The sequence below is a fragment of the Macaca mulatta genome, chromosome 10, assembly GCF_049350105.2.
Source record: "Macaca mulatta isolate MMU2019108-1 chromosome 10, T2T-MMU8v2.0, whole genome shotgun sequence".
NCBI lineage: Eukaryota > Metazoa > Chordata > Mammalia > Primates > Cercopithecidae > Macaca > Macaca mulatta.
Window position 1 is genome coordinate 1,600,254 of NC_133415.1, and position 140,793 is coordinate 1,741,046.

General features: G+C 52.4%; 1 protein-coding gene and 1 long non-coding RNA gene across 12 annotated transcripts; both read left to right on the forward strand.

Annotated features, from left to right (window-relative positions):
- Window positions 1-20,383: 20,383 nt before the first annotated feature.
- Window positions 20,384-72,849, forward strand: BRD1 (bromodomain containing 1). Of its 11 annotated transcripts, XR_003719806.2 has the most exons (14): window positions 20,384-20,736; window positions 23,898-25,278; window positions 42,881-43,037; window positions 47,574-47,705; window positions 48,314-48,442; window positions 49,186-49,498; window positions 52,991-53,251; window positions 59,684-59,994; window positions 60,077-60,181; window positions 68,436-68,571; window positions 69,071-69,198; window positions 70,071-70,180; window positions 70,406-70,560; window positions 71,745-72,849. XR_003719806.2 is itself a non-coding variant. In XM_028827572.2 (13 exons), exons 2-13 carry the CDS (start codon window positions 23,912-23,914, stop codon window positions 71,926-71,928), a joined length of 3,570 nt encoding a protein of 1,189 aa, XP_028683405.2. In that variant the 5' UTR covers window positions 20,384-20,736; window positions 23,898-23,911; the 3' UTR covers window positions 71,929-72,849. The 11 variants fall into 11 exon arrangements, 10 of the variants coding, with proteins under 10 accessions (XP_028683405.2, XP_028683407.2, XP_028683408.2 ...); XM_028827572.2 differs by having other exon boundaries at window positions 59,684-60,181; XM_028827574.2 differs by lacking the exon at window positions 59,684-59,994.
- LOC144331599 (uncharacterized) lies at window positions 54,287-58,696 on the forward strand. The gene is made up of 2 exons (XR_013398878.1): window positions 54,287-55,628; window positions 55,680-58,696. It is a non-coding gene; the product is annotated as an uncharacterized LOC144331599 (long non-coding RNA).
- Window positions 72,850-140,793: the final 67,944 nt, after the last annotated feature.

Genomic DNA, 140,793 nt, shown 5'->3' on the forward strand with positions numbered 1-140,793 from the left:
ATCCCAGCACTTTGAGAGGCCGAGTCGGGCGGATCACGAGGTCAGGAAATCGAGACCATCCTGGCTAAGCCGGTGAAACACCGTCTCTACTAAAAAATACAAAAAACTAGCGGGGCGAGGTGGCCGGCGCCTGTAGTCTCAGCTACTCGGGAGGCTGAGGCAGGAGAATGGCGTAAACCCGGGAGGCGGAGCTTGCAGTGAGCTGAGATGGGGCCACTGCACCCCAGCCTGAGCGACAGAGCGAGACTCCGTCTCAAAAAAAAAAAAAAAAAAAATTGCCCAGCACATACTATAGTAAAAAATTATTATCTGGAATTAAAATGTACCTGATTGTACTGTATTTTATCTGGCAACCCTAATCATAACAGGAATGTTGTTCTCTGTACATAGTCCAGTCAACAGCAAAAGTATTTAAAAAGGTGAAAAAACTATTTATGACCACATCCCTAGAAGAATAACTTTAAGAACAATTAGGTGTATATTGCCCAGGGTTTGTGTTTTTTGTTTGTTGTCTTGAGTCAGGGTATTGCTCTGTTGTCCACCCTGGAATGCAGTGGTGTAATCATAGCTCACTGCAGCCTCCACTTCCCAGGCTCAAGCAGTCCTCCCACCTCAGCCTCCTGAGTAGCTGGGAGTACAGGCACCTGGCTAATTTTTGTATTTTTAGTAGAGATGGGGTTTCACCATGTTGCCCAGGCTGGTCTTGAACTTATAGGCTCAAACAGCCTGCCTGCCTTGGGCTCCCAAAGTGCTGGGATTACAGGCATGAGACACTGCACCTGGCATTGCCTAGTCGTTTTTGTTTGTTTGTTTGTTTGTTTTGAGACGGATTCTTGCTCTGTTGCCCAGCCTGGAGCACAGTGGCACTATCTCTGCTCACTGCAAGCTCCGCCTCCCGGGTTCATGTCATTCTCCTGCCTCGGCCTCCCGAGTAGCTGGGACTACAGGCGCCCGCCACTACACCCAGCTAATTTTTATATTTTCAGTAGAGATGGGGCTTCACCATATTGGCCAGGCTGGTTTCAAACTCCTGATCTCATGATCCACTCACCTTGGCCTTCCAAAGTGCTGGGATTACAGGCGTGAGTCACCGCGCCCAGCCGCCTAGGTGTTTTGTTTTGTTTTGTTTTGTTTTCTGATGGAGTCTTGCTCTATCGTCCAGGCTGGAGTGCAGTGGTGCTGTCTCAGCTCCCTGCAAGCTCCCAGGTTCACACCATCTTCCTTCCTCAGCCTCCTGAGTAGCTGGGACTACAGGCGCCTGCCACCACGCCCAGCTAATTTTTTGTATTTTTAGTAGAAACAGGGTTCACCGTGTTAGCCAAGATGGTCTCAATCGCCTGATCTCGTGATCCACCCACCTCGGCCTCCCAAAGTGCTGGAATGACAGGCATGAGCCACTGTACCCGCCCGACATTGCCTAGGTTTTATATATGACCATAGATTTAAAAAAGAAGGCCAACATGGTGGCTCACACCTGTACTTCCAACACTGGGAGACTGAGATGGGAAGATCACTTGAACCCAGGAGTTTGAGGCTACAGTGTCCATGTTGGCTGTAGTGAGCCAAGATCGTGCCACTGCACTCCAGCCTGGGCAAAAGAATAGTGTACATATATATATATATATATTTTTTTTTTTTTTTAGAGACAGAGTCTTGCTGTGTCCTCCAGGCTGGAGTGCAGTGGCTCAGCGTGGGCTCACTACAGCCTGAATCTCCTAGGCTCAAGGGGTCCTCCCACCTCGGCCTCTGGAGTAGCTGGGATTATAGGTTCGAGCCACTGTGCCTGGCCTAAATGTGTGTCATCTGTATTTCAAACACTTGTTAAAATGCCATTGCTATTATTCAGGACAACAGCAAAATTCACACCCTGCAGAATCTTAGGAACTACTTACAGAACTTTACAGAGCAGAGGTAGCACCATGGCTGAGGCCTGACTGCTGACCAGGGCGTGGAGTTCTGAGTGCACTCAAGGAACGCAAGGAAGCCAGGCAGGGTGGAAGGGGCCGGCGGAGTCCGACTTCAGCTGCCATCTTGTCTGGTGGCACATCTCGTGATCACAGGTTGTAGGCTCTGTTTCTGGAAGGTTCAGGTACAGCACGAGATTCCACTTGTCTACTTGGCTACGTCTGTGCCTACGGTGCCATGAGGCCAACGGGCGTCACTCAAATTCATGGTCAGCCAAACTCCCACAGCAAAGAATCCTGAACTGAGAATCGAGTTCCTATCCATGGCAAAGCTGCGGACACCCTGAAACTAATCTCTGACCTCATCTGGAATTTCGGGGGCTTCGTTTGCTGAGCCAGTGCACTCGTGGCCACCCTGCAGAAAGCCGTGTGGCACCTCTGGGCTTTGCGCCGTGTCTGTTCTCTTCTCTAAACTGCTGATTTTGCTTAGCAAAGAGCCTCGCCTGCCACTGGTGATGGTGGTGTGGGGTCATTTTGAATGGCTGCCTGACACTGCACAGCACATTCACGCACACAGTCCTGTGGGATTGTGACATAATAAGAAATCGATATTTCGTCTTTGCCCCTGGCTCCTGACACAGAGCTCCTGAAACCAATGCAATTTCCTGGATAATAGGAGCTTCTTCTGTTCTAATGGGGTGACTCTTGGTGGGTTCCTGGATGGGGGCTGGTCACCAGCGAGATCATACCATGATGAGAAGCCTGGAGTTTCAGCCCCACCCCCACCTCTGAGCAGGGGAGAGGGGCTAGCTAGAGGCACCATTTCTAATGCGTCATGCCTTTGCGATGACGTCTCCATGGAAGTCCCTCAACAGTGGGGGTTTGGAGAGCTCCCAGGCTGGTGAACGCATCTCTTTGTGGGGGGAGTGGAGCACCCCAGCTCCCTGGGGCTGGCAGCTCCTGCGCTGAGAACCCTTCTGGACTTCGCCTTATGGACCCTTCATCTGACTCCTCATCCCTATCCTTTATCATATCTTTTATAATAAACATGTTTCTCTGAGTTCCATGAACCATTCTATTCATAGCAAAGTGTCCAACCCAAAGAAGGGGTTGTAGGAACCCCTGAATCGCACTTGCCTGGCCTGATCAGAAGTACCAGCGACACAGACCTTCCACCGGCACCTGAAGTGGGGGCAGGCTGTGGGACGGAGCCCCTAACCTGTGGGACGGAGCCCCTAACCTGTGGGACAGAGCCCCTAACCTGTGGGATGGAGCCCCTAACCTGTGGGATCTGCCTCGAACTGCAGGTGGAGAGCGTCAGAGAGAATCGTTGGACTTGCAGTTGGTGTCCAGGGAATAGAAGTTGCTGATGTGGGAACCCTCTGCCCCCGTTTGGCGTTGGAAGCGGTGTTCTATGTGAGAGAGGAGAGGAAAACAGTTTTTTTCCTTTCAGCAAGGATCTGAAGTGTGTTCCTCCCCCTATCAAAAACAACTCCTAGAGGACCATGATCATTTTTGTTCCTTTGTGGATCCTCTGGGTATTTTCTTAGAAAACGTTCCTGGCGGCCGGGCGCGGTGGCTCACGCCTGTAATCCCAGCACTCTGGGAGGCCGAAGTGGGCGGATCACGAGGTCAGGAGATGGAGACCATCCTGGCTAACATAGTGAAACCCCATCTCTACTAAAAATATAAAAAATTAGCCAGACGTGGTGGCGGGTGCCTGTAGTCCCAGCTACTCGGGAGGCTGAGGCAGGAGAATGGCGGGAACCCTGGAGGCGGAGCTGGTAGTGAGCCGAGATGGCGCCACTGCACTCCAGCGTGGGGGATAGAGCAAGACTCCGTCTCAAAAAAAAAAAAAAAAGAAAAGAAAAGAAAACGTTCCTGGCAGGGAAACATTAAATATTTATTTTAAAATCTTTATATTTTTTTTGAGACAGGGTTTTGCCCTGTCCCCCAGGCTGGAGTGCAGTGGCATCATCCTAGCTCACTGCAGCTTTGAACTCCTGGGCTCAAGTGGTCCTCTCTCCTTGGCCTTCCAAATGGCTGGGATTATGAGTGTGAGCTGCAGTGCTTGGCTGCAGTGCAAAATTGTATTGAGATAATTGTAGATTCACATGAAGTTGTAAGAAATAATAGCATAGAGAGATCTCTTGCATGGTTTGCTCAGTGTTTCCCAAGGGTACCATTTTACAAAACTAGAGTGGAACGTCACAACCAGGGTATGGATGTCAATACGACCCACGGATCTTATTCAGAGTCCCTCAGTTCTACATTTACTCATTTCTATGTGTATATTAAATTCTGCATGATTTTATCAGCAGGCGAGGCTTGTGCATCCACAGTCACGATGCGGAAGGGCTCCAGAACCATGGGATTACTCATGTCATCCATTTATAGTCACACCCACCTCCCTCCTGTCCCCAGCCTGACACGAATCTCTGGCAAACACAAATCTGTTCTTTTCTAAAACTGTGTCATTTAAAAATCACATAGTAGGCTGGGTGCGGTGGCTCACGCCTGTAATCCCAGCACTTTGGGAGGCTGAGGCAGGTGGATCACCTGAGGTCAGGAGTTTGTGACCAGCCTGGCCAACATGGTGAAACCCCATCTCTACTAAAAATACAAAAAATTAGCCAGGCGTGGTGGTGGGTGCCTGTAATCCCAGCTACTTGGGAGGCTGAGGCAGGAGAATCACTTGAACCCGGGAGGCGGAGGTTGCAATGAGCTGACATTGCACCACTGCACTCCAGCCTAGGCAACAAGAACAAAACTCTGTCTCAAAAAAAAAAAATCACATAGTAAGTAACATTTTTGGATGGGATATTTTTGCTCAGTATAATTCCTTGGCGATGCTTCATCCCAGTTGCATGTGTCAATGGCCTGTTCCTTTTCCATGCTGAGTAGAACTGCGTGGACTGGGAGCACCATGGTGTGTTTAGCCATTCACCTGCTGGAGGACATCTGGGCTGATTCCAGTTCTGGTCTGTTACAAATATAGCTGCTATGAACATTTGTGTACAAGTTTTGGTGTGAACAAAAGCCTTTATTTCTTGGGCACGGTGGCTCACGTCTGTAATCCCAGCACTTTGGAAGGCCGAGGTGAGCAGATCACGAGGTCAGGAGTTTGAGACCAGCTTGGCCAACACGGTGAAACCCCACCTCTACTAAAAATACAAAAAATTTAGCCAGGTGTGGTGGTGGGCGCCTGTAATCCCAGCTACTCTGGAGGCTAAGCCAGGAGAATCGCTTAAACCTGGGAGGCAGAGGTTGCAGTGAGCTGAGATCGCGCCACTGCACTCCAGCCTGGGCAACAAGAGCGAAACTCCGTCTCAAAAAAAAAAAAAAGTCTTTATTTCTCGGGGATGAATGCCCAGGAGCACAACTGCTGGGTCCCATGGTAGTTGGATGGTTAGTTCTTGAAGGAACTGCCAAGCTGTTTTCCAGAATGGCTGTACCATGTTACATTCCCACTAGCAATGCACGAGTGGCCCAGCTTCTCCAGGTCTTTGGCAGCGTTTGGTGGTGGTACTGCTCTTCATATGAGTCATTTTCACAGGTGTGATGTCTCGTTGCACTTTTAGTTTGCACCTGCATGATGGCTAAGGATGACGGACATCTTTGTGCGTGTTTATTCTGTATATCCCCTTCATGGAAATGTCTCTTCATATCTTTTGCTGACTTTTCTATTGGATTGCTTTTTTATTTTTATTTTTTACTGTTGAGTTTTGAGAGCTTTTCTACATTATACACGCCAGTTCTTTGTCAGACAGGGGGTGTGCAAATGCTTTTTCTCAGGCTGTAGCTTGTCTTTTCATCCTCTGAGCAGGGTGTTTCACAGAGCAAAAGTTTTTCGTTTCAATGAGGTCCCATTTATCAATATTTTATTTTATGGCTCATGCTTTTGTTATCAAATCTAAGAACTTTTTGCCTAGCCCAAGATCCCAAAGATTTTCTCCTATGTTTTTCCTAAAAGTTTTATAGTTTCACGTTTAGATCTATGGTCAATTTTTGGTGATTTTTTTTTTTTAGACAGAGTCGTGTTCCATCGCCCAGGCTGGAGTGCAGTGGCATGATCTCGGCTCACTCAACCTCTGCCTCCTGATATCAAGGGATTCTCCTGCCTCAGCCTCCTGAATAGCTGAGATTACAGGTGCCTGCCACCATGCCCAGCTCATTTTTGTGTTTTTAGTAGAGACGGGGTTTCACCATGTTGGCCAGGCTAGTCTCGAACTCCTGACCTCAGGTGATCCACCCGCCTCAGCTTCCCAAAGTGCTGGGATTACAGGCGCGAGCCACCCCGCCTGGCCTAGATTTTTAAACATAGTCCCGCAGGTCTCTGAGGCTGTGTTCCATCAGTTTTTTTCAGTCTATTTTCCGTCTTTTATTCAGATTGGGTCACTTTTATTGCTCTGTCTTCCAGTTCACGGATTCTTTCCCCGTGGTATTCATGCTGCTATCGAGCCCATTCAGTGAGCTTTTTATTTTGGCTTACTGTGCTTTTCAACTCTATAATTTCCATCTGGTTCTTTTTTCTTTTCTTTTATTTATTTATTATTATTATTATTTTTTGAGACGGAGTCTCTCGCTGTCACCCAGGCTGGAGTGCAGTGGTGCGATCATGACTCACTGCAGCGTCAGCCTCCCAGGCTCCAGCGATCCTCTTGCCTCAGCCGCCTACCCGCCCCCATTCCCCACACCCCGGTTTTATTAAAAAAAAAAAAAAAAGAAGCTTTTTTTTCTCTATTTTTTCAGTTGTTTCAGGGTAGTTTGTAATTGCTTGTTGAAGCATTTTTGTGATGGCTGCTTTACAATCATTTTCGGATAATCCAATATCTGATTGATCTCAGTGTTGGCATGTGTTTGTCTTTTCTTAGTCAAGTTATGAGTTTCCTGGCTCTTGGTGTGATGCGTGATTGTTGAATTGTAATCCGGACAGTTTGCGTATTAGCAGACTCTGAATCCTACTTAAACCTGCTATTTTAGCAGACAGTCACCCTGTGGAGGTGCAGCACGTCCTGGCCTACTTTTGTGGGTTGTGGTTCCTACCATAATTTAGTTTATCTACTAAATCTGCTATTTAGGCGTCTACGTGATTAGGCTGGTGCTGCCGGTGGGGACAGAGGCGCCTCTCCAGGCTTCTCCAAGCTGTTAGGCGGGGAGTAGGCAGACCTGGTGCCAGCAGGTTCCGGCTCCACCTCTGCTGATTCCCCCATGGGAGGGCTGTGGGGCTTCCCCCAGCTGCTGGGGAGGCGTGGTGGGAGGCGAGGAGGCCCTAGGCCTGGACCCCCTTACGCCACTTTGGGTCAGGAGATGCTGGGCCTGGACTGCCTTCCACTGCCGGGCGGGGATGGGAGGCTCCAGGCGGCCGCGCTTTTCCCAGTCCGCGGTCCCCACCGGCCGACTCCCCTCTTCCCACCACTTCGAGGCCTGCAATTGTCTCCTGTACTGGCTCCCAGTGCTGAAAGGTGTACGTAGCTGGAGGAGCACGGAGAGATGAGTTCCTTCCATCTCCTCTTTTTTTTTTTTTTTTTTGAGACGGAGTCTCACTCTGTCGCCCAGGCTGGAGTGCAGTGGCCGGATCTCAGCTCACTGCAAGCTCCGCCTCCCAGGTTCACGCCATTCTCCTGCCTCAGCCTCCCGAGTAGCTGGGACTACAGGCGCCGCCACCGCGCCCGGCTAATTTTTTCTGTTTTTTAGTAGAGACGGGGTTTCACTGTATTAGCCAGGATGGTCTCGATCTTCTGACCTCGTGATCCGCCGGCCTCAGCCTCCCAAAGTGGTGGGATTACAGGCGTGAGCCACCACGCGCGGCCTATTTATGTAATTATTTATTCTATGGATTTTAAAATAGCTTCACTGATACAGAAGTCACAGACATACCATGTGGTTTACTGTGTATTTAAAACGGACAAGCCAGGTGCAGTGGCCCGAGCCTATAATCTCAGCACTTTGGGAGGCTGAGGAGACAGAAGTGCTTGAGTCCAGGAGTTTCAGACCAGCCTGGGCAGCACAGCGATTTTTTTTTTAATTAAAAAAAAACACAATTTTTTTTTTTTAATTTAGCCGGGTGTGGTGTGCGCATCTTTAGTCCCAGCTACTCAGGAGGCTGATGTGGGAGGGTCCCTCGAGCCCAGGATTTCAAGCTTTCAGTGAGCTGTGATTGCACCAGCTGTGATTTACTCCAGCCTGGGTAACAGAGCGAGTCCCTGTCTCGAAAACAAGTTCAGTGAAATGTTTTTAGTATATTCACAGGGCTGTGCAATCCTAACCATAGTCAATTTTAGAACATTTTCATCATCCCCCAAAGGAACCTCATACCCGTTAGCACTCACTCCCTATTTCCCCTCCCCGAGACCCCTGACGGCCTATTTGCTCATTCCCAACTTTTCATGTAAGTGGAATCAATACAATATGTGATCTTTTGTGTCTGCATCATGTTTTCTTTTTTTCTTTTTTTTTTTTTTTGTTGAGACTGAGTCTGGCTCTGTCCCCCAGGCTGGAGTGTAGTGGCCCGATCTCAGCTCACTGCAAGCTCCGCCTCCCGGGTTTACGCCATTCTCCTGCCTCAGCCTCCCGAGTAGCTGGGACCACAGGCGCCCGCCACTTCGCCCGGCTAGTTTTTTGTATTTTTTAGTAGAGACGGGGTTTCACGGTGTTAGCCAGGATGGTCTCGATCTCCTGACCTCGTGATCCGCCTGTCTCGGCCTCCCAAAGTGCTGGGATTACAGGCTTGAGCCACCGCACCCGGCCCCTGCATCATGTTTTCAAGGGTTCTTCATGATGCAGCGTGTGTCAATACTTGGTTTCTACTGCCAAATTATATACCATTTATGTATATGCCAGATTTATCCATTCACGACCTGTTTTCACTTTTTAGCTATTGTGAAAAATACCACTGTGACAAACCTTCACATACAAGTTTCTATGTGGACACATATTTTCATTTCTTGGGGATACGACTCGGAGTGGACTTGCTGGGACCTATGGCTGCTCTGTGCTCTGTGTTCAGCATTTCGAGGAACTGCGCGACCATTTTCTTCTTTTTTTTTTTTTTTTTTTTTGAGACGGAGTCTCGCTGTGTCTCCCAGGCTGGAGTGCAGTGGCCGGATCTCGGCTCACTGCAAGCTCCGCCTCCCGGGTTCACGCCATGCTCCCGCCTCAGCCTCCCAAGTAGCTGGGACTACAGGCGCCCGCCACCACGCCCGGATAGTTTTTTTTTTGTTTTTGTTTTTGTTTTTGTTTTTGTTTTTGTTTTTGAGACGGAGTCTTGCTCTGTCGCCCAGGCTGGAGTGCAGTGGCGCGATCTCGGCTCACTGCAAGCTCCGCCTCCCGGGCCGACGCCATTCTCCTGCCTCAGCCTCCCGAGTAGCTGGGACCACAGGCGTCCGCCTCCGCGCCCGGCTAATTTTTTGTATTTTTAGTAGAGACGGGGTTTCACCGTTTTAGCCAGGATGGTCTCGATCTCCTGACCTTGTGATCCACCCGCCTCAGCCTCCCAAAGTGCTGGGATTACAGACGTGAGCCACTGCGCCCGGCCTTTTTTTTTTGTATTTTTAGTAGAGACGGGGTTTCACCATGTTAGCCAGGATAGTCTCCATCTCCTGACCTCCTGATCCACCCGCCTCGGCCTCCCAAAGTGCTGGGATTACAGGCTTGAGCCACCGCGCCCGGCCTGCGCGACCATTTTCTAAAGCAGGTGCACCGTTTGACATTCCCACCAGCAGCATGAGAGAGTTCTGGCGTCTCCACATCCTCGTCAACACTCACTACCTGACTTTTTGGGTCTAGCTCTCCGGGTGGGTGCACAGTAGGATGTCATTGTGGTTTTGATTGGCAGTTCCCTGAGAGCTAATGATGATCATTTTCGATGTGCTTATTGGCTATTTGTAGTTGTCTGTTCAAGTCCTTTGTCCATTTTAAAATCAGGTTCTAGCTGAGCGCCGTGGCTCACACCTGTAATACTAGCACTTTGGGAGGCCGAGGCAGGCGGATCATCTGAGGTCAGAGGTTCGAGACCAGCCTGGCCAACATGGTGAAACCCCATCTCTACTAAAAATACAGAAATTAACCAGGCGTGATGGTGTGTGCCTGTAATCCCAGCTACTTGGGAGGCTGAGGCAGGAGAATCACTTGAAGCCAGGAGGCAGAGGTTGCAGTGAGCCAAGATCGCACCACTGCACTCCAGCCTGGGCGACAGAACAAGACTCTGTCTCAGAAAAAAAAAAAAAAAAAAAAAATCAGGTTCTGTGTTTTTTGTTGTGGAGTTGAGGACTGTGGCTTTTCTTCCGAGGGAGATGGGAAGTCAGCAGAAGGCATTAAACACAGGAGATGCTGTCACTTGGGCTGCTGTAGAGAGGAAGAAGCAGAAGGGTACAAGGGTGAAGCAGAGAGGTGGGTCAGGCTACTGGGATAATCCAGGTGAGAGGTGTTGGCCACTGTCCCTGGGAGGGAACAGAGGAGGCGGTGACACAGGGCTGCCTCTGGACTTATTTTGAAAGGGAAGCTGACAGGTTTTGCCAGCGAGTCAGACATGAGAAGGGAGGGACTGCCTCTCACCTAGGAAGCCTGGAGTTGCCTTAGCTGAGAAAGTGGATTCATGTCCTATAGCCGCTATGACAAAGCGCCACAGCCTGGGGGGTGCTGCGAATGGCAGCATCTCACTCTCCCACAGTTCTGGAGGTCGGAAGCCTGAAGTCCAGGCATCAACAGGACTGTGTCCCCTCTGAAGCCCAGAAAGAGGGGTCTTTCCTGCCTGTTTCAGCTTCTGGTGGCCATCAGTACTTCGCATTCCTTGGCTTGTGGCCACATCACTCCACTCTCTGTCTCCATTGTCACACAGCTGTCTTTGCTTGGGTGTCTGCGTCCCACTTTCTCTTCTTTTTTTTTTTTTTTTTTTTTTTTTTGAGACGGAGTCTCGCGCTGTCACCCAGGCTGGAGTGCAGTGGCCGGATCTCAGCTCACTGCAAGCTCCGCCTCCCGGGTTCACGCCATTCTCCTGCCTCAGCCTCCCGAGTAGCTGGGACTACAGGCGTCCGCCACCTCGCCTGGCTAGTTTTTTGTATTTTTTTTTTAGTAGAGACGGGGTTTCACCGTGTTAACCAGGATGGTCTCGATCTCCTGACCTCGTGATCCGCCCGTCTCGGCCTCCCAAAGTGCTGGGATTACAGGCTTGAGCCACCGCGCCCAGCCCACTTTCTCTTCTTATAAGAATACCGTGTGCCTGCTTTAGCAGCACATATACTAAAATTGGAATGATACAGAGAAGGTTAGCAGATTGTAGTTTAGAAAAGGATACCAGTCATTGGATTAGGGCCCAACTCAATGACCTCATCCTAACTTTATTATTATTATTATTATCATCATCATTTATTCTTTTTTTTTTATGTCTTTTTTTTTTTTTTTTTTTGAGATGGAGTCTCTCTCTGTCCCCCAGGCTAGAGTGCAGTGGTGCGATCTCCGCTCACTGCAAGCTCCGCCTCCTGGGTTCACGCCGTTCTCCTGCCTCAGCCTCCCGAGTAGCTGGGACTACAGGCGCCCGCCACCACACCTGGCTATATTTTTGTATTTTTAGTAGAGACAGGTTTTCACCATGTTAGCCAGGATGGTCTCCATCTCCTGATCTCGTGATCTGCCTGCCTTGGTCTCCCAAAGTGCTGGGATTACAGGCGTGAGCCACCGCATCCGGCCTATTATTTATTCTTATTTATTTATTGAGATGCAGTCTTACTCTATTGCCCAGGCTAGAGTGCAGTGGTGCAATCTCTGCTCACTGCAACCTCTGCTTCCCAGGTTCAAGCGATCCTCCTGCCTCAGCCTTGCGAGTAGCTGGGACTACAGGCACGCGCCACCATGCCCAGCTAATTTTTGTATTTTTAGTAGAGACAGGGTTTCTCCACATTGGTTAGGCTGGTCTTGAACTCCTGACCTCAGGTGATCCGCCTGCCTCGGCCTCCCAAAGTGCTGGGATTACAGGTGTGAGCCACTGTGCTTGGCCTCATCCTAACTTAATTATATCTGCAAAGACCCCATTTCCAAATTAGGTCATGTTCACAGGTACTGTGGCTTAGGACTTCACCATACCTTTTGGAGGGGTACACAATTCAACCCCTAACAGAGGAGGGAGACAGCGGAGAAGTTTGGGGATGAATGCCAAAAGCTGAGTGCCAGACACGTTGAGTTCGAGATGCCTACAGGACATCCTGGAGGAGAGGCTGAGAAGGCAGCTAGATGTTGGAGCTGTCAAAGCATACTTCTTAAAAAGTTAAAAACAGGGCTGGCCCAGTGGCTCACGCCTGTAATCCTAGCATTTTGGGAGGTTGAGGCAGGCGGATCATGAGGTCAGGAGATCGAGACCATCCTCGCTAACACGGTGAAACCCCGTCTGTACTAAAAATACAAAAAACAAACAAACAAACAAACAAACAAACAAACAAACAAAAAAACTAGCCGGGCGTGGTGGCGGCGCCTGTAATCCCAGCTACTCGGGAGGCTGAGGCAGGAGAATGGCGGGAACCCGGGAGGCGGAGCTTGCAGTGAGCCGAGATCGCGCCACCGCACTCCAGCCTGGGCGACAGAGTGAGACTCCGTCTCAAAAAAAAAAGTTAAAAACATGACTCATCCATCCTGGCTAACACGATGAAACCCCGTCTCTACTAAAAAACAGAAAAAATTAGCCGGGCGCGGTGGCGGCGCTTGTAGTCCCAGCTACTCGGGAGGCTGAGGCAGGAGAATGGCGGGAACCCGGAGGCGGAGCTTGCAGTGAGCAGAGATCGCGCCACTGCACTCCAGCCTGGGGCACAGAGCGAGACTCCGTCTCAAAAAAAAAAAAAAAAAAGGATTTATTTAAGTCATTAATGAGGGAACCAGCACGATGGTGAGGCTGGTTCAAAATGTTGGAGAGAGGGAAATATTTGTAGTGACTTAAAAAAAGTTTGAGTAATTCTGCTTATTTAGATTTTTTAAAAAACTGGTTAATGTTCTACAAGTCATAAACCACAACCTTTTCTTTTTTTCTTTTTCTTTTTTTTTTTTTTTTTTGAGACGGAGTCTCGCTCTGTCGCCCAGGCTGGAGTGCAGTGGCCGGATCTCAGCTCACTGCAAGCTCCGCCTCCCGGGTTCACGCCATTCTCCTGCCTCAGCCTCCTGAGTAGCTGGGACTACAGGCGCCGCCACCTTGCCCGGCTAGTTTTTTGTATTTTTTAGTAGAGACAGGGTTTCACCGTGTTAGCCAGGATGGTCTCCATCTCCTGACCTCGTGATCCACCCGTCTCGGCCTCCCAAAGTGCTGGGGTTACAGGCTTGAGCCACCGCGCCCGGCCCTTTTCTTTTTTTTGAGACGGAGTCTTGCTCTGTCACCCAGGCTGGAGTGCAATGGTGTGATCTTGGCTCATTGCAACCTCCACCTCCCAGGTTCAAGCAATTCTCCTGCCTCAGTCTCCTGAGTAGCTGGGATTATAGGCGCCCACCACCACGTCCAGCTAATTTTTGTATTTTTAGTAGAGACGAGGGTTCACCATGTTGGCCAGGCTAGTCTCGAACTCCTGACCGCAGGTGATCCGTCCACCTTGGCCTCCCAAAGTGCTGGGATTACAGGCGTGAGCCACTGTGCCTGGCCAAACTGCAACCTTTTCTAACTGTAATCTTTTCTACTGGAGAGAAATAATTTCTATCACTCACTGCCGGGCAAAATTTATTTGCGTTGCTTTCAGACAGGAATAATTTTACTTGGCCATCTGTCTTCAACAAATTAAAGTCTACCCTTGCTGAGTTGTAAAATATCATAATCAATAGTAAATAGCAAGTTAAACAGGTGCACACTCCAGAGGATCCGAAAATCTGCCTGACAGGCTTGCTCGGGAACACAACCTGCCACTGAATAGATACACTCATTTTGGGGTGTCTAATCTTCAATTTGGGACATTTTTATTAGCTCCCCCTTGGGATGATAATCTCCGAAGGTTATTCTTGACCACAGCAAGCTAGTCTTGCGTTCTGACCTAATTCATCTACACAGGCTCTGCAATAAGTGGTAATTAACACGCACGAGTGTCCTTGTTAACATGACACATCTAAACCAGATGGCGTTATGCAACGACCAAGCCAGAAAATCAACTTCTGTTGGGAGGTGTCATCAGAAGGAATGTAAGACTGAGCCTACATTACACCCGAGATTTTTTTTTTTTAAATCTTATTTGCTTTTCTCTTCCTAGGTCAGGAAGCAGAACCAAATCGACCTTCCTCAGGTGTGCCTGCAGGACCTGTGCGTATGCAAGTTTCTATCTTCCAGAGGGTTCTGGTGTTTGCCATGGCTCTTGGCCTGCCAGGAAGTGTCCTTCTCACTACTTGTGAGGCTGAGGCCTTGTGTGCCAGAATACAGGTGCCTGGCCAGTATGGGTCTGAGGGTTCTGTGGGCATTGGTTCAGCACACATGCCACAACCCTTGTTCCTTAATGGTGGGCATGTTGTGGAAGCACAGGAACATTAGTCTCAAATATGACACCCATTTAAGGCCTGGGCTCCACTATCAATTTGACTGATTATATCCTAGTGACAAGGAGGACAGATTTCTACTGCAACAATGCAAATTACTACATTTTTATTAAAAGTAAATGTCAGTAAAACTATTTTTCCTGAATTTTGAAGTGAGAAAAACAACATTTAAAGAACGTTTCATTTGTTTGTGAAAGGATAGTCTCCTAAATTAAAGGTGATTGTTGTAGACACTGGGTAAAAATAAAAATTAAATAAATTAAAGGTGAGATAGATCAAAGAAAAAGGGTTTTGTCTTATTCCTGCCAGAAACAGAATATCAGAAACAACATGATCATCCTCCTCCTTGCCTTTTCTTGGGCTGTGCTTTCAGCCTGCAGATGTAACCATTCTGGGGAGCAGTGATGACCCCAGAACCGTGTTTTTGGCTGGTGCATAAATGGGGGCAGTGGTTGTGTCTGGGGCCAATTTTCTGTTCTGTACAGCCCAGAGATGGTTATGTAGGGGGGTACTGAGCTACTAAGTGAAGGCATAGATAGTTATGTAGAAAGATGGAAGAGTAGAATCAGCTCCATACCAGATTGTAACTGGAGGTACAGGTATCAGTATGAACTCAAGATTTGCTAAGAGGTATCAGAAAAGGTGTGTGTGTATGTGTTTGTGTGTACATACTTACATATTTCCTAGCTCTGTCTGCTGAGTGTAAATGGAATCATATTCTGTAATCTTTTGAGATTTCTTTCTTCCATTTAGAATTATGTGTTTGAGATTTGGCCATGTTGGTGGTGGAATTCATTCATTTCTGTTGCTGTGTGCTATTCCATTGTGTGGAGATACCTCACTTTGTCCATTTTACTGTTCTTTGATATTTAAGATTTCCCTCAGTATTTGCTATTAAAAACAGTGTTGGCCGGGCACGGTGGTTCAAGCCTGTAATCCCAGCACTTTGGGAGGCCGAGACGGGCGGATCACGAGGTCAGGAGATCGAGACTATCCTGGCTAATATGGTGAAACCCCGTCTCTACTAAAAAATACAAAAAAACTAGCCAGGCGAGGTGGTGGGCGCCTGTAGTCCCAGCTACTCGGGAGGCTGAGGCAGGAGAATGGCGTAAACCCGGGAGGCGGAGCTTGCAGTGAGCTGAGACCCAGCCACTGCACTCCAGCCTGGGTGACAGAGCGAGACTCCATCTCAAAAAAAAAATAAACAAATAAATTAAAAAAAAATAAAAATAAAAATAAAAACAGTGTTAAAATAAAACAAAATAAAAAGAAAAAAGACAAAAAAAAACAAAAACAAAAACAGGCTGGGCGCGGTGGCTCAAGCCTGTAATCCCAGCACTTTGGGAGGCCGAGACGGGTGGATCACGAGGTCAGGAGATCGAGACCATCCTGGCGAACACCGTGAAACCCCGTCTCTACTAAAAAATACAAAAAACTAGCCGGGCGAGGTGGCGGGCACCTGTAGTCCCAGCTACTCGGGAGGCTGAGGCAGGAGAATGGCATAAACCTGGGAGGCGGAGCTTGCAGTGAGCTGAGATCCGGCCACTGCACTCCAGCCCGGGCTACAGAGCGAGACTCCATCTCAAAAAAAAACAAACAAACAAAAAACAAAAACAGTGTTGCTCTGAACATTCATGCACATGCCACATGCCTCCTGATGAACAAGTTTCTCAGGCACACACCCAGGCATGGAATGCACCTAGGAATACAAATAGACTTAACCCTACAGCCAGGAATGGGTATGCACACTCGGGGAGCTTGCATCTTCTCAAAGTGGCCACAACAACTTCTTCCATACAGGATGCTTCTCTTAAAATGTGATGATAACACATCTCCCTAACTCTTGAATCTGGACAGGCTTGTCACTACGGCAGAAGTGATGCTATGTGACTTCAGAAGCTAGGATGTGAAAAGTGATACAGGTCCCACCTGCTTCTCTTGATACCCTTGCTCCTGGAGCATGGCTACTGTTCCATGAGGATGTTCCCAAGGCCCTCAGCCCAGAGCCTGGATCAAGGTCCCAGCCACGTGAGTGCACCATCTTGGAAGTGGCTCTTCCAGCCCCTAGTGAAGGTGCCCCAGTGAGGATGCAGGAAGTAGTCTAGTTGTGCCTGCTGAATCCTGCCCAAATAGCGTATGTGTGAACAAAATGAATGACTGTTGTTTTGAGCTACAAAGTTTTGGGCGTGGTTTGTTTTGCAGCAACAGGAAACTGACAAACATGTCCGTTTTCACTGGGTAATGCCATACGGCCATATTTACCAAATAGTTGTCCCATTTGACATTCTGACCAGCAGGGTATTGCTCTGCCATCTTGCCATCGCTGAGTAATGCCACATATGAATGTTGGTGCCTATTTGGTGTGGTTTTAGTTTGCATTTCCAAATTTACTAGTAAGATGATAGGCGTTTCCATGTTCTCTGCAAGAAGCCTGATTATGACACGGGTTTCTTTGCTGATTTGGGTTTTTGAGAGGAAGTCTCGCTCTGTCGCCTGGGCTGGAGTGCAGTGGCTGGATCTCAGCTCACTGCAAGCTCCGCCTCCCGGGTTTACACCATTCTCCTGCCTCAGCCTCCCGAGTAGCTGGGACTACAGGCGCCCGCCACCTTGCCCGGCTAGTTTTTTGTATTTTTTAGTAGAGACGGGGTTTCACCGTGTTAGCCAGGATGGTCTCGATCTCCTGACCTCGTGATCCACCCATCTCAGCCTCCCAAAGTGCTGGGATTACAGGCTTGAGCCACCGCGCCCGGCCTTGTTTCTCTCTTTCTAATGGTTCTGAAGCGGTTCTCTCTATATTCTAAATACTAATCATTTGCAAGGTGTACATATCTTTTAGTTTTTCATTCTTCAGTCTCTTTACAGTGCCTTTTGAGGAACAAACATATGATAATTTCCATCCTTTTATTTACGAAACGGAGTCTTGCTCTGTTACCCAGGCTGGAGTGCAGTGGGGCAATCTTGCCTCACTGCAATCTCAGCCTCCTGGTTCAAGTGATTCTCCTGCCTCAGCCTCCCAAGTAGCTGGGACTACAGGCACGTGCCTCCATGCCTGGCTAATTTTTCTATTTTTAGTAGAGATGGGGTTTCACTATGTTCATCAGGTCTTGAACTCCTGACCTCAGGTGATGCACCTGCCTCGGTCTCCCGAAGTGTTGGGATTACAGGCGTGAGCCACTGTGCCTGGCCCCATTGTTTTTTTATTCATCTGTTATTTTCAGGTGAATTTCTTGCAGCAGTATTTAACCATATTCATATTCCATTCAGAGAGGCTGTCTTTTAATAGATGAATTTAATCCAATCACATTCCTCTGATTACTCAAATGTTTGAACTTAGTCCTGCCAACTCATATTATGTTCCATATTTATCATGGTTTTATCTTTTACTCATTCCTGTTTTTTTTTTGTTGTTTTGGTGCTGTCATTTTTCATTTCACTTTTTCCTCAGCTGTTTTGAAAGTGGTATATTCTTTTCCCACCATTCTTGTGGAAACTTTCTGATAATTTTTCTTTTTTTTTGAGACGGAGTTTTGCTCTTGTTGCCCAGGCTGGAGTGCAATGGCACCATCTCAGCTCACCGTAACCTCCACCTCCCAGTTTCCACCAATTCTCCTGCCTCAGCCTCCCAGGTAGCTGGGATTACAGGCATGTGCCGCCACACCCAGCTAATTTTGTGTGTGTGTGTGTATTTTTAGTAGAGATGGGGTTTCTCCATGTTGATCAGGCTGGTCTTGAACTCCCGACTCAGGTGATCTGCCTGCTTTGGCCTCCCAAAGTACTGGGATTACAGGTGTGACCCACCATGCCCAGCTAAAATTTTTAACCTTTTTTTCTATTGATTCTAAAATCCTCAAACCAAACAATACAAGAGCTTTCGTGCACTTTCACTTCCTTCTGCGCCCGGCCTTGCCATGTGTCATGTTGAGCTCATCTGGGATTTCTCTCCGGTTGATTTTAACAGACCAGACTGATTTATTTGCTAGCATCCACGTCTTACTCTTGAGTCCACTTTTCACTTTGTTAAGGTATTTCTTCTAGTACTTTTAGAGACTGCGTGTGTGGTAAACATGGATGTTTACAAGCCGTGAAGACACCTTTATTTTGCTGTCTCACTGGAACGCTAGTTTCACTGTGTATGAGTTATGGTTCAATTCTCTTAGTATTTTGGCAACCCCTCCTCTGTAGGATCAGTCTGAACTCTAAAAAAGATCCTTTCTCTCTCTCCGAAGGCCTTCCTGAGTCTCCCTCTGACACGCCTACATTCGAGGCTTTGTTCTTCTCTCCTCTGAGCATCACCTCTATTGTCTGAGAAGTCACTGTCCCCGTCTCTCTCCTGTTCTGTGAAGGGTTTTGTGTCTTTTCATCTTCTCTTTCATGAGACTGTGTCTTACTTTCACTCTGCGTTGTGGAGAACCTCCAGCTTGTTTCCATCTGGCTTCCCTGAGGTGGAGGAGAGAAGGGTTCCGGCTCAGCTTGCTTGTTTGGCCACAGGTAAACAGACATCAGTAGAATGGAGGTGACACGAAGTTCCTGGGTCTCGTGCAGAAGAGGTCAGGGCCCCAGTGGCCTGCACCCTCTCGGCTCAAGGGTGTGTCTGCAGGGAGTCCTAGATCAGGACTGACCACTAGGGACCTTGGCTGCGGTCCTACCTGCCCTCAAGTCTTCACATCACAACCCACGCACGGTGCCATGGGCATGAGGGCTGGCCAGGAAAAGGCCTGTGGGGCTTTGCCCCATCAGGGACACCTGGGTGAACAAAGCCACCCCACTCCCAATAAGGTGTTTGATGCAGTGCCCTGAGCAGTGGGGCCGCTCCGCTGCCCCATGGGGAAGGTCTGTCCCAGGGTGGACAGCTGCTCCTCCCGAGGGGCCTGCCTAGATGCCACAGGCTGGGCTGCTGGAACCCAGGGATTCCACAGCACCATCGTCCTGATCACAGATTCTCAAGGAAACCAAGGAGCTCCTGCCTCACCTTAAAACATTTTGGGACTTAATCTTGGAGTGAAAATTGTTATGACCCCACTGAATTTTAGAGTTTACACAAAAGGCCAAAGCGAAGGCAGAGACTCAGGCCTCTCAACTCGCGCCCGCAGGGGCCTTTTCTTGCAACCTCAAAGGGCATCTGCTTCACGCCGGACTGGGCAGGGCCCTCACACTGGCAGGACTACTTGCACACCTGGCCTGACACTCACTAGGGGAGGCTCCCCAGCCCGGCTGCACCACCTTCCCCTACTTAGTCGGGTGCCCCGGCCAGTGCCCCTTCCACTTCCACCCAGTGGGCCCACAGGGTCCCCTCTGCCCACTTAGGGCCCTCCGGAGACTCTGGGGCCAATCGCCCCCTGCCTCAGGGCCCCCCACTCCTGGGCCAATCGCCCTGCCTCAGGGCCATCCATTCCTGGCCGGTCCCCCCTGTCAGGGCCCCGGACTCCCGGCTGCTCCCCCCTCCGCCCTCGAGGGCCCCCCCACTCCAGGGCCAATGCCCTTCTGCCTCAGGGACCCCCACTCCCGGCCGGTACCCCCACCTCTGGGTCCCCCACTCCCGGCCGGTCCCCCGGCCTCAGGGTCCCCCATTCCCGGACGGTGGTACCCCCTGCCTCAGGGTCCCCCACTCCCGGGCCATCCCCCCGCCTCAGCGACCCCACCCCGGGCCAATGCCCTTCTGCCTCAGGGCCCCCGACTCCCGGCTGCTCCCCAACTGCCTCGGGTCCCCCACTCCTAGGCCTGTCCCCCTGCCTCAGGGCCCCTCATTCTCCATCCTCCTGACCTCCTCAGGGACCCTCTGGCCCGGTCCTCCCTAACTCAAGGGCCCCCACTCTCCATCCTCCCGACCCCCCACTCCCAGCCCGGTCCCTGCCGCCTCAGGGTCCCCACTTGGCCCCAGCTCCTCGCGACGCCCCCTCCCCCGCGCGCCGCTGAGGCGGCGGAGTCCGCGCGTCATGGCGGCGGCGGGCGGGGCGCGTCTCGCACGCAGCGCGCCGGGCGGAGCGCTCGCCGCATTGTTTGCTTCGCTGGGGAGCGAGCGAGCGACCCGGCCCTGGCGTCCGAGCCAGCCCCGCGTCCCGCGCCCGCCGCCCGCCGCCCGCGCCCGCCGGCCGGGCCCCCCGAGCCGGGCCTCCAGCCGGGCCCCGAGCCCGCGCCGCGCGAGCCGCCGCCCGAGAGTCCGCGGCCGCCGCTGCCGGGCCCGGAGCCGCCGCGGCCGAGAGGAGCCCGCGCCCAGGAGCGGCGGCGGGGCCCGGCCTGCGCGGCCGTTGGCGGAGGAGCCGCGGGCGCCATTAGCGCCGCCTCGGCCGCGCCGGCCCCCGCGCCCGCCCGCTTGCCGGGCTCCCGCGGCCGCGGCGCCCCGAAGGTGAGTGGGCGGAGGCCTGGCCGTGGAGGCCTCTCCGCCGCCTCGCGGGCCGCCCGGGCCTCCCGGGCCGCCGCCGCCGCCGCCTCCGCCTCGGCCCGGCCTCTCGGGGTTGTGGTGCCGACGCCATGTTTGGCGGCGGCGGCGGCGGCGGCTCCGCATTGTCCGCGGACCGGGAGCCCGGGATGCCGGGGAGGCCGGGCGGGGAGACCGGGGAGTTCGGGCCGGTCGGCCGGGGAGACAGGCAGGGAGCCTGGGAGGCCGGGCGGGGAGACCGGGGAGGTCAGGCCGGGGAGTCGAGGGAGGCCGAGTCGGGCTATGGGTCTCGGCGGCCTGGGCCGCGGCGCCCGCCCGGAGTCCGCGCTCGAGTCGGGTCGGGCCTCGGGCAGCCGCCGAGCCGGCCGGGCCGCCCCTTATGTAACAGACAGGCCGGCCGAGCTCTGCCCAGACGGGAACTCCCTGTGAGCAGGGACGCGCCCCGAGATCGCCCAGGAGCCGCGCGGCCTGCGGCGGCCGGGCTGGAGAACCGGCGCCGCCGCCTCCCCGGGCGTTTGCAGGGAGACGCCTCGCGACGAACGCGAGGCTTCCCCGGGCCTTTTAAACGAGTGACACGATTGAAGCGCAGTTCACGGGAAACACGGCTGTTGTGAGCGGACGCGGGAGTTCTGAGAATCCTCAGCAGCAGGAGCCCCTGCCCCGCGGGGTGCGGGCCCGTCCCCCAGAAAGCGCGGCCGTCCGGGTCTGTTTTTGAGGGTCGGTCGCCAGGTGGTTGTGTAGTTAGTGGAATCGGCGGAGGTTTTTGTTTGCCTGGCCCAGCGCCGTCCCGAGTGCCGTGTGCTTCACACAACTTCGCACAGCTCAGCGGCCGCGGCTCCCGTGGCCTTTAGGGAGCGGCCCGGCGCGTGGTCGGCTTCTCCCTGGGCGGGCGGTGGGAAGAGGGAAGCGGCCGTCTTGTGGGCAGCAGCCTTCCCTGCTTTTGGCCCGCAGAGCTCTTCAGGATGTGCTTAAGGGAATTATTCCTTGAGAAGCGACGTGTGTGCCCCCGCGGATCCCTCCCGGTGGAAATGCGTGTCCCAGCACGGACAGAACCGGCCCGGGGGGAAGCGGGGAAGCAGGGAAGGGCGTGGGTCGCCCTGCGCTGCCGAGGGTCTACTCTCCCCGGGTCCCAGTTCCGTGTTGAGAGCTGCTGTGGCCGTGAAGCCTTCGGTTCAGTTCTCCCCCTTGTAGAAAGTGTTGAGATGAGGAGCTTCGCGGCTCCCTGGGAGAGAGTGGGTTTCCGGGGGCTGCTTGTCGTTAGGGCGACTCAGGACTTTGCTGTCGAGGGGAAAATTACAGGTTCGTTTCTGATCTGGTGAGTAACCAACTGTTGCTTCTGCCCCACCTCAGTAATGACGCGTGTCGCCGTCCCGGGTGCACTAGGGTAGCTCTCTGCAGGCTGTGGTGTCACCTCTGCAGGGCTCCCAGGGCCGGCTGGGCTGTACTGACAGCTCTCCAGGAATCCAGGGTTGAGTGGGTACCTGGAGGCCCTAGAAATGCAAGGGGGCTGAGGTTTGGCTGACCACATTTTCTCTCCTGTCCTCTCTGTAGGTAATTGCAATCTAGTTTCAACATACAATGAGGATTTCTGTCTGATACAGGGAAAGATACACAGTGGCTGGAGGGTCTGTCTTAAGAAGTGCCTTGAAGTCGGCTGGGATTTCCTTTCGGGACTCACAGAGGGAAGCCTGCTCCCTGAGGGCTTTTTCTGAGGCCCAGTAGATCTAGGCCCAGGGTGAGGCTCTGAAGCCAGGCTGCTGCGGGTGCCCCTGCTCCCCCTGGGCCCCGAGGCCAGGCGTCCCTGACCTTGCAGGGCTAGATGCAGAGTGGGCCTTGGGCTTCAGCTGAGAATATTTGTTTTGCGAGTCAGTCACTGAAAAATCATTTTGCTTCCTGTCAGTGAAGTGTGGCGCTTTGGAGGGAGGCACTGCCCAGCGGGTGGTGGTCTTCACTGGAGGTGCCCACACACGAGGCACCCCGGGGACAGCTGGGAACAGACACGGTCCGTGGTGTTCGAACAGCAGAGGCCTCTGCCACAAGGAGCTGGAGGTATGGGTGGCAGCTCACTGATTTTGCCCATCTCTGGAAAGGCAAATTCTCCTAAATCTCTGTGACCAAGTCTTCAGGCACCTGAGCCAGCGCTGGCAACCCTCCTGGTGAGGGTCTCTGCAAAGCTTCTAGGGGTCCTGGGGGCCGCCCCTCGCTGTGTAGCCTGAGCAGAGTGTCTACCTTCACGTGTGCCGGGGAGAACAGAGAGATGCCCTTTGGTGTATTGCACGTATCCGGATTCGCTCGGAAAGGAGGAGGACATGGCCAGCACTATTGTCTCACTGGGGCTTGAGGAGTGCCCCTGAGGGGAAGCGGCAGGTTGACTCGGCCTGTGGGTGTTTCCATGGTGGTCACTGTCAAGGCTCTGCAGAAGTGGGGTTAGGGCCTCCCAGGGGCGAAGACTGTCCCCTCAGACCAGTACAGGGCTCCCCTGTTGGTCCCCTGTGCTGTGGTGTGCGTGTGGAGGGCCTGTCTATAGAGCATGGACAGACTGTGGTCTGTCTCCTACCCCTAGCCCAGCAGGAATGCTGCAAGGACCGTGGTGACTTTGGGCTCATGTGGGTGCTCTCCTGGGAGCAGTGGGGAGGGGAAGAGTGGTTTAGGGGGAGTATCCGATAGGACCAGGTAGCCACTGAGCATGCCTCTCTGGTGGGCATAGCCTCTGTGTCTGGTGGGGTCCAGCCCTATATGTGGACTTCCTGGGGGATCGCCTGCATGCCAGGAAAGTCCAGCTGTGGGCTCTGGGCCAGACCCCTCCTTCTTGGGGAGCATTTCTGTGGTCTCCGCAGCCTGTTGGTGTGGTCTGAGAGGGGACTGGTGTGTAGTGATAGGGATGCAGGTGCTCAGGAGGGCTCCTCAGGCTGCCTCTCTGCCTATTACCGCTGTTCTCTCCCTGGTCCTGGGGAGTTGCTTGGGCCTGGATGCGTGATTTTTGACACCTCGGAAAGAAGTTAGTTGTGAGTTTTGCTTTGATTGGGTTTTGAGCTGGTGAGCTAGATCTGCCCAAGCGTACTTTTGCAGCTTTCTCGAGTCTTTGGTCACCCTGCATAGAATTAACTTTATCTTTGCCTTTATTTTAGGTAATCATTACCAAATGAGGAGGAAAGGACGATGTCATCGAGGCTCTGCAGCGAGGCATCCTTCCTCCCCGTGCAGTGTTAAACACTCCCCCACGCGAGAAACGCTGACCTACGCTCAAGCTCAAAGGATGGTAGAGATAGAAATTGAAGGGCGCTTGCACAGGATCAGTATTTTTGATCCCCTGGAGATCATATTAGAAGATGACCTCACGGCTCAAGAGATGAGTGAATGCAACAGCAATAAGGAAAACAGCGAGCGGCCCCCTGTCTGCTTAAGAACTAAGCGTCACAAAAACAACAGAGTCAAAAAGAAAAATGAAGCCCTCCCCAGCGCCCACGGCACGCCGGCCTCGGCCAGCGCCCTTCCAGAGCCCAAGGTGCGCATCGTGGAGTACAGCCCTCCGTCCGCCCCCAGGAGGCCTCCGGTGTACTACAAGTTCATCGAGAAGTCGGCCGAGGAACTGGACAACGAGGTGGAGTACGACATGGACGAGGAGGACTACGCCTGGCTGGAGATCATCAACGAGAAGCGCAAGGGCGACTGCGTCCCCGCCGTGTCGCAGAGCATGTTTGAGTTCCTGATGGACCGCTTCGAGAAGGAGTCGCACTGCGAGAACCAGAAGCAGGGCGAGCAGCAGTCTCTGATCGATGAGGACGCCGTGTGCTGCATCTGCATGGACGGGGAGTGCCAGAACAGCAACGTGATCCTCTTCTGCGACATGTGCAACCTGGCCGTGCACCAGGAGTGCTACGGGGTGCCCTACATCCCCGAGGGCCAGTGGCTCTGCCGCCACTGCCTGCAGTCCCGGGCCCGGCCCGCCGACTGTGTGCTGTGCCCCAACAAGGGTGGTGCCTTCAAAAAGACAGATGACGACCGCTGGGGTCACGTGGTGTGTGCCCTGTGGATCCCAGAGGTCGGCTTTGCCAACACGGTGTTCATCGAGCCCATTGACGGGGTGAGGAACATTCCCCCAGCCCGGTGGAAACTGACATGCTACCTCTGTAAGCAGAAGGGCGTGGGTGCCTGCATCCAGTGCCACAAAGCAAACTGCTACACAGCATTCCATGTGACGTGTGCCCAGAAGGCTGGCCTGTACATGAAAATGGAGCCCGTGAAGGAACTGACTGGTGGTGGCACCACCTTCTCCGTCAGAAAGACCGCTTACTGTGATGTCCACACACCTCCAGGCTGCACCCGGAGGCCTCTGAATATTTACGGGGATGTCGAAATGAAAAATGGCGTCTGTCGAAAAGACAGCTCGGTCAAAACGGTCAGGTCCACATCCAAGGTCAGGAAGAAGGCAAAAAAGGCTAAGAAGGCTCTGGCTGAGCCCTGCGCGGTCCTGCCGACTGTGTGCGCTCCTTACATACCCCCGCAGAGGTAAGCGTGTCCAAGCATTGGGTCCACAAGGAGCCTGCAGTGCAGGACCCTGGGAGGACGCAGGCACAACCTGCAGGGCCCATGCTGGGTGATCGTTGCGCTTCCTGTTGGCGCAGCTTCCTGATATTCCCCTGAAGTGTGGTTCTGCTTGTTTACCACGTCTTTTTGGGGAATAGATGTTGTAAAAGATTTTAGTCTGTAGGCTTGGAATGATCTATAGTTTTCTAGATTTTTTTTTGAGATGGAGTTTTCGCTTTGTCACCCAGGCTGGAGTGTAGTGGTGCAATCTCGGCTCTCTGCAACCCCCACCTCCTGGGTTCAAGCAATTCTCCTGCTTCAGCCTCCTGAGTAGCTGGGACTACAGGCATGTACCACCATGCCTGACAAATTTTTTTTTTTTTTTTTGAAACGGAATCTTGCTCTGTCGCCCAGGCTGAAGTGCAGTGGTGCAATCTCGGCTCACTGCAAGCTCTGTGTCCTGGGTTCACGCCATTCTCCTGCCTCAGCCTCCCGAGTAGCTGGGACTACAGGCACCCGCCACCACGCCTGGCTAATTTTTTGTATTTTTGGTAGAGACGGGGTTTCACCATGTTAGCCAGAATGGTCTCGATCTCCTGACCTCGTGAGCCTCCCGCCTCGGCCTCCCAAAGTGTTGTGATTACAGGCGTGAGCCATTGCGCTCGGCAAATTTTTGTATTTTTAAAATAGAGACAGGGTTTCACCATGTTGGCTAGGCTGGTCTCAAACGCCTGACCTCAAGTGATCTGCCCACCTTGGCTTCCCAAAGTGCTGGAATTATAGCACTTGCTTAGCTTTTTTTTTTTTTTTTCTCTATTTTCAATGGGGTTTTTCTCTGTTGCCCAGGCTGGAGTGTAGTGGCACGATCTCAGCTCACTGCAATCTCTGCTGCCAGCTTCCAGCAATTCTTATGCCTCAGCCTCCCGAATAGCTGGGACTATAGGCGTATGCTCCTATGCCCAGCTAATTTTTGTATTTTTAGTAGAGGTGGGGTTTCACCATGTTGCCCAGCGTGGTCTGGAACTCCTGAGCTCAGGCAGTCTGCCCACCTCTGCATCCCAAAGTGCTAGGACTACAGACATGAGCCACCACGCCCAGCCAAGGGTGAAGATTTTTAAGAATTTCAGTGACTAAACTTTAAGAAGGAATGAAGCCAACACAGAAACTCTGTATGACTTTCAACCTGAGGGGCTCTGGCCTGGGCTTCCCAGTGACTTTGGCATCGGGACATCCACTGCTGTGGCGTTGGCCCCGTTTCCCGTGCTGTGCCCCCCACTTGCTGCAGATGCCCTGAGGACAGGGTGGCCAAACAAGGGGAGAAGCTGTGAGCACAGACGGGGCCTGCTGGTCAACAGGGCGGGGAGAGCCAGCCTAGTGCTGAGCTTGCAGCTTGGCTGGGGGAGATGCCTGGAGCCCCAGTACCACACAGACCTTCCAGGACTGCTGGGGGTCAGCGAGCAGGACCCTCTGAGGTGTCAGACCTGCTCCACATGTGAGGGGAGGGCAGCACAGGTGGGACGCATGCAGGCTGAGCTGCATTGGATGGTGAGGCTGGGAAGTTGCAGTGAGCTGAGATTGTGCTGCTGCACTCCAGCCTGGGTGACAGAGTGAGACTCCGTCTCAAAAAAAAAAAAAAAAAAAAGTTTTAAGTGATTTTTGTTAATATTACTCTACTTTGCCAAAGTGAAGTGCAGTTTCTTTTCACAGAGCTGTAAATACTCAGAGAATGAGTCAGTTCAGACAGAATGAACAAAAAATGCTCATAATCCTTCCCATCCAGAGAAAACCCCTGTGAAAACCAAGGTGTTTATCTTTGTAAATTAATCTGACTTTGAAGAGATGGTTTTGCTTGGATTTCTACCTATGAGTCAAAAAGTCTAGGGTTTGTATTAAGAGCTTCTGTATAAGAGGTCTAAAAATTTCAGCTTTACTGAAATTGAAGCAAAATAAACAAAATGTGATCTAACAAAATGAAGAGCCGAAAGTCTGAAGTGCTCCCTTCCCTGGCCAGTACCAGATGATGACCTGCTCTGGGAGAGGCAGGGCCTGGCCGGGCCCCACGCCCTATTCTTTGGCTGCTGGTGTTGGGTAAGCAGGACTGTTTGCAGGACGCAGCGTTTGCATGCAGAGACGCGGGGGCCTGAAGTGGCCAGGGCTGATTGAGAAGAAAACTCATGCTTTGGACCTAAATATTTGAAAGCAGGTGTTGGAGCTAGACCACGTACTATGTGGTTCTGTTCTTTTCCTAACTTAGGAATAAACTTATTTTAGCTTTGAGTAGAGAGAGAGAAACAAACCTGGACAAGTGTTCTTGGCCGCAGTCTCTGCAGTCTGGGTTTCCCAGTCTCCAGGAGATGCTGGTGCTTCAGGCCACCTTGCCACCAGTGGAGGAGCTCCCAGTGCTCCTGGCCTGTTGGCACCATGGTGCTGGACCCATCTCTGGGGTGGTTGTGAGGGGCAGCCTCTCAACACAGTACTGACTGCTGCCTGAAACCAGGTTTATAGCCTTGCTGTGGCCTGAGAGGCAGCTGATCTGGCAGCCCTGTTCTTAGGCCCTGGGCACTACCCTGGGTGCATGTAGGAAGCCTCAGCTGTGCATTTGAATTTTTTTTTTTTTTTTTTTTTTTGAGACGGAGTCTCGCTCTGTCGCCCAGGCTGGAGTGCAGTGGCCGGATCTCAGCTCACTGCAAGCTCCGCCCCCCGGGTTTACGCCATTCTCCTGCCTCAGCCTCCCGAGTAGCTGGGACTACAGGCGCCCGCCACCTCGCCCGGCTAGTTTTTTGTATTTTTAGTAGAGACGGGATTTCACCGTGTTAGCCAGGATGTTCTCGATCTCCTGACCTCGTGATCCGCCCGACTCGGCCTCACAAAGTGCTGGGGTTACAGGCTTGAGCCACCGCGCCCGGCCGCTGTGCATTTGAATTTTGTGTAGATGAGGGTGAAGCTTCTTACTTGTTTTTTATTTTGTGTTTAGAGACAGGGTCTTGTTCTGTTGTCCATGTTGGAGTGCAGTGGCGTGATCATGGCTCACTGTAGCCTCAAACTCTTAGACTCAAGCGATCTTCCCGCCTCAGCCTCCTCCCATCCTCAGCTGGGACTACAGGCACGAGCCACTGTGCCTGGCCCATGGTGAAGCTTCTCGATGTGCAGCTGTTGGCAGGGATGCTGAGTCTAGTTGGTTAGGGTGTGCACTAACCCATGGCTCTGGGGTAGGGCCTGTCTAGAGCTTCAGGCCAGCCAGGCACACTGGAAGAGGATGTGACCCCATCTAAGCAATGTTTTGGAGATTTTAGAGAAAGGGGATCTTGCTTATTCCCTGTGGACAGAACAGAATCTGCCTTTAGGGACTGACTGCTTTTATTTATTTTTATTTTTGGAGACAGAGGCTCGCTTTGTTGCCCAGGCTGGAGTGCAGTGCCATCCGTGATCTCAGCTCACTGCAACCTCTGCCTCCTGGGTTCAAGGGTTCAACCTCTGCCTCAGCCTCCCTAGTAGCTAGGATTACAGGCACGTGCCACCACACCCGGCCCATTTTTGTATTTTTAGTAGAGACAGGGTTTCACCATATTGGCCAGGATGGTCTTGAACTGCTGACCTCAGGTGATCCACCCGCCTCGGCCTTCCAAAGTGCTGGGATTACAGGTGTGAGCCGCTGCACCAGGCTAAAAAAGATAGTTTTTAAAAAAGACAGCAGTAAATAAACACTTTGAAAAACAGGCAGGGCTGGGTGCGTGATTCACGCCTGTAATCCCAGCACTTTGGGAGGTGCTGAGGTGGGCAGATCACAAGGTCAGGAGTTCGAGACTAGCCTGGCTAACATGGTGAAACCCCATCTGTACTAAAAATATAAAAATTAGCCAGGCGTGATGGTGCACACCTGTAATCCCAGCTGTTCAGGAGGCTGAAGCAGGAGAATCTCTTGAACAGAGTCCTGCTCTTTTGCTCAGACTGGGGTGAAGTGGCATGATCATGACTTGCTACAGCCTCAACCTCCTGGGCTCAAGCGACTCCCTCACCTCAGCCTCCTGAGTAGCTGGGACCACAGGCGTGTGCCACCACGTCCTGCTAATGTTTTTATTTTTTGGTGAGATGGGGTTTAGGTTGGTCTTGAACTCCTGGGCTCAAGTGATCTGCCTACCTTGGCCTCCCAAAGTGCTGGGATTACAGGTGTGAGCCACCATGCCAGACCTTACATTGATTTATTGTTATTTTTTCTTTTCTGTTCATCTCTCTTTTTTTTTGAGATGGAGTCTCACTCTGTTGCCCAGGCTGGAGTGCAATGGCATGATCTTGGCTCACTGCAGCCTCCACCTCCCAGGTTCAAGCGATCCTTGTGCCTCAGCCTCCCGAGTAGCTGGGACTACAGGTGTGAGCCACGGTGCCTGGCTAATTTTTGTATTTTTAGTAGAGTTGGGGTTTCACCATGTTGCCCAGGATGGTCTCGAACTAGTGACTTCCGGTGATCCGCCCGCCTCGGCCTCCCAAAGTGCTGGGATTACAGGCGTGAACCACCGCGCCTGGCCCTATTTTTTCTTCTCACTGCCTCTCTCCAGCATACATCAGTTTTTGTTAACAGGGATTGAGCTGCATCTGTAGAGGATGGCATTTTGTCTTTAGCATTAAAGGAAAAGAGAAAGTCTTTTCCATCTGCACCAGTTTGAAATTAGGGCTCCCTTAACATGAATTGCTGCAGGACTCATTCACATGAGGGTTCATACATGCAGTGAAAAGACGAACAGGGTTTCATGGTCACTGTTTTTGGTTAATTGCATGAAATGAGGGATAAATACACGCATAATCTGTTTAACAAAACTCCTAGGTTCATCAGCATGCAAAATAGAAAGTGTCTTAAAAGAGACTGTGATCAGCAGGCAGACAGCCTGTGTTGGTTTGTTTCCTCTGACTGCTTCAGATCTTCTACAGGAGCTCTTCTACTAAGAGAGCCTGAACTTCTGACCTCATGGACAGGAACCTCAGATAGGCAAGGCTTTCTGAAGGTGCTCCTCCTACCTTCATTCAAATGAGGTGTTCCTCCCGCCTTCACCCTGATAGGGCGCTCCTCCCACCTTCACCCTGATAGGGCGCTCCTCCCGCCTTCACCCCGATAGGGCGTTCCTCCCGCCTTCACCCTGATAGGGCGCTCCTCCCGCCTTCACCCTGATAGGGCGCTCCTCCCGCCTTCACCCTGATAGGGCGTTCCTCCCGCCTTCACCCTGATAGGGTGTTCCTCCTGCCTTCACTGGGGACTTTTTATTTTTAGTTTAAAAGGATCAACTGGTCTTGGTCAGCCTTAGGAAGGGAAGCATCAGTCAGGTGAAAATGCGCGGCGAACTTTAAATACCTAGCTGCTTCTCATCATGCATTTAAGTTTGATTGACTTCAGCTGTTAGAGAAGTTCACTGGGTGCGGTGGCTCGGGTTAGTAATCCTAACACTGGAAGGCTGAGGTGGGTGGACTGCTTGAGCCCAGGAGTTCGAGCCTGCAGTGAGCTGTGATCGCACCTTTGTATTCCAGCCCGGGCGACAGAGGGAGACCCTGTCTCTAAAGGGTTTTGCATGGTTATCCAGAGCAGTCTCTTGAGTTTTGGTTCTCCTTGACACAGCTGCATTTGGAGATCCTCCGTGTGAGGCATGTTTAGAGAAAGAGAAACACTGATCCCTGGAATTGATATTCTTCCAAGAAATCTTAGTCTTGTTGGTAAAGGCAGTCCTCAGATGGTACTGGTCCCTTTGTTAGTGGTGAGCCTACAGAGATGGTGCCTGGTGTGCAGAGCGATGTGGTTGGATGGAGGTGAACAGAGCTGTTCGGGGCCCCTGGGCCGCCTGCTGGTCCTAGCCCATCACCGCCAGTCGTTCAGCAGACAGGTCCCCCAGCTGATCGTTTGAGCTTGGACTTGGCACACATTATGGAGTTCGTCTGGATCTCCTGTCTTGGATTTGATATGAAGATTAGTTGGTCCATCCCGTGTCCTAATAGATGTTTTTAGTAGGTGGTCTGAACTTGAACTATCTCACGTGAAGAAAGTTCCTTCTGGTGCCTCTTTTAATTTCTTTTTGTCTTCATGAACAGTCGTGTACCCCTAGCGCCATCCTTTTGAGCTCCCCAAGGCCTCTGCCAGACACATCGCTCCAGGGATGACTCCTCAACCCACTGTGCCGTCACCACTGGCTCTGCACCCCTTCTGAGCCATTCCTGGAGCTTGAGGCACTGCGAGATCAGGGGAAAAGGGTCAGCATGGCAAGGACAGATGGCTGCCTATAAGCTGGGGTCATTGAGCGGCTTTTGGACTTGCTGGAAGTCGGTGGGAACCCCCAAAATGAGTCCCTGTGGGGTGTCTGAAATGTTGGCAGAACGGGCAAGAATGGGGTCCGGCAGTTCTCTCCCCTCAGGTCCTGGCGGATGGATAGCAAAGTCCTGTGTAGACACGGTCACGCACAGGTGGTGTATGCCGGCCGCTAAGGGCCTTGGGTGGCGGGCGTCAGTCCCCACAGTCCAGAGAGTGCCTGTCTGCCATTCCCTGCCCGGTAGGCACCCGGGGCCCTGGAATTCAGAAGGCTGCTGGCCCTTTTTTCCTACCCGGACTCGCTTACCACACTGTTGGAGGCCACCTGGCCCTAGTCTATTTGTGATTTTATAGAGACAGGGTCTCACTGTGTTGTCCAGGCTGATCTTGAATTCCTGGGCTTAAGCAATCCTCCCGCCTAGGCCTCCCAAAGTGTTGAGATTACAGGCGTGAGCCACCTCGCCCAGCCCCGGCCTTAGTCTCTAGTCTGTTTGATGCTGGAGGGTAGTAATGTTGACTCTGGAATAAAGATGTCACTATTCTGGAACGTTTTCTGGGGTCACTGTTGGGAGGCATTGTCTCCCTTGGGCTCTTGCTGCAGCCCTAGGCTGTTGAGCTGCACAGCTGTCCTCAGAGGGTGGGGAAGCTGTTCTGTCTTGGGGGCATGGAGTCTGCTAGGTAGGCCCTGTGAGGATCCCAGCTGTCACCTGGTGGGCACCTGCAGAGGTTTGGTTTTGTTCTTTTAATCGAGGCGGGGTCTTGCTCTGTCACCCAGGCTGGAGTGAAGGGGCACAATTATAGCTCACTGCAGCCTTGAACTCCTGGGCCCAAGTGGTCCTCAGCCTCCCAAAGTGCTAGGGTTACAGGTTAGAGCCACCGGGCGGGGCCCCCTTTGGCTTGTGTTTTTAAGTCTTTTTTTCCTCCATATTTCTGGCTGTTAATTTTGTTTTATAAAAGTTCTGGCTCAGTGCCCCCTGGGGGAGCCCTGTGTGGGCACCTCCCGGGCAGTGTGGGTGCATGAGTTGGTTGCTGCGGGTGGCACTGGGAGGCCCTGTGTAGGCACCTCCCGGGCAGTGTGGGTGCATGAGTTGGCTGCTGTGGGTGGCACTGGGAGGCATGGCAGGGGCACTGAGGCCACAGGTGGCAGCTCCCTGTGCTTGACCTACATCAGGTCTAGAGTAGTGGGCACTCGGGAAGGAAGCACCAGGACGACACATTGGAAGGAGGAGCTGCAGGGCAGGGCCAGCCAGTGCTTGGGAGCCTGGGAGGGCACCTGGGTGGACGCAGTCTGCGGGAGCACTTGCTCTCCTGCGTGAGGAACAGACCTGAATGCCGTTTGAAACACTGGACCCATTCCTGCCCTCCTGTGACTTTGTTGGTTTTCTGGGTTTTAGTGCAGATTGTAGCTGGCAGCTCACGATGGAGCTTTTCCCGGTGCAGGCTGACAGGCGGGAGGGATTCTCCTCTACTGAAATGGATGTTACTGTATCTGGGAACAGATTTTTTTCTTTTCTTTTCTTTTTCTTTTTCTTTTTTTTTTTTTTGAGACGGAGTCTTGTTCTGTCACCCAAGCTGGAGTGCAGTGGCGCAATCTCAGCTCACTGCAACCTCTGCCTCCCAGGCTCAAGCGATTCTCCTGCCTCAGCCTCCCAAGTAGCTGGGATTACAGGTGCCTGTTACCGTGCCTGGCTAATTTTTGTATTTTTAGTGGAGATGGGGTTTCATCACGTTGGCCAGGCTGGTCTTGAACTCTTGACTGACCTCAGGTAATCCGCCTGCCTTAGCCTCCCAAAGTGTTGGGATTACAGACATAAGCCACTGTGCCCGGCCTAGATTTGTTTTGATTGTAAAAGCTGAAGCAAATAAAAATTGTGCTGGGGAGAATGGAGTGCTCACAGGATGGGCTGTATTTCTCACCGGCCTCACCACACCTTCCTCTGCACTCTCACACTCTGACTCTCCTAAAGATGCTGGCATTTCGTGAACTAAAGCTAGCATTTCACAGAGCAGGGCCATGGGCCATGGACCACAGTCACCTGGCCATTTAGACAGCTCTGCCCTGCCCCCCACAACTTGGGTACCCAACCATGTCATTCCCACCCCTAGCTTTGTGGGGCACCGTTCTGCTGGGCCTAGTTCTCTTTCCTGAAGCACCCCAGGCATGCAGAGGATGTTCTCAGCAGAGGGGAGACACCACAGTGTAGCTGACTTCTGTCTCTCTTCACTTTCACCATATTTACTTACTTTTGGCAGAAGTAGGGTTGAACATTTATGTGAAGTTTTCTTTACTACTGGGGACAGCGGGGCAGATTCCTGCCGCACATTCTCGCCTCTGCTCCAGCCTAGGTGCTACCTGGGCGGGGGTGGGGGGAGTGCAGCTGTTTTGAGGTACTCCGAGTTCCCACCTGCCGTCGCCGGTGGATGAACTGGCTCATTTCTAGAGCTGCTGGAGGCGGTGGTGGCTTTCCTGAGAGCACCTCCCGGGCTCGGGCTGGTGGGGAGCTTGATTTTACCTTTTTATGTGGAAATAACTTCAAATTTACAAAATATTCACAAAAATAAAGACAGCAGGGACTACCCAGGTGCTCTACATAGAGTTGCCTGTTGCTGGGGCTGCGTCCTTTTGTGCCCTCCCTGCCCCGTCGGAGAGGATCCCAGATGTGGCCCTTCCCCATGCACGTCAGGCGTGTGAAGAGAGCAGGTGTCCCCTGGCGATGGGCAGCAGGCTTGGTGGTGCTCCAGCCTTGGTGCAGGAGTTCCCTGAGGTGAGATTCAGGGCTCTGGCTGGCTGGCCTTTCGTGTTTCCTGAGCAATGGATGTGGGCACGGCGTCCTCCATGTTGCACCGCCCGGCATGGGGTGTGCATGTGTGTCATGCCAGGGCTCTGGGCCTGCTGTGGGGACTGTTGCCCTGCCTGTGCCCTGTATGTTGTGCGCTTGTGCCCGTGGGTGGGTGTATCCTTTTTTTTTTTTTTTTTTTGAGACGGAGTCTCGCTTTGTGGTCCAGGCTGGAGTGCAGTGGCCGGATCTCAGCTCACTGCAAGCTCCGCCTCCCGGGTTTACGCCATTCTCCTGCCTCAGCCTCCCGAGTAGCTGGGACTACAGGCACCTGCCACCTCGCCCGGCTAGTTTTTTGTATTTTTTATTTATTTATTTATTTATTTTTTTGAGACGGAGTCTCGCTCTGTCGCCCAGGCTGGAGTGCAGTGGCCGGATCTCAGCTCACTGCAAGCTCCGCCTCCCGGGTTCACGCCATTCTCCTGGCTCAGCCTCCCGAGTAGCTGGGACTACAGGCGCCCGCCACCTCGCCCGGCTAGTTTTTTTTTTTGTATTTTTAGTAGAGACGGGGTTTCACCGTGTTAGCCAGGATGGTCTCGATCTCCTGACCTCGTGATCCACCCGTCTCGGCCTCCCAAAGTGCTGGGATTACAGGCTTGAGCCACCGCGCCCGGCCAGTTTTTTGTATTTTTTAGTAGAGACGGGGTTTCACCGTGTTAGCCAGGAAGGTCTCGATCTCCTGACCTCGTGATCCGCCCGTCTCGGCCTCCCAAAGTGCTGGGATTACAGGCTTGAGCCACCGCGCCCGGCCGGGTGGGTGTATCTTTTCATTTTTAGTGATATACTTAAAAAATTCTTTTTTAATTTGGAAATCTTTAGAGAGAGCCCCCCCCCCGTTCTTTCACTCAGCTTCAGAAGTTATACGCGCCTGGCCAGCCTCCACTTGCCCGTTCCTTCCATTCCTTTGTTTTGAAGCAAGTCCCGGTAATGAAATTCCATTCATGCACCTGTCAGTGTGTAAAGGTTCTTAAAAGCAACCTTAATTTTATAGTGTCTGATGAACCGAAGTTTGTTAATTTCATTGTACTCCTCAAATTTATCACCCTTTTCCTGCGCGGTGTGTGCATGCTGGGTCTGGTTTTATTTATTTTTATATATGCACATAAATATATTTTAAGAGATGGGGTCTCACTGTATTGCCCAGACTGGTCTGAAACTCCTGGGCTCAAGCGATCTTCTCGCCTTGGTGTCCCAAAGTGCTGGGACTGAGATGTGAACCACCGTGTCTGGCCACCATATTCCTCTATATGATAATTTCTGCCTTTACCTGTTAGCAGTCTAGAAGCATGTGGGATTTCCTTCCTCCCTCCCTCCCTTCCTTCCTTCTTTCTTTTTTAAACTCTTAATATCCATTGCTTGTGCTATGGGCAAAGGATGTGGCCTGCATGGTACACATTCATTGTTTGATGCTTGTTGAGACTTTATGGCCCAATAGATTATACATTTTTTGTAAATAGTCCATCTGTGCTTGTGAATATGTGTGTTCTTTATTTGATGCAATATTCTATATGAGCTTGTTGGGTCAAATGTGTAAATCATGCTTACATTTTTAATGTCTTTAATTTATTTTTGTGTGAATTGGCTTCATTAGGCTTGTAAGTTTAACAGTTCTCATTGTAGCTCCTGGAGGTTTTGTATTTGATATTTTCAAGATGTCCTGTTAGGCGGTGTGTACGCATTGGAATTTGGTTATTTCCTTCGATCATGGTGCAGTAGCCCTCGTAGCCCTTTTACTCCAGTCAAGGTGTTTCTCTGGCCTCAGCTCAGCTGATCGGTCAGCAGTACCCACTTTCTGCTCCTTAGTGTATACGTGGACATTTTCCTTATGTCCAGCTTCAGCTTTGCTGTGGTATTTTAAAACTGGAATTAAAATTTTTTTTTTTTTTTGGAGACGGAGTCTCGTTCTATTGCCCAGGCTGGAGTGCAGTGGTGCAATCTCGGCTCACTACAACCTCCGCCTCCCAGGTTCAAGCAATTCTCCTGCCTCAAGCCTCCCAAGTAGCTGGGATTACAGACACCTGCCACCATGCCTGGCTAATTTTTGTATTTTTAGTAGAGACGGGGTTTCACCATCTTGGTCAGGCTGGTCTTGAACTCCTGACCTCATGATCCACCTGCCTCTGCTTTCCAAAGTCCTGGATTACAGGCGTGAGCCACCGCACCTGGCCTAAAACTGGAATTTAAAATTTTTAACCTGATTGACAAACTCTTCATTAGCAAGTTTAGACTGTTGACTTATGTTGGATTACTGATCTATTTTAGATTTGTTTCCATGATCCTTTTTTTCCCTTTTTCTTTTTTTTTTCTTCTGAGATGGAGTCTCGCTGTATTGCCCAGGCTGGAGTGATCTCAGCCCACTGTAGCGTCCGCCTCCCAGGTTCAAGCAGTTCTCCTGCCTCAGTCTCCTGAATAGGATTACAGGCGTGCGCCACCACGCCCGGCTAATATTTTTGTATTTTTAGTAGAGATGGGGTTTCCCCATGTTGGCCAGGCCGGTCTCGAACTTCTGACTTCGTGATCCGCCCTCCTCAGCTTCCGAAAGTGCTGGGATTACAGGCGGAAGCCACTGCGCCCGGCTGCCTTTTTCTTCTGATGTATTGACTCAGATGGTTTTGCTTTTTTTGAGTGGGGGGCATTTTTCCTCCTCTACTGATTTGGAAGGTACACATTCCATTTAACTGTCTGATTTCAAGTTTTTTCAGTATTTTACTGTGGTCACGTACACATAACATAAAATTTATCGTCTTAACCATTGTAAGTGTGTAGTTCAGGGGCGTGAAGCACTTTGATAATGCTATGCAGCCTTCGCCACCATCTATTTTCAGAGCCTTTTTGTCTTCCCAGTCTGAAACTCTGTCCCCGTGAAACAGGAACTCCCCATTCCTCCCTCCCTGGCCGCAGGCACCCACCGTTCTACTCCCTGTCTCCATGAATTTGACTCCTCTTCAGTCCCTCACGTAAGTGCAATCAGGCAGTATTTGTCTTTTTGTGTCTGGCTTATTGCACTGAGCACATTTTCAAAGTTTTTCCATGTCATTGCATGCATTGCAACTTCCTTGCCTTTTAAGGCTGAATAACCCTCTGTATGTGGAGATAAACTTTTGCTTACCCATTCCTTCCTCCATGGGCACTTGGGTTGCTCCCATGTTTTAGCCATTGTGAGTGATGCTGCGAGGAACACGGGTGATAAGTATCTGAGCCCGTTTTCAGTTCTTTTGGGTGTGTACCCAGAAGTGGCATTGCCAGGTCACACGGCATTTCTGTCTTTAAGTTTCTGAGGAGCTACAACACTGTTTTCCACAGTGGCTGCACCTTTTTACGTTCCTGCTTGTGGTGCACAAGAGTTCGGGGTTTCCACATCCTCACCAATGTTTTTTTAATTTTTGTTAGTATTTTTTGGTAGCCATTCTAATGGGTTTGAAGGTAACATCATAGTTTGGATTTGCATTTCTGTGTTTATTGAGCATTTGTACTTTGGAAGAATTGTCTGTCTGAGCATTTTAACCAGTTTTGAATTGGGTTGTTTATTTTTTGTTGAGTTTTAGGAATTTCTGGATATTCATCCCTTATCAGATACGTGATTTGAAAATGTTTCCTCCCGTTCACTCTGCGATGTATCTTTTTTTTTTTTTTTTTTTTTTTGAGACGGAGTCTCGCTCTGTAGCCCAGGCTGGAGTGCACTGGCCGGATCTCAGCTCACTGCAAGCTCCGCCTCCCGGGTTCACGCCATTCTCCAGCCTCAGCCTCCCGAGTAGCTGGGACTACAGGCGCTGCCACCTCGCCCGGCTATTTTTTGTATTTCTTAGTAGAGACGGGGTTTCACCGTGTTAGCCAGGATGGTCTCGATCTCCTGACCTCGTGATCCGCCCATCTCGGCCTCCCAAAGTGCTGGGATTACAGGCTTGAGCCACCGCACCCGGCCTGCGATGTATCTTTTAATGCACACATTTTAACATTTGTCATGAAGTCCTGTTTATTTTTTTTTCATTTCCTGTGCCTTTGGTGTCTTATTCAAGAGATCATTGCCAAATCCAGTGTCATGAAGCTTTCCCCTTCTGTTTTAAGAGATTTATAGTTTTAGGTCTTATGTCTAGGTCTTTGATTTTGAGTTAATTTTTATATGTGGAATGAGGCAAGGTCCAACTTCACGTTCTTTTGCATAGCCATATCTACTGGACCCAGTGCCATCTGCTGAAAAGACTGTCTTTTCCCCTCTGAATGGTCTTGGGACCCTTGTCAGTAGTCTATGCTGGATACAGGAGGGTTTGCTTCAGGGTTCTCTGCTATCCCCATGGTCTGTATGTCTGTCCTTTCGTCAGCACCACACTGTTTTGATGACCGTAGCTTTGTGGTAAATTCTGAAGTCAGGAAGCGTGACTTTTCCAGCTTTTTCAAGGTGATTTGGCTGTTGGGGTTTCCTTGAATTTCCATATGAATTTTAGAGTGGATTTTCCTATTTCTGCAAAAGAAATCATTGGTATTTTGATAAGAATTGCATTGGATCCATAGATCACTTTGGGTGGTATTGACATCTTAACAATATCAGTCTTCCAGTCATACATTCCTTAGTGCATTTAGTGGGTCCCATGGTAAAGTGTTTAGATGTCAGCATGTAGACTTGGCTTAACAAAAATCCAAGGAACACTTGATGTTGGAACTCTAGTGACCTCCCCTCGTTTCCAGGGTTCTTTTCCCTATTGTGGGTTCTGACTTGTCTACAATCCTCCCTGAGGTGGGCATCACGGCTGCTGCACCCAGGCCCTCATCTTGCCCGCTCTGCCGGCATCTCAGTCCAGCCAGCCCTCAGGGACTTCTTTCTGTGGTTGTCATATGTATGTCTTTGCTTAGTTTTCTCATCTGAGGTCTGTTTCCCCTTAACTCTTCTGTCTGAGTTGAGGTGGGGGCTCATCATCTCAGCTGGGAAGCTGCTGTTCCATGCTCTTCCTCACTCTAATTTTGGGTTTTTCAGCCTCTTGCTCATATGAGCTCCCTCAGCCTCCCAAGTAGCTGGAGTTACAGACGCACACCCCTGTCTCTGGCTCTGAGTTTTTAAAGCATTTTCATCAAAGCCTTTTTTGCTCACAACTCATGGGCTGTTCACATTTCCAGAAGCCCTGACTCTGGAGAAGATGGTGGCTTGTTTATGAAGTTAGAATCTTTTCTCACATCTTAAGGGTCAGAAGAAATAAAAACAATCTTCCCTCCCTCTCTCCCTCCCTCCCTTCCTTCCTTCCTTCCTTTTCTTTCCTTCCTTCTTTCTTTCCTTCCTTCTTTCTTCTTTCTTTCCTTCTTTATTTCTTTCCTTCTTTCTTCTCTTTCCTTTCTTTTTCTTTCCTTTCTTTCCTTTCATTCCTTTCCTTCCTTCTTCTTTCTCTTCTTTTTCTCTCTCTCTCTCGTTCTTCCCTCATGTCTATAATCCCAGCACTTTGGGAGGCTGAGGTGGGTGGATCACTTGAGGCCAGGAGTTCCAGACCAGCTTGGAAAACATAGCAAAACCCCATCTCTACTAAAAATATAAAAATTAGCAGGGTGTGGGCCAGGCGCGGTGGCTCATGCCTGTAATCCCAGCACTTTGGGAGGCTGAGGTGTGCAGATCACGAAGTCAGGAGATCGAGACCATCCTGGCTAACACAGTGAAACCCCGTCTCTACTAAAAGTACAAAAAATTAGCCGGGCATGGTGGCGGGCACCTATAGTCCCAGCTGTAGGCAGGAGAAGAATGGCATGAACCTGGGAGGCAGAGCTTTCAGTGAGCCGAGATTGCGCCACTGCACTCCAGCCTGGCAACAGAGTGAGACTCTGTCAAAAAAAAAAAATTAGCTGGGGTGTGGTGGCAGTGCTCCCAGCTACTTGGGAGGCCGAGGTAGGAGAATTGCTTAAACCCAGGAGGCAGAGGTTTCAGTGAGCCGAGATCGCCCCACTGCACTCCAGCCTGGGAGATAGAGTGAGACTCCATCTCTAAAACAAACAACAAATAGGGCCTTGTTCTGTTTGCCCAGGCTGGAGTGCAATGGCATGATCTCGGCTCACTGCCACTCTGAATTCCTGGGGACCCAGGAGATCCTCAAGGGATCCTCCCACCTTAGCCTTTTGAGTAGCTGGGACTACAGGTGGCATGCTCCACTGTGCCCGGCTAATTAAAAAAAAATTTGTTTATAGAGATGGGGTCTTGCCATCTTGCCCAGGCTGGCCTTGAACTTGTGGGCTCAAGTGATCCTCCAACCTCGGCCTCTCAGAGTGCTGGGATTTTAGGCGGACCCACTGCGCCTAGCTCAGCCTCTTTTCTTTCTTTTCTTTTCTTTTTTCTTTTCCTTTCTTCTTTCTTTTCCTTCCCTTCCCTTCCCTTCCCTTTTCCTTCCCTTTTCCTTCCCTTTCTTTCTGATGGAGTCTCACTCTGTCGCCCGGGCTGGAGTGCAGTGGCATGATCTTGGCTCACTGCAACCTTTGCCACCCAGGTTCAAGTGATTCTCCTGCCTCAGTCTCCCGAGTAGCTGCGACTACAGGTGCGTTCACCACGCCTGGCTAATTTTTTGTATATTTAGTAGAGACGGGGTTTCACCGTGTTAGCCAGGATGGTCTTGACCACCTGACCTTGTGATCCGCCTGCCTCGGCCTCGCAAGGTGATGGGATTACAGGCGTGAGCTACTGTGCCTGGCCTCTGGATGCTTTCTTTATGAGCATATTGTCAAGTAGCATTTCTTTGGATCTTCAAATTGTTAAAAAATACTTCTATCTATATTGCCTCATTTGGTCATTAAAATACCCTGAGGGTATACATGTGTGGAAACATTTGCATTCCTGTTGAGACTCACTGCGGCCAGTAAGTGGCTCACGCCTGTCACTCCAGCACTTTGGGAGGCCGAGGCAGGCGGATTACCTGAGGTCAGGAGTTTGAGACCAGCCTGGCCAACATGGTGAAACCCTGTCTCTGCTAAAAATACAAAAATTAGCTGGGCCTGGTGGCGGTCACATGTAGTCCCAGCTACTTGGGAGGCTGAGGCAGAAGAATCGCTGGAACCCTGGAGGCGGAGGTACTCCAGCCTGGGCAACAGAGTGAGACTCCGTCTCAAAACAAACAAACAAACAAACAAGACTCACTGAACCGGAAGAGTTAAGGGTCGTGCTATTTCCTGCACATGGTTTGCCTCAGTTCAAAGTGGTAAAAACAAACTGCTCCCAAAACAGCCCATGAGATGACCAGGTCCAGCCCAGCGCAGCCCAGTCTGCAGAGGAGGAGCCACGTGGGGCTGTGATCGGAGCCCAGTGTCCCAGTGCACCTGCCGACCCCCTCCCCCGCCTCTGGCTTCCTTCCGTTGGCTGTCCTTGGAGGGGTGTGCTTTGTGGGCAGGCGTTTGGTGTCCTGAGCATGCAGACTGCCCTTGGAGTGGTGGGCAGGATTGTTTTAGCCTAAAGGGGTTCCACACCTGCACGGGAGCTCTTGGTGATGGGTCACTCTGGCAAAGTTCCCCCGGCAGGTCACCTGTGAGGAGGCACCTCACGGTCAGTTCTGGGTCTGGTGGGTGTTCTCCTGCAGGCTCCACACTTGAGCCAGGTCCTGCTGGAAGAGGCAGTGTTGGGTGTTCCCTTGGTGGATGAGAGGCGCCGAGGGTCTTGGTGGCTCCGTGTGTCCCCAGGGGCAGCACTTTGCATTTCTTGGGAGACTTGAAGATGGCCGAGGTCATTTTAGTGAGCACAGTGAAACAGCACCTGTCAGTGGCTCATACCTGGAGCTCTCTCTCCTCTTGGAGGTGATGTGGGGACCAGCACCCACCTCTCCCATGGTGTCCGAGTGGATGGGGTCTAGGGTTTTGAACCCGCTGACGCAGATGTGGTTGAAGTCAGCTTGTGTGCAGATGGGGTCATACAGGAAGAATGAAAACTGTCGAAGGCTTTGCTCAGCATGTTTTCTTTTGGATGTTCAATCTGATAAATGTTGTGAATGAGAAGTGGATGAAATCTTTTTTTTTTTTTTTTTTGAGTCAGAGTCTCGCTCTGTCGCCCAGGCTGAGAGTGCAGTCATGCGATTTCGGCTCACTGCAACCTCCACCTTCCAGGTTTAACGGATTCTCCTGCCTCAGCCTCCCAAGTAGCTGGGACTACAGGCATGCACCACCACATTCCGCTAATATTTTTGTATTTTTGGTAGAGACAGGGTTTCACCATGTTGGCCAGGCTGGTCTCAAACTCCTGGCCTCAAGTGATCTGCCCGCCTCGGCTTCCCAAAGTGCTGGGATTACAGGTAGGAGCCACTGCACCCAACCTAAAAAGTAGATGAAATCTTCAAGTGGTTGGAGATTGTGAATTTTAGCAGCACTAGGGATAGTAGAAATTACACGTGTCATGGTTTAGGGAGAAAAAGCATGAACACATGGTTTTATTAGCAGTAACACTGTCATTTCTAGTTTATGTGACGAAACATCTTAATGTACTGCTTCAAAGATAAACTGAGTGTTTATGTTTTAGGTTAAATAGGATTGCGAATCAGGTGGCCATTCAGCGGAAGAAGCAGTTTGTGGAGCGAGCCCACAGCTACTGGCTGCTCAAGCGGCTGTCCAGGAATGGTGCCCCCCTGCTGCGGCGGCTCCAGTCCAGCCTGCAGTCTCAGCGAAGCTCACAGCAGGTATGTGGCTCACGGCCCCCACCCTCCAGGGAGAGGGCAGTTGGTTCAGGCTGGACGTGGTGCTGCCCCCTGGGTCCAGGCTCCCCATTGGGAAGCCTCGGTCTTGTCCAGCCCCGGACCTGTAGGAGGAGTTAGGTGTGCCCTGGGCCCTGGATCTGTGACTTTGGGGGTGATTCTCATCCATGCCTGTCACTGGGGGATGTTTCTTCGGTTGTGAGTTGTGCTCCCCTGCCCCGCCCTGCCCTACCTGCACACATGCTGATGGGCAGTGACCAGTTCTGGGGGCTGGGGATGCTCAGGGATGTGTTACGCTGTGGCTGCATGAGTGTCCAGGCTGAGGACAGCAGGAGTGGGACCCAGTGAGCACCCGGGCCAGTGGGTGGGGGTCTGTGTGCTGGGCCTGGAGTGTGGGTTTTAGAAATGTGTGAGGAGTGGTTTATTTCGAGGGCCTTGCTCTGAAGGCTGGTTTAGCATGGACTGTGATAGGGTGGGGAGGGCTTGAGAGAGCTGAGAGAGTGGAAGGGAAGGAGCAGTACTTTTCCTTTTTAAAAGAACCAACTCAAACTCTTACATTTTGGTAGTAGGTTTGAGTTTATAGACTCATCTGATATTGTGAAACAGTTCTGAAAAAATGGGTTTACAGAGTGAAGTAGCTTTTGTGAGATGCACAAAAGTAAATTGAAAACACAAATGGCTCTGCACATGGCCCAGAACCTGCGGCCAGCACCCTCTGCCCACGCTGCCTAGTGAGGAGCCGCTGATTTTTTGGAAGAGCTATCTGCGGCCAGTGTTGCGTGGCCTGAGCACCTCTTGGAATTTCCTCATGGTGCTTTTCACTGCCATCCTGGGCACGAAGCAGAACCATCCTGCTCTGCTGTGAGGTGGCGACTTGCTCAGGGGAAGCTTGAGTCTGCAGGGTTCACAGTTGGGTTCCTGTGCGGTGGCCGGTGCTGTCTCTGCCTTGCAGACTCTGCCCCCGCAGCGTGAGCCCTGTTCAGTCACCTGCTGTGGCTGCCTCGTGCTCCAGGGAATTCAGAGTCTGGCGCTCTGGTCTGGCAGCTGGTGATTTGTGGGTCTGATTTGGTGGTGGGGTCCAGGGTCTTTTGATGGCCTTGGTGTGTCCTGGTTGTGGAGTGTTCTGGGCCTCCTGTGCCGTCTACCTGGGTTGCCCCACTGTGTGTCTGTCCAGGGAACTTGGGGCTCCCCGGACAGTCTGTGAGCCAGTCCCTCTCCAAGTGGGATCCTCACATGGCCACAGAGTTGAGGCTTCAGTGAATGTTTTTTGGCTGTTGAATGAGTTAACTGCATCTTCCGTTCCGTGATGTGACTTTGCTTTCCATCTCTCCTCGTCCTCACCCCGTAGCCTCCAGGGCTCCCAGAAGGAGAGCGCAGTTGGGGGGGTGCTCTAAAGAGGCAGAGTCAGGAAGTGGCTGAGTGGCGGGAAGCTCTGGGGCCTGGAGGCATTGGTCTTGGCCCCGCAATGTTGGGGGATGGAAGAGAGGCTTGGCTGGGAGGAAGCTGAGGATTCAGATCTTGGGTCTCATCTTGGGGCTGGACAGGACTCCAGATAAGTCTCAGAGGAGCTGTGAAGGGCGGATTCCATGGGAAGTGGGTGTGGATGTGGCCAGACAGGGGACGTGCCGCGGTGGGACTCTTCATTTCTACTCTCAGGACCTGGGACACGAGGGCCAGGATCCCTGCTGTAGCAGGACATGTGGGCCAGTGGGCAGGGGCCACGGGGACCCAGGCGGCTGGGGGTGGCCTGGGGTGTGGTAGAGCCAGGCAAGGGCAGGGGGAGGGTTGCAAAGAAGAGGTGACCAGCTGGAACCTGCCAGCTGGGCCCCCTCTGCTTCACCACTGCCTGTTAGGCCTCACGTCCTGTTGTGTGCAGAATACGTTTGTAAGGAGGGAGCATCCCCACGGCGCGGCCGGAGCAGCTCTTCCGGCAGAGGGGCGGCTTTGTGAAGACACCTGGGGCAGAAGGAGCTGCCCAGACTTGAGCCACAGCACAGCAGTTGGCGTGGAGAGCCTGGAAGCCTGCCTCTGTGTGGATGGGCTGTTGGGAGAGACTGTGCTTCTTTCTACCTTCTGGCCAGGGACGGCCACGGTGTGGTGCGGTTTCATGGTTTCGAAGCTTTGGAAGTACCTGATGCGTTTGATTCTTTTGTGTCTCTGTGTTCCTGCCCCAGCCTGCGTCCGGGAGAGGACCCTGGGGTGGGGGCAGGTGGACGAGCTGGATGGGGTCTCTGAGAGGCCCGCAGGTGCCGAGGATGCTGCGGCAATGGCGGGTCTGTGCTGGCTGCGCGTGCAGGGCCCTGGTGTTTGTTCTGGCGTGTGCGGCTGTTGAAGGCCGCAGGGAGAACGAGGGCGGTGGCTTAGTTTTAGGGTGAGCAGCAATTTGTGCGTATGCTGGTGGCGTCGCACTGTGTCTCCTGCTCCCGTGGCCCATCCTTCCTGTCCTGGGAGCACATCCTCCAGCTTTCCCAGTGTCTGTTCTGGGGCATGCTGGGCGCTGCTGCCCACCTTGTCCTTGCTGTGCTGCGGGTGTGGCCTCTGCCTGTCCCAGTGGCAGGAGCGGGTGGCGGCATTGGGCCCAGTGGCAGGAGCCGGGTGCTGTTGCCAGGAGGCCTGGGGCCGGTGAGGCTGAGACCGGCCACTCTGTGACACTGGGCCTCACTCCAGGAGCTGGTTTGTGCCTTCCAGCAGAGGGGATTTTAACCTGATCATTCCCCAGCCCTGCGTCTTCCCCCGTGTGTCTGGAATGGACGCGGAGGCGCTCAGTGCTGCTTCCCGGCAGTGGGGACACCTGAGTGCTTCTCCTTCACTTCTGTCCTTTCTTGTGGAGCCTCCTAGTGTTGATTTTTACATGGGAAATATCAAGCACTTCAGAGCTGAGTAAGGAACCTTGGTCCTTCTGAGTGGATGAGGCTGTGTGTGTCATGGGACCTTGCATGGCGAAGCCGGGAGGCCGGTCGGCCTCAGGGCCCAGGTGCCGTTGATGGGGCCCTTGCCGCTGCCAGTGGCGTTTCTTTGTTAAGCCAGGTTGGGGAGCAGACTAGTCAGTTTGTTCAGCAGCCAGTGTGTGATAAAGGACTTTCAGGTGATGAGATTTCTTCCGCTTCGTAACAGATTCCCATGCCACACGTCCTTTTGGCCACGGTTTTCAGAAGTGTCGATTGCAAGCTGGGGGACAGGCAGTATTCAGATGCTCTGGGGAGCTTGGTGTTTGGAGCCCATGTTTTCCTGTCTTTGCTTGAGTTGATGTGGACCTTGTTACTGTTAGCCCCGATTTCCTGCCTGAGGGTGTTCAGCAGCATTGAGGAAAACCCAGAGATCCTCACTGCAGGGGACACTGGCACCTCAGTGCCCCGCCTCGCCCTGGAGAGGCCTGGCCTCGGGATTTGGGGGTGCGGGACTCGGTCTCCCTCCTTGAGCCTCCTTTTCTGAGCAGTTTGGAGTCCGGGGTCCTTGCATCTTGTAGTCCAGCAGTCTTTGCCTTCACACCGTCAGTCCTTCAGAAAGCTGTGACGGCACCCTGAGGTGGGCGGGTGGGAATCTGGGGACAGAGGCACTGGGGGAGAGGAGGGTCTCAGAGCTGTGGAGCATGTGCCAGAAACCGATGGCCACAGCTGGCCTGAGGCTGGCAGGGCGTGCGTGTCCTGCAGCTGTGGAGGACGACAGGCATCGGGGGCCCGCTCAGGCCCACTCACTCGGTGACTTCTCCCCTTTGAGGTAGGGTCAGGGTGCCCCTGGCACTGTGATGAGCAGGCCTCATATGGCCAGGCCTGGGGGACATGGTGAGGACGGGGCTGAGGGCAGACCCAGGTGGCCTCCTCTCCTGCGACCGTCTGTGTCATGGCCTTTGCAGGGCTCTGATTTTCTTCTGATCATCCTGGCGTGGATGTGGGCTGGGGTGAGGCTGGCGGCCTGTGCTGTCTGGCATACCCTTCTGCCCACTGAGAAGGGAGCAGGTGCTGTCGATGGAGATGACACCATGGCTGCAGGGAAATGTGCGTCGGGATGGAGGCGCTGTGCAGGGCAGGGCGGCAGGTCGGCAGGTCGGCTGTGTGCCAGGCCCCCATCACGCTCTGTCCAAGCTAGGATGGGCCCAGCATGTTGTTTTCTGTGCACCTGGTTTCTTTTCAAAGCTGCTCCCTCCATTCCCAGCTGTCCTTGAGGTGGGTCCTCGTGGGCCCCCCATTCTGTCCTGGTCCCACCTCTGTGGGCCTTTCTGGTTCTGTGAAGGCCCCTCCCCGCCAGCTTGTGGAGACCTCTGCTCTCTCTGGAGGGTGGAATCTGTGCCCCGGAGCCACCTCCCTGCTCACCTTGGCCTGGTGGTCCCCTCTATCTCCTCTGTCCCCTCTGTCCCTGTGCTGTCCGGGGCTCTCTAGTGAGGGTGGGTCTGTTGTCCTCCCCAGGATGGGCCTGCAGGGCCCCTGCCGTGGACACCTCCTGGGGTCTTACCTGCGCAGTATCTGAGGCCTTTTGCAGGAGGAGCCTCTGGGTTTGACTGATGGAAGTGTTCGCTGTTCTCAGAGAGAAAACGATGAGGAGATGAAGGCTGCCAAAGAGAAGCTGAAGTACTGGCAGCGGCTGCGGCACGACCTGGAGCGCGCCCGCCTGCTGATCGAGCTGCTGCGCAAGCGGGAGAAGCTCAAGCGTGAGCAGGTGGGGCTGGGCCCATCCCGCATGGAGTGCACCACTGGCCATGGGGTGTGGGTGGGACCGTCCCGCATGGAGTGCACCACTGGCCATGGGGTGTGGGTGGGACCGTCCCGCATGGAGTGCACCACTGGCCATGGGGTGTGGGTGGGACCGTCCCGCATGGAGTGAACCACTGGCCATGGGGTGTGGGTGGGACCGTCCCGCATGGAGTGCACCACTGGCCATGGGGTGTGGGTGGGACCGTCCCGCATGGAGTGTACCACTGGCCATGGGGTGTGGGTGGGACCGTCCCGCATGGAGTGCACCACTGGCCATGGGGTGTGGGTGGGTCTGTCCCGCATGGAGTGCACCTCTGGCCATGGGGTGTGGGTGGGATGCTGGCAGCTCTTGCAGAGGGTGGGCTGCACCCTGTGGGTCCTGGCCCACGGCAGTGCCTTGCTCAGCCCAGGCCGGGTGCCTGGCTGCCATGGGTCGCAGGGCCCTAAGTGGAGGCTGCACTGACCCCTGCCTTGACAGAAGCCCAGGAGCCTGTGGGGGTGCGTATGGGGTGCGTGTGGCTGTGGGGTGCGTGTGGGGCTCCCTAAAGCTGAGGCTCTGCTGGGCCCCCCCAGGTGAAGGTGGAGCAGGTTGCCATGGAGCTGCGGCTGACCCCGCTGACGGTGCTGCTGCGTTCAGTGCTGGACCAGCTGCAGGACAAGGACCCCGCCAGGATATTTGCGCAGCCCGTGAGTCTGAAGGAGGTGGGTGTTTGCGGCGCTCGTCTGTCCTGCCGCACGTGTGACTGTGGATTTGTGCTGCCGTTTGACTGGGAAATGTGTGACTGGCTAGAGTACGTCCCTTGTGTTCTTAATTCTCGTTTTTGGCCGGGCACGGTGGCTCAAGCCTGTAATCCCAGCACTTTGGGAGGCCGAGACGGGCGGATCACAAGGTCAGGAGATCGAGACCATCCTGGCTAACACGGCGAAACCCCGTCTCTACTAAAAACACAAAAAATTAGCTGGGCGAGGTGGCGGCGCCTGTGGTCCCAGCTACTCGGGAGGCTGAGGCAGGAGAATGGCGGGAACCCGGGAGGCGGAGCTTGCAGTGAGCTGAGATCTGGCCACTGCACTCCAGCCTGGGCGACAGAGCGAGACTCCGTCTCAAAAAAAAAAAAAATTCTCGTTTTTATTTAACATATTTGTTTTTAAATGATAAAAGTGATGCATTTCACTATAAAATACTGAAAGTGCAGTGGGTGAGAGGCCCTGTGCAGACAGTACCCTGAGCTGTGGCGGCATGCACCCGGCACCCTCCAGTGCGCTTTAGCTGAAGGAGCTGGGGTCGGGAAGGTCCCTGCAGTACTTGGGTCTTGTGTCTGTACCGTGTGTGTGTGTGTGTGGCTCTCAGATATGATGGGCTTGTGGGTTCTATGGAATAATAAATACAGAGTAAACTAATATCCTGTTTTAGTTTGTAAATGATTCTTTTTCCTTCCTAAAATTAGGTACCAGATTATTTGGATCACATTAAACAGCCCATGGACTTTGCCACGATGAGGAAACGGTTAGAAGCTCAAGGGTATAAAAACCTCCATGAGTTTGAGGAGGATTTTGATCTCATTATAGATAACTGCATGAAGTACAATGCCAGGGACACCGTGTTCTATAGAGCCGCGGTGAGGCTGCGTGATCAGGGAGGTGTTGTTCTGAGGCAGGCCCGGCGCGAGGTGGACAGCATCGGCTTGGAGGAGGCCTCGGGGATGCACCTGGCTGAGCGGCCTGCTGTGGCGCCGCGGCGGCCTTTCTCCTGGGAAGACGGTAAGAACTGGCGCTGTGTCCGGAGGAGCTGGAAGACGCTCTTTCTAGCAGACTCTGTCCTGCTCTGTGTTGCCAGCTCCATATCAGCACGGTCCGGGAGGACTTGCACGCAACCGCATACATCATTTACATTTTCTAGTAGCCTCACTGGAAAATGGAAAAAAAGCAGGTGGAATTTATTTTAATAATGTATCTTATTTTACTCAGTATATGGAAGAGTTGATTTCAACATGGGATCAGTGTAAACGTTACTGAGGATATATAAGCTTTCTTTGCCATCTGATGTGTATTTTACACTCAGCACCTGTCACTTCAGACTGGCTGTGTTTTGGGTGCCCGCCAGGAGGACCCATGTGGCTGTGGCTCCCTACGGGGTGGCCGGTCTCGATGATGCAGACCCAGAAAGCAGCTTAGTTGGGGGTTTGCATCCAGAGTGGGCCTCTAGGAGTGGATAACTTCCGAGGGTGGCGTGAAGCCGGAGGAACTCTGGCTTTGCCTCTGGCCCTTTAACTTCGTGATTTGCACATGTTGTAGAAAGGGCTCTAGGAGCATGTTCACGGCCCACCTGGACTCCAGCCAGGGCCTGTGCTTCTCGGTTGCCCAGGCACGTGCTGCAGCCGTGTGCAGTCACCTGCACCCTTCTCTAGACCGGTCCTCGGAAACCAGGGGTGTCCCCTGCACCCTGCTTGTTGATTGCACCTCCGGGATTGTCTGCCGAAGGGTGTGTCCTGCCCACATGGGTTGTCAGAGCACCTAGAGCTCCTGCACCTCAGCTCCAGCTCTGAGCCACAAACTGAGCAGAAATCATGGTGTGTTTGGCTCATTTATCAAAAGGTCCCATATCCCTGATTTCTTGGCCTACCCTTTCTCCTGATGAATCACTGACCCGTGCCAGGTTGCTTCTTCTGGGATGAGGCCTGGCCCTCTTTCTCTCCTCCATGTTCCTGCCATCGTGGGGTTCAGCTAAGCTGGGCCATTGTTGCTTCACCGTCCGTTCCCCTCATGGCAACAGTGCTGGCTCCCTGCTTCCCGTGGGGTCCCGCAGCACTTGACACCTGTGAGCGTTGGAGGATGGGCTGTACTCTTTTAAACCATGGGAATAGGGCCAGGCTCTGTGGCTCATGCCTGTAATCCCAGCACTTTGGGAGGCCGACAGGTGGATTCACTTGAGGTTGGGAGATCGAGACCAGCCTGGCCAACATGGAGAAACCCCATTTCCACTACCAATACAAAAAATTAGCCGGGCGTGGTGGCGCGTGCCTGTAATCCCAGCTACTTCGGAGGCTGAGGCAGGAGAATCACTTGAACGTGGAAGGCGGAGGCTGCAGTGAGCGGAGATTGTGCCATTGCACTCCAGCCTGGGTGATGGAGTGAGACCCTGTCTCCAAAAAAAAGAAAAGGAGGCTGAGGTGGGTGGATCACGAAGTCAGGAGATTGAGACCATCCTGGCTAACACGGCGAAACCCCGTCTCTACTAAAAATACAAAAACAAAATTAGCCAGGCGGCGTGGCAGGCGCCTATAGTCCCAGCCACTCGGGAGGCTGAGGCGGGAGAATGGTGTGAACCTAGGAGGTGGAGCTTTCAGTGAGCCTAGATTGTGCCGTTGCACTCCAGCCTGGGTGACAGAGCGAGACTCCGTCTCGAAGAAAAAACAGAATGGGATTATATTTTTATGCTTTGTCTCTGATTTTAAGAGTAACACGTTTTTCTTGGAGAAATTTAGAAAATAAACACAAGCTCCAAACAGTGCTGCTGACTCTTGGTGAACCCTGGTGGAGCTTTAACCCCTCCCTGAAGCTGCACTCTCCAGGCTGATCAGACCAGCTATCGTTTTCCGAAACGTTCCCTTGAGGATCTGAGAGGAGCTGGGGCTGAGCCGCCTCAGAGTGAGCCCAGGGCTCATGCTTGTCCTGGAAGGCCCTTCTCTAGCCTCTGGTGACCATGGGAAAGCTTCCCCTGCCCCCTACAGCCTTCACGCTCTAGCTTGGATGCCTTGCCTGCCATCAGCTGTCAGACGCCCACCTGGTGCCCGGTGCCGGCCATTCAGGATGCATGCTGGTTGCCTGCCCTTTTTTAAAAGCAGGAAGACGCATCACTCTTGGACTCCCTGTCTTCTGAGCAGCCTGGAGCGTCCTTTGCCCCTAGGGCCCTGCTCCTGTGCTCCCCCACATCGTGCTCCCAGCACCACGCCACCTCCCTCGAATGGAGCGGTGTGGAGGTCTCTGAGTGTCAGCGTCTTTCAGATCATGGTCATGCAAGTTGTTAAGTGAATTTCTACACTCGGGTTTTTTTTGCTAAGGAGAAAATGAAGGATGAGAAGTCCTAGTTTCCTTCTTTCTCAGTATTTCAGAGTGCACAGGTGAGCCAGTGGCCACGGTGTGCCTTGAGGGCGCACCTGCTGCCCTTCTCAGCACAGCCGACACCTCCCACTGCCTGGAGCCCGAGCCACAGACCTGGAGGCCATGGGTCTCTTGTTTTAAAAGAAACGGAGGTTTCGAGGCTTTCTTCTTGGGGTTTCAAAGGATGTGTTTTTTTGTATGAACATTTTTGAGTATTATCTATGACATTTGTTCAAAGTGATGTTATGGATACAAGTCTTGAAGGAGTAATGATTTAAGCATTTTGTTTCTGCTACTGCTTTACTTATTCAGTCAAAAAGACAGATGCTTTCAGTAAAACACCTGTGTTTAGATGAAGAGAATCCACGTGTTTTGGGCAGTCTTACTTTGTTTTTTGTCCTCTCTCCTCGCTCTGGTTTTATCTTCAGACAGCTCTGAGGAGCAGTTTCTTTTCTTGGCCACCTCTTATTTAAGGTAATTTGTGCTTTATACATTTTGGTGTTTTTGAAAGTGAAGTTTTTAGGGACTTTGTAGTAAATACGCCTGAAATTCAGAATGATCTGTGAATTTTACAGCCCGTTTAATAAAGCCACATAGTGATCAGCGTCTGAATCCTTCAGCTGAGACACTGCTCAGGACGTGCCGTGGCCCTAACTTATTATTTGCCAGTCGTCACCTCTGTTTGCAGAGCCAGTGCAGGTCCATCTGAGTTGTGCTGGGTTGGTGGAGCGTGCGCCTCTCTCTGGGGTCTTATGTGCTGTGCCCTCACCCAGCCAGCCGGGCTCTCTCTGGGGTCTGTGTGTTGTGCCCTCACCCAGCCAGCCGGGCTCTCTGCACAGGGAGCCTCAGAGGGTCCTGGTCCAGGAGAGGTTGCGATGTTACCTGAACGCTGCCCCTTCTGCGGTGACTGTCATGGGAGTAGAAATTCTCCATCAGGAGCATCCCAGGGTGTTCCTGTAGCAGCAGCCCCATGGTGGGTTCAGAGCGCAGGGGAGGGGCCGCTTGGGGCCTCTGGTGAGCAGGGCCTGGGCCTCGTTGCTAACAGCCATTCTCAGGGCCTTGGCCGAAGGTGATTTGAAAGATGGGACCGGTGATGTGTTCCCAGAAGGTGCGTGGGACCTGATGACTGACAGCGTGTGTCCTTTGGTTCAGTGGACAGGTTGCTGGACCCCGCCAACAGAGCCCACCTGGGCCTGGAGGAGCAGCTGAGAGAGTTGCTGGACATGCTCGACCTCACCTGCGCTATGAAGTCCAGTGGCTCCCGGAGCAAGCGGGCAAAGCTGCTCAAAAAGGAAATTGCCCTTCTCCGAAACAAGCTGAGCCAGCAGCACAGCCAGCCCCCGCCCGTGGGGCCAGGCTCGGAAGGCTGTGACGAGGACGGAGCTTCACTGGGGCTGGAGGCGGGCGAGGAAGGTAAGCCATGGTGAGGGCTGCCCCTCTTTCTTGCCGTCAGGGCTCAGGCACAGGCACAGACCCAGACACGGGCAGCAGCGTTGGTGTGCATGGAGGCTCGGGTTAGCGCCAGTTCCATAAAATTCACAAAGCCCAGAACACTTGATTTTCCCACTGGGTGGCGGTTTCCTTCGAAAGAGACTTTATAATTTGTGCTGTCTGTGTTTTTTCACGTAATTAGTTGATAAAATTTAAGGCACAGAATAAAATTTTTCTCTTAACTTGGGCCTGAAAAACTATTTGAAAAGAATGGTTTAGATCTATGTTGAAGAGTAAAGGTAGCTTGAACGATAAGAGTGAGAAATGTTTTTGTTGTGTTTTGTAAATTGACGGGAAGCCATTTAATGATAGACTAGGCCATCAAATGTGGCATTTTCAAAGGGCCGTTTTAGATTATTATCACTTAAAGGCTCCTCCCTGATGCTGTGAAGGGAGGGACGGCACCGCAGAGGCCTCGTCTGCCCGGAGGGTCCCTGACCAGCTCCTCTGCAGTGGTCGGTAGGTAGCAGCCTGCCGTGATCATTGTCAAAGAATGTCTGGGGAAAGGTCCGGGCAGCAAAGATGCTTTAATGACTAAAAAATGAATGTAGGGGAAGAAATCCATCTATCCAGAAGGAGAACTAGCAAAACCCAAGGCAGATGTAGGCTTGGGATGGTGAGGAGGGAGTTGACGAGTGATGGTTTGTGTCCATCTAGGTTGGCAGGGTGAGGAGGTAGAGCTGGTGTGTCCCATACTTGGTGAAAGGGGAATTTTAAAACTAAATTGGATTTGGAGACACTGGTGGAAAGTCATTGCCGCTGTGTTTTGCGCGGTGTCTCTGGAGTTGACCTTGACCTTGACACGCTCCGGTTACACGAAGCAGACAGTAGGGTCAGACCCTCTCGCCACAGCATTAGCAGCTGGTTCGTGGCCTTCTTGCCCTTCCCCTGCACATCAAAGTCAGAACAGCAAACAATTGAAATAAGACAGAATTGTTGTACAATTTTCTTTTGAAACAAAGACGTTCATCTCTTATGGACGTCTGTGCTCTGAGTGACGCTGTGTCTTCATGACGCCACACAGGTCAGCGGGTCTTCACGGTCTCAGGGCCCTTTTCATCCCCCGAACTTCGTGTGGCTCCTGTCTGCAGAGCTTCGCCCCTTTTATCCTGTTTGCATTGGGCAACTTGAATGAGAGCCATTAAGCTTTTCTTTCTCTTAGAAACTTACTCCTGTGCATGCAGCTGAGAATTTCTTACGCATTCTTTTCCTCATTCTGTGCCTGTTTTTCTGTTTTGGGATTCTTCTGATTAGTTCACCATAGTATAGCACCGAGACTCTAGAATGTCTCTTTTGGGGCTGGTGTCAATTACGTTAGGTCCATAGAATAAAGACTTTTCTGTTTCAAGGTGAGCGCTTGCTTTTCTGTTCTCTCAAAGGCTGTTACTGTTAGCACCTGATCCCTCGTCTGCTTTGGGGGCCTCGTGGTTTTTCTGGGGAACGTTTGCCTAGAGGACCCTCTGGCGGCCACAGCTGTCTGGGCCCTGGGCTGCCCCGTTGTGCCCAGGAGTCCAGGTTGGTGCCTGGTCCCGCAGCCTTTGCTTTCATGCAGCTCACTGAGGCTGTGCGGGCCTCCCGCGAGGCGGACTGCCCTTCCGTCCTTGTCTCCTGTGTCCTGAGGACTGAGTTGTGAGGAGGTTGCCAGCAGGTCCACTCACCAGTCTCAAAATAGCTTCCAGCGCTTCTCTTCCCACACAGTTGTAGCATTTTCACTGTAGAGCAGTAAGTTACCTTTTTAGTTTTTTTTTAATCAGTGGCTTCCTCCATCGCCATTGGGTCGCAGGGCCGAGGACCCCGCACGGTTATTGGGTTGCAGGGCTGAGGACCCCGCACGGTTATTGGGTCGCAGGGCTGAGGACCCCGCACGGTTATTGGGTCGCAGGGCTGAGGACCTTGCACGGTTGGAGCCGCTTGGCCCTCCCCTGTGGTGAGCGTGGCTCCTCATACCCCCCAACGCTTAGCAGGAGCCCTTGGAGACCGTTTTTGTTGCTTTGTAGCTCTGGAGTCATTTTATTTTTATGTAGTTTTTTTCTGGGGTCATTCTAAAGAAAACACATACAGTGTGACTGAGACACAGGTGGCCTTGAATCACCTGTTACACCCGATGTTCACGGTGACTCCATGAATGAAAAGGGCATTTCCTGTGAGCCGACAGGAAAGTGGGTGGAGAAGCAAGCGGCCTGAAGGTCCACTCCAAGGTGAGGTGGGCGGGGTCCTGCCCCTCAGAGAAGATGGGGGTCTCTGGAGAGGCGGGGCGGGCAGAGTCCTGCCTCTTAGAGAAGACGGGGTCTCTGGAGAGGTGGGGCGGGCAGAGTCCTGCCTCTTAGAGAAGACGGGGGTCTCTGGAGAGGCGAGCGCCAGACTGGAATGGGGACGTCACACAGTGTTAGGGAAGACAGCCACAAGCAAGCTTGTTAGTTGGTATAGAAATGTGAACTTATGATACTTATAATAGGACGAAAACCAAGAATCAGATGTTTAAAAATCCAGCAGGAACGTTCTCATCAGTAAAGCCTCTCCATCATTTTTCTTAAATATAACCACAATATTTTCACACCTGAAAAGATAGTAATTCCTCAATGGCAAATATACAGTCTCACTTAAATTGTAATTTAACAGTACCTATGTCATACTTATATTGCTTCCATTTGAAGTAGCTTGAACAAGCTGTAGCCGTTGGGTGCCAGACCCCTGAGACTCTAGTATCTGAAGGAAGGAGACACCTCCTGGGCTGCGCCATTGGTCCCGGTCAGTTCCCTTGCACCTGCCCTCCCGCAGGCTCTGCTGTAGCCATGACTCAGTCTGCCAAGTGCAGAGGTTCGGGCTGTTGCTGTGAGCTGGCCCTGCCAGGTCTGACTTCCCCGGGGCTGCGTGTCAGCTGGGTGGGGGCCATGCCACAGTTGGGATTCCATCCTGTCTGATGAGCCTGTGGGACAGATGTGCATCTCGCAGAAGGCTCATCTCCACCGTGTGCTCAGGTTGGTGTCTGCTGACACGGTGAGGCAGGACAGTGCAGGCAGGAGGAGCAGGGTCTGCACTGTGAACTGGTGAAAGGGGCTTGCATGTCGAGTCGTTGGGATTTCCGGTCACAGTGATGCCTTTGCCAGAGGCTCTGGGGCGTCCCCTTTAGTCCAGGGCAGCTGTGGGCCCTTCATGTGCACGGGCACTGAGCCTATGGAGCACTGTGGCCCTCAAGAAAGGATGCGTGTTCCTCAGGGTAGAAGGTGCAGAGTATGCAGCTTTATCCCTTCAGAATTGCAGAGGATGGAGGCTCGAGGCAGGGTTGTTGGAGGGACAGTGTGGTTGCCGCTCGTGAGCTAAAATGTCTGCCTGTGTTATGCTGTGATTTTCCAAAGCATCTGTGGCTTCGATACAGAAGCCTTTGATTGACATCGTGGGTGGCCAGGTGGGCAAAATATTGCAGAATTGTTCTTGCAGACTTAACTAGGTCTTTTAGTTTCTTAGAGTAGCTGGTTTAGATTAGATAACCATTTTGCCATTTGGAATATGTGACAAGTTCCAGGGACTGGAATTCTAGGATCCTGACTCATACATGGACGGGGTCTGAGAGGCTTATGCCCGAGTTGTATCGAGTGTGTTCTGAGCTTTTCTCATGTGCAGTTAAGTGACGGCCTGAGGTGGCCGCAGTCAGCGAGGTTTGAGAGGAGTTTTCCTTCTTGTATGTTAACTTCCAGTCAGATTTCCACTCGAGGGATGGGTTGGGCTTGCCTGTTGTGTCGTGGAGCCTGGAGGCTCAGGTCCTGTTTTTTCTGATTTTATGGATGAGGAACTGAGGCACTGAACGGTCTGGGGGCCTTTTTGGTCCTGGCTGGGGGAGGGGCCTGTGTGGTCCCGGCTGGGCAGGTGGCTGTGCACCCAGGTGCCAGCAACCTCTGTTCCTGACCACAGCCTCCTTCATGCCTCTGGTCAGTGTTGCAGGAGCACGTCCTCAGCCTGTGTGCTGGTGGCTGGAGCCCGACCTGCATGTGGAGCTGCCGCAGAGGTCGGGGGCGTGTGGGGTGCATGTGGGGGGCGTGCATGGCTGAGGCAGGGCCACGGGGGCCCACTTTGGGATAGACCAGGGGTTGGGGAAGTCCCTGCAGCGTGGAGATGGTTATGAGTCCCACATGGGGCGTCCTTGCTGGGCGGAGAGCTGGAGGTGTGGAGGAGGGGGTGTGGCCCATGGTGGGGGAGGGCCCTCTGCAAGGCAGGGACGTCTGCACGTCTTGGGGCTGCTGCCAGACAGGAGTGGTGGTTCTGAGGGTTGCGCCAGAAGCAGGAGATGGGGGTTTACGGTGCCTGTTAGATAGCTGTGGAAAAGTGGGGGGAAGGGGATCTCTTGGAGGTGCTGGGAGGAGGCTCCTTCAGGCTCCATCTCTGCTGGCCTGGTGCTCTTGTGCTCACAGAGGCCAAGACTGGGGTTGACCACTGGCTTTGGCCCTGCAGAGGCCGTTGGGATTGCAGTGAGCAGTTGAATGTCATGATCAGGACGAGAGCTCGAAGGGGGGCCAGGAGGTGGAAGAGGAGGCAGGAAGTGAAGTGAGGCCCCAGGCCTTGTGCCCCAGACACTGGCTGCATCAGGACGCTGCAGACTCAGTGCTTGAGCCCCTCCGGCTGCTGCACAGGCCCAGGGACGCTGGAGCCGTAGATGCTCATGAGCAGCCTTGTTTCTCCGCATTGCCCAGTTCCCTCCGGCCAGCGTTCCCAGGTGTCTCACAAACACCTTTTCCTTAAGCCTGTTGGCGACGTTGAACAGGAGGGGAAGGAGTTTTGTCACCTCGCGTGTGCCCCTGCCTTGGGATACAGCGTTCCCACGTGACAGCTGTGCTCCCAGCGGCTGGCATGGGTGACTTTTTGTTGAGGTGAGGCTTTCCCCCTTGTATTTGAATCGGCTGTGAGGCGCTCTAAGGCGCTCAGTGTCATTTGAAATCAGAGGCACCTTGCAGCCAAAAGCACTGCTGCCCGGCATCATGGGGCCCAGCCTTGGGGAGAACTTTTTCTGTCAGTCTCAAAACATTGCTCTGAGCCTTGTTGTGTAGTTTTGGATTTTCAAAACGACTTTTTGAATTACAGTAGTAACCATACATACTTCAGACGGTTTTAGAAAAGTTTGCAGGTTTAATGAAATGAAAGCTGTACCCGGTGACAATATATACTAAGGATTAAAGTGGTCACACTTCCTGTTGCCAGCACCGGTCCTGCTTGGGAAGAAGCCTCAGTGGTCGGCCTGGTGTGGCATCGCCTCGCCCCGTCAGCCTTGTGCCAGAGCCCGTCCAGCCTCCTGGACTCAGGGCTGCGCACAGAGCCCGTCCCCCTGACCGCGGGCTCTGTACCATTTCACACTTCTGGTTTTTATAATGTCAAAAAGGCTTTACAAAGAGGTTAGTCTTTTTCCAAAGACTTTTTATTTAAAAACATTTTTTTTTTTTTTTCCTGAAAGGGCCCATCACAGTATTTGGGAACGTGGCACAGACTTCTGCGCTGGGGTGAGCGGGGCTTTTTTTCCTGCCTTTCTTGAGAGTCATCCACAGCCAGTCACCACTCCGCTTTTTTCTTTTTTTGTTTGTTTGCTTATTTTGCATTTTTGACTTGGAAGACCTTGAGCAGAGATCAGATTTTTTTTTTTTTTTGAGACGGAGTCTTGCTCTGTCGCCCAGGCTGGAGTGCAGTGTCCGGATCTCAGCTCACTGCAAGCTCCGCCTCCCGGGTTCACGCCATTCTCCTGCCTCAGCCTCCCGAGTAGCTGGGACTACAGGCGCCCGCCACCGCGCCCGGCTAGTTTTTTGTATTTTTAGTAGAGACGGGGTTTCACCGTGTTAGCCAGGATGGTCTCGATCTCCTGACCTCGTGATCTGCCCGCCTCGGCCTCCCAAAGTGCTGGGATTACAGGCTTGAGCCACCGCGCCCGGCCCAGAGATCAGATTTAATGTTTCTTTCCTTTTATTTGCGAACCTCGTGGCCCAGTAGAGCTCTGTGGGAATGCCCACTTAAGGCTCCTTTAGTTATGTGAGATACCTTTTCCTCCTCAAGGTAAGTGAATTGTTGATTGCAGAAATTGTTATGAACTTGAGTGATGTGTTTAATATTGGCGCGTGTGAAATAATCTTTCACAGTTTTTTTCAGAGAGTAACTGTGCGCCCGGGCATGCACCCAGGGCCACAGCCTTTGGCGTTAGGGAAGCCCACACAGTGTGGCCCGAGCCCACGGGGCCGCACTGCCGAGCAGACAGTACGTGCGATGCATTGTTTCCTTAACTGAATTAGTATTTTGGTGGGCTTCACATTTATAGTAAGTTTTATAATAGATTTTATAATCTTCAGTTTTCAAAAATCACTTTATTTATAATTTTTTCAGGAGATAACTCTCCCCCTAAACTTGAACCATCAGATGCATTACCTCTTCCTTCAAACTCGGAGACTAATTCAGAACCACCAACCCTCAAACCAGTAGAACTCAACCCAGAGCAGAGTAAACTTTTCAAAAGAGTCACATTTGATAATGAATCACATAGCGCTTGCACTCAGAGCGCACTGGTAAGCGGACGCCCTCCAGAGCCCACCCGCGCCAGTAGTGGCGATGTGCCGGCGGCGGCGGCCTCCGCGGTGGCGGAGCCAGCAAGCGATGTAAACAGACGCACTTCTGTTCTCTTCTGCAAATCGAAAAGTGTAAGCCCCCCAAAGTCTGCCAAGAACACTGAAACCCAGCCAACTTCTCCTCAGCTAGGGACCAAAACCTTTTTGTCTGTAGTCCTTCCGAGGTTGGAGACTCTTCTGCAGCCAAGGAAAAGGTCGCGGAGCACATGCGGAGACTCCGAGGTGGAGGAGGAGTCCCCAGGAAAGCGCCTGGATGCAGGTAAATGCCGCGGGCGGCCCTGAGAGGCGCCCTTGCCTACCGGTGCCGGGAGCGTCCTTCAGGATCCTTGGTGTGATGGGGGGGTGCCGAGCTTGTTTTTGCAGCATTCTCTGAATTTCCAGGGAAGACAGCAGTGCAGTTTTTTCTTTCAAAAGCCTTGAATTGTGGTTCTGAGGTCGGCGCCCTCATGGGGGGGTCTGTTTGCCACGAGAGATTGTGCAGCCTTGCCGGGCTGCCCTGGGCCAGGGGTCAGTGGTCCTTGGTCCTGTCTTCTGCGCATACTTCCTCTCTGATTTTTTTTTCTTTTTAAGAGAGACAGAGTCTTGCCCTGTCACCCAGGCTAGAGTGAGTGGCTCACTGCAGCCTCCAACTCCTGGGCTCGAGTGATTCTCCTGCCTCAGCCTCCTGTGTAGTTGGGACTACAGGTGCACACCACCACTCCCAGCTAATTTGAAAATTTTTGGTAGAGATGGGGTCTCACTGTGTTCTCCTGGCTGGTCTTGAACTCCTGGCCTCTGACTCCCAAAGTGTTGGGATTAGATGTCTGAGCCACTGCACCTGGCCCCTTCTGATCTTTAAAAAAGTACTGAGAATGAATTCAAGTGTAGTTTTAATTGGTCATCTTGACTTTGCTGTGCACATCTGGGTAAACTGGTGACTGGCCGCTCCCAGCACTTGTGGGAGCTCCACTCTGCACCCCTCAGTCAGGTCTCCTGCAGCCCCACAGACCTAGGACACCGGGGTTGAGCCTGGCCCTTCCTGGGCCTCTGAGAGGACCTGCCCTCATGGTAAATGCGGTACTTTGCAGTTGATTTCAGCAACGTTTCCTCACTGTTTTATGTGGCCCTGTTAGCCACATATGTGATGAGGTATTAGGACCTGCCGAAATAGCACCGGAAAGTGCTTCTCATCTCTTCCTGCGCTTTCGTAACTGAACTCTGTTGAATTACTCGGCGGGGGTGTTCCCGTGTGTGTGCCGAGAGCATTTGAGGAGGGCAGCTGTGTTCCTGCAGCCTCTGCTCCCCGCCCCTCAGAGGAAGTCGAGGAGTTTGTGTCCTTTTAAGAGGAGCCCCTGTCTTCAGTTTGCTTGTTCAGTCCCGGCTGCGCTTCTGGAGGTGCCAGGTCAGGCTGCCAGTGTCTCCTTTCTGGAAGCGTGTTTGGAGCATGTTTGTCATTCTGGTTTTTGTCCCAAGTCAAGGCTTGGTTCCCGGCTGTCCTGTCTGCCTGTTATACCTAGATAAGGGGAAGCGCGTTTTCTTCTGGCTGTGCTGGTGTGCGGTGGTTCCTCGTGCACTTCGGCAGCGAGAGAGAGTGGGGCTGGGTGGTGTTGCTTATTTCCCAGAGGGGCGGCGAGTGAGCCCTGTGTCGTGGAGCCTCGCCGGGCCGGTCGCAGACGGAAGGCTGTGGTGGGCGAGACCCGCCCAGGCCACTCTTCACATCTTGACCCTGCTCCTTCTGCTGGTCTCTGGCCTGAAGCGTCGGGGAGGGGAGCGAGAGCAGGTGCTGTCTTTAGGTCTTTGTGCGGAAGGAAGGGCACCTCCCACCCTTGCCAGCGATCAGGTCATGCCTCTTGTTGCCAAAGTAATTTCCGGTAAATGTCATTTTGATTTGTATGAAAATTTTGCACATAAATGAATTGTGTAGAAATTTTCTGCCCATGTGCTTTTACTTTGATGGATTGATACTAAATTGGCATTTTAAAATAATTTGAAAAAGCTTTTTTGATTTCTAAGTAATAGGCTATTGAAATCCTTCACAAGATACCAATAAGGATAGGTGGCCCTTGACTCAGGACTTGGGGATGTCTCTTAACCACGCTGGCCTTTCTCAGCCCCCTTTGGCGAAAGACTCTTTGACCTGGTTTTCCAAGCGCCCTGGAAGTCCTGCGATGCATCGGGTCAGGGTGCTGTGCGCTGGGTACTAGGGGTTGGTTCGGTGCAGGTGTGGGCGTCCCCTCCGCACGCAGAACTTGGAGTTCGGCTGGCGCTCCGCTTCCTGGGGGTTTCACGTCTGTCGGTGGCGGAGGTGTGGGGCTCTGTGCGTGGAGGCCCTGCTGGCCGCGGGGCGGGGTTTGGGGCGGCCTCCCCTCCGCACTCGGCAGGATGCTCATGTGGTGGCTTCCACCAGGGGGCGCCAGCGACCGGGCCCTGCCCCGGCTGTGGCTCCCCCCGTGGACAGGGTTTTGCCGGCTGGCGGCCACGTCCTCAGCAACCGCTCAGGCTCGCGCATCAGATGTCCATTGTAGAAGCGCACGTGTCCCCTGCAGGCCACTGTCCTGCACCGGAGTGGAGTGTTGTGTTGTGCGGGATTCCCGTGGTGACAGTGGTGTAGAGCAGTCTCACTGCAGACCTTCAGTGAGCGTGGCCCATGGTGGCTTTTGAGAATTGTGGTGCCCTTTGGTCCTGACTGAAGTGGAGATTTCTGCTCTCTCATTCCCGAGTGACAGTGGATTTCCGTGGAGGCGCGGCGAGTTCCTGAGCTCTCTCCTGAGCAGCGGGGAGCCTCAGCAGCATTAAGACCAGGCCCTCGGGAGCAGGAGCATTCCACTGCTGCGGCCCAGGTGCCCGGGGGAGGGCTGGGCGTGCTCTGAATGGTGCCAGTCCCACCATCCGCCCTCGCTTTGGGTTCACCGGAACCTTCTGGTGCTCTGCACATGGGGGATTTCTTGCTCCGAGCTGCAGTTCTTCTCAGTCTTAGGACAGGAATTATTCGGAACCTTCTGATGTTTTCCAAACATTCTTCTGTGTGCTCTGAACTTTAAGGAGTGCTCTGGCATTTACCAGCATGCGCACGATTCTGAGTCAGGCTGAACAGGGTTGCTGGTCCGGAGGCGAAGCACTCACTGTGGGCCTCCCGCCTGAGTGTGGTGCAGCGGCCTTCTGCTTCCGCGATGGCCCAGCCCCAGAGGCTGGCCCTGGCTCGTGGCTTCCTTCCCCCGCGGCTGCGCGCTCGCCAGCAGTGAACCGTCACCGGAAGCGGTGTTCCACTCGCCGCCCTTGCGGAGACCCCTGCCGCGAGTCTCCGTGTGCACGTGGTGGGGCGTGAGACCGCGGGGGGTGTCTTTGTCCACTCGCCGCCCTTCGGAGACCCCTGCCGCGAGTCTCCGTGTGCACGTGGTGGGGCGTGAGAGCGCGGAGGTGTCTTCGGTGTCTCCGGCGGTTCAGGGAGGAGGCTGAGCTGTCCTGCCCTTTCATTCAGACTAAATGGCTTTTTCACTGTTTTCCAGGTTCTCACTTTAACCACTAATGTGCTGGGTAGTTCACTCTTTGGACCCTAATCATTTTCTCTTACCTCAACTTGGACTGGAGTTCTGCTAAGCGGCCGTTTTGGAACACACAAAGATCACTGCATCTTGCCTTTCACTTAATTCTTGCGGATCCCATTGGAATCATCAGCTCAAACATCCTCTAAACACAAACACAAACAGCAGCCCTGGAGGAGCTCTCCCCCACCCCAGCCCGCCCCCTCTGTAAGTCAGCCCGGCAGTGGGAATGGTGCTGGCGCCCGGTGCACGCTTGGAGCTGGTGGGATGTCGCGGCGCCTCAGCCTTCCCTCTGGATAGTCACAAAAGGACGCAGAGGAGAGCCCGGCACCGGCTGGGAGCCTGCTGCAGCCGACGACACAGTGGACAGCATTCTGAGGCTGTCCTGAGCGTGTGGAGCCATCCCGTAGTGACCTTTGGTTCGCGTGCCGCGGCCATGCCCAGGCGCGTTGTGCTGTGTTGGTGCCGTGGGGTATGGAGGAACTTGGCTCGGCGCCATCTGAGGATGTGGCATGGACAGTGCGTGCTCACTCACTTGCTAGCATCTTCTCTATTTCTGGGTTTTCTACCTGATTTTCTTCTCCCCTTACTTCCCCTTCCTCTGTTTTCTCCCCATAATCCCCAGTGGATTCTTGAGCAGTGCTGCTGTTTATCTCTTGCTGGCTGCCACGCTGAGTGTCCCTGCGGCCAACTGAGAAGTCCTGCTCGTTGGATGGGGCATTCCTGGACGCCTGGGATCTTGTGCAGGCGTCTGGCCTGGGCCTCGGGTCTATCTCTGACCATCCTGGCTGCATCATCACGGAGCGGGTCCCGGCGAGATGGGCCTTGGGTCTGTCTCTGACTGTCCCCAGCTGCACTGTCATGGAGCAGGTCCCAGCAAGTCTTGTGCAGGCGTCTGGCCTGGGCTTTGGGTCTGTCTCTGACCGTCCCGGCTGTGTTATCACGAGCGGGTCCCAGCGAGAGCAGAGTGCTGTTGGACTCTTCTTCTGTGTGTGTTTTTATTGAGAGGTTGAAAAATGCACCAAAAATGCTCTCCTTTTAACGACGGTAAAAGTGAAACTGAAAACAGAAGATAATGGGCTCTCCCACCTCTGGGGCAGCGTGGATGCTGGAGCCTTTGCCACTGCGTGGGGCCCTCAGGGCTCAGGTCTTCGGGGTGCAGGCTCAGCCCACCTGCTTCATACAGCCAAGCTTCCTATGAGCCAGAGAAGCCGAGGCGGCAGCTTGGGTGCTGGTGGCAGGGGTGGGCAGGGGCGGGCTTGTATCCTGGGCTGTGGGGATGTGTTCCCATGGCTCCCTGCCCTCAGGCGTCTCGGCAGCCACTGATCAGGGCCTGGTGTTCTTGTACCTGTGGCCTGGAGGATTTGTGGTGTCCATATGGGTTAGGGGCTGGGAACCTGAGGCTAGAGGAGACTATGGCCCATCAGTCAGACCTGCAGGCCTCCGCCTCCCCAGGTGGGCCCTGGGGCTTCTCTTGCCTGTGGGGAGGGGCGGTGTCCCAGCTGCCGTGGCCTGCAGTCTCTCAGAAGACCCTTTGGGGACCTCCCAGGGCAGTTACAGGTGTGCTGTGGATATACCTGGTGACAGGCAGGCTTCCAGGGACCACGCTTGACTGGGCTGTGGGACACCTTTGCGTCATCTCCTTTGTGCCATCTCCTTTGGGAGCAGAGAGGGACGTTTCTGTGTTCAGTCTTTGGCCTCCTAGGAAGTCACTGGGAAGGCCCCTTGAGGGTGGGCAGACCCTGGCCACTGTGGGAATTTGTGCAGCTCCTGTGTTGACGGGACAGTGGCCCTTCCCTGGCAGCCGCCGCCTCTTTTAATGTATTTTGCACGATCACTAGCTTTACTTTCAGCATTAAAAAAACACCTCGTGCTGAAAAAGTTGCTGAAAGTTGCCCCCTGCCGTATACACAATTTAGAGACTTGGGCCCGATGTCAGTGCTTGCAGTTTGCAAATGCCTCATGGACCAGGCACCCCTCTCTGCAGACCTCAGGCCCTGGGTTCCCCACGTTGGCTCCCACCTCAAGGCTGGCCTGGGCTTCAGAATGTTCTGGGCTGAGGTCCTTGCAGGGGTGCCGAGGGTGCGCGTCATGATGGACATTTCCCAGCTGGCCGGAAGAGCCTCACAGGGCGGGAGTTGGCAGGGCTGAGATGGAGAGATCTCAGAACCATAGCTGTCTTAGATTATTTTCTGGTGGCCCAGGTGGAGGCTGGGAGGGTCTGGGCAGCACAGGCCACCTCGAAGCTCCCCGGAGGTTCTGGGGACTCCAGGCAGTGGCCGCAGAGCCTCCCGGGCCATGTCTGTGGCCTGGTCTGGCCTCTGGGGTGACCCTGCACTGCTGTAGCTCCCGAACTGCCTTTCAGGCCCTGCGGCCATCGCGCCCCCACCAGGCCTCTCGCTGGGTGGCGTCTTGGTTGGTCTGGGTTTGTCCGTGCTGCCCACGTCTTCCTGGGGGCTGTCACATTTTCACGGGTGACACGCGGAACCTCTGTGTGTACTTGCGTCATATGTGCACTCACTGAATGCTTAGGAAAATTAAGAGGGGCATTTTATCATTCTTCTCTTCCTGAGAATTAAGGACTTGCCTTGTGTTTTAATCCCCTGCCTGGCCCCACTCCATGCAGTGGTGCTCATGGAGCTGGGGCTGTCATGGCTAGTGAGTGGCCTGTGCATGGCCTGGCTGTGTTGGGGCTGCAGGTGCCGGCACAGCTGCGGGTGCTCTGGTGCTGGGGCCCTCAGGCTGGCGTCACTGGGCAGTCTTGTGAAGGCTGCACTGGTCCTCGTCTCCCCCCAGGTGGCCATTGCTCGGCGGAGCAGTAACTACTCAAAGCCTCCCTACCCAGGCCCTGGGCCACGTCTGCTCACCCTGTACCTGGGGTCTGAAGTGCGCTGGGGGCCTGGCTGTGGGGTGTGGGTCGCCAGGCTGGTGGCTGCTGTCTGGAGACGGCTCACACGCGTTGGCAGACCCGTCCCTGGGCCTGTGGGCTGAACGCTGGCAGGGGTGCTGGGCTCCATCCGTCCACTGCTGATGCAAGCCGGGTGGGCTTCCCCTGCCTTCACCCACTCAGGTGGGAGTAGGGATGGAGTCCTTGCTCCTGAGGGGTCCTCAGGGGCCAGGACAGGACTTTAAACTCCTTCTTGAGACACCTTCAGGGCCTGAGTGTGCAGGGTCTGAGCCGCTCTGTGATAAGTGTGGGGAGGATGTGGAGCCCTGGGGCAGCTCAGCATGTGGCTCAAGGCCTTCTACTGTAGATTCTTGCGTTTATTTGTTCCCTTGCCAAAAATGAGTATGACACCCCCACCTGGCCGTATTTCCTGCCTTAAAATGACCGAGGTTAAAATGAGAAACACAGAGCTTCGTTTGGAGCTCACGGTACATTCCAGTCCAGCAGACACAGAGCGAGTGTCTGACTTGAGTCTGTGGAGGGCAGCACGGTGCCCTCCTAGTCTGCGCATTTCCTTCTGAGCTGTTCACCGAGGTTGATTTAGCCCCTCTGTTTCAGTCAGTCGTGCTCATTGAGAACAGACGGGAAGCGTTCGAATCAGGTGGAAAACCCCACAGTCCAGCCATTCCCTTTGAAACATGTCTCCCAGCCACTCAGGAGGCTGAGGCAGGAGGATCACTTGAGCCCAGGAGGTCGAGGTTGCAGTGAGCTGTGGAGTCCATTGCACTCCATCCTGGGTGACAGAGCAAGACATCGTTTCCAAAAAAAAATTCTACATTAATGCTTTATTTACAAATTTACACAGTTTCCTTTGGAAATAGATTTAAAAATTTTTAAGGATGAGGTAGGCAAGAAAATGGGGTTCTTTTTGGATAAAAAAAATTCACACAGCTGGGTGCGGTGGTTTACGCCTGTAATCCCAGCACTTTGGGAGGCTGAGACGGGCGGATCACGAGGTCAGGAGATGGAGGCCATCCTGGCTAACACGGTGAAACCCCGTCTCTACTAAAAATACAAAAAACTAGCCGGGCGTGGTGTCAGGCGTCTGTAGTCCCAGCTTCTCGGGAGGCTGAGGCAGGAGAGTGGCGTGAACCCGGGAGGCGGAGCTTGCAGTGAGCTGAGATCGCGGCACTACACTCCAGCCTGGGTGACATAGCGAGACTCCGTCTCAAAAAAAAAAAAAATTTACACACCGCTTCAGCTCTCACACCCAGAGGCTGCCCTGGCGGGAACATCGTCCCCCGTTGTGACTCCCGTGGGGGACCTCATGGGGGGGACCTTGGGCACATGTATTGTTTCCTGTTGACTGACATAAAGTCAGGCCTTTTTAGGGGGAAAAGACTGAGATATGCCTTATTTTTCAAATGTTGAGATGATGGAATTGTAGACTGTGTTTTGTGTAGCTGTGTATAATACTTGAATGCCAGTGATCGCAGCTTCATAGTGAGTGAGGCCGGAGACACTCAGACACGGCCATGGCCCCGGATTCTCTGTTTTAAAGTGTTTCGTCAGCATTTTTGACTTCATGTTAACACTTGTCTTTTGAACCAAGGTTTTTTCTTTTTAAAACCTGATTTCCTGTTCCCTGGAACTCTGCTCCTGTGAACACGATTTTGTGTCTTTGGTGACCCTTTCAGCCTGGTGAAGGGTCCGTCCCGATGCGGCGTGTGCCCACGTGGACAGGCCACCCCCGTGTTTGCACTCACAGGTTGCACATCTGCTCCTGTGGCAGGCTCACGGCATCCTTTCTTTGCCTTCACAGAGCCTGTTTAAAGACCTGGGCTTGTCAAGAGGAGCATCTTCACGGTGCTCAGCAAACTACTGTGGTCAGAGCTGACTGCAATTTGTTACATTGATTTCATTTAACGAGTAACTTTGGTGTTTGCTTACTGTAAGGACTGTACTCTGGGAGTGAAAAGGAAGATGCTGTCTTACCTGTCTGTGAAACGTTCCTTGTAAGATGTGTTCCAAGTGAAACCTAGTTGAGTCTTGCTTGGGCACGCCCTGGTTGCGCTGAGCTCAGGGCTGGCCTGCCTGTGTTCCAGGTCTCACCAACGGCTTTGGGGGTACGAGGAGCGAGCAGGAGCCAGGCGGCGGCCTGGGGAGGAAAGCCACACCCCGACGACGCTGCGCCTCCGAGTCCAGCATCTCCTCCAGCAACAGCCCGCTCTGCGACTCGAGGTGGGCACCGCGGCCCCGCACTTCCTGCCACGCAGCTCCCGAGCCACCCGCCCTGCCTGGCTGTCCTGGAGACCAGGACGTTCCAGCTCCCATCTTAGTGCCCTCTGAAAAATTCTGGCCTGGGATTCATGTGTGCTCTGCTCTTGTGGGTGGTTTCCCGTGCTGCATATTAATCTGCTTTGTAGAATTCAAGCAGAAGTAGGAAAAACACTACGTGAAATAGGAACGCAATTTTAGAAACTGCAATTAAGTTTATACTTGATCTTTTCCTCCCAGAATCTGGCAGTGAGCACAGCCCTGCCTGTCTCATTGGCCTCCTGAGTACCCCCTGCCACAGGCTCACTCCCTCCAGACCTGTGCACCCACAGGCCTGCCTGGCTGCAGGGGTGTCAGGCAGGACGCGTGGCCGGCTTGGTGGCGGGCAGCCCACGGGACGAAACCTGAGTGAGGCTGAAGCCAGGGGTGGGACACCTGACTCCCTCTGCTCTTCCTCCCGAAGCTTTAGTGTGCCCAAATGTGGGCGGGGCAAACCGGCTCTTGTGCGAAGGCACACGCTGGAGGACCGCAGTGAGCTGATCTCCTGCATCGAGAATGGGAACTACGCCAAGGCGGCCAGGATCGCAGCCGGTGAGTCGCCCGGACCTGCGTCCGTGGCTCTCCACACCTCCCGGTTAGCGTCTTAGGGCTCGACTGCTGGGGACTGGACTCTGGCTCAGGGAGCACGGTGCCCTGTGTGGAGCCCCACCCTGGCCAACCTCCTGGGGAGGGGTTCATCATACACCGAGGGGCTCTGGGCTGCAGCCCTGCTGGGGTGCCTGTGGAGGTGGCGCCTCCTCCATCCTGCCTTCGTTTCCCTGTGGAACGTCCAGCTCTGTGTGGCTCCTGGCTGCCGGGCACTGTCAAGGCTGTCTGGGGTTGTTGAGGTTCAGTGGTCATTTGTGGCTGCACAGGGGACTGACTGCAGAGGGTGTGCCCCCAGCTTCAGGCTCCTGGGAGAGGGGGAGGCCCTGGGGTTTGGGGTTGGCACGGCCCTCACTGTGGAAGGCAGCCATGCTGTGAGGGGGCATCAGGACGGAGACCCCCCCGGTGGGAGGGACAGCAGGGAGCTGGTCTGGCGGAGGGGGAGCCAGGACTTTGGTTTCGGATTTGGGGTGTCAGCTGCATAAATGAGGCAGGAGCACGCTGGGAGCCCCGTCCTTGGGGCAAGGAGGTCTCAGAAGGGACTGTGCTGGGCACCTGGAGTCAGAGCCTTCCAGCCCGGAGGGCAGAAAATTCTCTGGGTCCGGGGGAGGCTGGTGGGTCCCCAGGTGGGCTGCAGGGACGGGGGGGGATGCAGGGGCCTGGACTCCACAAGAGAGGCAGTGGTGCTGCTGGGGGTGGGTGAGAAAGGCCTGGGAACTGGGCTGTGCTCCGGAGACCCCACCCTGTTGCTGTGTACCTTTTGTTGGGGGGCGGGGCACGCCCCTTCTGTCCTGCTGACGCCGTGCCTCTCTCCGCAGAAGTTGGCCAGAACAGCATGTGGATCTCCACCGATGCTGCCGCCTCAGTGCTGGAGCCCCTGAAGGTGGTGTGGGCCAAGTGCAGCGGCTACCCCTCCTACCCGGCACTGGTGAGTATGGCTCTCGTGGTGCCCAGGGCCCCAGCACCTGTGGGTCCCAAGGAGGCTCACACAGCTGGGGGGTGGGGGTGGTCCGAGGAGGCTCACACAGCTGGGGGGTGGGGATGGTCCGAGGAGGCTCACACAGCTGGGGGGGGGTGGGGGTGGTGCGGTGACAGGTGCAGTCGTCTGTGGGTGTGAGCCTCACAGTGACCTCAGTGGGTCCTTCTCGTGCAGATCATTGACCCGAAGATGCCGCGCGTGCCTGGCCACCACAATGGTGTCACCATCCCGGCCCCACCCCTAGACGTGCTGAAGATTGGGGAGCACATGCAGACCAAGTCCGACGAGAAGCTGTTCCTCGTTCTCTTTTTTGATAATAAGAGAAGTTGGTGAGTCAAGAGGCCTTAGACTCCGGGGACCGGCTGGGGTGGTTGTGTGGGGGCCGTGGGCTTGGTGACCCGAGTGTCCCTGTGGTGAGCAGCCTCTTTATCTGCTGGGCCCTGGCAGAGCTAAAGTTGGAGGTGGGTGCTCTGCTGTTTGCCTGGTGGAGAAGGGCACTGCCCAGCACCCCTGCTGGGACTGTGGGATGGGCACTGAGCACAGGGTCTGTCTCTGTCTGATGGCTTTGTTTCCCTCTCACCTGAGCCCATTGGCCCGGGCTATCTCTTCTCTGTTCCTTACCCGTGTCGGCTATAGTGTTGGGGGTCCCACTGCTGGGCTCCTGGACCCCTGTGCTGCAGGACACGGCCCCCGCCTGGGCCTGGCCTCTGGCCCTGTGCTTAGAGCCTTCCGTCCTGGCGTCACCCAGCTCTGCTCAGACGTCTACCCCATCACAGGAGGCTCCCCCTGTGCCCTGGGCTGCTTTTTCGCACAGTGCCTGGGACTCTGATGTGCCAGGGTTCAGACCCCAAGGCGCCTCTGTGTGGGACGCGCTGGCAGCACATGCCTCTGGGAAGAGATGTAGCCCCAGCTGTGCCCTGCGCACGTGGCCCAGGCAGGTGCTTCCTGGTTCCCCGTGGAGCTGGCTGCTCTGGGGACCTGGCGCAGAGGCTCAGGGCCACCTGCGTATGGTGTGCCTGGAGCATGGCTGGCAACACAGGCATCCCTACCGTCTTTCTCTTCATTGCCCCGACCTCTGCCTCTTTGGCCACACGGCCGTTGCTCCTTGTCAGGCCCTGAGCGAGGCCCACACCTTGTCCATCCGAGGGCCCCTTTGATGGGGTCTCCCCAACCGCCGGCCCCTGCTCCGGGGCCCACCCTGGCTCTGGGCTTCGTGTGTGCATGTCTTGTCACTCGGCAGGCACTGGGAACGTTTTGGAGGTGGAGGAGGGAGGTGATGGTTTTTCTGCCTTACTTAGCTCCCCATATCCCCAAGCCAGGGAGGGGAAGGGAGGGGAAGGGAGGGGTGCACCCCTGGCCTCGGGCCTGTCCCTACACAGGGCCCAGCTGTCTTGGTGGTGCTGAGCAGGGTCCCTTTCTATCAGAGGGCAGTGGATGTGTTAGATGATTACATGGAGCACGTTGAAGCACCACATGCAAGCAATGATTTCCCCATGTTTTTCCTTTTAAAAAGGCAGTGGCTTCCTAAGTCCAAAATGGTTCCCCTTGGTATCGACGAAACTATAGACAAGTTAAAGATGATGGAAGGGAGGAACTCCAGCATCCGGAAGGCCGTGCGGATCGCTTTTGACCGCGCTATGAACCACCTGAGCCGCGTCCACGGGGAGCCAACCAGCGACCTCAGTGACATTGACTGATGGCCCGGCTGCCAGCGCGGGTCTTGTCCATAGTGTTGATAAGCTGTACATGTTTGTATATTGTTCAAAACTTAACTTATTCTGGTTTTTAGTTGTAGCTCTTTAATTCTTTTTCCCCAGGGAGGGGGAGGTTTTATTTCCACGTTTTCTAGGAACCCATCTCCGTCTGGGCGCTGTGAGTGGGGTGGGCGCGTCTGGGCAGCGCAGTGCGTCTGTCACACGACCCCGGGCCGTGCTGCTGGCGTCACTGTCTTTGACATGTAGCTTTTTCTTAAAGACTTTTGAATGTTTAATAATTTTGTAAATCATCCTCTTTACACAGAGTACCACTTATTTAATAAGACGGGATGTAAATTTACAATGACAAATGTGTATTTTAAGAAAGAAAAGGACATTATTTTGAATGGTACTTTGTGGAAAGGGGAGAATAAAGTTATGCTGTGCACATCACTTGCAGATCACCAAAAACGCCCGCTGCCCGCGCCCGCCGTCCCGCCCGCCTCCACCCCGCAGGTGTGCCTCCCAGCGGATTATTTATTGTAGAAAGTGTATTCATTTGCTTTATAATGAAAAATACATTTGCAAAGGTATATTGATATGCATTTTTATACAGGCACATAAAAATTCAACTCGGCTTGGGAGCAGAATGCATTGCGTTGTATAAATGACTCTGGCCTGTGTGTACTTTGATTTTATAACTTGTAATCTTTTGTTTACAATGAGGGGCTTTCTGTAACTTGTTTTAATTTAGAACACTTTGGTAGCAATAGAAACTTTGGATACATTTTTGTATGGTACATGTGATGTATATAGAATTAGTACTTTATTTTTATTTTTAAGAGGTAAAGCATTATGTTGGGGAAAGTAGGGTGGGTTTCCAAATTTGCATTTTTTATATTAAAAATAAAGTCAAGATTTGGACGGTGTGGCCATTTTATTCCTACAGCCCTAGACGGCTGGGTGAGCCCCGAGGACAGGTGGGGTGCTGACTGCGAGGGGCGGGGACACGCCTTTATCTTAAAAATTGTTATGGGATGGCAGTATGTATTATTTCACCTGATCATATTTTATTTTAAAATTTTAATTACATAAAAGTTTTAAATGCTTTTTAAGCCTACAGCGTTGGTAACATCTCCATAGAAACTTGGAAATAGGCCGGGCGCGGTGGCTCAAGCCTGTAATCCCAGCACTTTGGGAGGCCGAGACGGGCGGATCACGAGGTAAGGAGATCGAGACCATCCTGGCTGATACGGTGAAACCCTGTCTCTACTAAAAAAATACAAAAAATTAGCTGGGTGAGGTGGCGGCGCCTGTAGTCCCAGCTACTCGGGAGGCTGAGGCAGGAGAATGGCGTCAACCCGGGAGGCGGAGCTTGCAGTGAGCTGAGATCCGGCCACTGCACTCCAGCCTGGGCAGCAGAGCGAGACTCCGTCTCAAAAAAATAAATAAATAAATAAAAATAAACTTGGAAATAAAGCTTTCCTTAGATAGTTTCTTTTTTTTTTTTTTTTTTTTTGAGACGGAGTCTCACTCTGTCACCCAGGCTGGAGTGCAGTGGCCGGATCTCAGCTCACTGCAAGCTCCGCCTCCCGGGTTCACGCCATTCTCCTGCCTCAGCCTCCCGAGTAGCTGGGACTACAGGTGCCGCCACCTCGCCTGGCTAGTTTTTTGTATTTTTTAGTAGAGACGGGGTTTCACCGTGTTAGCCAGGATGGTCTCGATCTCCTGACCTAGTGATCCGCCCACCTCGGCCTCCCAAAGTGCTGGGATTACAGGCGTGAGCCACCGCGCCCGGCCTCTTAGATAGTTTCTGTCCTGCATCTGGCAGGTGCTTCCTATCTGTCGTAGCTCTCCTTCCCACAGCCAGCCCTGCCCGGCAGGCCCCTCCCCACCGCCAGCAGCTGGTGGCCCCCAGAATCACCCACCGCCCACGCAGAAGGGAATCGGGTGCAGGAGCCAGGTGGAGCCCAGGAGCACTCAGGGCTGCTGAGAGGCCCAACTAAGGGCGGGTGCAGTTTGTGTCCCTTCTCTTTCCCACCCACAGCCTCATGGTGCTGTCGAGCGGAATCTGCTTTCTAAGTATGGGTCTGAGCGGAGGGAGATGCTGAAGCTTTGAGCTTTTTGTTTCTGGCTTAACCTTGGTGGATTTTCACCCTCTGGGCATCATGTCTTGTCCAGGGGAGGCGCTGGGGAGGGCCTGGAGCTGTAGGGACGGAGGGCTGAGGTGGGGGGGGAGCGGTACTGCCTGGACTGACCACATAATATGTGGTCAACTGCATATCAATTTTTTTTTTTTTTTTTGAGACAGTCTTTCTCTGTTGCCCTGGCTGGAGAGCAGTGGCTCGATAGCTCACTGCCACCTCCGCCTCCTGGGTTCAAGTGATTCTCCTGCCTCAGCTTCCAGAGTAGCTGGGACTGCAGATGCCTGCCACCACGGCTGGCTAATTTTTTTTTTTTTTTTTTTTTTTGAGACGGAGTCTCGCTGTGTCTCCCAGGCTGGAGTGCAGTGGTGTGATCTCGGCTCACTGCAAGCTCCGCCTCCCGGGTTCACGCCATTCTCCCGCCTCAGCCTCCCAAGTAGCTGAGACTACAGGCGCCCGCCACCACGCCCGGCTAGTTTTTTGTATTTTTAGTAGAGACGGGTTTCACCATGTTAGCCAGGATAGTCTCGATCTCCTGACCTCGTGATCCACCCACCTCGGCCTCCCAAAGTGCTGGGATTACAGGCTTGAGCCACCGCGCCCGGCCATAATTTTTGTATTTTTATTGGCAATGGGGTTTTGCTATGTTGCCCAGGCTGGTCCCAAACTCCTGCCCTCAAGTGATCCACCTGCCTCAGCCTCCCAAAGTGCTGGGATTACAGGCTCGAACCACTGCACCTGGCCAGCTGCATATTAATTAGACATAAAATGCAAAATAAGATGATGTAAACACAAAGGTGTGAAATAGGATTGGCACCTGCCGAGCGCGCCTGGCCTGGAGCGTCGCCCCTCTGCAAAAGCAGGGCTCAGCGTGTTGTCTGGTCCTTGCCCTTACAGAGGGGTGAGCTGCTGTGCGTCTTCCAGCCACTTTCTGGGCTGCTCAGAGGCCTCTCACAGGTTTTCAGGGTTGTGCCACTTGCAGGGGTGCTGAGGCGGAGCTCCTCCCATGCGGGGCGTGTCCAGGCGCCGTCTCTGAGGGCTTGGCAGGTACAGGTGGGGGTGCGCGTCTCTGGGCTGCTGTGGGGACTGGGCAGGCTCCTGGAAGACCTCCCGGTGTTTGGCGGAAAGCGCAGCCCGAGGGGAGGCTCCCAGGGAGGCGGTGGTGCGGGGGAGGGAGGGAAGGGGTGTGCCGAGGAGCCGGCGGGACTCCCTGAAGGCCCAGGAGCTTCCTTAAACAAGGTACCGCGTTCTAGAGGGGGTGGGGTCGCTGTTTTTTTTCTCAAAACCTGCAATGACCTCATACTCGGAGGACTGGCCTCCGCGCCCTGCTCCAATGCTGCCCCAGGGCCCTGTCCTTGCGGAATCGGGGCCTTGGGCTGGACACTGGGGGCTTCGCGGAGCCGGGCCTGGCGGGGCCAGCGGAGCAAAGGCTGGGCAGTCCCGGGGTAGCGCTCATCAAAGCCGGGCGCTGCTCCCAGAGCCGAGGTGCAGAACCAGAGGCTGGTTCCGCGGCGCTAACGAGAGAAGAGGAAGCGCGCTGTGTAGACGGCTCTCATCCCGTCGGGGAACCCCTTCCTCAGCTCCGTGGACGGCGCTCAGGGGTTCCCAGCGGCTCAGACGCAGATCCCGGACTCGCCCGCCGTCCGGTCTTGCTCTCCAGGGTTGTCTCTCCCAGGGCGCGCCCTGGCCACGGTCCTCAGTCCTCCAGGGCGGTGCACTCCGCTTCAGTGTGGGGAGGGTGGGAGTGTAGGTTCGTGAGGTTGGTGCGTCTTGGCTTTTCAGGAGGAGGAGGGAGCAAGAGGTCCCCTACCTTTCCCACCAAAACCAGAGGCTTTGACATCTCCCTGAGCCCACGGGCCTGGCGCCCACCTCATGAACAGATCCATTCTGGCCCAAGACCACCAGGACCGGAGCTGGCTGGGGCTGGGGGGTGCCCACACCGCCCCCACCCCACTGACTTCCCTGCAGCCTCCCCACCTGGCTAGAACTTCTTCCCAGGCCCCGGAGGAGCACCTCGAGGTGGGCAGCTGAGACCCGGAACACTTAGGGCACGAAGCCGCCATGTTTGGGAACCAAGTTCACAGTGTGGCCTCCTGTTCTGACACCACTCGGCCCTGCCTTGGCTGGAAAACCCTTGGCAGTGGGTTAAAAAGAATGAGGAGGAGCTTAGTACGCTGATGTGAAAAGGCCTTTAAAATAGAGCACAGCAATTCACTTTCCCTGGGTTCCCGGGCTGTGCCCTAGCGAAGCTGACCCACGGTGGGGGCGCCCACTGAGTCATGCTCACCTCCCTGGGTTGACTGGCTGGTGGGGGTCTGGAGTCGGCACGATGACTGGCTGGTGGGGGTCTGGAGTCCGCACGATGACTGGCTGGTGGGGGTCTGGAGTCGGCACGATGACTGGCTGGTGGGGGTCTGGAGTCCGCACGATGACTGGCTGGTGGGGTCTTGGGTGCAGGCAGGGGGCTCCGTATCCAGCGTGGGATCCCAGCTTCCCGCTCAGATGTGTCCAGCTGGCCTTGTCCCCCGCACCTGCTCCTCCTGGGCGCAGCCCCCCACCCAACTGTGCAGGGTTGGCATCCGAGGCCCTCACATGGAGTCTGGCTCCGCCTTCCCTAAACCCAGCACTGTTTGCTTCTGGAATTGGCTCAAAGTTAAGCTGCTCCTTCCTAGCTTGGGGCGTGAGCAGTTTGGAGAAAGTCGATCTGTTTTCCCGTTTCTGAGGCTGTCGTGGGCCTTGTCAGCGGGAGGGCGGGCTGCTCAGAGAGGCTGCGATGATTCCAAAGTGGATATTTCATGAAATTATGATTCACTTACAATGTTCTGCTCACCGACTCTTAATGCAGCTCTACCTTATCTCATGACAGTGTTTCTCCTGTTGCAAATGAAAACACATCTCTTGTTGGTCCCTTGCCTGAGTTTTAACATCAGCCCAGCTGTGGGGACTCCCACCCTGAAGCACCAAGACCCTCCAGGGCCCCCCTGCCTCCTCTGACTCCCCACCCCCTCCTGTTGTACAGGTGAGGACAGCCAGGTTCTGGGGCTCAGCAACCCCCACGGGATAGCCAGGTGGGGGTGGGAAGTAGAGCCCAGGGTGGGTTAACCAACCCCCACCTTGGAGGATCAATATGTGGCAAATGCACCCACATGTGGCACCTGCTGGTTTATGGAGTTCAGTTGTTATTATCACCTAGAATTAAAAGCAAATGAAGGCCGGGCGCGGTGGCTCAAGCCTGTAATCCCAGCACTTTGGGAGGCCGAGACGGGTGGATCACGAGGTCAGAAGATCGAGACCATCCTGGCTAACACGGTGAAACCCCGTCTCTACTAAAAAATACAAAAAAAACTAGCCGGGCGAGGTGGCGGGCGCCTGTAGTCCCAGCTACTCGGGAGGCTGAGGCAGGAGAATGGCGTGAACCTGGGAGGCGGGGCTTGCAGTGAGCTGAGATCCGGCCACTGCACTCCAGCCTGGGCGACAGAGCAAGACTCCGTCTCAAAAAAAAAAAAAAAAAAAAAAAAAAAAAAAAAAAAATAAAAGCAAATGAAAAAAACATTGAGGAGATGGTTAGTTCCAAGACGGCAGCACAGAAGCCAGCTGGCTTTACTCTCTGCCACAGAAAATCCAAGACAAATATTCAGCACCAAGATAATCTCCAGCAACATCCCAGAACTCAGATACGAAGACAGACAGTTCCCAGGGCCACAGAGAAGTGAATAAACTCTGAGCAAGCAGTAAGAGAACTGGAATTCTCTATCTATGATGTCCCTTTTGCCCATTCTACCTGCACCAAGCATGGGCACATCTCCCCTGACTCATGGCTTCTGCACTGGAAAAATGAGATTAAGGTGGACTACCAGCTTCCCTGCTATCTTGGGCTCCCTGGCAGGAGACTTGTTCTGTTTCAACCCAAGGGAAGCATTCAGAATGCTTAAAGGAGAAATACCCCTGAGGCCAGCCAGAGACAAAGGGAAGAGGTGGGACTAGCATCTCCAGCCCTAAAAGCTGCCCTGTAATGCAGCCAAAGGAGGCACCAAGTCAGCCTGTTGAGCTACACGGCAGGAGGCACAGTCCATAGGTTCCCTGGGCAGACCTCCCGCCAGTCTTCTCACACTGCGGGGGTATCCACCTGTGGGACCTCCCCGATTTGGGACGGGAAGCCTCACTCTGATCCTTTATTGGAGCTGAGCAAAACCTGGGCTTATGTTGCCCTCTAGTGCCGAAGAAGGAGGCAGCAACCTAGCAGAAAAAAAAAAAAAAATTCAACAGGTACATTGCAAAGAATCTCTAAACAAACATATCCAGTAAAAACCAAAACAAGCCAGACAGAGAAGACTGGAATAAATAACTAATCCTTCAATGCAAAGACATAGATGTGCATTCACAAGAAACAAGCAAACGGGGAACTACGAACCACTTAGTGGGACGAAGTATCTCGTCCCTAATGAGATAGCCACATGTGAGCCTCTGATCAAGAATCCAAAATAGCAGTTGTGGGGAAACTCAGTGATCTCCAAGACAACCCAGAAAATCAATTCAGAGACTTGTCAGAGAATTTTAACAAAGATATTGAAATTAAAAAATCAAACAGAAATATTGGAACTGAGAAAAACATCTGCTGAACTGGAAAATTGATAGAGGCTCTCAACCGCAGAATGGGTCAAGCAGAGGAAAGAATCGATGAGCTCAAAGACAAGCTACTGGAAGATACACAGTCAGGGCTGGGCATGGTGGCTCATGCCTGTAATCCCAGCAGTTTGGGAGGCCGAGGCGGGTGGATCACGATGTCAGGAGTTTAAGACCAGCCTGGCCAACATAATGAAACTCTGTCTCTACTAAAAATACAAAAATTAGCTGGGCGTGGTGCCATGTGCTTGTGGTCCTAGTTATTTGGGAGGCTGAGTGGGGAGGAGCACCTGAGCCCAGGAGTTCGAGGCTGCAGGTAGCCATGATTGTACCGCTGCACTCCAGCTTGTTTGACAGAATGAGTCCCTGTCTCTCTGTATCTATCTATCTATCATCTATCTATCTATCTAGATAGATAAAGAGATACACTTTATATATATAAAGATAGAAAGACTTCAAGTAAACAGCCTAACAGTGCGCATCAAAGAAATTGAAAAGCAAGAATGAACCAAACCCCAAATTAATAGGAGGAAGGAAATCATAAAGATCGAGATAGAACTAAACACAATAGAGACTAGAAAACAAGACAAAGAATCAACAAAACAAAAAGTTAGCTTTTTGAAAAGATAAACAAAATTGATCAACCTTTAATTAGACTAAAAAAAAAAAAAAAAGGCAAGACCTTGCTGAGGTTGGGGCTGCGTGCCCACACCTGCCTGAGGGCTGCGCCAGCCTCCCGCTCTGGCTCTTGGTGGACATGCGGCACTCCTGCTTTGATGTCCATTTGGCCACGGGGCTGGTCAATGGGGCTGGAAGGCCCCTGTCCAGCAGTCCGGTTGGTTTGGTTCCCGTGCCCACTATGGACTCAGGTCCAGCTCTCCCCTGAAGGCCTGGGGTCCCCATGCACCCGGCCCTGGGCGTGCTGCTGTGGGGGTGGCTGCAGGCCACGGGCCCCCTGGGCTCCTCCGCATCCTGTTCCCATTTGGCTTGGCTGACCTGGGTGGTCATTTCCTCCCAACCCTGCCTCAGGTGCAGCTGGCACAGGCCCACCTGCAATGGGGTGGCCTCAGTCCCCACAGGGGCCGTCATGAGGGAAGCCCCTGGGCAGGGTGCTGTCCTTTTCTGTTTTCAGATACTGGAGGTTGGAAACAGGCCTGGGGATAGGAGGGTCAGGGCAGGCCAGGACCAAGGGCTCAGATGATGCAGTCAGGCTGTGGGGCTGAGCCAGGGGCTTGTGGGGAGCCGGCTTCCTGGGCTTCTCCCCACCCTGACATGATTAGCTGGGGCCAGAATGAGGTGAATGGTGGCTGATGGATGCAGCTGGGCCATGATAGTGGCTTCCTGGTAATTCTTGGCCCTGTGTGGGAAACACTGACACGGATCATGTGGAACCTGCGTCAGGCCTGTGGGTGGCACCCGCAAGGTGAGGGGGGCTTTGGGGTTCGTTGCCAAGGAGAGTGGCAGCAGCTGAAAGAGGTTGTGGCCCCCAGCCCTGTGGCCCCCCAGCTCCTGCCTCTAAGAACCCAGGCATGGCCAGGACGCAAGGTCAGAGTGGCTGAGGTGGTCCTCTCTGCCTTCCTCCTTCTCCTCCTCCTTCACTCATCCTGTAAGTGTCCTGAGCCCCAGCAATGCCCCAGTGCCTCCTGCCCAGTGGCCTGTCCCTGCCTGGGTGGGGGCCTGCCAGGTGGACACAGGTGTGAGGCTCCAGCTGGAGGCAGGCTTCTCCCAGCTCCTCCATTCAGCAGGAAAAGTCAACAGTGGGGTTTGGTGTCAACCCAGGGACTGAATTTCTGGCCTCTAAGCCATTGGTTTCATGAATAAATAAGTGTCATAAGAATCGACATTCATATCTCTACATATATATATGTATTTTTTTTTTTGAGACAGAGTCTCGCTCTGTCGCCGGGCTGGAGTGCAGTGGCACGATCTCGGCTCACTGCAAGCTCCGCCTCCTGGGTTCATGCCATTCTCCTGCCTCAGCCTCCCCAGTAGCTGGGATTACAGGTGCCGCCACCACGCCCGGCTAGTTTTATGTATTTTTAGTAGATATGGAGTTTCACCGAGTTAGCCAGGATGGTCTCGATCTCCTGACCTCACGATCCACCTGCCTCAGCCTCCCAAAGTGCTGGGATTACAGGCGTGAGCCACCGCCCTGGCTGTCTCTACTTATATTTTTAACCCATGGAGAGCATTTACTCGACAACTACGTTGTAGTGAGGATGTGAGTTAAGGGCGAGTGTGGCTTGGCATCTGTGCGTCTCGGCCGGGGCTGTGGTGGGCGACCCAGGGGCTGGGCGGAGCCGGTGAAGGCGGAGCCCATCTGCACCCACTGCCTGGGCTGACGGCTCCTCCCAGGGCTCCCTGGAGCACCGCCCATGTGAGCAGCTCCAGCACCGGCCTGTGACCCCTGAAGCCCGGCCTTCCTTGAGCTTTCTATCGGGTTCCGTGGAGCAGCGGGTCCCCTCGGGGTTTCGAATCTTCTGCACCCGGCGTGAGCACTGGCTTCCCGTGCACAAATCACACCGTGTGACCTGTTGGCTGCGGCCTGTTACAGCGGCCATCCTTAGAGCAACAGTAAATTCGTTTTGATTGATAGATAGCAGATGCTTCAACTTTCTCCCCTGCCCCGTGTTCAGAAGGGTTCAGCAGCTCTCTGCTGCCTGTGCCAATATTAATCAGTGCCCCTGACTCTGGGAGCCGGGCTCCCTGGGTCGGGTGCCCAGGCTGGGGGCTGGTGGGGACGCCAGCAGGCTCCTCTCACTCTGCTCACAGCCCTGCACGGAGAGCCCCTGGCACACCTGGGGGATGCCCAGCCCTCAGGCCCAGGGGTGCTCACCCGCGGCGCTCACTGAGAGGTGGGACCCGGAAGAGGCCTGTGAAGGCCCTTGGGGTGCTGGGGTCCAGGTGCTTCGACCTTCCCCTGGCAAAGGTGATGCTCAGCCCAGAGAAGAGCAGGCCTGGAGCCCTGGCTGGGGAGAGGCGGCAGCTCCTGGGGTGCAGCAGCAGGAGCCAGACCCCAGGGCTGCACAGAGAGGCTGGGCTGGGCCAACGGACTCCACGGACTCTGCCCAATTTAGCAAGGACCAGGCCCTCCTCCTAGCTGACCAGGTCTGCGTCCTTCCAGCCTTACTGAGAGATCATTGGCATGAGAAAATTCGTCCATCTAAGGCACACAACTCAGTGGTTTTTAGTACATTCTCAGAGCTGTGTAACCATCATCACAGTCCATTTTGGAATCTTTCAATCACCTCCAAAGGATACCCGTCCCATCAGCAGTCCCTCCTCCTTCCTCTGCCCCCGGCCCCTGGGCAACACGGATAGACTTTGAGTGTGTGGCGCTGCCCGTTCTGGACGGCTCCTGTGGGTGGAAGCGCACGGTACTGGTCCTCTCGTGCCCGGCTTCCCGCACCTAGTGCGATGGTTGAAAGCGCGTTGGCTGGATCAGGTGTCAGAGCTTCACTGAAGGACACTGCGTTGCATGGGGCTTCCACGGTTTGCTTATCCATTCATCAGCAGACGAACACTTGGGCTGTTTACACTTTGGGGACTGTGAATAGCGCTGCTGTGAAGATTTGTGTACAAGTTTGCTTTTCCCACACGGTTTAATTTTTTACTCACCTGCATAGCTTGGCACTTTCATGTTATCACAGGTAGAGTGACCTCACTGTTTTCATTTTTTATTTTTAAAATTAAATTATTATTATTATTATTTTGAGACAGAGTCTTATTCTGTCGCCCAGGCTGGAGTGCAACAGCACGATCTCAGCTCACTGCAACCTCTACCTCCTGGGTTCAAGCGATTCCCCTGCCTTAGCATCCCAAGTAGCTGGGATTACGGGCACCCACCATCACACCCGACTAATTATTGCATTTTAATAGAGACGGGGTTTCACCATGTTGGCCAGGCTGGTCTCGAACTCCTGACGTCAAGTGATCCACCTGCCTCAGCCTCCTAAAGTGCTGGGATTATAGGCATGAGCCACCGTGCCTGGCCACCTCATTGTTTTTAAATGTGGCATGGTTTTCCACTGGTTGAACGTAACCTAGTCTGTTTAGTCAAGCTCTTTCTGATGGCCATTTGGGTTAGCTCGCATCTGAATTTGTCATAAACAATGTTACCATAAATAAGCTCTATATTCTGGAGGACAGTTGCTGCTTTCTCTACTCCCTGACAAGAAAGAATAAAAACATTTTTAAAAGGCCTGGCTGTTTTTTCTTAACTAGATTGTAAGATGGACTTATTCAACCTGAAGGTGTGGGCTGATGTCACTTGCAACCAAGGGGAGCTTCAGGGCCCAGACGAGCTTAGACTACCAGCCATTCAGAATCTACATTTTAAAAGAAAACTGAACTGAAGAAGCTGTGTTTAAATGTGAAACTGAGTTTATAAAATTTGGGTAGTTATTGGGGTCTCCGTAAAGATTTGGCTGGAATGTGTAGACAGCGTTTGGATCCCGATTTGATCCAATATATGAGACGACTGGGGAAATCTGACCATTGACAAGATAGCTGATGACAGGAACAGTTGTTTAATAAAAGTGTTAGGTTTGCTAGTGATATTGTGGTTATCTTTGTTTAGAACCCTTCTATTTTAGAGATATATGCTGAAATATGGGAGGGTAACATCATATGAAGTCTGGAGCTGGCTGTTGAATCATTCACCTGGGAGAACAAAATTGTGTGTGGGTGTGTACAGATGTGAGGGTGTGTGGGTACAGATGATTTTTTTTTTTTGAGATGGAGTTTTGCTCTTGTCGCCCAGGCTGGAGTGCAGTGGCGTGATGTTGGCTCACTGCAACCTCCATCTTCTGGGTTCAAGTGATGCTCCTGCTTCAGCCTCCTGAGTAGCTGGGATTACAGGCATGAGCCACCACACTGGGCTAATTTTTGTGTTTATAGTAGAGATGGGGTTTCACCATGTTGGCCAGGCTGTTCTCAAACTGCTGACCTCAGGTGATCTGCCTGTCTTGGCCTCTCAAAGTGCTGGGATTATAGGCGTGAGCCACTGTGCCCAGCCCTGTTTAACATTTTAAGGAGCTGCTGGACTGATTTCCAAAGCAATTGCATCATTTTACATTCCCACCAGCAATTTACAAGGTTCCAATTTCCCCACATCTCCACCAACACTTGCAATTTTCTATTTTTTCCTGTGTCTTTTGAGATGATCATGTGGTTTGTCCTTTATTCTATTAATGTAATGCATTAATTGGTTTCTGGATGTTAAGCCAAACCTGCATTCGTGGGATACATTCTTTTTTGGTTTTAGGATATAATCCTTTTTATACATTGCTGAATTCTGTATTTTGTTGAGGATATTTGTATCTGTGTTCAGAAGGGATATTGGTCTGCGGTTTTCTTGTGGTGTCTTTGGTTTTGGTTTCAGGGTAATACTGGCCTCAGAATTAGTTGGGAAACATGTTAGTCCAATTTGCACTGCCGTAAAGAATGACTTGAGGCTGGGTCATTTATAATGAAAAGAGGTTTGTTTGGCTTATGGTTCTGCAGGCTACACAGGAAGCAGAATGCTGGCATCTGCTTCTGGTGAGGGCCTCAGGAATAATGAGTGAATTCTCCTCACTCATTACTGCAAGCCGTTCTTGAGGGATCCAGCCCTGTGACCCAAACGCCTCGCACCAGGCCTAACCTCCAGCGTTGGAGATCTTATTTTAACATGAGATTTGGAGGGGACAAGACATCCAAAGCATATCTAGAAGTCTTACCTTCTCCTCCATTATTTTGAAAAAATATTTGAAGGATTAGCATTTCTTCTTATTTAAATGTTTGGTAGAGCCTTTCCCTGCCCAGCACTGCTGGGTCTGCAGGTCTCTGTTGAGCCACAGACATGGGTGTCTGTTCCACAGGATGGAGTTTGTTAAAGTTGAGAATAAGGCCAACTTTAAGAGATACCAAGTGAAATGTGGAAGATGAGGAGAGGTAAAACTGGTCACTATGCTCAGAAACGCTTGGTGGTACAGGATGAAAGTAAATACGACTTTTATCCCAAATACAGGATATTTACACCCAAATACGGGATGATAGTTTGTGTAACAAACAGAGATATCATTTGTCAGGTTGCTTATGCCCGTATCGAGGGGGATATGATAGTCTGCGTAGCATATGCCCACGAACTGCTGAAATACGGTGTGAAGGTTGGCCTGACAAATGACGCTGCAGCATATTGCCCTGGCCTGCTGCTGGCCCACAGGCTTCTCAATAGGTTTGGCCTGGACAAGATCTAGGAAGGCCAAGTGGAAGTGACTGGTGATGAATACAACGTGGAAGGCATAGATGGTCAGCCAGGTGCCTTCACCTGCTCTTTGGATGCAGGCCTTGCCAGAACTCCCCCTGGCAATGAAGTTTTTGGTGCCCTAAAGGGAGCTGTGGGTGGAGGCTGGTCTATCCTTCTCAGTACCAAACGATTCCCTGGTCATGATTCTGAAAGCAACTAATTTAATGCAGAAGTGCAATGGGAGCACATCATAGGCCAGAATATTTCAGATTACATGTGCTACTTAATGGAGGAAGATGAAGATGCTTACAAGAAGCAGTTCTCTCAATACATAAAGAACAGGGTAGGCCAGGCGCAGTGGCTCAGACCTGTAATCTCAGCATTTTCGGAGGTCGAGGCAGGGTGATCACTTGAGGTCAGGAGTTTGCAACCAGCTGGTCAACATGGTGAAACCTCATCTCTACTAAAAATACAAATATTAGCTGGATGTGGTGGTGGGTACCTGTGATCCCAGCTGCTTGGGAGGCTGAGGCAGGAGAATCACTTGAACCTGGGAGGTGGAGGTTGCAGTGAGCTGAGATCATGCCTCTGCACTCCAGCCTGAATGACAGAGTGAGACTCCACCAAAAAAAAGAAAAAAAGCATAACTCCAGACACGATGGAGGAGATGTATAAGACAGCTCATGCTGTGGCCGTGTGCAGTGGCTCATGCCTGTAATCCCAGCAGCTCAAGAGGCTGAGGCAGGAGAGTTGCTTGAACCTGGGAGGCGGAGGTTTTGCAGTGAGCCAAGACTGCACCACAGCACTCCAGCCTGGGTGACAGAGTGAGACTCCATCTCAGAAAAAAAAAAAAAAAAAAAAAAAAGAAAGCTCATGCTGCTATATGAGATAATCCAGTCTATGAAAAGAAGCCCAAGAAAGAAGTTAAAAAGAAGAGGTGAAAATGTCCCTTGCTCAGAAGAAATACCGGGTAGTTCGAAAGAAGGCAAGCTTCCTCAGAGCTTGGGAGCAGGCTGCTGAAAGCTAAACCAAATAATTTCTATGAGGATTTTCCAGATAAAGACAATAAACTTGTTGACAGCAACTAAAAAAATGTTTGGTAGAATTCACAAGTGAAGTCATCCGTCCTTGTGCTTTTCAGTGTGGAAATTTCAAAAATTACTATTTCAATCTGTTTACTTGTTGAGTAAGCCTTGGTAGTTTCTTTCAGTAATTTGTCCATTTAATCTGTTATCTAATTTGTTGGCACACAATCGTTCATGGCATTCTCTTATTGTCCTTTTTATTTCTGGAGGATCTGTAGTGATATCCCATCTTTCATTTTTGATTTTGATAATTTTTTTGGAGACAAGGTCTTGCTCTGTCACCCAGGCTGGAGTGCAGTGATGCAACCACAGCTCACTGTAGCCTTAACCTGCAGCCTGGCCCCGAGAGAAGGCCAGCAGGGCAGGAGGGTCACCCGGACAGGTGGACGGGCTGCTGTGCTGGCCTGGTCAGTTGTGCATCTGAAGGGATTTAAGCTGAGGCCATGACATGGCTGGAGGTGAGTTGTAGAAGAGGCCAGCCCAAAGCACTGGCATCCGCACTGAAGCCCCTGTGGACACTGATGTCTGAAACTGGAACTGGCTACAGTGGTCGACCGATGCTCTGGGACCCCTACCATAGCCTGGAGGACACACCAGGGACTGGGGCTTCAGCAACAGGCAGACACCCTCAATCACGGGCTTGTGTGTGGGGACTCGGACAGAAGCACACAGTCGCTGTGGGGTGAAGGTGGAGGGACACAGCAGGGGCTGGAGAGGGCGGGGCTGTCACTGTGCGGACATCAGGGCAGGTGTCTCTGAGGAGGGGGCATTGTGCAGGGTCCCCATCAGTCACCTGCAGGAAGAGGGGCGGAGCTGGCAGGATTCCAGCCACATGTTGGGCAAAGCATGCATGGGAGGACCCGCTCTGATCTGTCACCCGAGGGAGAGGGGCACGGCCAGGCATGGGGGGACCTGCTCTGATCAGTCACCTGAGGGAGAGGGGCACGGCCAGGCGTGGGGGGACCCGCTCTGATCAGTCACCCGAGGAAGAGGGGCACGGCCAGGCGTGGGGGGACCCGCTCTGATCAGTCACCCGAGGGAGAGGGGCACGGCCACGAGGGGCAGAGCAGGCAGGACTCCAGCCATGCACTGGGCAAGCATGTAGAGGAGGATCTACTCTGCTGCTGCCATCTTGAAGTTCTTTATCTTTGCTTTTATTTCCTTAGAGACAACGTTTTGCTGTGTTGCCCAGGCTGGTCTGTAACTCCTGGGCTCAAGAGATCTTTCTGCCTCAGCCTCCCAAAGTGGTGGGATTACAGGTATGAACCATGGCACCTGCATGGGGCCCACAAGTCTGGAGCTGTGCTTGGCTGGGGGCCCCTGTGGTGGACGTGGGAGTCAGGACCCTCCAGCTGTAACAGGAAGGGGCCGGAGGTTGGGCTCCTGGCTGGGCTGGACAGCCCAGTGGAGGTGAAAGTCAAAAGCTGTGGGGAGGGGAGTTAGGACAGCCAGGCCAAGACCCAGAATTCTCTGGAAATGGGGAGGTCCCGTGAGTGGATGGTGTCGGGGTTCTGGGCACTGCACTTGGAGGGGGAACAAGGAAGGGCCAGTGAAGTGGCAGAGGGAGGCCCCCCATGTTATAGGACTGGCAAGACCCCAAACTGGGACTTAGCCTGGAAGGGTTCTTGGCTTCCCCAAGTGGAATTCAAGGGTGAGCTGGTGGTGTTGGACCGCGGTCTTCCATTGAACGGTGCTGCTTCTTGAGGGCTAACTTCTAGGCAGTGCACCCACAGCATATGGTGTTTGGCAGCTGTATTTATACCCCTGTGAACCCACTTTCAATTACACGCAAATTAAGGATGGGCCAATGCAAATTGAGGGGTAAGTTATTTAGAATTTTCTAGGAAAAAGGCGGTAGCTTCTGGGTCATTGCCATGGAAAGGGCTGGCACCTTATGGGTTGTTGCCATGGCATTTGTAAACTGTCGTGGTGCTGGTGGGCGTGTCTGATGCCAGTGAACAGTGAGGGCAGCCAGGGATCCGCCTCTCACCGTCTGCTGGTTCCTGCTGGTTTCTTCACTTCATCCTGCCTGGACCAGGTCCTGTTTGGGTCAGTGGGGCTGGGACCAGAAAGCAAGTCCTGCCAGTCTCCTACTTCACCTGAATGCCAAGGGGAGAAGCTTCTGGAAGGAGGAGGGTTGGAGGGGCAGGAGCTGGGCTGGAAAGGGGCTGCAGTGGGGGTGGGGCAGGTTGGGGTGAAGGTGGGGGGTTTGCTGTGTGGGGGACAGGGCATGGAAGGGGCTGCCTGCAGTGGAGGGAAGCAGGAAGGTCTGCTCTGGGAGCAAATGTGAGGCGGCCCCACTCCTGTGTCCGCTCCAGGGGCCCTGTCCTCCCAGGGGTGGGGAGATGGGGCTGCCCTGCGATGTTCAGGCCCTGTCCTCCCGGGGATGGGGAGGTGGGGCTGCCCTGCGATGTTCAGGGGCCCTGTCCTCCCAGGGATGGGGAGATGGGGCTGCCCTGCGATGTTCAGGCCCTGTCCTCCCGGGGATGGGGAGGTGGGGCTGCCCTGCGATGTTCAGGGGCCCTGTCCTCCCGGGGATGGGGAGGTGGAGCTGCCCTGCGATGTTCAGGGGCCCTGTCCTCCCGGGGATGGGGAGGTGGAGCTGCCCTGCGATGTTCAGGGGCCCTGTCCTCCCGGGGATGGGGAGGTGGGGCTGCCCTGCGATGTTCAGGCCCTGTCCTCCCGGGGATGGGGAGGTGGGGCTGCCCTGAGATGTTCAGGCCGTGTCTTCCCAGGGATGGGGAGGTGGGGCTGCCCTGCGATGTTCAGGCCCTGTCCTCCCGGGGATGGGGAGGTGGGGCGCCCTGCAATGTTCAGGGGCCCTGTCCTCCCGGGGATGGGGAGATGGGGCTGCCCTGCGATGTTCAGGCCCTGTCCTCCCGGGGATGGGGAGATGGGGCTGCCCTGCGATGTTTAGGGGCTGGGGGTTCACAGAGGAGACACTGCCGGGCCTGCTGGGAGCCAGGCTGAACTGCAGACAGGCAGGGACGCCGGCGGTGGGGACGCTGGGCTCTGCCGCAGATGCCTCCCCTCCTGCAAGACCCCTCACAGGGGTGCGGGCTGCAGAGGCTCCCGGCCCTGCCCACCTGTCCATGCCCTGAGGAGTGGAGGTGAGGGCTGAGCCCTGGAGAATAGGGTTGTCCTGATGACGAGTGATGATATTTCCAGTGTCCTCTCCTGCATCCTACAAGAGAGGCTGTGCCCGGCGACTTCCCAAACAAAACACCGAATGCTCGGCATGAGGTGTTGGAGCAGGTGCTGCTGCCCGGCAGCAGAGGCTGGCAGGAAGACACCGGGCCTCCGGGCAGAGGCCCAGGGTGGGCCCCCAGGAGTCCTTCCCCTCCTGTCCCCTATGATGCTTCTCCGGGCCTTGGATGAGTGCTTCAGAACATCTCATCTCACCCCTGCCACTGGGCACAGCTGGGGCCTAGAGAAAGGTGCGAACTTATGAGAGGAAAGAGCTGTGAGGAAGGTGAGGTTTCAGTGGCTAAACCCACTGGACCCATGTGTACTGGAGGCTGATGGGCAGGTCTGGTCCAGGGAAACCAAGGACAGGCCACACATATCCACAGCCTGCGGGAGGGTCCTGGCGAGTGTCCCCTGGGACCAATGGCTCCCTCAGGCCACTCCATCTTGCCAGGGGAGTCAAGAGGTGCCCAGAGGCGAGATGCTCACTAAAGGAGTGCCAGGCAGGCTCTGAGAGCTGCCAGAGGCCAGAACCCATATCCTAGCACGTTAGCCTCCCGGCCCTGCCCCATGTGTCTTCAAGGGGACAAGACTGGAGGGCAGAGCGGAGGAGACTCAGGGGTCTTGGCACCTGCCACCAGGTGGGAAGTGTGATGAGGCCTCTCCCCACACTCCTGTGGAGAAGGCTGAGCCCAGCGGCCCTGGCCCGAGAGAGCCCTTGGGGTGCACATGCCCCAGCAGGTGGGTCTGTGCAGGAGGCTGAGCCCAGCGGCCCTGGCCCGAGAGAGCCCTTGGGGTGCACGTGCCCCAGCAGGTGGGTCTGTGCAGGAGGCTGAGCCCAGCGGCCCTGGCCCGAGAGAGCCCTTGGGGTGCACGTGCCCCAGCAGGTGGGAGGCCAGCTCCACCCTGGACTACACCTGCCGTCCCTGGTGGTTCTGAGAAATTGCATTGTGAATGACGAGGTTCAGTTGGACTTTCTCCTGATAGATTCCTGCAAATTAATTGAAAATAAAATGCATGAGCTTTTCTTTTAATGAGAAAAGGCAGATTTAGCCGGAACTAATCAGTGAGGGGCTGGAGCAAACTCAGAGACCGTGGAAGGAAAATAAAAGTTTGAAGGCATTTGAGAAATATGGCAATTCTCCCCAAACAATGACACGGTGACGAATTAATATCCCGAGCTCCGAGTTACTGCAGGGCTTGTGAGGCAATGAGAACCCATTACCCGCACAACACAATTCCCGGTCCCACTGTCGTTATCTCTTAATTAAATCACATTACGGATGGGTTTGCTGTCACAGTTATACTGATGGTCCCTAGGAAACCGCTTTGAGAGGCAGGAGCTGCAGCGTTTGGGGACTGGCCAGGGCCTGGGTCCACGAACCACAGCCCCTGGGCCCCCTCCAGCCCCACTCCCCACCCATACCCATCACTCTGCTCTTAGAGTGGTGCTGGCCCTCGCTCCGTCCCTCCTTCCTTCCCATGGATTTTCTTCGAAATGAGCTTGGCTGGCCAGGTGTGGTGGCTCACACCTGTCATCCCAGCACTTTGGGAGGCCGAGGCAGGCGGATCACTTGAGGCCAGGAGTTCGACATTAGCCTGACCAATATGGTAAAAACCCACCTGTACAAAAAATACAAAAATTAGCTGGGTGTGGTGATGCATGCCTGTAATCCCATCTACTCGGGAGGCTGAGGTATGAGAATCGCTTGAACCCGGGAGGCAGAAGTTGCAGTGAGCTGAGATCGAACCATTGCACTCCAGCCTGGGTGACAGAGCAAGACTCTGTTTCAAAAAAGAAAAAAAAAAAAAAAAAAAAGGAAGGAAAAGAAAAGAAACGGGCCTGGCCACAATTCGGCAGCAACTCTTGATGCTGAGGGTATCAGGGGCTGGTGATCTGTCCCCAGGAGTCTGGCCATGACCTTCAGCTGCATTATCCTCTGCACTCAGCCAAGAGACCCCCTGAGGTCTTGTGATGAGAACTGCCTGAGCCCTGGAGACCCGCTGTGGGAACCCGTCGTATTAGCGTCTGTCCTTGTGTAACAAGGTCACCACAAACCTCGCAGCTCGAGATGACACACATCTGTCATCACACAGTCTCTGGACCAGCGGTCTGGTGCTGCTTAGTGGTGTCCCCTGCTCGGCCCGCAGGCTGCCATCAGGTGCAGCTGGGCTGGAGGCTGAGCTGGGGCAGAGTTCACCTCTACGCTCACTCAGGGTGCTGGCACCCATCTGTCCTTTCAGCTGTAGGACTGACGGCTTCATTTTCTTGCTGGCTTTTGTCCAGAGGCTGCACTCTGGTGCTAGAGGCCACTGAAGGTCCTAGGCATGCGGTGTTGCCCAACACGGCTGCTGTGTTCCCTTAGCAAAGGAGAGAGCAGCTCCAGCAAGGCGGGGTCAGTTGTACGTGGTGTGGTCACACACACACACTTAGCTGTGGACACTCCATTGCTTCATTCCTACGATGTGACTTAGGAGCAAGGAACAGGTCCCAGCAACACCCAAGGGGAGGGGACAGACCAGTCAGGGGTACAAATCCCTCGAGCTGGGGGTGCCTTCAGGTGAGGGGCACAGGCTCCAAGTGCATGCTGGGAATAAGAAAGGCCAAGATTGGCTGGGCGCAGTGGCTCACGCCTGTAATCCCAGCACTTTGGGAAGCTGAGGCAGGTGGATCGCGAGGTCAGGAGATCAAGACCATCCTGGCTAACATAGTGAAATCCCGTCTCTACTAAAAAAAAAAAAAAAAAAAAAAAAAAAAAAAAAAATTAGCGGGGCGTGGTGGCGGGCGCCTGTAGTTCCAGCTACTCAGGAGGCTGAGGCAGGAGAATGGCATGAACCTGGGAGGCACAGCTTGCAGTGAGCTGAGATTGCGCCACTGCACTCCAGCCTGGGTGATAGAGCGAGACTCCATCCCCCGCAAAAAAAAAAAAAAAAAGAAAAAGAAAAAAGAAAAACAAAGGCCAAGATACTCACGTGGGGTTTGCAGAACAAGCCTGAACCCCACCCCCTCCTCTCTCCAGCCTGAACCCCACCCCTCCTCTGTACAGGCTGAACTGCACCCCTCCTCTATCCAGGCTGATCCCCGCCCCCTCCTCTGTCCAGTCTGATCCCCGCCCCCTCCTCTATCCAGGCTGATCCCCACCCCCTCCTCTATCCAGGCTGATCCCCGCCCCTCCTCTATCCAGGCTGATCCCCACCCCCTCCTCTATCCAGGCTGATCCCCACCCCCTCCTCTATCCAGGCTGATCCCCACCCCCTCCTCTATCCAGGCTGATCCCCACCCCCTCCTCTATCCAGGCTGATCCCCACCCCCTCCTCTATCCAGGCTGATCCCCACCCCCTCCTCTATCCAGGCTGATCCCCACCCCCTCCTCTATCCAGGCTGATCCCCACCCCCTCCTCTATCCAGGCTGATCCCCACCCCCTCCTCTATCCAGGCTGATCCCCACCCCCTCCTCTATCCAGGCTGATCCCCACCCCCTCCTCTATCCAGGCTGAACCCCACCCCCTCCTCTATCCAGGCTGAACCCCACCCCTCCTCTGTCCAGTCTGATCCCCGCCCCCTCTTCTGTCCAGCCTGAACCCCACCCCTCCTTTTTCCAGCCTTGCCCCCTACGAAGTCTCCTCAGCCTTTGCTTTTGTTATTGACTCTCTCTGGTGCACTGTCCTCTCTTTGCCAACCTTGGGCTTCTGGGAAAAGCATATGTGTTAGCCTAGCACTAAAACAGTGTCCAGATACTGAGGAAAAACTGGTAGAACCTCAAGGAGAAATGGACAAATCCACTATTACAGTTAAAGACGCTCACACCACTCTGTCAGTAATTGATAGCTTTAGCAAGCAGAAAATTGTAAAGATATTTGAACTGAACAGCACCATTAATCAATTGGGTCTAATTGACAGCTATAAAAGATTTCATCTAACAACAGCAGAATACACATTCTTCCCAGACACACACAGAACATTCACCAAAATTGACCACATTCCAGGCCTCAAAACACATCTTAACAAATGTAAAAGATCAGAAACCATACAAGATATGTTCTCAGATCACAATGGAATTGAACTAGAAATCAATAGCTAAAAAATCTTAAAATATTTGAAGAATAAATAACACAGGGATCAAAAAAGTCTCAAGAGAAATTAACGAATATTTTGAACTAAAGGAAAATGAAAATACAACTTACTACAGTTGGTGGGATGTGCAAATGCAGGGAATAGAGCAAGATTTATAGCATTTGATGAAAATACTAGAGAAAAAGATCTAACATCAATCACCGAGGCTCTCACCTTAGAACACCAGGTGTATTAGTCTGTTCTCACGCTGCTAATAAAGACATATCTGAGACTGGGTAATTTCTAAAGAAAAAGAGATTTAATAAACTCACAGTTCCGTGAGCCTGGGGATGCCTCACAATCATGGTGGAAGGCAAAAGTCATGTCTTACATGGTGGCAGGCAAGAGAGAATGAGAACCAAGTGAAAGGGGAAACTCCGTATAAAACCATCAGATCTTGTGAGACTTATTCATTACCAGGAGAGTAGTATGGGGAAAACCACCCCATAATTCAATGATCTCCCACTGAGTCCCTCCTATAACACATGGGAATTATGGGAGCTACAGTTCAAGATGAGATTTGGGTGGGGACACAGCCAAACCACATCATTCCACATCTGGCCCCTCCCAAATCTCATGTCCTCACTTTTCAAACAAATTATGCCTTCCCAAAAGTCCCTTAAAGTCTTAACTCATTTCAGCAGTAACTCAAAAGTCCACAGTCCAAAGTCCAAAAGAGGGAAAAGAAAGAAAAGAGTGCACAGGCAATGTCTTGCTCTGTTACCAGGCTGGACTGCAGTGGTGCAATCTGTCACCAGGCTGGAGTGCAGTGGCCAAGGCAGGCGGATCACAAGGTCAGGAGTTTGAGACCAGCCTAGCCAACATGGTGAAACCTGATCTCTACCAAAAAATACAAAAATTAGCCAGGCTTGGTGTTGCACGCCTGTAGTCCCAGCTACTCCAGAGGCTGAGGCACGAGAATCATTTGAACCCAAGAGACAGAGGTTGCAGTCAGCCAAGACTGTGCCATTGTACTCCATCCTGGGCAACAGAGTGAGACTGCCTCAGAAAAAAAAAAAAAAAATGTGAGGCACATCCACAGCTTTCAGGCTCTCCCCAGGTGTGGCAGGCTGAGAACTCTGGGGACCTGGCCACCCTTTCCCCAGCTCACTTGTAGAGCTGAGATTTCCCACCAGGAGAAACAAACTCCAGAGACCACGGACTGCTGCCCTGCCCAATGCCCGGAGTGGTGACTCAGAGACTCTGTCCAGGAGGAGAGGCAGCTCATAGGGAAAGAGAACCCTAAAGCTCTCACCAAAGGAACTGACTTTATCTGAAACAGAGTATTAAGAAGTTTAAGCCTGAGTGCTCTTGAAAAAATAGTTCTTTTTCTTTTATGAGACAAGTGTAAATCATATGTTATTGTAAGAAACCTAAGTCAAAAATTCAGGAAACCGTTGAGTTCCTTCCATATGTCAGGTGCTATTAAAATTGAAGGTGGAGGGTGGGAGGAGGGAGAGGATAAGAAAAAAATAACTATTGGTTACTAGGCGTAGTACCTGAGTAATGAAATAAGCTGCACTACAAACCCCCATGACAGTTTACCTGTATAACAAACTTGCACATGGACCTCTGAACCTAAAATAAAAGTTAAAAAGAAAGAAAACAATAGTTCCTAATTAACAGCAATTCGCTGTTACCATGGACCAGCTAGTTTGCTAGAAAGAACTAAGGAAAGAGAGAGCTAAGAGGTGCCCTCCTGGGTCAGAACGAACCCAAGACTGGACTCAAAACTATTTCTGCCTGAATTTAATTGAATTAATGTACTGAGCAATTAATGCCCCAGGGCTTAGTGAAAAACAATAGAGCAGCCAGCAGGTAATTAGTGGAGCCTAACAGTCTGAGTGTAATGGCAAATGAGGCAGAGAACTTAGCAGAGAGATCAGGGAAAGAGACAAGCATGGCCCCAGTGAAAACAAAACTGCTGTCATCTAGGGTGGTTGTGTATACACCCAGGGCTGAGCCCACCGGATAATGCCACTGAAGGCTTCCCACTACGGGGGAAATAAATGTTACATAGTAACCTGGGCAAGTCAGAAAATAGATAAGCAAACAACAACAGAAACAAGCCCTAGGGAGTGGGGGTCGGGAATCAGTATCCAGAGTTACTACAAAATGTTATCCAAAATGTCCAGTTTTTAACAAAACCTAAGAGACATTAAAATCAATAGGAATGCATGACCCGATGCACAGGGAAAAGAGCAGTAACGGAAGCTGCGCATGGGAGGGATCAGACGCCAGACGTAACAGACAGGGACCTCCAAGTATCCGTCATTAAGACATTCAAAGAACTAAAGAAAACCACGCAGAAATGTTATATGTAAATGCTTGCTCCCTGGTGCTGCAAAGAAATAGCACTTGAACATAAATTTAATTCTATCCGCAAGGCAATCTTTACTTCCTGCAGTAAGGGTGCTCCTCGCAGATGGAATAAAGGCAAGAGCACACTTGAACAAAGGAGGGAAGCAAGCGTTATCCCTTACGCAGTTTGTCCCTATTACTGTGTCCTGTCTCCATTGGCTGGAGCCAGATGGCACAATTTAGACTCAAACCTGATAGGCTAACAGTTTAAAACTTTTCTAAATAGGTAAAAGTAATGGAAAGATAAAGGAAAAGAGGAAGTTGCCTATGAAAGAAATTAGAAAAGTAATAACATTCCCAAATAAGGAAGGGGTATAGGCTGTGAGCCGGGACACGTCTGCGAGCACATCCAGCACAGGTATCTTGGTTAAAGTACAAGGACATAGAACGTACTACATGTCCATGAGCATGTCTAGCATAAAGTTAGTCTTTAAAGGAAACTATTATTTCAAACACTTATGATTTATTCTTTAACAAGAAGGGAAACTTTCAAGAGGAACTTTTACTTTCTGCAAGAAAGAAGTAAAGGAAGATATGAAGACAGAGTATGAAGAGAAACTATCAATAGAGACTCAAATACAGACTATGAATAAAAAGATAGAAACTGTAAAAGAGAATCAAGTGAAAATTGTGGAGTTGAAAAATACAATGATTGAAAAAGAGTTTTTAGAGGGGGTCAATGGTAGTTTAGAACTGGCAGAAGAAGGAATCAGTGAATTTGAAGATAGATAAATAGAGATTATGCAATCTGAAAAATAGAAAATGGAAGAAAAATGAATAGAACCTCAGAGAAATGTGGGACAACTTTCAGTCCACCAACATCCTCATCACAGGTTTACTTGAGAAGAAAAGGATAAAAGACAGGACAAATATTTGAACAAATAATGCCTGGAAATTTCCCAAATTTGCTGAACACATTAGTCTATACATCTAAGAAACCCTATGACCTCAAAGCAGAATAAATGCCAAGAAATCCACATGCAGACTCATCATAGTAAATACTGAAAGCTAAAAGCAGAAAACAAAACAAAACAAAACAAAAACAATAAAAAAAGTCCTGAAAGGCGCAAGAGAAAAAAATGACTCCTCATGGTCATGGGTAAGGGCACTCCAACAAGATTGACAGGTGACTTTTCATCAGAAACAATGAAGGCCTGAAGGCAGTAGGATGACATATTCAGAGGACTGAACAAAAACCCAAACAAACCTGTAAATCAAGATTGTCATAGCCCGAAAACGATCTTTCAACATGAAGGCCAAATAAGAGGTTCTCAGATAAACAAAAGTCAAAATAATTCATGGTTGGCAGATCTGCCTTAAAAGTGATCCCAGATGGAAATTTGAATCCACACCAAAAAAAGAGCACTAGAAATGTAATAATGAATTATAAAAGACAGTATAAACGCACATTTCTTCTTTCTTTGAGTGATTTGAAAATCAGTTGTGTAAAATAATATGTATATGGTTGTATTCCTGGACCTGTAACACATAAAAATTTAATATATTTGACAATAATAGCACAAAGGAGGTATGGGGAACAACACTGTATTGAAGAAGTCACAACAGATGGTAACTCAGACCCACAGAAACAAATGAAGGTGGCCAGGGTGGTTCATGCCTGTAATCTCAGCACTTTGGGAGGCTGAGATGGTGGATCACTTGAACCCAGGAGTTCCAAGACCAGCCTGGGCAACACAGTGAGGCCTTGTGTATATATATATATATAAAAAATAAAGTTAAAGAAAAGACAAATGAAGAGAATAATAAGTGGTAAATAAGAAAAGATAATATAAACAAGGTAAATGTAACAAATAATATAAAGATAACATGTCAACATATAATTGGAGTTAATATAAATCTGAAATAGATTCTGATATGCTAAGTGTATGTGGTAAGCTGTAGAGCAACCATTAAGAAAATGACTTAAAATTTGGCAAAAATATCCATTAAAGGAATAAAAAAAGTTGCACCAGAAAATATTCACTTAATTAAACAAGAAATCAGTAAGGAAGGAATAAATTAACAACAACAATAACAACAAAAAGACAGGAGACCACGAGACATATAGGGAACAAAAGGTAAAATGCAGACATAAATTCAACTATATTCATAATTACATTAAATGTGAATGGATTAAACAATCCAATAAAAAGGCAGAGATAGATTGGATAAAGAACCAATATCCAATTATATACTGTCTAAAGGAGACAGATTTTAGATTCAGAGATACGAAAAAGCTGAAAGTAAAAGGATGAAAAGTACATACCATGCAAATAGCAACCAGAAGAGAGTTGGAGTACTAACAGCAATTTAAAAGAAAAACTGTTACTTGGGATAAAGAGAAATATTTTACAAAGATAAAAGCCGGTTCTTCCGGTAAAATAACAATTGTAAACATAAGCCCCTAACAACAGAGCCCCAAAATATGTAAAACAAAAACTGACAGAATTGAATGGAGACATAGACATTTCAACAATAACGAAGACATCAATGCTTCATTTTCAATAATGGATAGAACAATCAGGCAGAACAGCAACAGGAAATGAAAAACTCAAACACATTACAACCAAGTAGATCTAAGTGATATCTGCAGACCACTCCACACAACAGCAGAACACTCATTCTTCTCAAGCACATGTGGGTTGTTCTTCATGATAGATCACATACTAGACCACCAAATCAGCCTCACTAACTTTCTTTTTTTAATTTTTAATTTTGCTTTAAGTTCTGAGATACTGTACTTGAATGTGCAGGTTTGTTGCATAGGTATACATGTGCCATGGTGGTTTGCTGCACCTATCAACCCATCATCTAGGTTTTAAGCCCGCATGCATTAGGTATTTGTCCTAATGCTCTCCCTCCCATTGCCCCCCACCCTCCAAAAGGCGCTGGTGTGTGATGTTCCCTTCCCTGTGTTCATGTGCTCTCATTGTTCAACTTCCACTTATGCGTGAGAACATGTGGTGTTTGGTTTTCTGTTCCTGTGTTAGTTTGCTGAGAATGATGGCTTCTATCTGCATCCATGTCTCTGAAAAGGACATGAACTCATTCTTTTTTTAATGGCTGCATAGTATTCCATGGTATATATGTGCTACATTTTCTTTATTCAGTCTATCACTGATGGGCATTTGGGTTGGTTCCAAGTCTTTGCCATTGCAAAGAGTGTTGCAATAAACATACGTGTGCATGTGTCTTTATAGTAGTATGATTTATAATCCTTTGGGTATATACCCAGTAATGGGATTGCTGGCTCAAATGGTATTTCTGGTTCTAGATCCTTGAGGGATTGCCACACTGTCTTCCACAATGGTTGAACTAGTTTACAATCCCACCAACAGTGTAAAAGCATTCCTATTTCTCCACAGCCTTGCCAGCATCTGTTGTTTCCTGACTTTTTAATAGTTGCCATTCGAACTGGTGTGAGATTTCTCTAATGACCAGTGATGATTAGCTTTTTTTTCATATGTTTATTGGCCACATAAATGTCTTCTTTTGAGAAGTGTCTGTTCATATCCTTTGCCCACTTTTTGATGTGGTTGTTTGTTTTCCTCTTGCAAATTCGTTTAAGTTCCTTGTAGATTCTGGATATTAGACCTTTGTCAGATGCATAGATTGCAAAAATTTTCTCCCACTCTGTAGGTTGGCTGGTCACCCTGATAGTTTCTTTTGCTTGCAGAAACTCTTTAGTTTAATTAGATCCCATTTGTCAATTTTGGCTTTTGTTGCAATTGCTTTCGGTGTTTTAGTCAGGAAGTCTTTGCCCATGCCTATGTCCTGAACAGTGTTGCCTAGGTTTTCTTCTAGGGTTTTTATGGTTTTAGGTTTTACATTTAAGTTTTTAATCCATCTTGAGTTAATTTTTGTATAAAGTGTAAGGAAGGGGTCCAGTTTCTGTTTTCTGCATGTGGCTAGCTAGCCAGTTCTCCCCAGCGCCATTTATTAAATGGGGAATCCTTTCCCCATTGCTTTTGTCAGGTTTGTCAAAGATCAAATGGTTGTAGATGTGTGGTATTATTTCTGAGGTCTTTGTTCTGTTCCATTGATCTATATCTCTGTTTTGGTACCAGTACCATGCTGTTTTGGTTACTGTAGCCTTGTAGTAAAGTTTGAAATCAGGTAGTGTGATGCCACCAGCTTCGTTGTTTTTGTTTAGGATTGGCTTGGCTATACAGGCTCTTTTTTGGTTCCATATGAGATTTAAAGTAGTTTTTTTCTAATTATGCAAAGAAAGTCAATGGTAGCTTGATGAGACTAGCATTGAATCTATACATTACTTTGGGCAGTATGGCCATTTTCATGATATTGATTCTTCCTATTCATGAGCATGGAATTTTTTTTCCCATTTGTTTGTGTACTCTCTTATTTCCTTGAGCAGTTGTTTGTAGTTTTCCTTGAAGAGGTCCTTCATGTCCCTTGTAAGTTGTATTCCTAAGTATTTTATTCTCTTTGTAGCAACTGTGAATGGGAGTTCACTCATGATTTGGCTCTCTGCTTGTCTATTATTGGTGTATAGGAATGCCTGGGATTTTTGCACATTGATTTTCTATCCTGAGACTTTGCTGAAGTTACTTATCAGCTTAAAAAGATTTTGGGCTGAGACGATGGAGTTTTCTAAATATAGAATCATGTCATCTGCAAATAGAGACAATTTGACTTCCTCTCTTCCTATTCAAATACCTTTTTTTCTTTCTATTGCCTGATTGTCCTGGCCAGAACTTCCAATAGTATGTTGAATAGGAGAGGGCTTCCTTGTCTTGTGTCAGTTTTCAAAGGGAATGCTTCCAGCTTTTGCCCATTCAGTATGATATTGGCTATGGGTCTGTCATAAATAGCTCTTATTATTTTGAGATATGTTCCATCCATACCTAGTTTATTGAGAGTTTTCAGCAAGAAGGGATGTTGAATTTTATCAAAGCCTTTTCCTGGATCCGAGATAATCATGTGGTTTTTGTCATTGGCGCTGTTTACGTGGTGGATTATGTTTATTGATTTGCATATGTTGAACCAGCCTTGCATCCCAGGGATGAAGCTGACTTGATTGTGGTGGATAAGCTTTTTGATGTGCTGCTGAATTCGGTTTGCCAGTATTTTATTGAGGATTTTTGCATTGATGTTCATCAGGGATATTGGCCTGAAATTTTCTTTCTTTGTTGTGTCTCTGCTAGGTTTTGGTATCAGGATGATGCTGGCCTCATAAAATGAGTTAGGAAGGAGTCCCTTTCTTTCTATTGTTTGAAACAGTTTCAGAAGGAATGGTATCAGCTCCTCTTTGTACCTTTGGTAGAATTTGGCTGTAAATCCATTGGCCTCATTAACTTTCAAGGGATTGAAACCATTCAAAACACAATCACTGAGTATAATGGAGTGAAATTAGGAATAAAACATAGAAAGGAACTTGGGAAATTCACAAATATGTGTACATTATGCAACACACATTCATTCCTAAATAACAAAACAGATTAATGACAAAATTACAAGGAAAATAAGAAAATACTTTGAGATGAATGAAATTGGAGATGTAACATACCAAAACGTATGGGATGCAGCTAAAGCAGGGCAGAGAGGAAGTTTACGTCTGAGAACACTTACATTTAAAAAGAAGAAAGCTCTCATATCCACAACCTAACCTCCCAACTTGAGACAGTGACAAAAGAAGAGCAAACTAAACCTCAGGCAGGACAAAGGAAGGAAATAGAAAAGAATAGAAAAAAGTTAGTGAAATATAGATTAGAAAATAGAGAAAATCAGTAAAATAAAAGCTGATTCTTCCAAAAGATCAGCAAAACTGACAAACCTTTAGCTAGACTAAGAAAAAAAGAGAGAAGACTGGGCTTATTAAAATCAGAAATAAAAGATGGAATATCATTTAAGAATACGTTTAACAAGACAGTGGAGACCCTAAACTCTGAAAACATCAAAACGTTGCTGAAAGCAATTAAATTAAACCTAAATAAATGAAAGACATTTCAAGTTCATGGACCATAAGATTGATACTGAATAGATGGTAATACTCTCCAAGTTGATCTGCAGAATCAGTGCAATCCCTATCCAAACCCAAGTTGACCTGTTTGCAGAAACAGAAAAAAATCCATCCTAAAATTAGTATGGAATCTAAAAAGACTCTGAGTATAACCTCAACACTCAAAACTTTACAAAGAACAAAGTTGGGGGATTCACACTTCCTTATTTCAAAACTGAATACAAAACACCAGTAATGGAGACAGTGTGACAATGCTACAAGGCTGGACACACAGATCAGTGGAATGGAGAGCCCAGAAATTAAACCCTTAGTTGGTTTTTGACAAAGACATTAAGACCATTTATTGAGGGAAAATAATAGTTTTTCAACTAACCCTGTTGGGACTGCTGTATATCCATATGCAAAGTAATAAATTTGAGTTCCTACCTCACACATACAAAAAATTAAGTCAAAGCAGGTCAAAGATCCAACTGCAAGAGATAAAACTATAAGACTCTCAGAAGGAAACACACGTGTAAATCTTTGGATTAGGTAATGGTGTCTTACATATGATACCAAAACCACAAGCAACAAAAGAAAAAACACCTATGTTGACCTTCATCAAAATTTTTTTTTTTTTTTTTTTGAGACGGAGTCTCGCTCTGTCGCCCAGGCTGGAGTGCAGTGGCCGGATCTCAGCTCACTGCAAGCTCCGCCTCCCGGGTTTATGCCATTCTCCTGCCTCAGCCTCCCGAGTAGCTGGGACTACAGGCGCCCGCCACCGCGCCCGGCTAGTTTTTTGTATTTTTAGTAGAGACGGGGTTTCACCATGTTAGCCAGGATGGTCTCGATCTCCTGACCTTGTGATCCGCCCGTCTCGGCCTCCCAAAGTGCTGGGATTACAGGCTTGAGCCACCGTGCCCGGCCGACCTTCATCAAAATTAAAAACGTTTGTGCATCAAAGGACACTATGTCTATTATAGCAAATGAAAGACAACCCAGTGAATGGGAGAAAATATTTGCAAATCAAATATTTGATAATTTACATCTAGAATGTATAAGAATTATATATGGTACAATTACAGCAGTAATAGTTTCCATACATCTTCTGAAATCTAGGTGGAGGTTTCCAAACCTCAATTCTTGACTTTTGTGCACTCCCAGGCTCAACACCAAGTGGAGGCTGCTAAGACTTGGGGCTTCCACCCTCTGAAGCCACAGCCCGAGCTCTGCATTGGCCCCTTTCAGTGACAGCTGGAGTGGCTGGGATGCAGGGCACTAAGTCCCTGGGTCACACACAACACAGGGATCCTGGGCCCAGCCCATGAAACGTCTTTTGCCTCCTAAACCTCCAGGCCTGTGAAAGCAGGGGCTGCCATGAAGATCTCTGACATGCCCTGGAGACATTTTGTTCATTGTCTTGGGGATGAACATTTGCTCCTTGCTACTTACGCAAATTTTTGCAGCTGGCTTGAATTTCTCCTCAGAAAATGGGATTTTCTTTTCTATCGATGGCTGCAAATTTCCCAAACTTGTATGCTCTGTTTCCCTTTTAAAACTGAATGCCTTTAACAGCACCCAAGTCACCACTTGAATGTTTTGCTGCTTAGAAATTTCTTCCGCCAGATGCCCTAAATCATCTCTCTCAAGCTCAAAGTTTCACATGTCTCTAGGGCAGGGGCAAAATGCTGCCAGTCTGTTTGCTAAAACATAACAAGAGTCACCTTTGCTCCAGTTCTCAACAAGTTCCTCATCTCCATCTGAGACCACCTCAGCCTGGGTTTCATTGTCCATATCACGATCAACATTTTTGTCAAAGCCATTCAACAACTCTCTACGGAGTCTGAAACTTTCCCACAATTTCCTGTCTTCTTCTGAGCCCTCCAGACTGTTCCAACCCCTGCCTGTTACCCAGTTCAAAGTCACTTCCATGTTTTCGGGTAACTCTTCAGCAATGCCCCACGCCACAGGTACCAATTTACTGTATTAGTCTGTTTTCATGCTGCTGATAAAAACATACCCAAGACTGGGAAGCAAAAGAGGTTTAATTGGACTTACAGTTCCACACGGCTGGGGAGGCCTCAGAATCACGGTGGGAGGTGAAAGGCACTTCTTATATGGCAGTGGCCAGAGAAAATGAGTGCTAAGCATAACAGGTTTCCCTTTATCAGACCATCAAATCTCATGAGACTTATTCACTACCACGAGAACAGTGCGGGAAAGACCCACCCTCAAAATTCAGTCATCTCCTACTGGGTCGCTCCCACAACATGTGGGAATTATGGGAGCTACAAGATGAGATTTGGGTGGGGACCTACTGGGTCGCGTCCACAACATGTGGGAATTACTGGAGCTACAAGATGAGATTTGGGTGGGGACACACAACCAAACCACACCAATGACCAATAGGGACGTGGACTTATGCTCAACGTCAGCAGCCCTCAGGAACAGGCAAATCAAAGCCACAAAGGGGCAGTGCTTCACACCCACTGGGACGGCTGTCGTCTAACGGGCACAATGACAGGTGTTGGGAGGATGTGGAGAACCAGATCCCTCATCCGTCACTGGCAGGAGTGGCAAATGGTGCAGTCACTGTGGAAAACAGTCTCGTTTTCCCTCCAATGTCAAATGTAGAGTTACCAGATGACCCGGGAATTCTACTCCTAGGCATTTACCCAGGAGAAGGGCAGGCGTGTCCACGGGCAAAGCTGTACATCCGTGTTCACAGCAGCATTGATTACTGATAGCCAAAAAGTGGAAACGACCCCAATTTCTGCCAAGGGATTAGTGGTTACACAAAATGTGATGTAATCCATACGATAGAATTGTATTAAACCCTAAAAGGCAACAGAGGTCTGAGTTCAGTTGTACCATGGATGGACCTCGAGAGCTTCTTTGGAGATTCTAGCAGGGGAGTGTGGCTGCTCGGACACCCCGGACTGAAGAATGGTCCTTCTCTGTTTGGGAAGGTCATTTTCTTTGGCTGAGCACACAATTTTGGGAAGGAGGCACATGGAACGGTGAGGCGGGAAGGGAACAGCGCTGAGCTGGCCACATCAGTGGAATCAACCCTGGTAATCAATGGGGTGACAGATGCCGCAGCCAGATCGCCCCCACAGAGTCTCGAAAGCATCACACTGAGTGAACAAAGCTGGTCTCCATGGACCACGTGGTGTATGATTGAATTGATGTGAAACGTCCTGAACAGACACATCTACAGAGACAGAGAGTGGCTTCATGATGGACAGGGGCTGGGGAAAACGGGGGACTCAGAGTGATGGCTGGGGGAAGCAGGATTTCTTTTCTTTTTGAGGTGATAAAATGTTCTAAAATTGTGGTGATAGACGCACAGCTCTGTGAATATACTAAAAGGCACTGAATTGGACACGTTAAGTGTGTGAGTTTGAGGATATGCAAATGATATCCCCATGCAGCCCTTAAAAAACCTGGCAGCTCAAAGATGATAACCAGAACCAACGTCCTTTATCCATTCACCCCACTGAGGAGGCAGGGCAGGCGGGGTGGGGATGCGAAGGGGTCGCTGCCTCGGGCCGGGGTGAAAAGTGGCACTGACGGCTGTGGGTGTCTCCGAGGCAGGTTCTCACTGCAGGTGTCTCCCGGGCAGGTTCTCACCATGGATGCCTCCGAGGCAGGTTCTCACTGCAGGTGTCTCCGAGGCAGGTTCTCACTGCAGGTGTCTCCGAGGCAGGTTCTCACTGCAGGTGTGTCCGAGGCAGGTTCTCACTGCAGGTGTCTCCGAGGCAGGTTCTCACTGCAGGTGTCTCCGAGGCAGGTTCTCACTGCAGGTGTCTCCGAGGCAGGTTCTCACTGCAGGTGTCTCCGAGGCAGGTTCTCACTGCAGGTGGCTCCCGGGCAGGTTCTCACTGCAGGTGCCTCCCGGGCAGGTTCTCAGTGAGGATGACTCCGCTCAGGTTCTCACAGCAGCTTGAGCCAAATCATCGCTTTTAGGGAGTGGCTTTTCCAAGTATGGCCATATTCGTAATTAGTTTGGAAATCATTAAATGACTTCTTACTCTTGTTTTTTTAAGAAAAAATTCTGTGCTAATTACTAACCATAATTTTAAAGACAGAAGGGACATCGCTGGAAAGAGCTGTGTGTCACTTACTGCCCGTGCACATGCACGCCCGGGGCTTCTCATCAGCATGCAATGAGGTTACGCATGTGCGCGAAGGGTGCACTCTCCTCTTTGTGTATGCGGGAACGGCTCGCTCTCCTCTCTGTGTATGTGGGAATGATACAGTCTCCTATCTGTATATGCGGGAACGGAACCCTCTCCTCTCTGTGTATGTGGGAATGATACAGTCTCCTATCTGTATATGCGGGAACGGCTCGCTCTCCTCTCTGTATATGCGGGAATGATACAGTCTCCTATCTGTATATGCGGGAACGGCTCGCTCTCCTCTCTGGGTATGTGGGAATGATACAGTCTCCTATCTGTATATGCGGGAACGGAACCCTCTCCTCTCTGTATATGCGGGAATGATACAGTCTCCTATCTGTATATGCGGGAACGGAACCCTCTCCTCTCTGTATATGCGAGAATGATACAGTCTCCTATCTGTATATGCGGGAACGGCTCGCTCTCCTCTCTCACATATGCAGGAGCGCAGTCCAGGGGTGATGGTCCTCCTCCCACTCCCAGCTCCGCTCTGACCCACCTCCAGGAAGCCCTCCTAGGTTTGGTGCCCTCCCCAGGGCTCTGCCAGTCCTTGTCATGGGTGTAGGGCCTATGGTAGATGCCTGGCGGGGTTGACCAGCAGCGGGAGGGAGAGACCAGCGCAAATGCGCTGACTGATGTGTGCAGATGCGACACCTGGGGCGGGAAGAGGAAGGTGTGGACTGAGAGGCACCTGGACACCAAGGAAACCTTTGGGGAGGTGACAGGCGAGGAGAGACCACCAGCAAGTGAGGAACTGGGGGACCGAAATGAGGGAGCCCGCAGACACCTGGGGTCTTCAAGGGTCCTGTGGGCAGGGTGGGCATGGCACGGGGGGCGTCAGACTTGCCTCTGAGGCCTCTGAGGCCATGATGTAGGGGAGGCGGCTCAGGCATGATGCAGGGGAGGCGGCTCAGGCATTGCCGAGCAGGGTGGGCAGAGCGAACTCAGGGGCATTGCTGCGGCGGGGGGAGGGGGCACGTGGGAGGGCTGTGGGAGGCAGCAGGTGGGTCACCCGATGGTGGGGAGGCGTCACCTGCCCGGGGGTGTTCCCTTTAACCTCTACATGAGGCTGAGCGAGAGTTAAAGGGAAATGTGGGGTGGGGGACAAACCGGGGATGGGGGACAAGCCAGGGATGGGGGACAAGCTGGGGGTGGGCAACATGCACCTCCCTGGAAGGCTTCAATGGCATGGCTGGGTTTCCAGGTTCCCAGGGGAGGGTGAGGATGTTTGTCTTGCTATGGGGACCCCGGAACCTCTACATCCTACTGCTGGGCCAGTGCACCTGAGGCTTTGGTCAGGGTGGAGGTGGCGTCCCCCCTGCCCCCATGGCAGCCAGCCTTGCCCCTGCCACCAAGCCTGTGGCCACGGAGCTGTGTCTGGGGACTCCACTGCACGGGGCCTACGGCGTCAGGGTGTGTCTGGGATGCGAGCACTGCCTCCCCCACAGGTAGAACGCCCACTGAGGGCTTTGAAATCCCTCTAGAATTTGAGGGGAAGAAATCTGTCAACACACAGCTTCTTTTTACAAAACAAGACATTTTCTCTAAATGATATTTGCAGCTGAAAGTGAACTTGGTTTTTCAGATCTGTAATCTGTAATCTTATTCAGAAACAGACTTCCATTTGGCCTCATCCTGTGTTTTATGAAATAAAGTCAAAATTGCTAACACATTTCCTTATATTTCCGTTTGGGAAGGAGGCATATAAATAACTGGGCTTGGTAGAAGTGGCTTCCGATATAGACACACAGCTGTGAGCTATTCCCGTCAAGAGCAGAAAACCAGGCCCCTGGCGTCAGGCCTGGCTTCAGGGATCAGCACGTCTGACTTTTGGGATGAGGGCTTAATGGCTTGGAAGGGGCCTAAGGTCTCCCAGTGGGGCCCGGGCAGGGGGTCTGGGTGCCACTCCACGTGGAGACCACACTTCTCTGACTTCTGACTTGGGTATATCTGCCAGCTTGGGGAGCCACAGAGCTGACGGGGAGCCCATTCCTCCAGGCAGACGCCTGGCCCGTTTGTGGGCAGCCTCCCAGGGGGCTGAGTCTCCCAGAAGGCTGAAGTGCAGCCGGGCTGCCAAGCCCAGTACTCCTTCCCTCCGTTCTGGACCCCAGGCCGCTGTCACGTCCCCGGCCGGCCGGCTCTCCTCCAGGAGATAAACCCTTTCTCCTTCCAAGGCTGGTGTCCCTTCCGTGTCCACCACCACTGGCCTCTCTGGTGGGGGCTCTGTCCAGTCCTGCACTGCCCCTGGCCGGAGCTCCAGGTTGGGTTGACTCACACCGCGTGGGGACTTGTGAGTGCGGTGGGTGGAGGCAGCCCTGAGGCCGCTCAGTCCCTAGACCTGGCCAGATCCCTGAACCTGTCTTGACCCCATGGCCCCTGAGTATCAGAGATGCCCAGGAGCCCCGAGTCTGCACGACAGGTGCTGCTGTGAGCCCCATCTCCCCCGTCTCTGCCACCTCGGACCCCTCTGTTCTCGCTGCTGCACAGGTCCTCTGAGTCCTGAACCTGACATAGACAGGTCCTCCAGGGAGGGTCAGGACCTCGGACAGCGCCCCACATTTCCCCCGCCGCCCCCTCATTCTGGAACTGGTGCTCACCAGATCTCACCAGGCGCCTCCTGCCACCGTCCCCTCCCCAGAACCCTGGAGGAGGCTGATCCTCTCTGCGGGCAGTGGGCCTCCCTCCGAAATGGCTCAGCCCTACCCAGACTTTGCAGTGAGAGTATGAGGGCAGGGGAAGGTCTCTCCTCTTGGGTGCCCTGAGGGAGAATAAGCCCTGGAGGGCAGGGACAGGCCGCCAGGCCGCAGGGGTGTTCCTGGCCACATGGCGGAGCTGGGACTTGCTGCATACTCTCCTCTCCAGTATTCTCCACCACCCCCTCCCTGGAACCTGGTGCTGGTTCCTCCCTCCGGGTCATCCTGGCCTCCCCTGCAGCCCCAGCAGCCGAGCCGAGGCTGAGCTTTCTCAGTGAGCCTGAGTCTTCACGTGTGGATGTGGCTTCAGATGCACTGGACCGCACAGGTGACCCCTGGGTCCTCGGCTGAGACCTCTGAGGCCGTCACGTAGGGGAGGCGGCTCAGGCATCCGGAGCAGGGTGGGCAGAGTGGTGTTGGGGGTGTTGCTGCAGGAGGGTGCGTGGGATGGGCTGCCCGGGTTCACCTTCCTCATCTGTAAATAAGGAAAATGACATCTCCTCAATTCGTGGGAGTTGATATTAAAACAGAGCAGTTGTGGAAACTGCAGCATTATTATCTCTGGGTGAGTCTTGCAAGCGCCTTCCTTTGTGCTGCTGTTCAGGTTCGGCCCCTGTGTGGAAGCAGCACCTGGACTTTTTCTAGAGGCTCCGCCGTGTTCCCTTTTCTAGAGGCTCTGCTGTGATCCCTTTTCTAGAGGCTCCGCCGTGATCCCTTTTCTAGAGGCTCCGCCGTGATCCCTTTTCTAGAGGCTCCGCCGTGATCCCTTTTCTAGAGGCTCCGCCGTGATCCCTTTTCTAGAGGCTCCGCCGTGATCCCTTTTCTAGAGGCTCCGCCGTGATCCCTTTTCTAGAGGCTGCGCTGTGATCCCTTTTCTAGAGGCTCCACTGTGTTCCTTTTCTAGAGGCTCCACTGTGTTCCCATGGGGCAGGTGTACAACCGAAGGGGTGGGGTGGGTACAGTAGCGGGGAGGTGGGAGAATGACTGGGGCCCCAGAGGCGTGAGGCTGAGTCAGTTCCCCAACGTTTCTCCACCTGAGAGACTGAGGTTCCCCTTCTCCTCTGTAGCCCTGGCCTTGGGACACAGCCTAGCAGGCAGCAGAGCCAGGCGAGAGGGGACAGGGAGGTCAGAGTGTTTCAGAAGGAAGAGAACTGAGAGGCCAGAGTGCTCCAGAAGGAAGGGCCAGTGCAGCTCAACACCCAGAGATGGTGGCACGGCTACCTGGGTTAATACCTCAGTGAGGATAATAGAAAACCCTAACAATCTCTGCTGCCGCACACAGTCAAGTGTATTTTGCTCTTGAGTCCAATGCTGCTCATGGATGGCTCTGTTCCTAACGGTCAGGAACGGGATTCCTTCTCCTAGGGTTCCTCCACCTTCTATACGGGGTTCCAGACATGGCCCTGGGATCACCTTGGTTCCAGACAGAGGGGAAAAGAACCTGGGGGCAGCTTCCCAGGGTGTCCTGGAGACCAGGCTGGCACACCCGATGCCCATACTCCTTTGCCAGAACTCAGTCCTGTGATAATCTTCAAACTCAAGGGAGGCTGGAAAACATAGTTTGGCTGTGTGCCTAAGCACAACAGGAAGTGGCTTTGGTGACACCTGCCAGCTCCTGCCACCCACACTCTTCTGATCATCAGATGATCAAGTCGTGGCTTCACCACTTTTCCCATACGTGGAACCCACAGGACCCCATCCTCACCGCCACAGGACGCCCCAGGGGCCTGGCCAGTCCTGCATCCAGCTCAAAGCCCTGGGTCTCCGGGGATCTCTGCCTCTCTGTGACTCTCTCTTGCTCTTGGTCACAGGGATACCGAAGACACATATGAAAGGGATTCCATGTGCATTTTCGGTATTTTCCGAATAGGAGAATGAATCAATGAAACATAAAAACGCTTTATTTTGAAATAGAATGGAAAGTTCAATGAAATACTAGCAGAAACCCAATTCAGCGGTGTGTTAAAAGGATTCTACTTCAGGACCAGGTGGAATTTGTTCCCGAACGCAAGAACGGTTCAACATACGAAAACCGATCGATGTTGTATTCCATGGTAACCAAATGAAGGAAAGAAATTGCGTGACCTTAATCGATGCAGAAAGAGCCTTTGAACAAACTCAACACCCTTTTGTGATAAAAACATGGAAAAAACCAGGCTAGAATGAAAGGACCTCAACATAACAATGGCCATGTGGGAAGAACCCACAGTGAGTGTTGTACTCAATGGTGAGAGGCAGAAAACTTCTCCTCTGGGACCAGGGACAAGACAAAGATGCCCATGCTCTTCACTGCTGTTCAACACAGCGCTGGAAGTTCCAGCCAGAGCCGTCGGACGAAACACACAAAAGGCATCCAGCATGGATAGGAAGATGTAAAATTATCTCTGTTCACAGGCAACGTGATGGAATATGTAGAAAATCCTAAAGATTCCACCCCAAACCTGTGAGAACTAACAGAACTAATAGGTGAGTTCAGCAAAGTTGCAGGACACAAAATCAATGCACAAAAGTCAACTGCATTTGCATATGCTAACCATGAGCTATCCAAAAAAGGAATTTAAAAATTCCATTCATAATGGTACTCCAAGGAATAAAATATTTAGGAATTAACTAAGGAAGTAAAAGACGTGTACGCTGAAAAGTACAAAACATTGCTGAAAAAATAAAAAGACATAAATACATGGAAAAACACCCCATGTTTATGAATTAGAAGACTTATTAGAGTGAAGACAGCCATCTTGTCCAAAGCAATTTGCAGATTCAATACAATTCCTCTCAAAATTCCAACGGCTTTTTTTTTTTCCCCCAGAAATAGAAAAACCCATTCTAAAATTCATGTGAAATCTCAAGGGACCCTGACTAGCCAAAACTGTCTGGAAAAAAAAAAAAAAAAGACCAAAGTAAGAGAACTCACACTTTCTAATTTCAAAATTTACTACAATGCTGCAGTCATCAAAACAGTGTGGTACCGGCATTAACACAGACATGTAGACCAAGGGAATAGGATACAGCCCAGAAATAAGCCTTCAGATGTACAAATGATTTTTGACAAGGGTGCCAAGACCATTCAATGGGGAAAGAACAGTCCATTCAACAAATGCTGCCGAGAAAACTAGCTATCCCCATGTAAAAGAATAAAATAGAATTTTTACCTAGCACCAGACATGAAAAGTAACTCAAAATTTATCAAAGAGTTACCTGTAAAAGCTAAAACTCTCAGAAGAAAACATAAGGGAAAAGCGTCATGATACTGATTTTGGCAAGGATTTCTTGAATATGACACAAATGCACAGGCAACAAAAGAAAAGATAGGTAAATCAGACCTTATCAAAATTAAAAATATTCCTTCCTTCCTTCCTTCCTTCTTTCCTTTCTCTTTCTTTCTTTCTCTTTCTTTCTCTTTCTTTCTTTCTTTCTTTCTTTCTTTCTTTCTTTCTTTCTTTCTTTCTTTTTCTTTCTTTCTTTTTCTTTCCTGTCTTTTCTTTCTTCTTTCTTTCTCTCTCTCTCTCTCTCTTTTTTTGGCAGAGTATTGCTCTGTCACCCAAGCTGGAGTGCACTGGTGCGATCTTGGCTCACTGCAACCTCTGCCTCCCAGATTCAAGCTATTCTCCTGCCTCAGCCTCCTGAGTAACTGGGATTACAGGCGCCCACCACCACGCCCGGCTAATTTTTGTATTTTTAGTAGAGACGGGATTTCACCATGTTGGTCAGGCTTGTCTCAAACTCCTGACCTCAGGTGATCCGCCCACCTCAGCCTCCTAAAGTGTTGGGATTACAGGTGTGAGCCACCGCGCCCGGCCCCAAATTAAAAACATTTGTACTTTGAAGGACACTATCAAAAAGGTGAAAAGGCAACACATGGAAAGGGAGAAAATATTTGCAAATAATATACCTGATAAGGGATTAATATATTGAATGTGTGAAGAACTTCTGCAACTCAACGACAACAAAAACCAAACAACACAATATAAAACGTGGGCGGAGAAGTTGAGTAGCCATTTCTTCAAACAAGTTACACAAGTGTCCAAGACGCACATGAAGAGACGCCCCACATCACTAATTACTAGGGAAATGCAAGCGAAAACCACGGTGAGACCCCACCCCATGCCCATTAGGATGGCTCTTACGGAAGCCAGAGAAAATAACAAGTGTTGACGAGGACAGAGGGAAATTGGAACTCTGTGCACTCTTGGTGGGGCCGTAAAACGTTGCAGCAGCTATGGAAAAACGGGATGCTGGCTTCCCAAAAAATCAAACTGAATGACCGTGTAATCCAGAAATTCCATTTCCAAGTATACACTCAAAATAACTGAAAGCAAGACTTGAACAGATATTTATACATTTATGTTCACAGCAGCTAAAAGCTGGAAGCAACGCAAGCATCCGTCAGTGCATGAATGGGTAAACAAAATGTGGTCCGCGCGTCCTGTGGGATATTATTCAGCCTTGAAAAGGAAGAAAATCGGCTTGGGCAATGTGGCGAAATCCTGTCTCTACCAAAAATACAAAAAATTAGCCGGGCGTGGTGGTGCACACCTGTAGTCCCAGCTACTTGGGAGGCTGAGGTATGAGAATTGGTTGAACCTGGAGCTGGGAGCGGGGAGATTGCAGTGAGGCATGATTATGCCACTGCACCCCAGCCTTGGTAAGAGAGTGAGCCCTCATCTCAAAAAAAAAAAAAAAAAGAAAATTCTGATATATGTTACGACATAGATGAACCTTAAAAATTTACTAAGTGAAACAAACTGGACACGAAAGAGAAATGCTGCATAATTCCGCTCATGTTAAGGAAGGAGACCACTGCTACTCCTGCTGCCCTCCTCCCCCCACCTTGCCTAGTTCACAAGACAGGAGGAAAGAGAGAAAGCAAAAAGTTGGAAAAAAACAAAAGTAAGATAAATAGCCAGACAACCTTGGCACTACCACCGGGCCCTAGGAGTTAAAAAAGTAACAATAATAACATCAACCCCTGACCTAAATGACTTGTGTTATCTGTAAATTTCAGGCACTGTATGAAAAAAGCATTGTAAAACTTTTTGTTCTGTTAGCTGATGCATGTGGGCCCCAGTCACGTTTCTCACGCTTGCTCCATCTATCACGACCCTTTCACGTGGACCCCTTAGAGTTGTAAGCCTTTAAAAAGGCCAAGAATTTCTTTTTCTGGAAACTCGGCTCTTAAGACGCGAGTCTGCCGACGCTCCCGGCCGAATAAAAACCACTTCCTGCTTTAATCCGGTGTCTGAGGAGTTTTGTCTGCGGCTCGTCCTGCTACAATGTGAGGAGCCTAGAGTCACCAAATACACAGACAGAAAGTAGAATTTGTGGGGAAGGGAAATTACAAGTCAGTGTTTAATGGGGACAGAGTCTCAGTCTGGGCAGATGACAGGTGCTTGAGATGAATGTGGTGATGGCTGTAGAGGGATGTGGGTGTACTTAACACCACAGAAGCACACGCTTAAAAGTGGCTAAGATGGTACATTTTATTTATTTGTTTATTTATTTATTTATTTATTTGAGATGGAGTCTTGCTCTGTTGCCCAGGCTGGAGTGCAGCAGTGTGATCACGGCTCACTGCAAGCTCCAACTCTTGGGCTCAAGTGATCCTCCCACCTCAGCCTCCTGAGTAGCTAGGACCAAAGGCCTTCACCACCATGCCTGGCTAATTTTAAAAATTTTTTGTGAAGATGGGGTCTAGCCATGTTGCCCAGGCTGGTCTTGAACTCCCGGGCTCAAGAGATCCTCCCCCCTTGGCTTCCCAAAGTGCTGGGATTACAGTGGGATTACAGGCGTCTCTCCTAAAAATACAAAAAATTAGCCAGGCATGGTGGTGCACACCTGTCATCTCAGCTATTCAGGAGGCGGAGGCCTGAGAATCGCTTGAACCTGGGAGGTGGAGGTTGCAGTGAGCCAAAATCATGCCACTGCACTCCAGCTTGGGCGACAGAGCAAGACTCCATCTCAAAAAATAAAAAAATTAAAAAAAAATTATTTGCTGGGTGTGATGGTTCGTGCCTGTAATCCCAGCACTTTGGGAGGACGAGGCTGGTGGATCAATTGAGCCCAGGAGCTCAAGACCAGCCTGGGCAATGAAGTGAGACCCCATCTCTACAAAAAACACAAAAATTAGGCAGGCGTGGTCCCAGTGACTCGGGAGGCTGAGGTGGGAGGATCACCTGAATCCAGGGAGGCTGAGGCTGCAGTGAGCTGAGATTGTGCCGCTGCAGTCCAGGCTGGGTGACAGAGTGAGACTCTGTCTCAAAAAAACAAAATTACTGAGGACCCCAGCAAGCTTCCGTTTATGTGGCTTAGGTCTACTGATATCTACACTATCGAAATTAAAACCAAGAAGTTAGACAGTATTCATTCATTTCCATATAACAAAAGTAAACCTATAGCATTTGAACGCAACACATTTTTGTGGAAAGAACAATATTTCAATATTTCAAAAAGAAGTTGGGTGCCAAGAGTGGCCGTATTTCCCGATTCTGAGATCTCCTCTGTGTAGCCAGAGCCCACACCTGCCCCCGGGGCCAGGCTGCGTCTGCCTTTGCCTGCCGTCCTGGGAGCAGCCTGTGGGCTTGTCAAAGACCACGCTCCCTGCCCTCAACCGCGGAGAAGCCCCTCGCTGTCTGGCTTTGGGGACCTGGCGGGTAAGTTGGCCCAGTAGACAAGGTCAGGTGAAGCCACTCAGGCTCCGCTGGGCCAAGCGTGATGAGTACGCAGGGCACGCAGCCACCTGGAGGCTGTGCACTTACTGATGTGAGGCGGAACTGAGGTGTCACCGTGGCTGGGCTGTGAGGAGGACACTTGAGTTCATGGGTGAGTAATGCAGCGGTTCCTCCCCCAGTGCAGGGACTTGTTGGAGGTGTGGAGCCTTCTCCCTGGACGTGGGCTTGTCCTGCCTTCAGATTCGGACCAGGCCTGGAGCTGGCAGTACTGGCTCTCCCGGGTGTCCAGCTCCCGGGCGTCCGGCTCTCCCAGGTGTCCGGCTCCCTAAGCTTTCCGGCTCTCCTGGGTGTCCGACTCTCCCGGGTGTCCGGCTCTCCCGGCTGTGTCCGGCTCCCTAAGGTGTCCGGCTCCCCAAGGTTTCCGGCTGTCCGGCTCCCTAAGGTGTCCGGCTCCCTAAGGTTTCCGGCTCTCCCGGGCGTCCGGCTCCCTAAGGTGTCCGGCTCTCCCAGGTGTCCGGCTCTCCCGGCTGTGTCCGGCTCCCTAAGGTGTCCGGCTCCCTAAGGTGTCCGGCTCTCCCAGGTGTCCGGCTCTCCCGGGTGTCCGGCTCTCCTGGGTGTCCGGCTCCCTGAGGTGTCCGGCTCCCTAAGGTATCCCGCTCCCTAAGGTGTCCGGCTCTCCCGGGTGTCCGGCTCCCTAAGGTGTCCGGCTCTCCCGGGTGTCCGGCTCCCCAAGGTGTCCGGCTCTCCCGGGTGTCCGGCTCTCCTGGGTGTCCGGCTCCCTAAGGTGTCCGGCTCTCCCAGGTGTCCGGCTCCCCAAGGTGTCCGGCTCTCCCGGGTGTCCGGCTCTCCTGGGTGTCCGGCTCCCTAAGGTGTCCGGCTCTCCCAGGTGTCCGGCTCTCCCGGCTGTGTCCGGCTCCCTAAGGTGTCCGGCTCCCTAAGGTGTCCGGCTCTCCCAGGTGTCCGGCTCTCCCGGGTGTCCGGCTCTCCTGGGTGTCCGGCTCCCTGAGGTGTCCGGCTCCCTGAGGTGTCCGGCTCTCCCGGGTGTCCGGCTCTCCCGGCTGTGTCCGGCTCTCCCGGGTGTCCGGCTCCCTAAGGTGTCCGGCTCTCCCGGGTGTCCGGCTCTCCCGGCTGTCCGGCTCCCTAAGGTTTCCGGCTCTCCCGGGTGTCCGGCTCCCTAAGGTGTCCGGCTCCCTAAGGTTTCTGGCTCTCCCGGGCGTCCGGCTCCGTAAGGTGTCCGGCTCTCCCGGGTGTCCGGCTCCCTAAGGTGTCCGGCTCTCCCGGGTGTCCGGCTCCCCAAGGTTTCCGGCTCTCCCGGGTGTCCGGCTCTCCTGGGTGTCCGGCTCCCTAAGGTGTCCGGCTCTCCTGGGTGTCCGGCTCCCTAAGGTGTCCGGCTCCCTAAGGTTTCTGGCTCTCCCGGGCGTCCAGCTCCCTAAGGTGTCCGGCTCTCCCAGGTGTCCGGCTCCCTAAGGTGTCCGGCTCTCCCGGGTGTGCGGCTCCCTAAGGTGTCCGGCTCCCTAAGGTGTCCGGCTCTCCCGGGTGTCCGGCTCCCTAAGGTGTCCGGCTCTCCCGGGTGTCCGGCTCCCTAAGGTGTCCGGCTCCCCAAGGTTTCCGGCTGTCCGGCTCCCTAAGGTGTCCGGCTCCCTAAGGTGTCCGGCTCTCCCGGGCGTCCGGCTCCCTAAGGTGTCCGGCTCTCCCAGGTGTCCGGCTCTCCCGGCTGTGTCCGGCTCCCTAAGGTGTCCGGCTCTCCCAGGTGTCTGGCTCTCCCGGGTGTCCGGCTCTCCTGGGTGTCCGGCTCCCTGAGGTGTCCGGCTCCCTAAGGTATCCCGCTCCCTAAGGTGTCTGGCTCTCCCGGGTGTCCGGCTCCCTAAGGTGTCCGGCTCTCCCGGGTGTCCGGCTCCCCAAGGTGTCCGGCTCTCCCGGGTGTCCGGCTCTCCTGGGTGTCCGGCTCCCTAAGGTGTCCGGCTCTCCCAGGTGTCCGGCTCTCCCGGCTGTGTCCGGCTCCCTAAGGTGTCCGGCTCCCTAAGGTGTCCGGCTCTCCCGGGTGTCCGGCTCTCCCGGCTGTCCGGCTCCCTAAGGTTTCTGGCTCTCCTGGGTGTCCGGCTCCCTAAGGTGTCCGGCTCCCTAAGGTTTCTGGCTCTCCCGGGCGTCCGGCTCCCTAAGGTGTCCGGCTCTCCCGGGTGTGCGGCTCCCTAAGGTGTCCGGCTCTCCCGGGTGTCCGGCTCCCTAAGGTGTCCGGCTCTCCCGGGTGTCCGGCTCCCTAAGGTGTCCGGCTCTCCCGGGTGTCCGGCTCCCCAAGGTGTCCGGCTCTCCCGGGTGTCCGGCTCTCCTGGGTGTCCGGCTCCCTAAGGTGTCCGGCTCCCTAAGGTGTCCGGCTCTCCTGGGTGTCCGGCTCCCTAAGGTGTCCGGCTCCCTAAGGTTTCTGGCTCTCCCGGGCGTCCAGCTCCCTAAGGTGTCCGGCTCTCCCAGGTGTCCGGCTCCCTAAGGTGTCCGGCTCTCCCAGGTGTCCGGCTCCCTAAGGTGTCCGGCTCTCCCGGGTGTGCGGCTCCCTAAGGTGTCCGGCTCTCCCGGGTGTCCGGCTCCCTAAGGTGTCCGGCTCCCTAAGGTTTCTGGCTCTCCCGGGCGTCCAGCTCCCTAAGGTGTCCGGCTCTCCCGGGTGTCCGGCTCCCTAAGGTGTCCGGCTCCCCAAGGTTTCCGGCTCTCCCGGGTGTCCGGCTCTCCTGGGTGTCCGGCTCCCTAAGGTGTCTGGCTCTCCCGGGTGTCCGGCTCCCTAAGGTGTCCGGCTCTCCCGGGTGTCCGGCTCCCTAAGGTGTCCGGCTCCCTAAGGTGTCCGGCTCTCCCGGGTGTCCGGCTCTCCCGGCTGTCCGGCTCTCCTGGGTGTCCGGCTCGCCAGCTGCAGATGGTGAGCTCTCAGTTTCTTAACCATGGGAGCCAATCTCTAATAATCAACCTCTCCCTGCACACGACCCCCTGGCTCTGTCCCTCTGGAGAACTCTGACTAACACAGCCAACAACTGGAGAGAATGCAGGGCCTCCTCAACCCCAGCCAGGTTGGTGTATACTTTTCTTTTGAAGGTTTAAATTTACTTTCCCGTGTAAGTGTCCATTTTACATGATTCTTCAACAAATTCCACAGAAAACAAATCAACAGCCGCTGAGCAGCCCGTTTTGTGCCCCGTGCAGAGGAAACCGACGTTAAAGGGTGAGTGGAGGCCGAGGGGTGTCTCTCACCCGGGGGAAGCTGCTCATGACTTGTGGCTGTGGGGAGCGGGGAAGGAGGTGGGGAACTTCTTCAGAACAACGGTTCACGGGGCCGGGGAAACCTCTCGGGGTGAAGCAGGACCTCCTCCAGCCTCAGTTGTTGCCTCTGATGGCTGAGCTCTGCTTGATGTTCTGGAATTACTGAGATGCTAGAAGCGGATTCAGACAGGCCTGTGTTTTCTCTGCTCTGGTTCCTGTGAGGCGTCCCTTCCCCTGGGGTCTCAGGGACTGTCCCCACTGCGTCTCCAGTTAACGGAGGAATGGAGACCCCTATTCCAAACACACGGTCCTCTCGGCCACATCCGAATTGCCAGGTCAGAGTTCACAGACAGCTGTCGGTTCCCAGGAGGGAGGGCTGACGACTCCAGAGCCAGGGCTGCCACAGGCCTCCCAACGAGGGCTGGGACCACTCCCAGCTTCCCCACACCTGCCCCGCAGAACACTCGCCCTGCAGAGGCTGCCTCAGACGTCTTCTCCTTTTCCTCCGAAGAACTCACTCGCTCTCTAAACGGGCACTGGGGGCCACCGTGAGAGGGCTGAGGTCGGCTTTGGGCAGGCGTCTCCTCGGCACTGTGGGGATGGGTACAAGCAGGGCCTGGGAGGACCGGGCTGGGGCAGTGCTGGACAAAATTGGAAGGAAGGGACCGGATGGCCGACGGGCTGCGGGCAGGGAGCCGGAATCTCACGGTGGCTGCGGTTTCTTGTTCCAGGGTGGAGGGCAGTGGTGCCTCCTGGGAGCTGGCCTGAGCTTGGTGTGAGAGGGCTGGCTCAGGCCTGGGACCAGGGCTACCTGGAGAGTGCGTCCTGCGCTGGGGCTTACGGAGGCTGTTACATGCTGCTGAGCCACGAGGTGTCTGGGAGGGCAGTGAGGAGGACCAGCCAGGCTGACCGCGGCCGTCAAGCCTTTACTCACCACTGTGGCCACAGACCAGAGGCAGAGGGAGGCACCGGCTCCCGTGTCCCGTTCCCGTTCCTCCCACGGAGGGGACGGGTGAGGGTTGACCGGGTGCAGTGCAGATGTGGGGGTTGCCTCAAGAGGAGGAGCCGCCAACTAGAGGCTCCTGGCAGAGCCGGGCACAGTGGCGGCTCACGTCTGCAATCCCAGCACTTGGAGAAGCCAGGCGGGAGGGTCACTGGAGGCCACGAGTTTGAGGTCAGCCTGGGCAACACAGCAAGACACTGCTTCTAAAAACACACATTCTGGGGCCAGGGGCAGGAAGGGTGTGAGGGGAGGAAAGTGGCTCAGCTGCCACCCCCACCCCGCTAAGGAGGCCTCTGGATGTTGGTGCCTGGCCTAGGACTCTGGACGTGAGTGGGAGCCTGGCCGGCTGGGGCTGGGGTGGCCGCTGGGCCCGGGACTGCGGCTCCCTGCAGACGCTGTGATGCGCTGGCTGCGGAAGCCTGGCGTGGGGAGGGCAGCTTCTCTGAGGCCTGCCGGGCAAAGCCTCATCAGGCCTGTGGTCGGGGCCAGATTCTAATCAGGAACCAACGCGTGAAATCCTTGCAAAAGCCCAGTGCTGAGTAACCTTTCCACGCAGCAGACTACGGCGGACTCGAGGGTTAATCAGGTGGCCTAGCACCATCGTCCGAGACGCTGACCTCCCCCGGCCCAGCCTGCCCAGCCGTCGTGGGCATCGGGTGGTGGGAGGCAGGCGGTGGGTGTGAGGGTCCGTCACTCTGAGCCGTGCCGCCCCTTCTTGCTGAGTTGAACTCTACGCCGTGTGTTTCTTGCATCCCCCCAGGCGCTGGGGTACTGTAGACTCTGGAGTCTCTTAGAACTTTGCCTGAAGTCTTCTTTTTTTTCATGAGGGCAGCTGCACTGCACCCACGCCGTCATCACAGGACCCCCTCGCCTCCTGGTCCCAGGGGCCACCACTTGGTCCATGGCTGGCCAGGGAAGGTGCCTCATCTTCCTGCCCCAGCAGGGCCAACTGGGGAGTCTGCATGAAGCTGGCTGTGGGGGAGAGCGTCTTCCTCATGACTGTGGGTCAGGAGGGTCCAGGGGCCTGGCCTGACTCAAAGAGAAGCAGGTTCATGGGCACTGATGGTGGCGGGCAGAAGGGGAGACAGGGCGAGAGGAGAGACAGAAAGAGAGAGAGATCTGATAATGTCACATAAGCTCCTGGATCCAGCCATTCCTGAAGCCTCCAAGCCACTTAGCATTGGGTCCACCCTGGACTTCCCCTTCAGTTTCAGACACTAGTAACTTAGGACCATTCCTAATTAATTCTCAGTTTTCAGCCTCTTCATGACATTTACACCAGAGACAAAAGCAAATAAACAGACGGAAAGCCAAACCCAGCCAATAAACCTTCTTTTGTCTAAGCTCATTCTGAACCAGGAGCCCGTGCTCCTCATACCCAGCTGTGTCCTTGGTTTTCTCCCGGACGGTGCTCTGGGGATAAAACCAGAGTACCCGCCTGACATGCGGGGGTCAGGGGACAGGGCGGCTGAGCTCCGAGCCCAGATGATGCCCTCACAGCCGGGCTCTGTGGCCTCCGTCCTTCCCACACCCAGGCCGTCCCTTTGGCTGTGTGTGACCCCCGGACCCGGGTTCCGGTTTTCAGGAGTGATTCCTGGTCAGCGGTTTGGATCCCTCCCAGGAGGGCCTGGGCGGCCGAGGCAGCGGGGGGAGTCCTGCGGTGGCACAGAGGTGCCATCTCCACTCGCGGTTCAGGTCTGGGACGCACAAGCTGTTGCTCAGCTGGAGACGGGGCATCCCGGTGACGGTCACCCTGCAAGGACAGGAGAGACCCCTGCCCAATGTTCGTTCGCATGTCAACACTGAAGATGCCACCTGCACACCAGGAGGGTGAGGACGTCCCATCCCCTACACCACTGAGGTTTCCAGGGAGCAGGAGCCCCCCCGCCCCGCCGGAGCCGGTCCAAAGGCCGGGGTTTATCGCGGTTGGGGTGGGGCCGGGACGGGGCGGGGGGTCCCCGGGATGCCAGGGGCTTCTGTACTTGGAATCTTTCACAGGCACTAAAGGGAGCCCCGCCCGGTGTGGGGCCCAGGGAGGAGGGAGAGGGGAGCCTTCAAAGCCATCAGCAGCCAGACCTCAGACAGTGGAGTGAGGTCCTCCCCCCACTCCCTCAGCCAGGCAGTTTCCAGTCCTACAAAATCCCCCCATAAATCAGGACCTTTGACTGGGACAGGCCAGGGAGGCGTGGGGACCACCTGGCCGGGCTCCCGGGCGATTCTCGGGGCGGGCCGGCCTGGGTGTCTCTGCACACGGGTCCGTTCTGCAAACAGCACCCAGCGCCTCGGTGCAGGGAGAGGCCTGGCCGGCGCAGTCCGGGCCCAGTTCCCGGGGAGCCCGGAGGAGGGAGCAGGAGCTCCAGGAATGAGCGTCGGGCCGGGCTCGGCTGTCTGCGGCGGCGGCTGGTGTGAGGCTGCGGCTGCCTGGAGCAGGGGACGGGCCCGGGTCCCGGAGCTGCGACGTGGGAGGCCGCCCTCCCTGCCCCCTGCGCGGTGGGGGACACCAGGTGGGCTCCTGCTCCCGTGGAGGGGGAGAGAGCGGCGATGGTTTGCAGGTGCAGGTCCCTGACTCCTGCTGTTTCTGACAGGTCTCAACTCCCGTTTCGCCTTCTCCAAAATGCCCTGCATATATTTTTTGTTCTGGAGTTTCTCTGGAAAATGCTGGTTCTGCTGATGCACAAGTCTCTTTTTTCCTGGTCACTGGGGTCCCGAGGTTGCGGCGCCTGATGTCATGCGAGTTGCTGAAGCTGCTCTGTGGGGACAGGGACCAACTGTGTTGCCACAGGGACCCGGTCAGGATCCTTCAGGACAGGACGGGCGGGGCAAACACCTGGGCACAGAACCGGGGGGACAGTGCTGCCCTCAGGCAGGGTGTCCACAGGGTGCGGGTGGGACAAACGCCTGGGCACAGAACGGGGGGGGGGAGGGTCAGTGGCGCCCTCAGGCAGGGTGTCCACAGGGTGCCCCGGGGCTGCCGGAACAAAGACCCCAATACTGCGGGGCTTAAAACAGCAGAAACATGTTATCCTCCGCCAGAAGTCTGACTTCAGGGCAGGGCTGCGTTCCCAGCGGTTTCCGGGAGAAGCTCCTTCCTGCCTCTTCCAGCTTCCCGCCCCGGTGTCCCCAGGTGTCCTCGTCTGTGGCTGCATCGCTCTGATCTCTGTGTCTGTCTGCACACGGCCGTCTTCCCAGGCACCTGTTTCCTCTCTGTGTCCCCTCCGCTTCCTATATGGACACGAGTCATAGGACTGTAGGACTGTGGGCCTACCCTGCTCCTGTGTGACCTCATCTAAACTTAATCACTCGTAGCTGCCAAGAATCTATTTCCAAATACAGTCACAGTCTGAGGTTCTGGATGAACATCTTGGAAACTATTCAACCCACTGCGTTACCAGCTGTGGCTATATTTATATACACATACATACACATATATATATGTGCGTGTGTGTGTGTGTGTGTATATATATATATTTCTTTTTTAGAGACACGGGCTTGCTGTGTTGCCCAGGCTGGAGGGCAGTGGCTCTTCACAGGCACAGTCACTGTGCGTTACAGCTTCCAACTCCTGGGCTCGAACCATCCTCCTGCGTCAGCCCCATGAGTATCAGAGAGCACAGGTGTGTGTCACTGTGTCCGGCTGTGGTGACAGATAGAGCCCCCGACACAGGTTTGTAACTCAAGGCACTGACATCCAACCTGAAGGGCAAGAGCAGAGCAGTGAAAGTGCTGGAGACAGAGGTCTCTTCAAGCCTGGGCACGTGCGGGAGAGAAACCCCAGGAGCCAGGATCCCTGAACATCCAAAGAAGTCCCGCTCTGGAAAGAGGCTGCTGCCTCAACAGACAGGAGGAGTCACAGCGGAGAAACCAGAGGTAATCAGAGTAGTCAGAGCTTCACAGTGAGTCCGCTCAAAATTCCATCTTCAGAGAGATGAGAAAAGATTTCATTCATAAAACAAGAACAGAGTATTAGGAACAAGAACAACTGGCTAGACAAAGAACAAAGTAGAAATCATTTATTTATTTATTTTTGAGACAGGGTCTCACTTTTTTGCCCAGGCTGGAATGCAGTGGTGTGATCACAGCTCACTGCAGCCTCCACCTCCTGGACACTCTCCTGCCTCAGCTTCCGGAACAGCTGGAACCACAGGTGCATGCCACCACACGTGGTTAATTTTTTCTTTTTCTTTCTTTTTTTTTTTTTTTTGAGATGGAGTTTCACTCTTCTTGCCCAGTCTGGAGTGCAGTGGCTCGATCTTGGCTCACCACAACCTCCACATCCCGGGTTCAAGTGATTCTCCTGCATCAGCCTCCTGAGTAGCTGGCATTACAGGCATGTGCCACCACGCCTGGCTAATTTTGTAGTTTTAGTAGAGACTGGGTTTTGCCATGTTGGTCAGGCTGGTCTCGAACCCCCAACCTCAGGTGATCTGCCTGCTTTGGCCTTCCAAAGTGCTGGGATTACAAGCGTGAGCCTGTAATCCCAGCCCGTAATCCCAGTAATCCCACACCCGCCTCCCCCCAACTTTTTTTGTAGAGATGGGTCTCACTGTGTTGCCCAGGCTGGCCTTGAACTTCTGGGCTCACTGATCCTCCGGCCCCAGCCTCCCAAAGCATTGGGATTACAGGTATGAGTCACTGCGCCCAGCCAAAATGTTAAAAACAAAACATAGTAATTTAAATTAAAAGCTCATATGTGGCTAAATAGAGGACTAGTGTCAGTGAAAGAGTATTTGTTCAATATTGGAAAAATTAATAAACAAAAGACAAATAATTTAGCTGCAGTTCAAGATCCTTTAAGACATCACTGGGCCCGGTTGCTGACACCTGTTTAGATTTGCACGTCTGCTCATGAGGGCTGGCCCCATAGCCACCTTTCCTTTGGTCAGCTTTTGGTACCAAGATTACACTGGCATCATTCAGTGTGTTGGGTTTACTTCTTTCTTGAATGTTTGAAAAATTTCACCAGGGAACCCACCTGGCCTGGAGACTTTCTGTGAGAAAGTTTTAGGTTGAAGTTTCTCTTTCTTTTCTTTTCTTTTCTCTTCTCTTCTCTTCTCTTCTCTTCTCTTCTCTTCTCTTCTCTTCTCTTCTCTTCTCTTCTCTTCTCTTTTCTTTTCTTTTCTCTTTTCTTTTCCCTCCCCTCCCCTCCCCTCCCCTCCCCTCCCTTTCCCTTCCCTTTCCTTTCCTTTTGGAGATGCAGTTTCGCTCTTGTCACCCAGGCTGGCATGGTCTCAGCTTACTGCAACCTCCGCCTCCTGGCTTCAAGCGATTCTCCTGCCTCAGCCTCCTGAGTAGCTGGGATCACAGGCAGCTGCCACCATGCCCGGCTAATTTTTGTATTTTTAGTAGAGACGGGGTTTCACCATGTTGACCAGGCTGGTCTCGAACTCCCGACCTCAAGTGATCTGCCCGCCTCGGCCTCCCAAAGTGCCGAGATTACAGGTGTGTGCCACCAAGCCCAGCCCGAAGGTTCGTTTTCTTTAACAGACAAAAGATCATTGAGATGTTCCGTTTCTCTTGTATCACTTTTGTACATTTTCTCTATATTTGTTCTTGCTATCTAAATTTTCACATTTATCGGTTAATCAGTTAGCTTTTGTTGTGTAACAAACCAGCTCAAAATAAAAACTTACAGTGAAAACCAATAAGCGCTCACGTGCTCAGGACTCGGAGGGCTGGCACTTTGGGTGGGTGAGCCAGGTCGCTCTGTGGCCCCCGTGGCAGCGAGGCAGCTCTGCTTCTGGGAGTCTCCAGTTGTTTTTGGCAGAGCTGGGGGTTTGAGCCCTTAGTTCTCCACCCGGGAGTCCAGTTGGGGCTTCTTTGCACCACGGCCCTGGGGTCCCAGGGTGGGCAAGCAGAGGCTCTGGGTGCCCTGGAGTCCAGGCTGGGAGCCCACCCAGGAGCACGTCTGACCTGGTGCCCCAGCACGTGACCCACCCAGATTCACAGAGAGGAAATAGACAGACTCGTCTCCCTCATGTGGCCTCAGGTGCCCACAAGCCCTGCTTGCTTCCTTTGGGGCCGTTGGCTTTACTCCCGATGTGGGCACTCAGTGCCTTGTCTTCATGTGAGTGGGCGACCATCAGAGGGACTTTTAAAAAAATGGACACTTGGCCGGGCGTGGTGGCTCACGCCTGTAATCCCGGCACTTTGGGAGGCTGAGGCAGGCAGATCACGAGGTCAGGAGATCAAGACCATCCTGGCTAACACGGTGAAACCCTGTCTCTACTAAAAATACAAAATAGTTGGCCAAGTGTGGTGGCATGTACCTGTAATGCCAGCTACTCAGCAGGCTGAGGCAGGAGAAGCACTTGAACCCGGGAGGCAGAGGTTGCAGTGAGCCAAGATTGTGCCACTGCACTCCAGCCTGGGCAACAGAGTGAGACTCCGTCTCAAAAAAAAAAATAAAAAAAAAAAAGAAAACAGGGCACTTGGGCATACCTCTGCTGCAAAGACTGGGCTCATTATGACTTTTACAAATTCTAGTAAAATACATAAAATTCCCCATTTTGCCCATGTTTAGGCCTCCATACAGTCAGTTGGTGCCAGGTGCAGGCCCGTCATTGTGTGGTCATCACCACCCTCTACGCAGAGAACTTCTCATTGCACAAGAGCGAAACTCTGCCAAGAAGGACCTTGTGTGTCACTGCCAAGCTTGATGAGAGAGAACTTCTTGTTTCTGCGTTTAATCCTCGCCTCCTGTTCACACGGCAGCCTGTGCTTTGGAATTGCTCCAACCACAGCGTCTGCGTGGCAGCCTCCCTACCTGCTCAGCTGGGAAGTGCAGGCCCCCGGAGGGGTCCAGTCCTGGAGGTGGGGGCTGCTGGGTTCCACCCAAGGACAGGAGCCTGTGCCTGGGCCCATCCCCCAGCCATGCCCAGCCACACCGAGCCGGGGCCTGCGGGACCCTGGGCACAGGCAGGACTCACGCCTGGAGCCGCGCCACGGGCAGAGGGGCCACCTGAGGCCAGTTCCCGAGAACAGTCACTGCCGCAAAGGGAGGCAGAGGCGGAAATCCCTCCTGGACCTGGGAGCTTTGTGAAATCGACGCTTAGTCAAGGTGATTCTCCCAGGAGCCCGTGTAGCTACCGGCAGATGCCGGGCGCACTCCTGCTACCTATGCTCAGAGCTTTCCCCACTATTATCCAGTCAGCTTCTTAGAGTCGTCACATTCTCCAAATGTGAAAAACCACATACGTTTCATGCGTCTCTTTCTCGGAAATACCTGACTGCGAGGTGGCAACTCTTTCCCTCTCAGTATGTTCATCCTCGTGACAACGCCCACTCCTTGCCTTCGTGGTCAAGCAGGCAAATGTTAAACACACACATCGAACCTATTTACAGACATTTCCTAGAAGAGCCCTCAGCCACGACGCTGATTCTGTGGGTTAATTTAGTTCATGCCCCTCTAAGTGGCAGCGATGTTCAGAGGCGACGCTCGTGTTCCTGTCTCATGAAACGCGGGCAAGACGGATGCCCGCAGCCTGCTGTTCGCATGAGTTTGGAAATTAACTTTAAGTGCAGGGTTACTGATGGCCCGTCGAAGAGAAGGAATTCCTTATTCCCTGTAATACTGAGACCTTTCCGGTTTATACCGTCAGGAGGCTCTGGAGGACATCACCGTGGATAGAGCCGAGACTGCTATTGACCTCCTGGGTCTTCACGGGGAGACGTGTTTAGCAGATCAACTTGTTAAAAGCTTGAGGCCCTGGCTTTGAGCAAGTGGAGGATTTAGAGACGGACCAGAGTGGACTCACTGTCTGTTCTTCCCCAGGCAGTTTTGCCACTTACAAGTATTTGCCTTGAGATGCCTTTAATCAGCCACTTCCCTGCGGTTCCTGCGGGATCAGCCAGCCGTGAGCATCGCCACGTGTGCCAGGCGGGATCAACCAGCCGTGAGCATTGTCATGTGTGCCAGGCTGGCTGGGCTATGATGCCATCTTCTCCAGCGGCCCCAGACTCAGACGTGTGGTCTGGGGAAGAGGCACCAGGGTGGGCAGTGGGGCAGCAATGGCTGTTCTGCTTTTGAGGCCAGGGGACGCAGCTCTGGGGCCCACTGCAGTCACTCGGCTGTGGAGGACAGAAAGGTCTCCCAGGACCCACACCCTCTGTCCTGTCACCTTGCAGCTCTGCCCCCCAAAAGACATGGAGGCTCTTTCATCATGCCTTGAATCTGGGCCGGACCTGAGGCTTACTTTGGCCAATAGATTGTGGGGGAAACAAGAATGTGCTGTCGTCTGGGGCCTCAAGGGGACCTGCACGTCTCTGCTCTCTCAGATCCCTGCCGGACCCGGGGGCTGGCCTGCTGGAGGATGAGAGAGGAGAGAGGAGTGCCCATTTGTTCCAGTCGAGGCCATCCTAGGCAAGCTGGCACCCCGCTGACCCCCAGACGTGGGAGAGAACCGCCTTGGGACCCAGGACGGACCTCAGACACGTGAGTGGACCCAGCTGAGACCACACCTGCCCAGCTGTCCACAAAGGTGTGAGCAGGACCCCCTTTTTGATCACTTCAGGCCACTGAGCGTGGGATGCTTGTTACACAGCAGTGGCTGACGGATGCAACCGCCCACCGTGAGTGGCTGCACAGATAGGAGTCCAGGCCTAGCTCATAGCAAGGTATTTCTGCAGTTTGCCAGGAAGAAGAAAGGAAGAGAAAGGAGAAGAAGGGGAGGCGGAGGGGAGGTGCAGGCTGGGCTTCTGGTTGAAGGCCACAGGCGCTGTCCTCATGGGTGTTCTGTGGCTCCCGAGAGGGCACAATGGCTCTGCCGGGCTAGGAACTGAGTGAGAACTTTCCTGGTGCCTGAATATTAGCAAGATTCCTTCCCAGCACTGACTGCAGAGGGTGAGAGCCGGAAACTGCAATTTGGAAATTTAATTATATCTCCGGAAGAAATATATGCTTCTTAGAATGATTTTATTAAAAAAAAAATAGAACCTACTTTTTCCCTATTTTGTGATTAATTCGAACCAAATAAAAGGAACCATTGAACTCTTATTGACACCCTATGGGGAGTTTTCATTTGCAATACCTGTAAACCCTGAAATCTCAATTTGTGTCAAATAAGCTCCTACAGGTGCGGTCCCGGGTTCCAGCGATAGCGTGTCACGTTTTGTTCCATTTAAATAAATTACATACTCTATTGCCTGGCATTATTCTGTCTCCTAATCAAATTGCCAATCAGGTGGGTCCTAGACCTGATGGGGAGGAGACGGTCTGCGTTCCCTGGGGCAGGGCGCACGCCACCGGCCGTGAGTTATGCAAATGCCGGCAGCCGCGGCTCCCAGAATGAAATCAAGATGTAAATAGGACCGTGGATTATGGCGATCGGCCTCGGCCTCCAGGGACAGGCTTGCTGGGCTCCAGGTGGCTCGGCTGCTGCTTCTCGTGCGCAGAAGGTTTTCATGAGCGCTTCTGAAAGCAGTGACCGTGGCTATGTGGGAGGGCGGACGGGCAGCGTCCACCCTCAGGTGGACCCCAGGGCACAGCCAAGTCCCCGGGTCTGCAGGGCGTGTGTGTGTGTGAGTGTGGACACATGTGTGTACGTGTGTCATGCTGTTTGGGTGTGTGTGTGAGTGTTCATGTGTCTGTGTGTGCATGTGCGCACATGTGTATACGACGGCCCCTCCACATCTGTGGGCTCTTTGTCTGTGGATTCAACTAACTGAATATCAAAAAAATTAAAAAATAACAAAACAACAATTAAAAAAATACAAACAAATTAGAAAACCTGTGCCATATAACAACTGTTTACATAACATTTACATCGGACTCGGTGTCACAGGGGGCCTGGAGATGATTGACAGCATCCAGGAGGATGTGCCTGGGTTTCAAGCAAATGCTGCACTGTTTTCTATAAAGGACGTGAGCACCTGTGGATGTTAGTGTCTGTGGGGGGTTCTGGAACCCGTCCCCACGGATACGGAGGGATGACTGTATGTCTTGTGTGGTGTGAACATGTGTACCACATGTCCTCGTGGGTGATGTGTGCCTAAGTTGTGTGCATGTGTCTCCTTGTGTGCGTGTGTAGACATGTCATATTGCGTGCATGCCTGTGTGGTGTGTGTCTGTGTAGTGTGTGTCATACACAGGGGTCATACACCACCACAGGTATGTGTCATACATGCATGTGTCATACATGCATGTGTCTCTGTGTGAAGTGTGTGGATTTAAGTGCGTGTGGCTCCTGCCCACTCTGGCACCTGCCCGGAGCCCTCGTTCCTGTGTCTGGTCTGGTCGCACACCTGCTCAGGTGGCATTGCTGGCCCTCCCTTCCTGACCCTGGGTCTTTATGTTCTTCCGTTCTAGGCCCTTGCCATCGTCCTGGCTCTGGTCACTCGGGGCTGCCGGGCCCCACCTGACTGGGCCTCCTCTTCCCTGGGCCGGATGCTCCTCTGAACCTGCCCAGAACAAAGGCTCTGTGCTGGGGCCGTTCTCGCACTGGGGAGAAAGAGCTGGGGACAGGGCTTGGCAGTGGGAAGCGTCACAAGCAGCGGGCCCCGCCCCTGGGGCACTCCCCTCCCCTCCCCTGTCCTGAGACGCTGCTGCTAACGCACGTCTTCCTTCTCAAAGGTGCTGGGAGCCCAGCGAGGGAGCCCAGAGTGTCTGCCATTCACAGAGAGCCTCCCCAGAGCAGCAGGTGTGCCGAGGATGGGGACTCAGGCGCGCCCCAGGTTTGCAGCACCAGCAGCAGCGATGGGAAATCGGAGACTTCTGGGAGGAGGAAGGAGGGCTGTTCTGGGAGACTCAGTAAAGGAGACGTGAATGTCAATGGATTCAGGCTCATCTCTGTGAGGGTAGAGAGGGCCACGGCCGGACACGGCCTGATGTATTTCATGCGGACGTTCAACCGGGTCACAGTGGGATCCACCCTCTGCTGGGGCCCTCCGGGCAGATGGCGCAGACGGCATCTGGTGACCTACGTGGTGGTGTCTTCTCCTAAACCACAGGCACTGCTTCCTTCCCTTTACAGGTCAGTTCTCTGATAAAATCAAAAAGCTGATGGCCAGGCATGGTGGTGTGTGCCTGTGGTCCCAGCTACTCGCAGGGCTGAGGTGGGAGGATCGATTAAGCCCAGGAGGTGGAGGCTGCGGGAAGCCATGACTGAGCCACTGCACTGCAGCCTGGGCAACAGAACGAGACCTGTCTCTAAACAACAACAACAACAACAACAAATTAAAAGCAAGCAAGGGGAGACCGAGGACTACCCAAACGCCTGGGAAAATAAAACGTCGGATTCCAAGCACCTTCCTCCCCAGCCGGCTCTGAGGTGTGCTGGCCTCTCCTCTCCAAGCCTTGGGGACGAGGCCTGCAAGGGGTCTGGGGCCACCTTCAGGTGAGGTCAGGCTGTGGGTGCTGGTGGGAGCCTGAGGACCCCGATGACACAGGCCACCCTTCATCGCCAGCGTAGGGCTGCGCTGGCCTCTGCTGCCCGGCCAACCCTGCTCCCGGAACCGCACACTCCGTGCTGGGATCCTGAAAACACAAAACACAGAACAGCCTTCCCTAGGGCTGCAGTGTGACTTTCACCACCCACGGTGCTTTGGCCACTGTGAGCTCCTCGCCTCAGAATAGTATCAACATTAAAAGTTACTTTGGACATAGCTCAATCTTTGGACATCTTATTTTTTCCCCGTTATAGGCAGAATTCAACAGATTTTCATGGGCCCTGAAGTTTTCATTTTGTTTTCCAATGTGAGAAAAAACTAAAACACTAGCTTTGAATCTCCCAGGTCACACTCCCCCACATTTTAAAACACTTGCTTTGAGTCTCCAGGGTCACACTCTGCCACATTTTAAAAGAAATGAAAACATTTTCATGGATCCCCAAAGCATCTGGGATGCTGCTGGTGCCCTGTGCCCAGTGAGGAGTCGGGTCTGGCTTTATCCGTGTGTAGCGGACACGCAGGAGCTGCTCAGGACTGAGCAGGGTGCACTTTGATAAGGCTGGACGTGAAACCATGCCCACCACTGGAAGAACGAACAGGTCGCCCCCTGAAGCTTCTCTGTGCCCCTCTGCAGACGCCCTCCCTCACCCACCCGCCTCCCCACACCCCTCCCCAGGTAAGCACTGCCCTAAGTGCAGGGTGTAGGGCCCCCCCAACCGTGTTTTTTGAGACAGAGTCTTGCACTGTTGCCCAGGCTGGAGTGCAGTGGTGCAATCTCAGCTCACTGCAAACTCCACCTCCCGGATTCAAGCAATTCTCCAGCCTTAGCCTCCCAAGTAGCTGGGATTACAGGACTGGCCGCCACGCCCAGGTAATTTTTTGTATTTTTAGTAGAGACAGGGTTTCACTATGTTGGCCAGGCTGGTCTCAAACTTCTGACCTTGTGATCCGCCTGCCTCGGCCTCCCAAAGTCCTGGGATTACAGGTGTGAGCCACCATGCCAGGCCGTGTAGGGGCCTTTTCAGGGCTTTATGCAAATGGAGTCGTGTGCCTTGCAGGGTTTTAGTTTTTCCATCCGGCTTCTTTCACTCAGCCTAATCTTTTTGAAATTCATGGATGTCATCTTGTGTATCAGTCATAAGTCTTTTATTTCTATCTCTGAGTGGTATTCCACTGCCTGGCTGTAGTAAACATTGTTTATGATTTTCCCATTGGGAACATTGGGCTGTTTCTGGGTTTTGGCTATTACAAGGGGAGCTGCTGTGAACACGTGCGTGTCTTCAGTTGGACACATGCGTTCACCCCTCTCGGGAGATCACTGGCCACGGGATGGCCCGGTCCTATGGGTGCGTCCCCCTCACTTCTGCAGAAACCACGAAACTCATCTCCGAAGTGCTGGAGCGGCAAGCAGGGTATCTGCCTCTTGATGCCCCCAGTTCCCACCAGCCCTTGCTACAGCCCGTGTCGGAGTTCTGGGCGTTCGAAAAGGTGTGGTCTGGAGATACCTCATAGTTTGTATTTCTCTGATGACTCATTGTTGAGCATCTTTCCACGTGCTTGTTGGCCATTTGTATATCTGGTGACATATGAGTTCAAACTTTTTGTGTGTTTATTTTTTCTTACTATTCCTTTATCAGATTTGTAATTTACAAATATTTTCTTCTGGGCTGTGGATTGTCTTTTCAATGCTTAAAAATGTCTTTAAAATTTTTATGAATTTATTTTTGTTTTTTTTTTAGAGACAGGATCTCAGTATGTTGCCCAGGCTGGTCTTGAACTCCTGGGCTCAAGCGATCCTCCCACCTTGGCCTCCCACAGTGCTGGTTATTTGTTTTCTCTCTCTTTTCTCATTATTAATTGGATAGAGATTTACAATTTTATCGATCTTCTCTGAGACCTTGCTTTTGGTTTTACTGATTTTCTCTATTGTTTTTTCTTTTTTCTATCTCATTGATTTTCTCTCTGATCTTTTTCTTTTATACTGAATACTTTTAATTCATATGTTAGCTTCCTGCCAGCTCCCTGCCCCTGGTTTCTTAAGGTAAAACCTCAGGCCATTGATTTGAGGACTTTTATATTTTCTAATACATTTAGTGCTATGAACTTTTCTCTGAGTAGCTTTAGCTGCATCCTACACATTTTAATATGTTGTATTTTCATTTTCATTCAGTAAAAAATACTCTTCAATTCATGGGTTATTCCAAAGTGGGTGTTACTCAATTTCCACGTACTTGAAGGTTTTCCAGATATCTTTCTGTTATTGATTTCTAATTTAATTTCAATATGGTCACAGGAGAGACTTAGAATGATTTGCATCCTTTTAAACATGTTGGGACTTATTCTATGGCCCAGAACATAGCCCACCTTGGTGAGTGTTCCATGGTTCCTGGAAAGAATGTAATTCTACACTTGTTGTGGAATGTTCTAGAACTGTTATTTCGGTTACATTGTTTGATAGTGCTGTTCAAGTGTTCTTTATCTTCACTGACTTTTTTGGTCTACTTGTTCTCTCAGTAATTGTGAGGGCATGTTGAGAGCATGTTGAAATCTACCATAACCGGGGATTTGTCTGTTTATGCTGGAAATTAGATCCGTTCCTGTGTCAGGTGTTTGTGGTCCTGTTACTAAGTGTGTGAGGTATAGCATTGTGACGGCCTCTTCAAGAGCTGGCCTTTTTATTGCTCGGGAAAGACCCTTTTGAGCCTTCGTTAGTTATTGTTCCCATTTTCTAGATGAGAAACCTAAAATTCAGAGAGGTGAGACTTGCCCACACTCACAGTCACTCAGGAGCTAGAGACAGAGCCTGTCCCGGAAGGAAGCCGCCACGTCCAGGCCTCGGAGCCTCACGCCAGCCCAGCACCTGCATGGGAGCAGGTGTCTCTCACTCCACGACAGGCTTTGGCGGCCTCAGGTGAGGCTGGTCCTGATGGTCTCAGCAGAGACAAGCGCTGGGTGTGGCCCTGGCTTAGGCCCCACCCCAGCCCTGCCTGCGCCTCTGGCATCCTCCTGGGCCTCTCCAGAGGCTTCTCCCGCACTCGGGCTACTGCCAGGCTTCGACAAGGGCTTTCTCAGGGAGGACAGGCCTCTCTGGGGTGCTAGACTGAGGGTTGCCTGCCTGAATCCTGGCAGCCTGCACCCCTTGCCCCGAGCCCTCCCTACCTTGGTGCAGGCTGAACTTGTGCTGAGGAGCTCTGGCTGTGCCAACCTCGACTGCCTCCTGGATGCCCTGCGCTCCACAAGCCAAGATTCCAGCCTCTCCAACCAGACCACATCCCACGGCAAAGTGGGCCTTGCAGAAAGGCACATGCGCCTCACACTGAATTCAGGACAGTGGCCTCCAGGGAGGCCCTTGGGGCAGGTGGACTGGAGCACGACGCTTCCAGGACTTGGCCAGGGTGTCTGGCCTGAGCACCCACCAGGAGGAGGAAGGCCCCGGGGACCCCTCCGCACTCTCCTTCTCTGCGCCCAGCGAGTGGTGACTGGCTGTGGGTGGGATTTGGGGATTTCTTTCCTCCAGTGCCCCTGGGTAGTGGTGGGTGCTGGTCTCTGCCTTGGGATGGGTCACCAGGGAATGCATCTGTGTGGCTGTGTGGTCAGTGGCTGAGGGAGGAAGCACCTGAGAGTGCAGGGCCCTTGGGGAAGGGAGGGTTGGTGGAGTCAGCAGGCGTCTGATGCTTTACAAACACACCCTCATCTGCCCCTTCAGACTTCCCTCCACCTGCAAAGTCTGACTCTCAGGATTCCGCCGGCTGTGCTTTCCCACTTCTCTTGCTCCCTGGGGGCTCCATAACTCCACGGCTCCCTGTGCTGCTTAGTTCATTGCCCCTGGGATTAGGGAAGATGCCCTTTGGGGTAGCTGAGACTATGACCTGGAGACTCACGCCTCTGAGCAACAGAGTCTTTCTCTTTGACAATAGAAAACCTTCCAGCAAGGGAGCAGATAGGCTGGGGGCTCGATCACCCGAGGTGTCTTTGATAACACAGGGCGCCCTGTCCACCATGCCCCGAAAATCTCAGGCTGCCTGCCCGTCTCCTCCCATCCAGCAGGAGCTCAGTGATTGAAAACTCCAAAGGCATCTCTTAGGGAGAGGAGGGGCGGGGCTGGGAGGCCACTGTCTGAAATGGGATGTCAGGAGGCCTGGGACTCTGCAGGCCCTGATAAGTGGGATTTATCCTCGGGAATGTAATGAGAGCTGACACCTATTTCTGACGCGACTGTATCATAGATTGCCCGGGCAGGATAGCGTCCCATTCTGAGCTGAGCAGGCAGAGATGTATTTGCTGAAGGTGAAAATGTCATTTAAACTGTTGATACCTTTCAAATTGTCTTGGCAGGATGCCACAAGTAGCCCAGGCCTTTTCCAAATAAATATATACAATCTCCAATTCTCCGCCGAGGATGGGGTATGTGATTGTCGTGTTGACTCTGCGGCTCTTCCCGGCAATTAAAGCTCTCTGTGGAGGGAATTTGATTTCGTGTGATAAAGATGCATAATCAATATTGCCTCGAGTCTCCGGCCCTTAACTCAGACATCCTCGGCCTCCTCAGCCTCCTCGGCCTCCTCCCGCAGACCAGACCCAGAGCCCCAGCCTGGGAGCTGGCAGCTGCCTCAGTCCTGGTTTCAGAAGCCCTGTCCTGGTGTCCGAGGCCTCTGGGAGGAGGTGCCAGGTGACCCGGGGAGGAAGAGGGGGCTTTAGTGGAAGCAGCTCTTGGTATCCGTGAGGATTAGAAATGAGTTCAGTAAAAAGACGTTTGCAGTTAGGAAGTGAGCTTTCTGAATTCTCTCTCAGGGCAGCCTAGGCAAAGCCCTGGCCCCAGCCACGGCTCAGAGCCCACTGGGTCTTGCCACGGTGGCTGCCACGTTGCTGTTCTGAGCCGTGCCCCGCTCAATCGCTCTCTGGGAAAAGCCCTTCTGACCATGTTATCCGAATAGGGGGCTGTGTCTCCCCATAAATTCTTTCGGAATCCCGAGTTTGAGAAAACTCTGGTTTGGGAAGGCTGGAGCTGGCCGGGGAGCCGTGGCCTCCACGTCGAAGGGGCTCCTCCTCGCCGCCCGGCCAGAGCTGTCCGTGGTGCTGACTTCAGGCCCAGCCTGGCGGGGCTCTGGGGTCGGCCTGTCTGCGGGCAGGGCTGACCTGTGTTCTGCCCGGCCACAGAGCATGGGCCAAGAGGGGCCCGCATCCCAGCTGGGCTGGTTTGAGCCCCTCCTGGAGCTTTGTCTAAAAAGAGCCTTTTATTATGAAAAAATTCGAATGTATTTAGAAAAAGCATTGCACCATCACCCGCTCTACCCATCCCCCTCTGACAGGGCCTTCGGACGCTCTCATTTCAGAGCTCCTCTTGTTGGAACATCAGGAAGCATCAGAGCTCAGCATTTCATGGGTGGGGAATTCCAGTTTGTATCTCTGAAAGACAAAAACTCCTTTTTAAAAGCAACTGCAGTATCACTCCCACCTCTAAAATTGCCCACAATTTCTTCCTATCAACAAATATCCGGTCAGTGTCCACATTTCCCCAGGTGTCTCCCATCTCATGTGCTGGTTGGTTTGGTCAGGGCCCAAGCCTGGCCTCGGGCTGCCTTGGCAGGCGGGTCTTGGGTGTGTCTCAGAGTTCTGTGGAAATAGCTCTCTTCCTTCCTTTTTCTCTGGAACACGTTGAGGAGGCCGCGTCGCTGGGCCTGCTGATTTCTCTACATTGAGGATTTTGCTGGTTGCATTCTGTGATGCTGATTTCAGATGCATTCTTCTGCCCTGAATTCCCTGTGAGGTTACAGTCAGATCATGGGCCTGGTGGGCTTCAGGATGGCTTTTTTTGGGGAGCAGCATGGGTGGTCCTGTGCTCTTCATCAGGGTGCACTCAGTGCCCGGCAGGCCCTTGGCCACATGACTGCTGTTGATGGTCAGTGTCCAGACCCACCATTGCTGCTGGAGTTTGCAAAGGGGTGAGCAATGATTCCACTGCTCCTTCCCCATGCAGGGCTGCAATTCTTCTCTCAGGAGACTCTTTCCCTCCTTGACCACTTGACTACTTCAAGATATCGTTTGTGCAGGAAAGTCAGGTTAGGGCTTGATTCTTCCTTTTTATTTACTGGTTTTCAAAAAACTAGGAACAGTGGGGTTTCTTTCTTACCGTTCTGAACTAGCAGATTTTACAAGATTCAGTTTTGAATCCTTTTGATGTGATGCAGCTGTCACTGAAGGCTTCTTTTCTCTCTGCTATAACAAGATGTTCAAGGCGCCAGGTCTGTATCCTACCCCAGGCCTGCAATCAACCATTTCTCCAAGGAGCCTCATCCCTTCCACTATGGGAAGACACAGCAAGAAGATGTCATCTATGAGCCAGGAAGTGGGTCCCCACCACACAGAGCCTGCCGGCCACCTGTTCTTGGACTCCCAGCCTCCAGAGCTGTGAGCAATGAACGTCTGCTGTTTATAAGTTATGGTAGTTTGCTGCTGCAGCCCAAACAGATGAGGACATCACATATGTGCCCAGCACTGGGGATGCAAAACCGAGGTGCGGTGCCAGGACTGGAGGAAGAGCTGGCCTGAGAACAGGTGCTGGGACACAGTGGGGCCTAACACAGGAGGGTGGACATGCAGGGCACCCAGGGAGGGCAGGATTGGGCTTGACTCAGAAGAGAAATATGTGGGTGTCGGGTGAGGCAGGAGTGTGAGAGGTGGGTGTGTGTGATCAAAGTTCCCAAGGACATGAGTGTTCGGGGGGTTGAGGGTCCACAGGTAGACAGGTGGGTAACTCTGGAGGGCAGTGTAGTGCCATTTTGCCGAGGGTCTTGGAGGCCGAGTAGGATTTTGGGTTCATCCTCTGCAATTAAAGTTTCACTCAATTGGGAAGTAACCTGATTACATTTGGGCTTTAAGGGTAATGTTGCTGCTGAGGAGACAGGGGTCTTGGGGACCAATGCCCATGGTGGGAGGTGTGGGTCTTGGATTCCCGGCTTGGGAAGCATTTGGGAGCTTTCCTGAGATTTAGAGAATGCCTCCTCCTTGTCTCCCTTCTTCTTCCTCTGGCCATTTTTTTCCCAGTCAACCAAGCCCACCAGTTTCCACCTTGCTTCTCCACAGGTTGTTGGCCGGTTGATTGCCATCAACATCTGTCAACAGAGTGGGAGGCAAGAAATGTTTTCACCTTCCAGGAATCTTTTCATGTGGTGAACCCCTCAGCTCAGCATTAATGTGACAAATCCCACGGATCGATTTTTAAATGTTAAACCATCCTTGCATTCCTAGATGAACACACTCCCAGATGTATTTGTGATACATTCCTGTTTGTCTATATTAGTAGGTCTGGTTTGCTAATATTTTGCTGTGGAGTTTTCATCCAAGTTTATGAGGAAGATTGGCCTTTATTTCAATTTTCTTGTAATTTCTTAGTCTTACTTAAGTATCAATGACACAATAGCTTCAAAAATGACTTGTAGCATTTTCATGCTTCTAAAATTCTCTGTAAGAGTTTGGATATAATCAGCATTTTCTTCCTTAACTATTTGGCAGAATTCATTGAAGTCCCTTGGGGCTACAGTTTTCTTTGTGGAAAGGTTTTAAATAAGATATAATATATTTAATAGATAGATATCGGGCTACTTACATTTTCTTCTTCTTATGTCAGTTTTGGTGAGTTATCTAAGACATTTTCTATTGCATGTAAATTTTCAAATTCATTGTTGTGACATTTTAAATAATAGGTTTGTAACCAGAGAAATGACCCTGTTCTTAGTCCAAAGTGAGCTGTTGGCGATACGTCATCACTCTCAGGTTCTTCTATTCCTTCCTAAGAATCTGTGACCTTAGTTCTTTACCTGATTATTCTTGATGGCAGCTTCCTGAGGTCCAGTCAATGCCTGATTTCAGGCCTCTGACTAATTTCTCCGAGTGAAAGAATAATTGTACCATGTGATTGGAAAACTGTGCAAATGTGGGGTCAGCCCAGCCCCTTCCTGGCTGCCCTTGGAAGGAGGTAGCAGCAAGGACAGCTCCGGGGCCAATGCCTACTGAGATGGCCATTCTTACTGGGCACATGGGATCTTCTGGGGACAGGTGTCCCTCCTCCTACTAGGGACAACCTGGCACCTCTTATTCCAGTGGCAGCTGGTAAGGGTAAGCTCTTCTTTTCTTTGCAAATCCTAGAAAAGAAAAGGGACCATTGACATTTGGACTGGGGTCTGAGTCCTAGGGGAACACCTTTATTCCTCTGGGAAAGCATGGGCTCAGGGCCTGGGCCTGGGAAGGACGGTGGGGAGTGGGTGGTGGTGCTGACCCTGCTGAAGGCTAGATGGGCAGCTCCCAGCGGGATTTTTGCCTCATGGTATCTCCAAGTTCAAATTATCTGATGCTTCCTCCAGGAAAACATTCCCTTATCCCAGGCTGTGACACCATGAAGTGTATATTTCATCTCCATCTAGTTTCCTGGCATACAAGTCCTAAAATCCTTGGACTTTCCAAAGTGATGAGTGTGTTTTTGTACGTTAATGAATTGACGGATGTCTGGCATCCCCTAGGTAGCTTCAGGATGGCTGCTGGTGACTGGAAAGACCAAGGCAGGATGAGAGTTTGGGAATATCAGCCCACCTCCAATCTGCGGGAAGGGGAGGGGCTGAAGTTGAGCTAATCACCAATGGTCAGTGATTTAACCAATCATGCCTAAATAATTGAAGCCTTCATAAAAACCCAAAAGGACAGGTTCTGGGAGCTTCTGGACAGCTGAACACATGGAGGTACCTGGAAGGTGATGTGGCCGAGGAGGATACAGAAGCTCCACACCCCTTCCCCCACAACTCGCCCTACGCATCTCTTCATCTGTGACCTTTGTAGTATCCTTTATAATAAACCGGGAAATGTAATTAACTGTTTCCCTGAGTGCTGTGAGCCCTCCAGCAAATTTTATTAATTTTCTTAACCCAAGGAAGGGATTTGGGAACCCTGATTTATAGCCTTTCAGTCAGAAGCGCAAGCAAAACAACCCAGGGCTTGTAACTGGCATCGAAAGTGGGGAGAGTCTTGGGGACTGAGCCCTCAACCTGTGGCTCTGATGCTATCTCCAGGTAGACAGTATCAGAACTGAACTGAAGGCCGGGCATGGTGGCTTGTGCCTGTAATCCCAGCACTTTGGGAGGCTGAGGTGGGCAGACCACCTGAGGTCAGGAGTTCGAAACCAGCCTGACTAACATGGAGAAACCTCGTCTCTACTAAAAATACAAAAATTAGCCGGGACAGGGTGTGAGTGTTGCATGGAGAAAGACATTCTGACTCTGAGACGAAAACAGGAGCTGCTTCCTCTGCCAGGCTCGGGCCCTGGCTTGGTCCAGGCGCCTCCAGATGGTTGAGGCAACGTGGACTTAGGTGGCCCCAGAATCATCAGAGGCCTGGAGAGGCTGGCCCAGCAGCGCCATCTAAGAACTTTTTAGCTGCTTTTGTAGAGTACTTCTGACTTACTTTGGTAGTTCAAATGATTTTTCTTGAAATTGGATTTATTCTTTTGCTGTCATCTACCCTGGGGGGGCTTGCACCTGCAGACTTAGCTGATGGATTTGCTAAGCCAGATTGCAGATATCCAGGGGCTGCTCCGGTCTGGGTTCTGCCTTCTTAATAGTATTTCTTTTTTTTGAGACGGAGTCTCACTCTCTTGCCCAGGCTGGAGTGCAATGACTCGATATCGGCTCACTGCAACCTCCGCCTCCCGGGTTCAAGTGATTCTCCTGCCTCAGCCTCCCGAGTAGCTGGGATTACAGGCATGCGCCACCACGCCCAGCAAATTTTGTACTTTTAGGAGAGACGGGGTTTCACCATGTTGGTTAGGCTGGTCTCAAACTCCTGACCTCAAGTGATCCACCCACCTAGTTAACAGTATTTCTTAATCTAACAAGGCCTGGCTCCAGCAGGCCCTCAATAACGCATTCATTTATTCAGCTCCTGTTTCCCAGAGCTACCAAATTTCAGGGGCCACATCCGGGACAGACAGGGGCAGGGCTCCCCTCCTGCAGAGCCT

Bases quoted from the DNA above. Each gene is read 5' to 3' on its own strand.
- BRD1 (XM_028827572.2), top strand. From the start codon at position 23,912: ATGAGGAGGAAAGGACGATGTCATCGAGGCTCTGCAGCGAGGCATCCT. The intron at 49,499-52,990 runs GTAAGAACTGGC...CCTTTGGTTCAG, and splicing joins GCCTTTCTCCTGGGAAGACG to TGGACAGGTTGCTGGACCCC. The intron at 53,252-59,683 runs GTAAGCCATGGT...TAATTTTTTCAG, and splicing joins GCTGGAGGCGGGCGAGGAAG to GAGATAACTCTCCCCCTAAA.